Below are 119,977 nucleotides of genomic sequence, written 5' to 3' on the forward strand. Positions count from 1 at the left end.
GGTCAGTGGCTGGGTGCGCGGCGCAGCCACGCTCGTCACTCCAGCTTCTTGCCTGTGAGCATCCTGGGAGGCAATGGGTGATGGCTCAGGTGGGTGGGTCCCAGTGGGCCACATGCAAGATCCGGGTCCTGGCTCCCAGCTTCAGTATGGCCTGGTGCTTGGCCCAGGCAAGCATGCTGGGAATGAGCTAGCACATGGAAGATCTGTCTCTCCCTCAGCACACACACACACACACACACGACAGCCAAGGGTTTGAATCCAACCTCTGTTTGATTCTTGATTCTTACATTTGTAGGGCCAATCATATCCACTTTGCAAACCTCCGGCCATGGTTAAGGAAGGCAGCACCTTGTGAGACACACACAGTAAGCGCTTAATGAAGATTTTCTATATTAGCTGCTGGTATTGCATCACTGAGGGACAGGACTTGGGGCCTATAGGAGGCTTGGAGACGGGGTGGAGGAGACAGAGAGCTTAGACGGAGCCCCCTGCCAGCTGGGCTGTGGGCGTACCTCCGGGCTGCACCTGCACGGCTGGGGGCGGGGGCTGACCGGTTCCTCTGTGGATTCAGAGGGTCCTGGCGTTGGCCCCCTCCTCCTGGCTCGGGGCACCCTGCCCTTGGGGAAAGGGACAGACAGACAACCAGCAGGGTCCAGGCGGGCCAGGTTTATTACGGTCCCGCGGCCGGCAGGGCCCGTCCAGGCTCTTCTCCTCGGGCAAGCTCTCTGTCCCAGCCGCCGCCCGCCCGCAGCCTCCCGCGAGGCCGGGCGTCCCCGGGGCAGCCGGCCGGGTCCAAGGACGCGGGGCGGACGCGACGGAGGGCGCGGCGGGCGCCGGGCGCGCAGCGGGAGCGGTGGCGGCGGCGGCGGGGGCCGCAGGGCCAGAGGCGACGGAGGCGAGCGCGGAAGTGGCGCGAGGCGAGCGCGTAGACGAGCGGGTTGAGGCAGGAGTTGGCGTAGGCGAGGCAGTGCGAGGCGAGGCGGCAGGCGTAGGTGGCCGGGCTGAAGGCGAAGCGGCCGTACCAGAAGCAGAGGATGAGCGCGTGGTGCGGGCCCCAGCAGAGCGCGTAGAGCGCGGCCACGGCCAGCATGGCGCGCCCCGCGCGGCCCGTGGCTCGCCGCCGCGCCTCGGCCGCCGCGCCCGCCGGGCCCACGGCGGCCCACAGGAAGCGCAGCGTGCGCCCGTAGGCCAGGCTCACCACGGCCACCGGCAGCAGGTAGCCGGCGGCGAAGGTGGCCACGTCGAGGGCGCGCCGGCGCGCGTCCTCCCAGGCGGGCACGCAGAGCTCCAGCGCGCCGTAGCGCACCGTGCCGTAGTAGCTGAGGTAGGGCGCCGAGAAGAGCGCCGCCAGCAGCCACACGAGCCCCACGGCGGCGCGGGCGTTGCGCGGCGTGCGCAGGGCGCGCGAGCGCAGCGGGTGCCGCACGGCCAGGTACCTGCGGGCGGGCAGCGGGCGCCGGGGTCAGCGCGGCGGCGGGAGGGAGGCGGCCTCGGCGCCGTCCTCACCCACCTCCCCGCGCAGACCTGTGGCCCGGATGGACCTTGAGTTCCTCGTATGAAGAATGCGGTTGTTGGGAGGGCTACGGGCGCTAAACGCGTAAAGTGCCTGCAGCAGTGCGTGGCCCCAGCGGGAGCTGAGTCGCTGTTAGGTGTCCTTGGACTCATTCTACAAGGGGGGGTCACAGGAGGCTCAGAGAGAAGTGACTTGTCCTGCCAAGGTCAGGGGCTAGGGAGGGAGCTGGGTTGGAGCCAGGGGAGCGGGTGTGGGCATGGCCTAGCTCCCTCCGCTGTCGAACACCTGCCCCGGGCCGGCCCTGTGCTGGCACTTGCAACACTGACGTGCCCTCTGGAACATTCCAGTGGAGGGGAGGGAGGGCAGGATAGTCTCCCAGGTGTGCCCTGCCAGTGCCCCCAAGGCTGGTTTCAGGGCCAGAGGGTTTTCCTTCCTTCCCTCCCACCTCTCATTTGGGCACCCCACCACCACCGCCACCATTCTCTCCTTGCTAAGGCCAGTGCCAACCTGTCCTCCCGTTCCTCCCGGGCCGGGCCCCAGGCACAGCGCACCTGTCCACCGAGACTGCGGCCAGGGTGAAGCTGCTGGCGTACATAGTGAGGTAGATGAGCAGGTGCACGGCCTTACAGACCAGGGCCCCAAAGAGCCAGGCGTCCAGCGTGTAGATGGTGGCCTGGAAGGGCACGCAGCACAAGATGAAGCAGAGGTCGGCCACCGCCAGGTTGAGAATGAACAGATCCGTGGTGCTGCCCGGCTCCTGCCAAGCGCTCGGGCCGGGCTGCAGCAGCACCGCCAGCACCAGCCCGTTGCCCACTGTGCCTAGGAGGAAGATGAGGGCGAAGACCAGGGGCACTGCCACGGCCCCCGCGCTGCCTGGGCTCTCCAGCGAAATGTTCTGGGCATCAGCCATGTCCCCATCAGACGGGCACCTGGGAAAGAGAAACTGGAGCCCTCAACAGGGGCCGCTGGCCCCCAGCCTGGGCCTGGCCCGGTGTCCCGGGTGGGAATCTCAGGGGAGGAGGGAGGAGCAGTGCCGTGTCATCCCTGAGCCCTTCCTGCTGTGTGCGTGGGTGGATGGGGTGCCGTGCCTCAGTTTCCCAGGGAACATCACATAACCCAGCGCGTGGGGGCTGCTTAGGTCATTGTTGGGCGTCTTCAACCCTTGAGGCACAGTTGGGGGAAGACACGGCAGCTGGGGGGAGGGCGGCTCCAACCCCAGGAGCTGGTTTATTCTCCCCAATGCTCACTGGGGACCCAAGCTCGGGGAGACCCTTAGGCGCAGGGGCCAGGACTTTCACTGGATAGCAGCCGCGGCCTCAGCAAAAACACGGTGACATCCCTGAGTCACCGCGGAGCCCAGATTAGTGAGATGCCCGCGGAAGCCATGCAGGGTCCCCGCTCCTGGCACAAATGTGGGCCAGCTGAGGTCCATGGAGAGTGGACACGTGGAGTGGCAGGTCGGGGGCTGCCGCCTTGGTGGCATCCTGACGCCTGGGCGGGAGGGCTGGTGTGTGAGACTGTAACAGGTGACGAATCTGACCACCGCGTGTGCGTGCGTGCGCACGTGTGTGCTCTGAAAACCCGCAGGTGTGTGCACGTGTGCACTGGGCCATTCCCCACCCAGCCCCACCCCACCGGCTACCTGTGGATTCGCCTGCCTGCCTGCCTGTGACTCCTGAGAAGAAAGGTGGTATCCGCCCCCTCACCGGCACCCAGCATGCAGCGGACCCCTGAAGCCCAGGACGGGCAACACCTACCTCAGCCCCGGGCGCTGGGCTCCCGCTGGATCCCGGGTGGACTGCCAGGCTGGGGCTGCCTCCCGGCTCAGCACTTCTCCCGGCCCCGCCGCTCTGCTGAGCAGCCTCGGGCACTCCCGCCGGAGTGGCCAGCAGCCACCTCCTCCTCGGCCCCTGATATCCCCCGGGTGGCATGCTCTTCTGCCCGGCTCCTCTCTGCCTCTCGCGTGGCCGCTGCCCGTCCTTCTGCAGGCAGTAACCCATTGATCGCGCTCACGGAGATTGGCTTTGTGGTTAACCCCTCCATGCCCGGAGCCCAGCTCACTCCTGCCGTCCGCAGCGCCCATGGACCTCCCTGGTTACCCTGCCTCTGCCCTCCCCAAGCAAGGCTGCCATCCAAGGTTAGAAAGGATCCTGGGCTTCAATGGGGCTTCCTGAGCTGGGAAACCAGGATTGGAGTCCCCTTTTTTTGTGGATGTCACGGAGAAGCTGCTCTCTGAGACCCATCTCCCCCCTTAGCTCACCCCAAGGCCTTAGTAGAGCTGGAGACTGACGGCCTACTAACCTACGCAGAGGCTGGCTCTGGTGGGAGGGCACAGGGAGCTGGCGCAGCTTCTAGAACATGGACGGGACCTACACATTTCATTTTGCACGAGTTTATTACGGCTGGGGGTGGAAAGCATGGACAGAACGGGGGAGGAGGCCCTGAGGCTGAACGCGCCCAGCGGGGGGGACTAGGAGCTGGGGAGTGAGGAGGGGCAGGAACAGTGAGAGTGAAAGGCAGTCTGCAGTGAGTGAGTAGGGGGCAGAGAGCTAGGGCCAGGTGGCAGGGTCCTTCTAGAAGCTGGGGGCGCAGGACAGGGAGGACTGATGGAGGCACCGTGCATGCCAGGCCCTGCAGCTGGGGAAGAGACCCCTCCGAACTGGCCTGGCACCGCCCACGGTGGGACGTGCAGGGCAGCAGAGACCCCCGAAGCTGTCAGGGGTCAGGCCCAGCCTCTCCGGACCTGCACCCAGGGGAATGGCAGGGCTGGAGGAGTGCAGCCCAGCCCCGGGGGTGCTGACTCCTAGACAGAGAACCCCAACCACCCTGTGCCACAGCAACGCACCCCAGGACTCCCAGAAGCCTGAGTCCCAGAGAGGGCGAGGAAGCCCCTCCTCCTGGCTCCGGGGTGGGCTCCGGTGGACCCGGGGTGGACAGCCCGCCGCCGCTGGCAGGACCAAGCTGATCCACAGTGGGGTGGGCAGCGGCGCTCACGGAGAGGGCGGCGCGGGGCAGGCTGGACCTCGCCGCCACCTCCTCCTCCCCTGCTCACGCTGCCGCCCCTGGAGGCGGCGGCCTCGAACCCCAGCCAGACGCGGAGGACAGGGACGTGCGGCTGATTCGCGGCCGGCTCTCGGGCCGCGGCTCTACCGTTTGTCGCGGGCTTCCGGCGACTGCCACTGCGCGCCCCGCGCAACCGCTGCGTCTGCTGGGCGCCGCCTACGACCCCTTCTGGCTGGCGGCTGAGGAGCCGCGCGGCCCCGGGCGGGCGCAGCCGGGCACGCTGAGCCGAGAGCCCGCGGACGGCGTGGAGCGCTCCCGCGGCCGCCTGGCCCAGGAAGCGGCGGCGCCCCTGGCTGGTGGACCTCGCCTCGTGCAGCCTCACGTCGGCCTGTGTGGACCTGGGCCCAGCGTTCTGGCCCTGCCGGGTGCTCCTGGCCGCCGGGCGGGACCTGCCAGACCACGCACACCAAGCTGCTGGCCTGGCATTGGCGGGCTCAGCCCCTGCCTGGCCCTGCCGTGGCCACCCCGCCGGGCTGCCTCCCCACGGGCCACACCGTCGGGCTCCTCCGGATCGCGGGCCTAGGAGTCCCAGAATCCCAGTCTTAAGATCGTGAGGATGGGGCCCCGGAGCTCGCCCCAGGACGTCCCGGAAGAGCGGCGGGCGCAGGTGCAGGGCGCCAGTGCCGCGGGCCTGGTTTCCGGTTAGTGAGGATTTTTCATCCTCCGCCCCACTGCAAGCACACGATGGCCTCGCCAAGGCCACATCGCGCTGGGGCCGGCGTGGCAGTGACTCAGAACCCACTGCCCGCCCCCACCCGCACGGGGCCCCGCCCCCCGCCGCAGGAACCAGGGGCAGCGACCGCGGGCAGGGGCTGGCAGCTCCGCCGCCAATGAGGAGCCGCGAGCTCCGTGGTCGGTGAGAGGGGTGGGCCCTGGCCAGCAGCAAGCCCGCCCTCCAGGTCTGGCCTGGAGGGGCGGGGTCTGGGCTCGCTGCACCCCCTGGTGGCTGCTAGGCTGGCCCCAGGCCCGGGAATGAGCGTTGAGGGAAGGGCCCCAGATCTCTGGCTTTACCGTGGGGGAAACCGAGGCACACTCAGGGACTAGGGCTTCCCCAAGGCCCCGTGGACGCGCACGGGGGGCTCCAGACCGCCAGGGGCTCTGCACTGGGGAGCCACAGTCTTTCCCCTGCTCCTTTGCAGCCGTGGGGGGCTGGACTCCCAAGGCTGGACTCAGGGCTGCGGATGGGGGTGGTGGCCGGGGAAGGCGGGTTTCCCGAGTGTGAGGGTGTGAGCGCTAGTCCTCAGGGGGCCCCCCTCAGAGCCCCAGCTCCTGCCGGCTTCCGGCCAGGGCTGCTCAGCAGGAATGAAACAGACCAAACAGACCAACACGTGCGTCAGGGCAGTTTGCACATCCTTGTTTCACAGCCGCTTGGCCTCCGCCCGGCCTGCCCACCGCGCCAGCGCTCGGGGTCAGGGCAGCGCCCCGTGCAGCCGCCCCACCTCCACGAAGGCCTCCACGCAGCGGTCAATGTCCTCCTCGCTGTGCACGGCTGAGATCTGCACCCGGATCCGGGCCTTGCCCTTGGGGACCACAGGGTAGCTGAACCCGATGACAAAGATGCCTGGGAGGGGAGAGAGCAAGGGCACATGGGAGCCAGGGGGGCTGGGGGGAGCGACACGCTGCCCCTACTTTCCTGAGGCCTGCAGAGGGCCAGGGAGCTGCCCTGGGCTTCCTCGTGGCTTGGGGCTGACAATCTTGGGGACACGCTCGGTGTGAGAGGTGGTGGCGGGGGGGGGGTGTGCAGTCTAACGGTCCCCCCCCACACTTTAGCCCCACCAGCAGTCCTGGTCCCAGCCCCTCACCTCTCTCCAGCATGTCATCGGCCATGCGAGAGGCCAGCCGGGCATCACCCAGCATCACAGGGCAGATGGGGTGGCTGGCTCCTGAGACGGTGAAGCCGGCAGCCTGCATCTTGCTGCGGAACCTGGGGACACAAGCTGTGTCAGGCAGCTGGGGCAGGGAGAGGGTGCGCCTGTTCCCGACAGGAAGCGGCAAGAGGGACGGACGGACAGAGAGACAGACTCTCAGAGGCAGCCGGGGAGCCAGGCAGAACCGGAAGGCAGCGGGAAGATGGACAAGGGGGAAGACACAGGACACAGGAGGAGACGGGGCCGCAGAACCAGCAGGCTCCCGGCTCGGCGCCCACCCGGCTGGCCTCATCCCCGCCGGGAGCCACACCGCTGGGTCTTGGCAGCCATCGACTGGACGATGGCGCTGCTGTCCATGAGCAAGTCCAAGGCCTTGGAGGCACAGCCGACGACAGCAGGGGGCAGGCTGTTGGAGAAGAGGTAGGGCCGTGCGCGCTGCCGCAGCAGGGACACCAGCGGCCCGGGTCCTGTCGTGTAGCCCCCTGAGAACAAGAGAAAGGCAGCGAGGGCTTGGTCAGCAGCCGGAGGCTGGCCCAAGCCCCGCCGGAGGGTACGGCCGATGCTGCCCTCTTCCCTGCAGCCTCCCCGAGAGCCTGCAGGTACCTGCTGCTCCGCCCAGCGCCTTCCCCAGCGTGGAGTTGATGATGGTGACCTGGTCCATCACGCCCAGCAGCTCATCTGTGCCCCTGCAAAGGAGGCCACCGCTGCTGCCACTGATTGTCCACCGGCCTCAGGAGCCACCCCCCCACCCCCGGCTGCAGGTGCCACGTTCTCCCACCGTCCTGTGGGCCCCAGGAAGCCCGTGGCGTGGCATTCGTCCACGAAGACCAGGGCGCCGTATCGAGAGGCGAGGTGGCAGATCTCCTGCAGGGGCGCGATGTCGCCATCCATGGAGAAGGCCCCGTCCGTGGCCACTAGGCGCAGCCGATGCTTCTGTAGGGGAGGTGTGAGCAGGTGGCAGGTGGTGGCCCTGCCCTTCGGGCTGCCAGGGGCTCTGACACCCCCCCTGCCCAGCGCCCAGCACAGAGGTGGGCACACAGGCTCCACCACACTGGAGCCCTCCTCTGTTCCTCTCTGAGCCGTCCTCTCCTCTCCAGGGGCCGTCTGGATGGACACTTAGCCCTGGGCAAGGAGGAAGTCTCACCGTCTTGTGTAAGGTCCCAGAGGGCAGGCTGGGGCTAGGTCCAGCTGCACCCCCACCCACGTGCACCTAGAGGGCACTCGCCAAACTCAAGACAGCACAGAGCAAAGGGACACAGCCCTGGTTCTGGGTTCTGGGTTCTGGTCTTTGGGGCCTCAAACTCAGGCTGCGGTGCAGTCGGCTTCTGCATGCCTCACTTCCTCCACCAGGGGGAGCCTGAGGGAGGGCCCAGCCCCACCTGGGCCTCCTGCAGTTTGGCCTCCAGGTCGGCCATGTCCAGGTGGCGATAGCGGTACTTGTGGGCCTTGCACAGGCGGATGCCATCAATGATGGAGGCGTGGTTCAGCTCGTCCGACAGGACCGCGTCCTCAGGGGTCAGCAGCGCCTGGAGGGAAGCGGTCAGGGCTGTGCGATCATCCAAACACCACGGGTCTCCTTCCTCTGGAGTCCCCAAGTCAAAATCCCACTGCCGGCCGGGGTGGTCCTCTGGGCAGGGAGGCGAGGTGGCCTCTGCCTCGGGCTGGGTCCGCAGGGTCCCAGTACTGGCCATAAGGAGGACAGGTGACCACAGGCTTGGGGAGTCACACGCCCCGGCCTTCCAGCTGACGGAAAGGACCCCTCAAGTGCTCCGGAAGCTGAGCTCCCTGCAAGCCCCAGGATTCCTCCTGGAGCACCCGCCTGGCCCAACCTTGACCTCCACAGGAAACGGGCCCTGGAGCCTCTGGACACGGCACCCGCATCCTGCCAGGTCCTCCCGGCTGCCCCCTCCCCCGCAGCCTCCACGCACCTCAAAGAGGCCGGCGTTGGCATCAAAGCAGCTGGGGTAGAGGATGGCGTCTTCCCGCTGGTGGAAGCGGGCTAGCTTTGCTTCCAGGTTCTTGTGGATGCTCTGGAGGAGGTGAGACGGGGTGGGGTGTTCATGCCCACGTGGGACACGTCCTGCGGGCACAAATGCACCGAAGCCAGAGCCGGCGGGAGTGGGGCAGCCGGCGCGCAGGGAGGCGCCGGGGACTCGCTAGCTCCCCCTCCTGGTGGATCTCTGCTTCGTCGTGGAGGTGCCCGTGCAGTGATGGGCAGGGTGGGGAAGGATGCGGTCTTCCCGGGAATGTGGACTACAGAAGCATGGCTGCTTCACGGGGGCCTCAGTCTTAGATTCGAGAGGGTCCTGCTGGAGCGCCCGGGTGGGGTCAGGCGCCCTGCCTCTGCCACGCATTTCACCCTCTGTCTGAGAGGACAGCGCGAGACCCACGGGGCTCAGGGGCATGGACTCTTGAGCCCGGCCTCCCAGCTTCGGGCTGTGGGGTCGACTGCCCTCTCCGGGCCTCCTCCATGTACCCAGTAACAGCGATGAGAATCGCACCTATAGTCGTAGCAGGCAAAGCCGCTGCCTGCGGCTCCAGCAGCCCGTATGGGACAGGTTCAGGTCCTGGCTGCTCCACTTCCCATCCAGCTCTCTGGGAAAGCAGTGGAACATGGCCCAAGTGCCTGGGCCCCTGCACCCGTGTGGGAGACCCGGAAGAAGCTCCCAGCTGCTGGCTTGGGCTTGGCCCAGCCCTGGCTATTGTGCCCATCTGGAAGACCTCTCCCTGCCTCTCCACCTATCACGTAGGATTGTTGAGGATTAGTAAGTTAATGAAGGCAGAGAAACAGAGAGCGACATCTGACATCCATGGTTTCACTCCACAAACGTCCGCAATGGCCAAGGCTGGGCCAGACCAAAGCCAGGAGCCCAGAACTTACTCTGGCTGTCCCACATGGGTGTTGGGGACCCAAGTCCTTGAGGCTCCCACGGCGTGCATCAGCAGAAAGCTGGGATGGGAAGCAGACCCAGGACCCACCCAGGCCCTCTGATAGGGGATGGGGGTCTTAATGCCTGCCCCAATACCCATAATGCTCCTAAAAGAGTACTCGGCACATAGCAAGTATTACAGGAGTCTGGTGTTTTACTTACAGAAATCACTTTGCAACATTTAGGAAATAAGTAGCAACACCTATGGAGAGCTCCCCAGGCCCTATCGGAGCGTTTTTTTACAGGTATTAATTCATAATCTGTAATGCTCCCAATGAGGGTGCTGAGATACACGGGGTTAAGGCGCTCGCCCACAGCGACAGAGCCAGTGCCCAGGAGCGTGGGAACCGAGCCCCGGTGCGACAGCTCCGGAACCTTCCACCTCAATCCCGCCTCAAGAGAGACAGATGCCAGGAAGCCCGTTTCGCAGGTGGGATTTCAGACGCTCAGAAAGGCAGTTTCTGGCTCAAGGCTTTTCAGCCAGAGAGGCCAGCGCTCAGCCTCTGTACGGGGCAGCTTTGGGGCTAACAGAGAGCCCGGGGCGGGGGGGACAAGCTGAGCTGGTTACACCTGTCTGCGGGAAGCAGGCAGCTGGGGTCGTGCCTGGACCCCCACCCCAGGTACCTGTGTCCCACAGATGAAGCGCACAGAGCTCAGGCCAGCTCCAAACTCCTGCAGCGCCTGCAGGCCGGCCTGGATCACCTCGGGGTGGCTGCTCAGGCCCAGGTAGTTGTTGGCACAGAAGTTGAGGATCCCTGAGGTGGAGGAGAGAGGGCTGCAGCAGCCTGCGTGAGGACCACGCCAGGCCCCGGGGACACAGCAATCTGGATTTATCCCCGAGGAGGCAGCAACACACAGTGGGATCCATTCCGGGCCAGGGACCGGGCCAGGGACCGGGGACGACAGGTGCAGGAGCGCGAGAGTGGGGAAAGGGTGGGCTCTGGGTGCCGTCCCCCGAGGACTCTGGATCGTTCTCCCCGAGCAGGAAGCCAGCCCTGTCCTCCTGTCCCTGACACCACTGCTTCTCCCAGACCCCAGGAGGGGACCTGGCTGCCTGGTACCGAGCCCCATCCCCCAGGGGGTGCTGCCTCTCCTAGGAAGCCCCGGGAGGGCCTCACTAACATGCTGAGGCCCCGAAGGCTCCCACAGCCTGGGACAGGCACAACCAGTCTGCTAAGGCCCAAGCTCCCACGGCACAGCTGCGCACACGAGTGCCAAGGACACCATGCCTGCTTCCTGGGTGGCAGGCGGCCTTGTGGGCCGTTGATAAGCAGCACCCAGCCGGGGCCTGGCACAAGAAAGCCGGGTGCTGACCGCTGGGAAGAAGCAGGGAGCCCTGGGGGAGCCGCTTCCTCCTGGGATTTCCGCAGCGGCCCTGAAACCCTGCCGCCTGTCACTGTGGCCGGGAACCTGGCAGCCCGGGCTTGCACGTCTGAGTCCCAGCCCCTTCCTTGGCCCTCCTCCGTCCAGAGCAGGCGTCCCTGTGGCAGCACCTGCGGGCTTCCCGGAGGCCGGAGGCGGCACGGTGGGGGCCAGCTGGTGTCTCTCGCACGTTCTTGCAAAACTGGGTGTCACGCCAGTCCTGCCTCTGCGCCCAAAAGGGCAAATCACCTCCCTCTATCGAACAGGTTTAACCAGGTTAAGTAAATCCTGGGAGGTCCTTATTAGTGCGCGCTCGCGAGACAGGACGGGGCCAGGAACTGGGAAGGCAGGTGCCACCCCCTCCCCAGCCTGCCCCCAAGACCTCCACCGCGGAGCCGGCCCCGAAGCTCCTGGAGCTGCCGGCCGGGTCCTCCGGCTCCCGGGAGGCGCGGTTACCTCCGGAGACGCCGTCCACGTGGATGTGCGGCCCCTGCCGCGAGGTGATGACCCGCTCGCTCTTCCAGGTGCCGGCCCCGCGGATCCCCTCCAGCTCCCCCTCCAGGATCCCGCGCAGCTGGGCCAGCGCGGAGTGCGCGCGCCGGCCGCCGGCGGCCCCGGAGAGCGCCCCGCGCCACGCGCCGCAGGCCCACATCGTCCCCACGTCGCCGCCGCCGTCGCGTGATGCGTGGGGGCCGGGCCCTGGCGGCCAATGGGAGGGAGGGGCGGCCAAGGGGCGGGGCGGAGGCGGACCGAGCTGTAAGGAGACTGGGGGGAGGGGAGGGCCCAGCCTAGTAGCCCCCCGCCCCGCCCCAGGCCCCTCCCCCGGCGCCCCGGGCAGAGCGCTGCAGCTGGCCCTGGCCGGCCTGCGCCAACCCTGGGGTCGCCCCCACCCCGCTTCCAGGTGCGCCGGCCCAGCCGCCCCAAATCTCCTCGTATTCAAAATAAAAGAAGATACACCGCTCAGGTTTTCTTTTTCAATTTTATTTTAAAGTTTTAAAATTACAAAGACAGCAAAATTTTCCCGGCACGAATAACACTTGTTTAAAAAAAAAAAGGTGGTTGGGGGAGGGGGCCGCGCAGGTGCGCGGTGTTCCTGTTTTAGTCAAGTAGGAGGAGGGGTCTGCACATTTTCTCCCGGCTCCGACCGACAGCCGCGCACACAGACGCGCGCGCACCGCGCGGCCGAGGGCGGCGTGGCCGGCGGTCCACGCCCCCCGCGACGACTTAGGGGGCGCGCCAAGTGCCAAGTCCGAGGGTGAACTCCGCGGCGGCGGCGGGGCTGCAGCCCCAGGAGAGGAGAAGGCAGGGGAGAAGCGAAGTCCTCCCGGCGCGCGGGGAGTTTCAGCCGGGCACTCCGAGGCACCTGGGTGCGCGCACCCGCAGGCGCCCTCGCCGGAGCCACAGCACGGCCCCGGGCTGGTCCCAGTGTCCCCCGAGCCCCTCCCCGGCCGAGACGACGGGGAGCCCGCAGGTGCACGCCCGGGGTCCTCCTCCTCCTCCTCCCGGCGGTGCGCCGCCGCCCCGTCCTCCAGGCCAAAGGTTCCCCACTCCGCACAGGAGCCCCCGCCCGCCGGCTCCGCAGGCCTCGCCCGCCCCGCCCCACCCCTGCCCCAGCCGACGAAGCCACATCCTAGTGCAGTCCCGCAGCACGGGGCAAGCCCGCACGGGAACGGGAATCCGAGTCAGGGGCGCGGCGCGAGCGCCAGGATCGCCAGGAGGCGGGGAGAGCGCCCCGCTCACTTCTTCTTGCCCGCCCTCCTGGCGCTGGCCTTGGCCTTGGCCTTGACCGGCTTGGCCTTCTTGGGTTTGGAGGCCTTGACCGGCTTGGCCCGCACGGCCCTGGGCTTTTTGGCTTTCTTGGGCGTGGCAGCCGGCTGCTTCTTGGCTTTCTTGGCCGGGGCAGCCCGGGGCTTCTTGCGGGGGGCCTTGGGGGGCGCCTTCTTGGGCTTGGGCGCCTTCCTCGGCGCGGCCGCCTTCTTGACCGCCTTCTTGGCCTCCTTCCTGAAGGCCACTGCCCTCCCGGGCTCGTCGCCCTTGGCCAGCCGGAAGGAGCCCGAGGCACCGACCCCCTTGGTCTGCTGGAGGGCGCCGGCGGTGACCAGGCGCCGGATGGCCAGCTTGACCTGCGAGTCGGCGTTCTCGCCCACCGAGTAGTGGCTCTTGATGTATTTCTGGATGGACTGGCGCGAGGAGCCGGCGCGGTTCTTCTCGGCCTGGATGGCAGCCACGATCATGTCCGAGTACTTGGGGTGGTCGGCGGACTTCTTGGAGGCCGCCTTGGCCCGCTTGGGCTTGGCCGCCGTGGAGTTGTCGCTCATGCTGGCCGGCCGCGTCCTCCCGTGGGAGCTGCTCGCGGGCCCCTGGCGGCGCGGCCACGCCGGGGTGGCGGCAGGGCTGGCTGGGCCGGGCTGCGGCTCGCTCCCCGCGCGCCCGCCTGCCTCCGCCTCCCGTGCCTCCCTTTTTCCCAGCTCCGCGTCTGGCGCTCGGGCGGCGCATCCGGGTATTTAGCGGCGGCGGGCGGACCGCGGTGAGGACAGGGCTGCTGGCTGCCTGCTCCCGGCCCGGAATGGCGCCGCGCCGCCGCCATCTGTGTTTCTTCCGCCCAGCAAATCCGAGCTTTTCCCCCGGCCCGGGCCTTCCGGCTCCCCGCCACCGCCCGGGGCCGCTGCCTCGCTCCCCGGGCTTCCCCGCTGGGCGGCTCTCCGGCCCGGCTGCCGGCCCCTGCGCCCGCCACGCGCCCCAAACGGCGCCGAGGACCGCGGGCGCGCCGGCACATTTCCCCTTCGCCGGGGGCTGGCTCTGCGGGGTCGCGGAGCTTCGCTGCGGGAAAGTCCCCGTAGGAAAGCTCCCCCCTGGGGCTGCCGGGGGCCCGGCTCTCGGCTCGCTGCGGGGTCCCCCGGCCCGGTGGGGCGGCTGGAAAGCGACCCCAACTAACACACGCCGCCCCGAGCTGGGCGACTCCCAGCCGGGCCGAGCCGGGACCGGGGGAGGGGTCGCTCCCCCGGGGTCCGCTCGCCTCTTCGGGGTCACCCCGCCACCGGGCCCTCCTCACCCCTGCCCTCTCTCTGTCCACGGGGGTCCCCAAGGGAAGTTTTCCCTGGCAGAGTTGCAAACGCACTTCCAAACTTTGTCCCTTCCCCCTCCGCCGTCACCCCTGGCCCCAGCGCGACCCCAGCGAGGACCCCTCCTGAGCCCCCAGTGCTGCCCGGGTCCCCTGAGAGGGGAAGAGGGGCCTCCGGGTGGCCGCCTCCCCTCAGACACCCACATATGTCCTAGCGGAGTTCACTCGTATGCCTTCCTCAGCCTGACAGTTTTGGGGTCTCAGCTCGCTGTCCCCCCACCCGAGGCCCAGCCTGGGGGGTCCAGCCCCCTCCCAAGGCCTTTGAGAGTAGAGGTAGGGGTGGGGCTGCCCCAGAGCTCCCGCCACAGGTAATCCTGGGCCCCCGTGGGATGGGAATTCCTGAATGCTTGGGGGACTTGGGAAAGGGGGCGCTGAGGGGCGAGGTGGGGGTGTCACCTTCCTTGGGTTGGGATTAATCCTTGCAGAGTGTGCAGTCGTTCCCGGAGCCGTGGCCCGGACCACCGCCATGTTGCTGGGGAGACGCACCGTCTTTGTTAAAATGCGTGAGGCTCGGCAGGTATACAGGGGGCGACCAGGGGCGCCACTGCCTGCAGGGAGCCCCAGGGTTCCGACGGACTTGAAGAGGTCCAGAGGCCGGCGGAAGGGACTCAGAGGCCCTGGGCCCCTTGGGCTGTGGCGGACCCCCTACTCACGTGCAGGGACCCACTTGGCAGCGCCCCGGGATGCCTGCTGCCTGGGTCCCCTCCCACAACCACTGCCTGTACCCCGAGGAGAGTGGTCACGGTAGCCCTGGGGTGGGGAGCTGGCCAGAACCCTGAAGGCCTGTGTGTGCTGTGTGCTGGCACAGGAGCCGGGATAGGAGGGGACAGGGCTTGGAGGGGTTTGATGGGGGGAGGGGTCCTGCTGGACCGGGGAGTCCCTGAGGCTGAAGCAAACTGATGAGTCCCCCCACCCACCCACACCCACCCGGTGGGCGGATTAATCCAAGTGATGGGGGGGGGGGGCCCACGACTTCTGCCCAGGCCGGCGGGGAGGGAGAGGGTCACAAGCCAGGTTAGTTCAGAAGGTCGAGGCCCCCGTTTGGGTAATGTCTGTCAGCTACCCCAGGTGTCGGGATTCGGAAACATCCCTGCAGGGTTGCTTTGCTTATAATCAGAGACAGTCCTGGCTCCCAAAAAGCGGCGGGCGGGGGAGGACGCACCCCAGGAACCAGCCCAGAGACGTCACCTCCCCCACCCAGCCCCCGCTAAGGCGGCGAGGCTGCAGGATTCGGTTCTCTGCCGGCGTGCGGGCCCTCTCCACAAAGCGCTCGCTGCCCAGCACCCCGCCCGGCTTTGCCACGGAGGCGGCGGGCTTGGGAGGAGGGACGGGGGCGGGGCCCTGGGAGCCCCCCGCCTCCTGCGACCCCCGCCGGCATCTCGCGGTGCTGCTGTCACATCCCGCATCCCCGCCCTGCCCAGCGCCCCGCAGGGTCTTTCCCTGGACTGAAGTCAGGAGCGGGGGAAGGGTCGCCCCCTCCCCCGGCTCGGTGGACTGCAAGGGGAGGGGTTTCCCCGCAAGCTGCGCAGTCCGAGCCTCCAGCTTCGCGTGGCCTCGTCTCGCGCTCCTTGCGGGGCTGGGGGCTTCTGCTCCGGCCGGGCCGACCCTCGCCCCCCCGCACCCGTGCTCCTGCCTGGCTGAACTCCCGCCGCTCGCTACGCCCGAGGCCCTTTAAAAGCCCGGCAGCCGCGGGGCGCGGGCAGCTGCTCCTGGGAAATGTAGTCCCGGCCCGCGACCCTCCTGGGCTCGGGCGCCTCTGCCCTGGCCTCCCCCGGGCGCGGACTACCTCCAGGTTCGTGTGAGTGTGCACTGGCATCCTGCGTGGGAAACCCTAAATCCGTGTGGTTTTTTAAGATTTATTTTATTTATAAGTCAGAATTACAGACAGATGGAGAGAGATCTTCCATCCCCTGGTTCACTTCCCCAATGGCCACAAAGGCCAAGAATGGACCGATCCGAAGCCAGGAGCTTCTTCCAGGTCTCCCACACGGGTGCAGGGGCCTGAGCACTTGGGCCGTCTGCTGCTGCCCTCCCAGGTGCCTTCGCAGGGAGCTGGATGGGAAGTGGAGCAGCCGGGACTCGAAACAGCGTTCATATGGGATGCTGGCACTTCAGATGGCACTGGGCCGCAGTGCTGGCCCGACACCGTGGTCGTCATTCTGGATGTGTGTGTGCCAGCGTTTATTGATCCCTGGACACCTAACGGCTGCACGTTAGGGGCCGGAGGCCCAGAGAGGCCTCACGACCCCAGGAGGGCTGACAGTATCAAGCCCTTTCCACGGCCCCACCTGGGTCCTGGGACGCCCTGGGCAGGTGCCATGGGGTGGGCACTGGGACATATCGTGAACGGCACCGACAGGAGAGCTTTGCCATTGTGGAGCATTCTGGCACAGCAGGTTAAGCCACCACTATGACACCGGCCTCCCATGTCGGAGTGCTAGTTCGAGGCCTCACTGCTCCGCTTCGGATCTGGCTCTCTGCTATGGCCCGGGAAAGCAGAGGAAGATGCCCCAACTGCTTGGGCCCCTGCACCCACGTGGGAGACGCGGGTGGAGTTCCTGGCTCCTGGCTTTGGCCTGGCCCAGCCCTGGCTACGTTTTTAGGGAGTGAACCAGCAGATGTAAGATCGATCTCTCTCACTGTCACTCAAGTTAAATAAATTAATTAATCTGTCACATACACAATTATGGCGCAACATTAGGTAGCAAGTGAGTTTACACTCGGCACGAGAAGAGAACGCACAGCGGCTGTGATAGGTCCTGTCGTGTGGTCAGGGGAGCGAAGGCCGCTCGTCGGCTGCCCTCGAGGTGGCAGAGCAGTGTCCAGGTGGCCCAGGGTGGTCCCGAGGATCCTTAAATGGGGAAGGGGCAGACTGGAGGGTGGGCGCCAGAGAGGCACTGCAAGCCGGGCCCGGGCCACTCCCGCTGGGCGCCCAGGACTGGGGGGTGGGGTGGGGGGGTGGGGGGTAGCCTCTGGAAGCCGGAAGAGCCGTAGCGGGGATTCTCCCCCGGAAGCTCCGGACGGAACACAGCCCTGCGGACTGGGCAGTCTCAGAGCCGCCGGGCAGTCACGGCCTCCACGTGGCCACCTCTTCCAGCAGCCGCGGGGAGCGATCCAGTGCTTTCCCTGCGTGTTTGTTTCCGGGTTCCTGCTGTGCCTTTTGACTTGGCGTGGGGCGAGCCGTGCATGTGCATGGTGTCAGTCTGCCAGGGAGCACCATCTGCCTGTCACAGTGCCCCCACCCCCACTGCAGGGTCCCCCCAAGTAGGGGCCAACTTGAGGATCCAAGTCCTGGACGAAGGTGGCCGTGGCACCCTCGCGGGGACCCGGCTGGAGTTCCAGGCTCCTGACTTCAGCCTGGCCCAGCCCCAGGGAGAGTGAACCAGTGGATGGAAGTACGCATGCCCTCTCTCCTCCCTCTCTCCGTCACTCTGCCCGTCAAATAAGTCTTCAAAAAGAGCAAGTAGTGGCATTGGGGTGGCAAGCATTGGGGTGGAAGAAATAGACAAAGGTCCAGCCACTGTGCAGTCCCCAAATGCCCCCCGATGGCTGGGGTCCGCGCTGACCTGGGGCTGAAGCCAGGAGCCAGAACATAATCCAGGTCTCCCTCGTGGGTGGCGGGAGCCCAAGCGCCTCTGCTGGCTCCCAGAATCTGTGTTAGCAGGAAGCTGAAGTCAGGGACCGGAGCCAGGAGTTGAACCCTGGTCCTCTGGTTTGGGAGGTGAGTGTCTTCACTAAGCTAAATGCACGCTCTGAGCTGGGGGGGATATTGAGGCCGCCAGGTCCCCAGGACTTGCTAAAGCGTGGCTGGCGGGTGGGCGAGGGGCCGAGGCAGATGGCTGGTCCCGAGGCGGCGCTGGCCGGGTCTGACCGCGGGCACCCTTGGGGGAGCGACCTGTCACCTGTGTCTCCCAATTTAGGAAACAGTCACAACCCCGCGTGGATTGAGACCGAAATGAACTCACTTCCCTGCACTGTCATTGTCTTTGACAGACAGGGCAGGAACTCTTGTGCAGCTCTCAAACCCGCTCCTTCCTCAGCCTGGGAGGGAGGGGGGCAAACGTGGGGCCGGCCCGGGGCGTCCCAGCAGGGGAGAGACTCGGTCCCCTGCCTCCCTGTGCGGGGCCTGGGGGCCAGCTGCTGGATGCCCTGTTGGGGTGGGCAAGGAAGCCACGCAGGTCCCAGGAGAGAACTCACTCTGGGGCAGGGGCTGCGGACGGGAGACCCAGGCTAGGGGCCAGCGCTGTGTGTGGCTTGGGCCGGGGCCGGAAGCCCTGTGGGACGCTCCACTCTGGCAGCAGCATTCCCACGGCGGGGAGCCGGGCAGAGGTCGGGGCGGGACGTGTGAGGGTCCCGCGGCGGGCGCCACTGGACCTGCCTCCTTCCAGCCAGCCCTGTGATTCTGAGACAATTCTGGAAAAGACCTCTAGAGGGAGACACTGGGCTTCTTACCGACACATGCAGGAGGGTGCGTGCGTGTGTGTGCGTGTGTGTGCGTGTGTGTGCGTGTGTGTGCACTCCACGCCGTCAGTGAGAAGCAGTCAGGTTACGGCAGGCTTTTATTTTGCACTGTGTGCACTCCACGTGATTTTCATTTTAAAGACAACAACTTGTATTTCCTTTGTGACCCAGCAGCATACACATAACGAAAGGGCGAAATGCAGCCCAGCCTGGGGAGCAGTGGTGCTGCCAGGCTCCGGCCATCACACACAGGACCACCGCGGTCCTCGCACGGGAGGAGGGCTGTGGATCCTCTCCGCACAGGGAGTTCCGGTGCACACGGGAGCAAAGGTGAGCGGCCTTGAACATCGCGAGGCTAACTAGGATTTTTAGAAATGATAATAGTGTTTGCCAGAGTGTTTGTTAAGATAAGCACCACTTCCCCTGCCCACGGGATCTGGCATTTCATCAAAGTGTGTGTGTGCGTGTGTCTGTGTGCGTGTGTCTGTGTGTGTGCTGAAGATTTACTTAATGTATTTGAAAGGCAGTGTCCAGGCTGGCGCTGTGGCACAGCAGGTTAAAGCCCTGGCCTGCAGTGCCGGTATCCCATGTGGGTGCTGGTTCGAGTCCCGGCTGCTCCACTTCTGATCCAGCTCTCTGCTATGGGCTGGGAAAGCAGTAGAAAATGGCTCAAGTACTTGGGCCCCTGCACCTTTGTGGGAGACCCAGAGGAAGCTCCTGGCTTCGGATCAGCTCAGCTCTGGCTGTTGCATTCATTTGGGGAGTGAACCAGGGGATGGAAGACCTCTCTCTCTGGCTCTACCTCTCTCTGTAACTCTGCCTTTCAAATAAATAAAATAAATTCTTAAAAAAAAAAAAAAAAAGAAAGGCAGTGTCAGAGAGAGGGAGAGACAGAGGAAGATCGTCCATCCTCTGCTTCGCTCCCCAGATGGCCTCTACAACCAAGGCTGGGCCAGGCCAAAGTCAGGAGCCAGGAACTCCATCCGGGTTTCCCACATGGGCGCAGGCGCCCAAGCACCTTGTTCAGCTTCTGCTGCTTTCCCAGGCGCATTAGCAGGGAGCTGGATCAGAAGTGGAGCAGCCGGGACTGAACCAACAGCACTCCGATAGGGGGTGCCAGCGTCGCAGGCAGTGGCTTAGTGGACTGTGCCCCGTGCTGGACCCGATCGCTGTGTTTAGATAACGATTTGCCACCGGGCAACCAGGGCCTTAAATTGTTCAGACTCAGCCTGGGTCTGCGATGAGAAAACCACAGGCAAACCCAGGCTGAGGGACACTTGGCGGAGCGCGGGGCAACACGGAAGTCGTGACAGACCCCAGACAGCCGGGACCGCTGCAGACCAAAGGCGACGAGAGACGCTGGCCAACCACACGCAGCACAGGAGCCTGGGCGGATCTCTGATCCGGAAAAGGATGGAGCTCTCCCAGGACTCACCGGGAAGCCCCGGGGGTTTGTGGGGTGTGGTCGCATGTGTGCTTGGGGCTCTTCCTGGGTGTGCAGCCCGGGTTACGGCCATGCAGGCACGAGTCAGCTCACAGGAGAGACGCACACCGAGGGACGGAGAGGGGACACGTGGGATCTGGGACTCACACGACATCGGCACCACCCCTCACTGCCTCCCCATGATGTTAACCCCAACTTAGAGGTGAGGGGACTGAGGCCCAGAGGAGGAGTGGCGTCCCGGGGTCAGCAGGCTGCCCCCCTGCCCACCACTGGAATCACCTCCCGGTGTGCGCTGCCCGTGGGGTGGGAGGAGTGCACGGGCTCCACGCCCCTGCTTACGCGGTGTGACCGTGGGGTGTCCAGCGGGAGGGTTCTGCAGGCGTCCTGGCTCACTCTGCTCCCCCAGCCTGGAGCACCTCCTCCTAGGTCTCCTCATCACGCCTGCATCTCTCGGAAGAGTCAGCAAAGGCTCCGCCTCTGCCAGGCAGCCCTCCCTGGTTCCTCCAGCTGGGTCAGTTGCATCAGCTCCCCCAGGCGTCGCCCTCTTTCCTTCCGCCCTGGGGCAGGGACGGGGTGTGGCCCTTCACATCTGTGTCACCAGGTGCCTGTTACAAGGCCTGGCCAGGACACTCGCGTCACAGGGGAGCGCTGGGGAGAGTTCCCGCAGAGCCAGAACCTGAAGCTGAGCCTGGCTCCAGCCCTGTCCAAACGCGTTTGTTTCGGACCGGGAAACGATTCGATTCGGAATGTGTGGAAGCACCTTTCTTATTTACTTCATTTTCTCTGTGTTTGAAAGCCTCTGATGTCGCCATCTACGAGAGCACCGCTCTGTCCCGGCCGCCCAGCCCCTCCCCGAGGAGGACATGTGGTTCCTGACTCTCAGGGGTCCAGAGTCCCCTCCCACCGGGTGTGCTCCCCGGGGTGCCGCGCGTGTGCGTGCGTGAGTCCTTCTGGGGAGGTTTCCAGCATCAGTAAACACATGCGCTAACCTGGGCAAGCCGTCCTCGGAGTTTCCTTCTTTCACGCAAACCGTGGCGGCACACGCGGTCCTGCACCAAGCTTGGCTGCTTCCCGGGGCATCCACATGCGGGGATTGGCTGTGCTCCGCCCGCCCGTCTGCTAACTCAGGGATGAGGGCTCCTACAGGCCAGGAACGCACCCACATCAGGGGGGTGGGGGGGATGAAGGTGTGAAGGGGGAGGGGGAGGGTGCACGAGGTTGGGGGCTGGGTTGCAGGAGGCGCCCTGCGTGTGGACTGGGCACACCTTGGACCCTGTCTTCCCGAGAACCTGGAGCCCCGGGGTCGCGGCCAGCCCGGCCCCACATGAGGGTCTCTTGGCAGTGCCCCTTGTCCGTGCGGCCAGGACCCGGGGCCGGCACGGCGAGCCCACCACCAGCCGCCTTTGGGCAGCAGCGCCAGCTGCCTGCCCTTGGTGGGGGACACGGTCGCACTGGGGGGCCAGGACCTGGCTCTGGAGATGCCTCAGGGGTCAGCCAGGCTGGGACCCGCTTCTGTACCAGGCTCCTCCGCGTGCACTGGTGCAGCCGTGGAGGGGCGGGGTGGCCACCGTGCTCACAGGGCTGCCAGCCAGGGAGCACAGGAGGCTGAGCCACGGGGTTGGGGGAGCGGGAGCGGGGTGGTCTGGCCTGGGCGTCGAGGAGGCAGGGTGGGGCTCTGGGCAGGGAGCGCCACGTGCGTGAACTCAGGCGCTCTGGGAAGCAAGCGTGGGTGGCAGCCCCTAGCACGTGGCCAGACTGGGGCTGGGGCTGGCGACGTGGCGGGAGCAGCCCCCTGCGGGCACCCTGGAGCGAGCACCCTCCTGTCTTTTCCAGGGCTGTCAGCCGCCCTGCGCCCTGCGGGAAGAAGTTGTTTCCCCATGTCACTAGGGAAACCGAGACGGGGAAAGTGGGGGTGGCTCGGCCACGCCGGCCCCACAGAGATGAAGGGAGACGGGTGTGTGTGTGTGTGTGTGTGTGTGTGTGTGAAATGCTCGTTCCAGGGCCTGGCCGAGGCAGCCTGAGCGAGCAGAAGGCCTGGGCTCTGAGGCTCTGGACGACTGACCTTGGGTGGGTCATGGCCTCGCTCAGAGCCTCAGTTTCCGCCTCTGAAAAGTGGGGAGACAGCAGGACTTCAAAGGGCTGCGCGGCCTCTCAGACGGGGGCCGGCCCCCAAGTCTCTCTGCAGAAGCCGCATCAAAGGGCGCCCCGCCCTCCCTCGCCTCGGCTCCCCCGGGCCCTCGTAAAGCGCAGGTGGGACGCCGCGATGACGGCCTGACTCACAGCCGCAGCCTGGCCCTTGCCTGCCCCGGAAATGCCACCGGCCACTGGCCTTCCCAGAGGGTTTGCTGAGTGACCCGGGCTCCTGCCCTTTGGCGTGGGGCCAGGACCGTGGCCGTGCCCTGCCTGGAGGGTGCCTGGCTCTGTCATCACTGACTTCCAGCTGCTCAGTCAACAAACACTCATCCTCCAGAGACTGGGCTGGGCTGGGCGCCGGGCCGTGAGTGAAGCACGGCTGGTCCCTGGCCTGGGGGGGCCATGCAGAAAGAACATATAGAGGGGGGAGCCGGAGCAGGCATCGACCCCACGTGGGGGATCTGGAGGGCTCCCTGGAGGCGGCAGATGATGATCTGAGTGGGGAGTGGGGAGGGGGGGCGGCACAGAGCAGAGCTGGGGGCTTGGTGCAGTGGAGGCCTGGAACTCGGGGCGGCCGAAGGCGCAGGCAGAGGGGCTCACAGGCCAGGACCCAATCTGGGGACAGGGCAAGGTTTGATGCTGGGGAGCCCATGACGCCTGTCTTGGAAGCTCGTGCTGGGGGTGTGCAGACTGAACGGGAGAAGAAGAACCAGACCTGGACGGTCACGGTCATGGGTCTGGCCAGGTTGTGGTCACGGGGACCAGGACAAGCAGCAGCGTCCAGGAGAGGCCGGAGGTGGCCGGCCAGGGGGTGGGGGCAGGACGAGTCAGGTGGCACCCAGTGGCCAGCTGGGGGCACCCAGGCTGCCAGGTGCCCCCCCAGCTGCTGCGGGCTCCGTGCTAGCGCCATCTGCAGGGGGACGTATTGTGGCACCCCCCACTCCCGGGGGCCTGCTGGTGGACATCCCACCCTGCAGACAGGAAGTCCCGGGCGGCCCCGACAGGTGACAGCTGGGAGGCTCAGCATTCTCACAGCTGTGGGGCTGGGGGCAGGGGCAGCCCGCTGGCTCCCGAGGGTCCTAAGAAGGCAACAGCTCCTGTCCACGGAAGGCCTGCATTACGGGCTCTGTGCCATGCACGTGAGACCCATCATTCATTCAAGCCTCACCACGCCCCGTGACGGTGCCAGGTCACGGTAACAATGGCTCACATGTGTGTCGCCCCAGCTGGGGGCCAGGCTTCTCCGCGATTTGCATGATGGATCATTTTTAAATGTTGGCCCCGCGTCCGCATCGCGGGTGCTACTGACCCCAGTTACAGAAGAGGAAACGGAGGCACAGAGGGTTATGTAACTGCCCCGAGGTTGCAGAGCCGGGGGCGGGGGGCTGCTTGCCCCCTGCACCTGAGGTCTTCCCGCCTTTTTGGTTTATTTCCGGTGGAGGGGGTGGCCAGGATCAGAGCAGGGGCAGGGTTGTGAACGTGGAAGGGAGGCTGGGGTCACCTTCCCAGAACCCTGGACACAGCGTGGGTGGGTCTCTGGGCCTTAGAAAAGGGTGGACAGTGAGGCCGGCTCTCTCCTTGGTGACACAAGAGGGCTGAGGGCAAGGAGGTCCGAGAGGGCATGGCAAGAGATGGGATGGGTGGGGACTGGTGCTGTGGCTGCCTGCAGGTCCGGCATCCCGTATGAGTGCCGATTCGAGTCCCGGCTGCTCCACTTCTGATCCAGCTCTCTGCTATGGCCTGGGAAAGCAGTGGAAGGTGGCCCAGGTCCTTGGGCCCCTGCACCTGCATGGGAGACCTGGAAGAAGCTCCTGGCTCCTGGCTTTGGCTTTGGATCAGCTCAGCTCTGGCCATTGCAGCCATTTGGAGAATGAACCAGCGGATGGAAGACCTCTCTCTCTCTCTCTCTCTCTCTCTCTCTCTCTCTCTCCTCTGCTTCTGCCTCTCTGTGGCTCTGCCTTTCAAATAAATAATTTTTTTTAAAAAAAGAGCTTTTCATTCCTGGGAGATTTTGCTGCTGATATCTTCAATGCACGCTGTCTGAAAAGTTCATTCAAAATATTTGCCTAATCTGATCTGTAGGTAACAGCGTGGAGACCGTTCCCCCGTCCCGCGGCCTCTCCCGGTCGGCAGCTAAGGTTGGGAGGTTTTCTGGACGCCAGGGCTTCGGAGAGCAGACAGCTCTGCAGAGTAAAGAGACTCATGGAGTCTCAGGACAGAGCGGCCGTCGGAAGCTTTCCCTGATTCTAGGGAGCGCTTACCGCAGCGCTTGCGAATCCTGGACTTCACGACTTCTGGACTTCACAGCCACACGTCTTTCTCCGCCAGGGGAGCCCCTAATCAGAACCCCAAGCCTGTCTCAGCTGACTCCGCTCCCATTCCTCATGGATGTAACTTGACGTGGTAGGCGTTCGGGTGCTGGTTCAGATGCCGCTTGGGGCTCCCCCATCCCACATCTGGCTGTCTGGGTTCAAACTGCAGCTCTGCTTCCGATCCTGCTACTGTGCCGCCTGGGAGGCAGCAGGCCACGGCCCACATGATTGGCTCCCTGCCTCGCGCCTGGGAGACCTGGATGGAGTTCTGGCCCCTGGGTTTGGCCTGGCCCTGCCCTGGCTGTTGCAGGTGCTTGGGGAGGGAACCAGCAGGTGGAAGATCTTTCTTTCTCTCTGTCTGCCTTTCAAATAAAATGAGGGGGAAAAAGATATAAGAGGGTACCTTAAAATGTTGATGGAAAATGGAGTAAAAAATAAGTTTATTTTGGTGCAAAACCTTTTGAATTCCATGAATCCAAGAAGTCTTCAAAGAATTCATGAAAAATGCATGGGTTTCAGAAAAACAACTGGAGCAAACTAGCCTGCCCCTTTCTCCACTCCTGCATGGACGTCTGAAGTGCCCTGCCACACCCACGGACACACACGGTCCTTGGCCACTGGTGGAGGAGTGAGTGTGCAGCTACAGGTGTGTGACGCATGCTGGGTGCACACGGTGGTGCAGGGGCACGGGGGGGGGCGGTCTTAGCATCCACAGGGGCGCAGGGCTGGGAGCAGCAGCCAGTGCAGGGGATGGGGGGGCAGTGCAGCCAGGGGCCCAGGGATGGGGTCAGCTCTGGCTGCTCGTCCATGTCAGGTGCGGGCTCCACAGCACAGCAATCAGCTGCCTCCCGGTGCCCAGCGGGGTCTCGGGGCGGCCGACTTCACAGTAGAACTGCAGAGAGAGGCAGAGAGACAGTGTGTGAACTGTGGCTGGGAAAGACACGAACACACCGAAGAATCTCTTGGGCTCCGAGTAAACCAGCGCCAGGAACTGGGATCCGGGGCCCCAGGACACAGTCATTCCCATTCTCTCTCTCTCTCTCTCTCTCTCTTTCTCTCTCTCTCTCTCTTTCTCTTTCTCTCTCTCCTCCACCTTCCAACCTCCTCACAACTCCATCCATTTGGCTTCATTCTAAACACAGGCTTTCTCACATGCCAGATGGCTTCCCAAATCCTGGAAGCCCCAGCTGCCAGCTTGGAGACCACGGAGGGGAGGGAGCCTCCTCCCGTGGCCGAGTCTCCCTCCCAGCAGGGCCTGGGGTCGGGCCTCCTCAGTGATGGTGTGCTCATCCCGCTCTGGCACTGCGGCCAGGGGTGGCCACCCCCAGGGCCGCCGGCAGGTGTGGCATTCTGTGCCCGGCTGCCCCATTAAAATGACATTTTGTAGACAGTTTCTCTACTGAGGAGTAAGCTGGCTGTCACTGGTTCTGCATTTACGCTGGGTAGGATATTGTTCCCCCAGACCTTTTTTTTTTTTTTTTAAAAAAAGATTTATTTATTTATTTGAAAGGCAGAGTTACAGAGAGGCAGAATAGGGGTGGGGAAAGAGAAAGAGAGAGAGTCTTCCATCTGCTGGTTCACTCCCCAGATGGCCGCAACGGCCAGAGCTGAGCCAATCAGAAGCCAGGAGCCAGGAGCTTCTTCTGGGTCTGCACATGGTGCAGGGGCCCAAGCACTTGAGCATCCTCCACTGCTTCTCCATGCCGTTGGCAGGGAGCTGGATCGGAAGTGGAGCAACAGAGAGAGAATTGGCGCCCCATCCAGGACTAGAACCCGGAGTGCCGGCGCCGCAGGCGGAGGATTAGCCTAGTGAGCCACGGTTCTGGCGAGTTTCTTTTTTTTAAAAAGACGTATTTATTTATTTGAAAGGCAGAGCTACAGAGAGAAGGAGAGTCAGGGACACAATCTTCCATCCACTGGTCCACTCCCCAATTGGCCGCAATGACCAGCGCTGCGCTTATCTGAAGCCAGGAGCCGGGAGCTTCCTCTGGGTCTCCCACGCGGGTGCAGGGGCCCAAGGTGTTGGACCATCTTCTGCTGCTTTCCCAGGCCACAGCAGAGGGCTGGATCGGAAGTGAGATGCTGGCACTGCAGGAGGCTGTTGAAGCTGCTGCGCCGGAGCACCGCCCCTCAATAAACTGTTAATTACATTTGGTGAGCTTCTGCGGTACCCTGTGTTTCATTATTTTATCTCACTTAGAGAACTTGCACTTCATTAGTAAGATGGGTTTTTACCTGTGCTTAACGGGAAAGTCTAAACACTCCTCATTCTTGATTTTTTTCGACTTAGGTAATAAAAACACATTGCGAATTCCTGGGATGGTGGTTATTTCCTCCCAGGCTTGAGGAAGGGGACAGCACGGCAGGAAGTGACCGAGAAATCACACCGTCCGGACAAGGCCATCAGGTGCGGGACAGTCGCCTCCCCAGCTGGCCTCCAGGAAGGCCTGGTTGGTGGCTGCAGGCGCCCTCCCGAGAGACTGGGGGACTCCACCGGCCGTGCTGGCCCCTAGCGGGCTCCTCGGGAACTGCAGGGGAAACCGATCCGCCCGGGTCTGGGGGCTTCAGGTGGAGCTGCGGGGTGGGGAGGTGACGACCTGCTTGCTCCGCCTTTTCTCTCTCCCAGGCCCACAGCCCCCAGAGTGCGGGGTTCCACCTCCCGCCGACCCTGAGTTAGAGGGCTCCGTGGTCAGCGGGGGTCCGGCCGCGGGTCCCTGGCCTGCGTGGCCTCTGAGACCCTCTCCTGATGTTTCTAGCAGACCCGGCCCCAGCAAAAGCTGTCGCACTGAATCCGTTTTATTTCCACTGAATTTATTTTCGGCTACCTGCCGCGTGCTCTCAGAATACTACTTTTAGAATCTTCAGTGGTTATATATATAGTTTTGAAAATGGAATTGTAGAATTGGATGGATTCAAAGGCAAACCTTAAGCAGCTAGACCTGAGCTACACAACTCCTGTGGGTTACAGGGGTACGATCGGCGAGCAAGCAAACCAACAAGCACGGCCTGGAATGTTCTGGAACCTGGGGACCTGACGATCGGGACAGAACTCATAAACGCTCACGCCGAAGCTGTGCGCTCAACTGTGTGGCTCCGTGAAGCGACTGGGAGCATTCAACAAATGGCGCGTGTCCAACACTCGCTCGGTAGATGAGAACGCTCCCGGCTGGGGCCAGCAGGACTGCCTTGGCCCGGTGGCTGGTTTTGGACCAACCTGAGGACGTGCCATCGCGGCGTGTCTACGCCTGGCTCCTAAGGAGCGGGTGGATTCCAGGTGGGGCACTGGAATCAGGCCCTGAGGCCGCCATGCTGTGAGGGAGCCCCAGCCGGCCGGGAGGCACTGGACGCCGGAGGGATGAAGCTCTCCTGGACGTCCAGCCCTGTGGAGGCCCCAGGAGCCCCAGCCTGCGACTGTGAGAAAGACAGAAAGAGAACCGCCCAGTGGAGCCAGGTCAGCCCCTTGGGCGTGGGTGAACCATCACGGGCTGGCCTCCAAGCCAGCAGGTTGCTTACACAGCAGAAGATAATGGGTGGTTTAACAGGCACACGGTCCCCTGGGGCAGACAGTGCTGTCCCCATTTAGCAGATGGGAAAATAAAGCCCAGAGAGGGCTGTGTCTCAGTGAACTTTATGGAGCCAGCCGGTTCTGTGATTTGAGAGAGAGGGAGTGCGCGTTCTCATCCACTGGTTCACTCCCCAGACGCCTGCGGCGACTGTGGGAGCCGGGAACTTGGTCCAGGCCTCCCACGTGGGTGGCAGGAGCCCAGGCGGCTGGGGTTTGGGGCAGGCAGGTGTCTGCAACCTTCCTGTAGCCACTCCTGGCTGCCTGGGGCCGTGACCGCATCTTGGGGTCAGCCGCGTGCCCCACCTGGCTCCCCGGGCGTCGGCCGCAGCTCTGCCTCGCTCTGTTTTAAAGTAGGCGGTGGTTTGTTTTTCTATTGATTAGTGATCATGACTCACAGTAAAACGCATAAAAGCTAAGTACACGCCGTGCCACCTTTTATGTGCATACACACCCACATGACCACTACCCACATCAAGATATGGGACACTGGGGCTGGCATTGTGCCGTCGGGGGTTCAGCCAACACTTGTGATGTTGGCATCTCACATCAGAGAGCTGGAGTCCCGGCAGCCTGGCTTCTGAGCCAGCTCCTAGCTAATGCGCCTGGGAAAGCAGAGGAGAATGGCTGACGTCCTTGGGCCTCTGCAACCCACATGGGAGACCTGGACGGAGCTCCTGGCTTCAACCTGGCCAAGCCTTGGCTGTTGCAAGCCATATGGGGAGTGAACCAGCAGGTGGAAGTTCACCTTCTCTCTTGCTCTGCCTTTCAATAAATCATTGTTTAAAAAATCATATACAATATTTTTAAAGATGATTTATTTATTTATTTGAAAAGCAGAGTTACAGAGAGGGAGAGGTAGAGAGAGAGAGGTCTTCCTTCTGCTAGTTCACTCTCCAGATGGCCACAACAGTCAGAGCTGGGCCGATGCAAAGCCAGGAGTCAGGAGCTTCCTCTGGGTCTCCCACGTGGGTGCAGGGGCCCAAGCACTTGGGCCATCCTCTACTGCTTTCCCAGACAATAGCAGAAAGCTGGATCGGAAGTGGAGTAGCTGGGACTAGAACCGGCGCCCGTATGGGAATGCCGGCGCTGCAGGTGGTGGCTTTACCTGTACTGCCATGGCGCCGGCCCCCAGAACACTTCTGGCACCACAAAGTTGTCTTGTGCCGCTGCCAGGCAAGGCCCCCCCCCCCCCAGAGATGCCCACTTCTCGGATGCTGACAATCCCCGTGGTGATCCCTGCTTGCCCCCAGGAAGCCGACAGCCGCCTTGGCACTCAGTGGCAGGTGTGGGCTGCACCTGCGTGCCCACATGCAGCAATCATCCTTCTTAAGTCACCACCTGGGAGTCTCCGGCCTGCGTGTGACCAGGCTTGGCACGCTCTCTTCTGCTGATGGACAACCCCGGTGTCCCACAGCCCGGCCGCGGGGAACAGGGCTGAGACTTTGCTGTGCCAGTGACCGTGTGCACTGCGGAGCCAGGCTGTGGGGTGGATGCAGGCCTAACCTGATGGGAAGCCACCAGGTCCCACAGCAGCCAGAAGGAAGCACGCTCCAGCCCTCCACGTTGTCACTGACATGACACGGCCTGGTCAGTCCGTTGCCTGTGAGGCACGCTCTGAGCAGGGGAGTGGGAGTGCCTCGTTTTAGTGGTGGACGGGAGGCTGACGACTCACCTCGGGAGTGCCCTGGCACGTGCCGGCCTGGCTTTGGCCTCAGCAGGCAGACAGATGTCCCAGACCGGGTATGAGACACGGAGCCCTGACTCCGGCCAAGGCAGGAATGGAGGCAGAGGACGGGGCAGAAGCCGGAGAGCTGGGGGCGGGGGCACAGACTCCGGGCCCCATGATGTGGGTACTGGGGCTGTGGCTGCAGACCTCCCGTCTCCGAGTTCGCCCGTGAGACTGGACACCCCCAGGAAGGCAGCCCCGAGCCAGGGGCATCTGATGGCCTAGGGGTCCTGGCTCTTTACCCTTTGTGCTCTGCCATTTCCAAGTTTTTTTGATGAGGTAGGATGGCAGCAACATAGGGACTTAACACAACTCTGTCCACACACAGGGGCTGGCAGCAGGTGCCTGTGGCACCGGCATCCCCTTTGAACATGGGTTCGAGTCCCAGCTGCTCCACTTCCAATCCAGCTCCCTGCTAACATGCCTGGGAGACAGCGTAAGATGGCCTGTGTGCCTGGGCCCCGGCCACTGACTTGGGACACCTGGACGGAGTTCCTGGCGCCTGGCTCAGCCTGGCCCAGCCCTGGCTGTGGTGGCCATTTGGGGAGCGAACCAGTAGACAGAAGATATCTATTGTCTGCTTTCAAATAACTAACACATATTTTAAAAAAAATCCACAAAAGCTAGGAGGGGCCTCTTCTCCCCACCTTTTAAAAAGAAAAAAGATTTCTTTGAAAGGCAGAGTTAGAGAGAGAGGGAGAGACAGAGACAAAGAGAGGTCTTCCATCTACTGGTTCACTCCCCGAATGGCTCAACGGTCAGGAATGGGCCAGGCCAGGGCTCAGATCGGTGCCCATGGGGATGCCAGCGTCACAAGCAGTGGCTTTACCCGTGGAGCCACAACACCGGCCCTGATGTCCCCTTTTAAGGGCAGGAGAGGCTCTATGACTGCCCCCTGCCTGCCAGACTCCCTGCACCCTCACTGGCTGGAACCATATCACACTCCCATCCTGACCAACCACGGCCACGGGAATGGAAGCACTTTCTCCACAGGTCCTGAGGGCACCCCCCCCCCAATCCCCTTCCCGATCCTCCCACTCAGAAAGCCCCATCTCTGAGCTGCTTCCAAAAGCGCCCCTCCACACACAGGCGGAGTCGGGGTCTCCTCGGGGTCCCCAGAGCCTCCTGGGCCTGTGGCTCAGAAATGGGGTCTTTTCTTAGTCCTGCCCGTGACCCGCACAGCCGGCCGCGATGGGGACACCCAGCCCCCGCACACGCTGTCCCAGGCCCCTCCCAGGCCACGGCACCACCTCTGGGCATGGCCTCAACACAGGGCTGGGACAGAAAGAAAACGACCCATTTGGGCCGGCGCCGTGGCTCAACAGGCTAATCCTCTGCCTTGCAGCGCCGGCACACCGGGTTCTAGTCCAGGTCGGGGCACCGATCCTGTCCCGGTTGCCCCTCTTCCAGGCCAGCTCTCTGCTGTGGCCCGGGAGTGCAGTGGAGGATGGCCCAAGTGCTTGGGCCCTGCACCCCATGGGAGACCAGGAGAAGCACCTGGCTCCTGCCATCGGATCAGCGCGGTGCGCCGGCCACAGCGCGCCTACCGCGGCGGCCATTGGAGGGTGAACCAACGGCAAAGGAAGACCTTTCTCTCTGTCTCTCTCTCACACTGTCCACTCTACCTGTCAAAAAAGAAAAAGAAAAAAAAAAAAAAAAAAGGCCGGCGCCGCGGCTCACTAGGCTAATCCTCCGCCTTGCGGCGCCGGCACACTGGGTTCTAGTCCCGGTCGGGGCACCGATCCTGTCCCGGTTGCCCCTCTTCCAGGCCAGCTCTCTGCTGTGGCCAGGGAGTGCAGTGGAGGATGGCCCGGGTGCTTGGGCCCTGCACCCCATGGGAGACCAGGAGGAGCACCTGGCTCCTGCCATCGGATCAGCGCGGTGCGCCGGCCGCAGCGCGCTACCGCGGCGGCCATTGGAGGGTGAACCAACGGCAAAAAGGAAGACCTTTCTCTCTGTCTCTCTCTCTCTCTCACTGTCCACTCTGCCTGTCAAAAATAATTAAAAAAAAAAAAACAAAAAAAACAAAAAAAAACGACCCATTTGATGGAGAAGCAAACGGAACCTGAGGGGACACAGCTTGCCCAAGGTCACCATCAGAGCGATGCTCCAGCCCTCTTTCCAAGGCCTGGGCCCAGTGCCCCGGCTCTCCAAGGGGCCTGTCCAAGTGCGGATTCCAATTCGGGAGGCATCAGGGACCCGGGCCTGGCATTTCTCCCACGCTTCCTGCCGCTGCTGTGCCCCCGGCGTCCCTGCCTGCCCGTGGAGGACCTGGCTTCTCAGCTCCGCCCTCAAGCCCAGGCTCAGGACGGGTCAAGGCCCTGCTGGGGTGCGGGAGTGGAAGCAACTCCAGCCGCCACCACGCGCCCTGCCCAGCCATCCAGACACAGAGCTGCCAGAACGTTTTATTACGTGAACAAAGACCCCAGGACCCGGGGAGAGGCCTTCACGGGCGGGGCCCGCAGCCCCACACCCTGCACCCCCAGAGGAAGTGGCGGGGGTGGGGGACAGTGGCTGCCTCCCTCTGTCCAGATGTCCCTCAGCGAGTCCCAAGGGGCGGGTCCACCAGGACAGGAAGTAGTTAGTAGGAGGTAGGGTAGGAAGAGGGGCGCTGGCCCCGCCTCTGCCACCTGTCAACTTGCATGGCCGCTGCCTGGGCCTCCCAGAGACCCTTGGGGCAGGGCCATGAGCCAGAAGCCCAAGCGAGGAGTGAGGAGACAGAGGGGACCAGCGATGGAGGCACACAGCCACCAGGAATGGCTTTTTTAAAAAGTATAAAGTGTTTCTGGGAAATAAAAGGGAGACAAATCTATATAAAAATCTCTTCACATATAAAATCCTGGAGAAGGTGCAAGGTAAAACCCAGTGCGAGGGCGCGCTCAGATACGCAGTGTGTGTGTGTGTGTGCATGTGTATGTGCGTGTGTGTGCATGTGTGTGTGTGTGTGTGTGTGACAGCTGTGAGTGCACGTGCGGCCCACAGGTGGGGAGGAAAGCTTGGCTTCTGCCTTCCATCCCATGGGAGGGAGGGCGGCCGGGCCTCGGGCTGCGGGGTCTGCAGCTCAGCTGGAGCACAGGACCTGCAAGACAGGAGGAGGGCGCCGAGGCTGGAGAGGCCAGGCCAGGCCAGCGGGTCCCTCCACCCCCGCGGCCCAGAGGCTGCTCGGCTGCTCCCCCACATCTGGGCCCACAGCTGGGTCACTCTGTGCCTGAGGTTCGGCGGCCCCGGGACCTGTCAGTAGGAGGGGGCTCCAGGGGATGAGGCTTGGGAAGGCGTGGTGAGGGCAGGGGTCTGACAGCAGTCAGGGTGCCTGCGTCCCCGTGGGGCACCTGGCTCAGCTTCCTGCTCAGAGCGCACACTGGGGAGCCATGACAGCGGCTCAGGCTTGTGGCAATCCTGCCACCAAGTGGGAGACCCAGCCCTGTCCCCTGTGGGCATCTGGGGAGTGAACCAGCAGATGGGGCTGTCCCTGTCTCTCAGATAAATACAAAACCAGTTCACACCCTGTGAACTCAGGAACCACTGGGAGCCTGGAGGGGCCGTGCGTGGTGCTGGCGGGAGGGAGGCTGCGGTGGGTGACGGCACACCACGGGCTGCTGGTGGCCACGGGACCCCGCGCTGCACGCGCGTTTCAGGCAGCCACGGCAGCCCCTGGCTGGGTCCGCGCCATGCAGGGAGTCAGGCCAGGTGGCCCTGGGGTCTCGCTGGATCCCCACGCCCGCGCCGCGCGGGGAGAGAAGCCCCTGGCCCGGCCTCCGGCCCCACCTCTACTCGGCCAGGCTGCCGCAGGCCGCCTCCTTCTCCCGCAGGGCGGCCATGGCGAGGCGCAGGTGCTCCTTCAGCTGCTCGATCTCCCGCTCTGACCGCGTCTTGATGTGGTTCAGCTCCACGTACACGTCCTGGTACTTCCCTGAGGTGAAGCGCTTGTCCTGGGGGCGGGGCGGGGACTGTGACAGAACCCCGGCCTGGCTCCGCCCACCCTGCTCCCTGCTGCCCCGACAGAGCCCCCAGGGCCCCTGCATCGGCCTCCAGGAGGCCCACCCGAAGTGCCCCCCCCCACTTTTCCTCTCCTCGGGGTCGGGGTCGGGTGGAAGTTTAGGGAGGCAAAGGTTGTTCCACGGCCACAGGGTCGTGCCCGGCTGGGATCAGCACTGGGTCAGCCAGGCCCAGGGCTTGGGCCCTGTCCCTTGGCGCTGGCTCGCCCACTCCCACAGAGCCACCAAACTGGCAGAGGGTCCCAGTGCAGGGACACTGCGGCCACGGGGCCAGGCACGGACTGGGACCTGGGTTGAATCCGGCCCTCCCACCCCCTAGCAATGAGGCTGGCTCCTGAGGGGAGCACGCGGGCCACCGGCCGGAGAGCGTGGTCTCTGTGTTACCTAGGACGCTGCCTGGTGCCCAGCAGGTGCTTCGTAAATACATAAAATGATGCCGAATCAATCAAAGCACACATGGTCCTGAACAAGCCCCTCCCCCTTTCCCGGCCTCAGCTCCCTTGTCTGTGGATGGGGATGGCACCCCCCAGGGGAGGCAGGCGACTCCCCAGCCCCGCTCCTGCCCCACACGCACCTGCTGCAGCATCTGCAGCTCCTTCTTCAGGTACCCAGCCCCGCCCCGGCCAGGCCCCGCCCCCGGCCAGGCCCCGCCCACACGCACCTGCTGCAGCATCTGCAGCTCCTTCTTCAGGTACCCAGCCCCACCCCGGCCAGGCCCCGCCCCCGGCCAGGCCCCGCCCACACGCACCTGCTGCAGCATCTGCAGCTCCTTCTTCAGGTACCCCGCCCCCGCCCCAGCCAGGCCCCGCCCCCGATCAGACCCTGCCCACACGCACCTGCTGCAGCATCTGCAGCTCCTTCTTCAGGTACCCCGACCCTGCCCCGACCAGGCCCCGCCCCCGATCAGACCCCGCCCACACGCACCTGCTGCAGCGTCTGCAGCTCGTCCCGCAGGCACTGCACCTCCTTCTTCAGGTACTGGAGCTCCTTCTCCTTCACGCGCAGCAGCACCTGCGGTCACAGGGGCCAGGCTGACCCGGGCCAGAGGCCAGAGGCACCCTGGGACCTGGCTGCTCCCCTGCCTGGGGTCCCGGGATGCACCCCCGACCTGCACAAACACTGCTTTCCAGAGGCAGGCTCCTCCAGGAAGCCCACTCCGATTCTCCACTTCCCCTTACCTCGCCCCTCACCTGCCCACACCTTAAGAGCGGGCATCCCAGCGCCACCCCAGCACAGCCCAGTGCAGCCCAGCGCAGCCCCAGGCCCTCGGTGGGGGCACGAGGAGGACGTCGGAGCCTGACAGGAACCACAGTGGACTGGGCCTCCTCCCTTGCCGCCCCCACCCCCAAGGGCAGACATGGCTGACAAGAGGAGTCCGGCTCGGCCTGCGCCAGGGAGCCTGGGAAGCTGAGGCCACGCCCACCCCTGGGAAGCTGAGGCCACGCCCACCACGGCACTGACTGCCCTGCAGCCGCAGGCCCCGGGCCATGGCACTGCACGCTGTGTCTATGGGAACAGCACTGAACTTGTGGGGCTGTGGGGGAGGCGGGGGACAGACAGGAAGGGCTTCCAGGTGCTCCAGCCACACGGGGTGGGGGTCCTGCAGAGGCGACCCCAGGGCGATCCGGGGACCACACGCACACGTCCCCACTCTGGCCTCTCCCAGTAGAGGAGGTGCAGACCCATTTGACAGATCCCAAAGATGGGGTCACTTGCCAGGGTCACCGAGCGGGCAGGTGACGGGGGCAGGTGGAGCGGCTGTGTGCTGACTGCAGGTGCACAGCAGGTGTTCTGGCTTAGGAAGGTCAGCTTCCCCCGGCTGGGCCCAGCCCCTGGAGACCTGGCGCCCCCCCACCGCGGCGTGACCCCCCGCAGAAGGCAGGCTCCCGGCCCCGAGGGCAGCGTGCTCACCTCCAGCTCACAGGAGCTCCGCTCATTGCGCCCAGAGCCGCCCGCGCCCTGGGAGGCGATGAAGCTGCGCAGCCGGTCGATCTCCTCCGACAGCCGGGAGTGCAGCTCCTGGGGGGCGGCGTGGTCAGGCCGGGGGCGCCAGGACGTGCCGCCCCCTCCCCCGCCGGGCCCAGGCGCACCTGGTTGTGGCGCAGCAGCTCCTGGCCCTCCTGCTGGCAACGCCGCAGCGTGTGCTCGCGCTCCTCCGCCTGCCGCGTCAGCGCGCCGATCTCCAGGCACTTCTGCGAGTACTGCTCCGACAGCACCTGCAGCTCCCGCTTCAGCGCCTCCACGTCCGACCTGGCCGGCGCGGCACAGCGACAGGTGGCTGGGGCTCCGCCCTGCGCCCGGCTGGAGGCCCTCCCGAGTCTGCCCTCAGCTGCTGCGCCAGTGACAGCTCCCCGACTGCGGGCGCTCCTCTACCGGGGCGCGCTCGGGCCCCCCATGCCAGAACTGGGCCCCGTGGCAGGGAGACCCCTGCTGGTGGAGAGTGACACTGCAGCCCAGCTCTAGGGGACCTGAAGGCGGGGAAGCGGCAGAGGCTGAGACCAGCGAGACCAGGGGCCTGAGGAAGTGTCTACGAGGCCCGGCCTGGGTCTGCCTGAGCCCCGACTCCAGGGCACTGAAGTGCAACTCTCCGGCGGAGAGCAAGTCAGCATGCCCCCGCCGGCACAGCCCACAGACCCCAGGGCCCGGCCGCCGTCTTACTGGTGCTGCTTCCGGAGGCCGTCGGGGCCCTGCTGGAGACACCGGGTTTTGCTCAGCTCCCGGCTCAGCTCCTCCTGGTAGGCCTTCTTCATGGCTTCAATGGCTGGAAGCAGGGCAGAGGGCAGGGGAGGGGACGGGACGGGGTGAGCAGCAGCTGGCTGCGCTCCCGAGACGCCACGGGCACTGGCGGAGAGGGCCAGGCGGTGGGGTGCAAACAGCTGTGGGCTCCTGGCCGTGAACTGACCCCTCTGAGCCTGTCTGTCCTGGGAGGCTCCGATGGGCCCTGCTGGGGACACACTTCAGCCTCTGCCGCTGGTGGGCCTTGTTGGCAGTGACGTCTGGGGACGCCACCACAGGGTGTGTGGAGTCTGCAGAGCCCAGTGGGCTCTGTGACAAGGCCCACCTGCCGTGCCCAGCCACATGGTCCAGAGCGTAGGCTCTGGGGGTGTCAGGTGACACCCCCACGTGGCCTCGGTCTCTGGGGACAACAGTGACATTTTCCCTCCAGGGGGTCACTGCAAGACGTGTGCAGGGCCCTCGGAACAAGGCCGGCATGCAGCCCAGAGGCTCCGTCTCTGACTGCGGGCTCCCGAGGGCCGAGTGCACTCTCACACGTACACAGCGTGGGGATTACACAGGACCCCTCCAGGTTTCGTCCACAAGCCCAGGACCAAAGTTTCCCCTCGCTCTTTGGGGGTAAACCCCAGCAGGAGGCGCGTGAGACTGTCCCCAGGTGAGACTTCCGACCAAGCCAGGGCAGGAAGCTCCCTGTGAGACGCCAGGGTGAAGTCTGATACTGCAGGGGGAGGGGCTGCGCTGGGCAGTCTTCCCAGCATGCAAGACACCCCACTGGCCTCCGGGGGGCGCTGATAGGGCATGGCAGGCTGGAGGCTGATCGTGGGTCTCTCCCCGCTTTCCCCTCACCAGCAGGTGTGCGGCCTGGGAGAGCAGAGGGCGGGGTGCAGAGCATGGCTTTGTCATCACTGTGCTCTGGGCTCCAGCCCAGCTCCGCCACCTCTAAGCGGAGCTGTCTGAGATGAGTCACCAACCCCTGGGAGCCATCTCACCGTGAAATGGGGCCACTCCCTGGCCATCCCAAGGACTACGGGCCCTCCTGCAGGGAATACGCGGGGCACAGGGCCTGCACGCAGTGGGGCTTGGGCAACGCCCCCATCTTCCCCACTCCCCCTAAGAGGGCAGGTCTACAGCTGGTCTCTCTGCCCCAGCGTGGGGGCCCCGTGGTCTGAGGGGACCTCCCAGTGGCCACAGGCCTCTGAGGGAAAAAACACAACCCTGGGTGGTGGCAGTAGTCGGAGCAGGTCTGCAGACTCAGTTTCCCCTTTGCAAATAGCACCAGAGGCCAGCTCTGGGGGCTTCCAGCTCCTCCTGACCGCTTGCCCAGGGCCAAGCCCACTGCGCCCCCGCCGGGGCCTCACCTGAGGCCGTGGCCGCCGTCTCCTCGGCCAGGAGCCACTCCTTCTCCTGCTGCAGCCGCTGCAGCTCCCGCTCGTGGTGCCGCTGCAGCTCCTCCATCACCTGCTGGTGCGAGGACTCCATCTGCGCCAGGCTGCGCTCACACGCCTCCTGCAGGCCACAGGCCAGCCGGTCACGGTCACGGGCTCCCAGGGCGCACCCGGAGGCCTCAGTCTTGCCCCTGCCCGCTAGGCCACCTCACAGTTGCAGAAACCAACTCACGGCGAGCTCACGCCTGAGCGTTAGCCCATGCCGTTCCCACTGCCTGGAACGTTCCATCGCAACCTTCTCCCCCTGGGCAATTCCCTGGCCAGCAGCCCGATGGACAGACAGCCCAGCTCTGTCTCAGGCAGCCTCCCCCTGCCTCCTAAGGTTCTGCTCCCGCCACACCCTAAGCCCCTGAGGGCCTGGAATATCGGACCCAGCCGAACCCCGGGGTCTGGGCCAGGGTCCAGCGCGTGGCAGGACTCAGTGAGCTGGGAGCGATGGTTTGTTCCAAGCGCGGCCTCTGCTGGCAGTGTCCACAAGAGCACCAACCCCGCGCTGCACCGGCGAGGCGGCATCACATCTCTAACCATTCGCCCCCTGACCCAGCAGGTCCGGTCCATGCCTAGGACTGACCCACAGGTGGTCACACGGGTTCCGAGACTCAGATGCAGTTACTGCCTGTGGCACAGTGGGACAACAAGCTGTGTGTCTAACCGGAGGGACCTAAAACGGTTGATGGGATCATCACAGAAGTGCCCGGGCAGCTGTGAAGTCACGGGGGCGGGCGTTGTGGCACAGCACGGGCACCCATGGCCCGTGTCAGAGCGCCGGTTCCAGTCCTGGCTGCTCAGCTTCCGATCCAGCTTCCTGCTAATGGGCCCGGGGAAGGCGGCAGACGATGGCCCGAGGACTTGAGTCCCTGCCGCCCACACGAGACCTGGAGGCAGCGCCAGGGTCCTGGCTTTGGTCTGGACCAGCTCTGGCTGTTGTGGCCATCTGGGGAGTGGACCAGTGGGTGGATGATCTCTCTGTCACTCAGCCACTCAGCCTTCAAGCCTCAACACCCAGAACTGCCCGTGTGCACAGCTGTGGGAAGGCTGACTTCTGGCGACACGTGTGGGGCGCGCTCACCATGGGAAGACACACAGAGCTGCACGTCTGCACACGTGCTCGTTTGCTCCCAGTTTCATTATTTAAAAGGCTGAGATGGAGACAGGAAGAGACCTCCCATCTACCGGCTCACTCCTCAGGGCCTCAACAGCCAGGGCCGAGTGGGGCCCAAAGCCAGCCCAGTCCAAGTCTCCCCCGTGGGTGGCAGCCACCCAAGTCCTTGAGCCATCACCCCTGCCTTCCCAGAATGCATAGCAGGCAGCTGGCACTAGAAGCAGCCAGGCACTGAGTGGGGCGGAGTTGTCGCAGGCGGCCTCCTCATGTGCCGAATGCCGCCTCCCCACTCGGCGTGTGTTCATGAAAGCACAGAAAATGCTGTGGAAGGAAATGGGGGCCGAGTATCCGCCCCCAAAGACCCCACGTCCTGTGCCCAGGACCCGTGACTGTTACGCGGCCACAGGCTGCAGAGGAAACCAAGGCTGCCCATCAGTGGGCCTGAAAGCCGGCGCTCAGCCCAGCGCATCCAAGAGTCCAACGTGACGCCAAGGGGCCTCGAAAGTGGACCCGGGGCAGAAGAGTCGGGGGGACATGGAGGGAAGGTCAGAGGGCCAGGAAGGGCAAAGAACTGACTTCCCTCTGACACTCTGAGCCCAGGAGAAGGCCGGGAAGAGAAACCCCCCACCCACTGCGGCCTGCAGAGGGCATCGGAAGACGCCCACAAAATAGCGGTGGTGGTAGTGGGGGGACTGCGCGTCGCCAGGCCTAGGCCACTGCCCATGTTCCTCTGTGACTGCAGCCGCGAGAAGCCCACGCAGACACACGCAGACCGGCCGCCGCCACCGCCGCGAGCCTGGTGTGCATTTCTGACCTGCTGAGTCTGAACCACTGACAAAACCCAAATGTGTCTTATATGACTTAAAAATACTTAAGCTGGGACCGGCGCTGTGGCGCAGCTGGTTAACGCCCCGGCCTGCAGTGCCGGCATCCCATATGGGTGCCAGTTCGAGACTCGGCTGCTCCACTTCTGATCCAGTTCTCTGCTATGGCTTGGGAAAGCAGTAGAAAATGGCTCAAGTGCTTGGGCCCCTGCACCCATGTGGGAGACCCAGAAGAAGCTCCTGGCTCTTGGCTGGTGCCGTGGCTCAATAGGCTAATTCTCTGCCTTGCGGCGCCAGCACACCGGGTTCTAGTCCCGGTTGGGGCGCCGGATTCTGTCCCGGTTGCCCCTCTTCCAGGCCAGCTCTCTGCTATGGCCCAGGAAGGCAGTGGAGGATGGCCCAAGTGCTTGGGCCCTGCACCCCATGGGAGACCAGGAGAAGCACCTGGCTCCTGCCTTTGGATCAGCACGGTGCGCCGGCCACAGCGCGCCGGCCGCAGCCTCCATTGGAGGGTGAACCAACAGCAAAAAGGAAGACCTTTCTCTCTGTCTCTCTCTCTCACTGTCCACTCTGCCTGTCAAAAAAAGAAAAAAAAAAAAAAAAAAAAAAAAAAGCTCCTGGCTCTTGCCTTCAGATCGGCCCAGCTCTGGACACTGCAGCCAACTGGGGAGTGAACCACTGGATGAAGACCTCTCTCTCTCTCTCTACCTCTCCTCTCCTTTTTCTGTGTAACTCTGACCTGCAAATAAATAAACCTTTTAAAAAAATACTTAAGCTACCAGGAAGGGGAAGGGAAGAGACAGGGGAGAAACTGAGGCAGAGGGTGGGAGACGCGGCCCCGCCTCTCCAGCAGCCAGTCTGGGGGAGGAGGGCCGGCTTCTGTGTCCGTCCCCTGGGGACAGCAGCGGACACTGGGCCTCCTCTGGCTGCGAGCAGCCCAGCCCCTGCCCTTTCTGAGCCAGGAGAAGCACCTGGCTCCTGCCTTCGGATCAGCGCGGTGCGCCGGCCGCAGCCTCCACTGGAGGGTGAACCAACGGCAAAGGAAGACCTTTCTCTCTCTCTCTCTGACCGTCCACTCTGCCTGTGGTGAGCCCAGCACTGTTCTTAAAGGGCCAGACCAGGCAGGCAGAGCCGGCAGCTCGCAGGGGTGCAGGGCTGGTCACAGCGGCTCCTAGAAGGCCAGGTGCTGCTCTCCGCCACAGGTGTCCTGACACTGGCTGAGGGAGTGCCTGCGGCACCCCTGCAAGAGGCTGGCGGTCCCCTGGGCCCGGGGAGGCGCGGAAGTCCCAGCAGTGCCCCCAGCAATAAGCTCTCCAGCTCTGGGACCTTAGCCACCGCCCCCCCCCCCCCGCCCCGGCCTGAGGGAGTCACAGGGGACTCGGCTCCCCCCGCCCATCACAGACCACAACTCCACCCTCGTCTGATTATTCCCTGCACATATCCCACCCTCCTCTCGCACCTGCAGCCCAGCAGGTCAAGGGCCATCAGCCTGTGCGGTGCCCAGCAGGGCACCTGGAGTCCAGCCACAGGTCTGCCTGCAGCCCAGAGGGCACAGCCCTTCTGTGCCTCAGTTTCTCCGTCCGTAGGCTGAAAGCCTAGAGCAGCGCTCTCAAACTTTATTTCAGCGGCAGAAATCTTTTTCCCAAGGGAATTTAGAGCAGGTTCTAAGAACACAAGGGACAAAGAGCTGCTCTGATGACAGGCGGTGCAAAGGGACCCACGCAGCGCCCCCAGCTCACCCTCCCGCCCCAGGACAGGCCTCGAGGTCTTCCCAGCTACCCCTCCCAGCCCAAGGAAGGCTTGGCCCACATCACTCCCTCCTCCTCACCTCCCTAAGCCCAGGTGACCCCGGTCAGCCCTCCACACCAGACCCCAGTGCCCCCCGCCCCGGGCCTCTCCAGCTGAACTCCCACCACCCACTCAGCCCGAGACGGTCCCTGGCCTTGCAGCCCCAGCTCAGGGCCCCTGCAGGCTGCCTGCCGCCTTCCTCAATCCTCCCCGTTAACACCCGCCTCGCCCCCTCCAAAGCTGTTTCCTCCACCATCGCCATCAGATCCCACACCGCCTACAGTCTGTGGCCTGGATCCCTCTCCCCAGGTGGCACTGGAGACCCCACAAAGGGCCCCATGCCCTTCTGGTTCAGGTCCGGGCCAACGTCCCCACCCACACGTCCCTGCTCGGCTCAGCTCTGCCCTTCACGAAGCCATCCTGAGCCCCGCACAGTGACCTCCCCCTGGAAACTTCTAGAAGGTGCCTCCTGCCCAAGCCTGGGATTCCAGCATTCTCTGCTCCAGGCAATGGTGTGCTGACTGCAGAGGCTGACGGTGAGACCCTTAGGGATGTTGTGACAGAGTATTAAGCACAGCCACTGAATTCATACAATATAAGTTCATGAAAAAGGTCACAGAGGCAGAATGGATCGCCTGCTATTTCTTTCACTGCCTTTGTCACTGTGCTCCTGGGTGGGGAGGGAGCTGCGTCTCTTCTATCTGCCCGGAGGAGACATGGGGCAGAGGGAGGGGTGCACACCTGCCCCCAGCCCCGTGCCCAGGGCCCCCACACTGGCCGCTTGACACCAGCCGTCACGGGAGGATCTGCAGCATGGATCTCGGTGAGCATCACGAATCAGGGCTTTAGATTTATTGTTCTACTGATTCTCCAAGCTCAGGCAAGCGATGACAAACGAGCTAAAGCCAACAACAGGCTGAATGCGGATGCGTCCTATCTGTAACCATCGCCCTGGACACAGGACACACAACTGCACGAGTGCTCTCAAGGGAATATTTTCCGATCTGGTCCACAGAAAGCTAGCATCCAGTCCAGCACAGAAGTTGCTCACGCCACTGAACAAGCAACAGTGTGTCTTCTCGTCTTCTTCATTAGCACACACAAAACCACCAGCCAACACACGCAGCAGGGCCACACACGTGTGGGAAGCAGCGGCGGGCACAAGAGTGTGGAGGCGGCGCCGAAAACATTCGGAGGAAAATGCACCTGCGATATGGGACTCAGTGAGAAGTACTTGTGTCTTTATTTCACAGTAAACTTGTGTAAGCATCTGTGTGAGCACATATACACACACGTGTACACGCGCACACATGCATACACACGCATGAACACGGCCACACACATACACACATGTGTGCACACACAAGTACGTATACACACGCATGCATATAACAGCTGCACACACGCATGTACACACATACATGGATGTACACACATGCATGCACACACGCAACTGCACATATAAACACGTGCACACCCACATGCACATACACACAGCACACACCCACATGCACACACGCACACATATACACACACACGCAGGCGCACCCACTGTTCTGGAGAACCAGTTGTCCCAGCTGGGACAACCAGCAGTGTTTCTACACACAGCAAATGTGCTGGGGCACAAGACCCCCCCAGCTGAGAACCGCTGTCCTAGGCCTCGCTGGGCCAGGAGCTGCCTGCATTTAGGGAGCGACTCCCGGGGCCAGTGGCTCCCCACTTCCCCAGGGTGGTGCAGGCGCAGTGTCACACAGGGACTCACACACGGGCTCTGCCGTCAGCTGGAGCCGGGCTCAAATCCCACCTCTGACACCTGCAGACCGGGTGACCTCAGGCAAGTCTCATAACCTCTCAGAGCTCAGTGGCCTGGTCTGTAAAATGGGCACAGTGATCATGCCCACCAGCTGTGGGGAGATGAAATGAGACCACGCACGTCAAATGCCTCACACGGTTCCAGCACACAGAACAGGCCCCGAGCCGTAGCTGCTTCCCAGCGGCCCGGCAGCCAGAACCCTGCCCAACCCCGAGCCTCACCTGTGAGATGTAACCCGGCGGGATGGGGGCGTCCTCCTGGGATCGGGGCGGAGTCTGAGGGGCCTCCCCTCGGAGACGCCAGGCCTCCAGCTGGGCACGGAGAGACTGGACCTAGGAGGAAAGGAGACCAGGTCAGGGGGTGCTGGATGCCGGCAGGGACATGTGGCTGTGCGCCCAGCTCCCCGGGAGGCAAAGGAACAGTGCTGGGTTTGGGCGGGGCAGCAGCCCTGGTGGGGAGGCGCAGGCGGGGGAGGGGGGCGGCGTTCTGGCTGTTCCCTGGGTGCCAGGTGTCAGCGACTGGGACAGGCTGGGAACGGCACCAAGCCCACAGATACTGACGTCCTGGGAGTCTTGGTTTTCCTGTTGGAAAACCGTGTGAGGCAGCGAGGCCTACTCCAGGGGACCACCAGGCGGCCCCGGGGACGTCACAGGTCAAGGCTTGGTGCGCAGAAGACGCCCGACAAACGGAACCCGCTCTCCCCACCTCCCTCCTCTGCAGCCGAGGGCAGAACGAAGAAAACAGAACAGAAGGCCAAGGTCCGGGGGGAGACCCCGGTTCCCAAGGTGCCTGGGGCGCCAGATAGTGACGGGGTGAGCGCCCCGTCACGGGGAGGTGCAAGACCAGTGGCAGGGCTCCGTGCAGCGAGGGGGCTCCCGGAGGCCAGCCGTGGCACCCACCTCCTTCTCCAGCGCCTCGTGGCTGTCGCCCGGGGCCCCCCGGCGCTCCGCGCGGCTCTGGGTGAGCAGGGCCGTGAGCGGCACCCGCTTGTTCTCGCGCAGGGGCAGCCTCTCCAGCTCCTGCCACTTTTTCTCGATCTCCTCGCTGAGCCGGCTCTGCTGGTCCTCGGTCAGGGGGGCGCCCAGGCCCCTGCGGGGCCCCTCCCCTGTGGCCGTCTCTGGGGTCCTGCTGTCCGAGGCCTCAAACCATTTGCGCCGCTCCTCGGAGCGCTGAGCCAGGTCCCGCTCCAGCTCCTCCTGCTTGGCCGGGCGGTCGGAGGCACGGGCCGGGGCGCGGGCCCGCTGCGGGGAGCCCTGGGTCAGCGGGGAGAGCTCCACATAGTCCAGGGACTGCCGCTGCCCGTCCACCTTGCGAGGGCCACCCCGCTGCTCCCCGGCCTTCAGCGAGCCCTTCTGGGTGCCATAGCTGTGCAGCGTGTTCTCCTTATTGCAGTCCGAGAGCCTAGGGCGCCAGCAGAGCCTCGTCAGGGGGACCTGGCCTGCTCAGCCCCCACGGAGCACTTGCAGGGGACCAGCCGGGGACTAGGACCTAAGCCAGGCCACCCCGGGAGGATGCCAGCCAGCCTGGAGGTGGACTCCAGGTTCACCGTTAGCAGAGCCCGGGGACATCCCGGCTGTACCACGCCCCGGCAGAGAGGCCGGGAGCTCTCTGGGCCTCAGCTCCTGCACCTGTACCACGGGAGAGCAGCGCCTCTCCGGGAGGAACGTGAGGGCTGGCTGAGCAAACGTGTGCACACGCGAGCACTGTGCTGTCACGGAGGGGATGAGCTGGACAGTGAACAAGACAAGGCCCTGGGTTCGAGAGGCTCGCAGAGGAAGGGGGTGTCCACGGTCACTGCGGGGGGGGGGGGTGACGTCAGGGACCTGGGTGCACAGAGCTCGTGCTGTTGGGACTGGGAGCGCGTGCAGTGGTTCCTGTCCCCTCTTCCACAGTACCAGCTGGGGACGTGTTCACGCAGCAAAAGCCACGCTTCCCAGCAGCCCTGGCGCCACGTGTGGCCCAGAGAGCACGTTCTGCTCCCTTTAAAGGGCTGGGCTCCCGGCTGGCCCTCCGGGAGAGCCTGAGCCGTGCCCAGTGGCCCAGAGCCGCCCCTCAGACCTGGACTGCACACTCCGGAGAGAGAAACGTCTCGTTTCCACCGCACAGCACTCCAGAATTTTGCAAAGGGCTCTGGGTGTCTCCCAGCACACACGCAGACGCCATGAGGAATCCGAAACTCAGACAGTAAGGCCACTGGCCACGGCTGGAGAGCCTGGGCACGGCCTGGCTGGGGAGTCACATCCAGCCCCGCTCCTGCTGCCCAGCAGCTGCGAGCCTCGGCCCCCAGGGCCTCTCCTGCCAGGCAGCTCGGCCTCCTCTCCCTCTGCCAGGGCAGCCTCTACAGCAGGTCCCCACCCGTCTGGCTCGGACACAACCCCCGATGTCCAGGCAGAACAGCCGCCCTGAGGGGCCCTGGACGCAGAGCCATGCCCCAGGACGGGCGTGTGGGGCGGAGGTGTAACAGGATGTCCGGTCCAACCTCAAGTCCTCAAGGGAGTTCCGGAGCATGCCAAGCATGCCCTCTGCCCTCTGCCCACCTTGCAGATAGAGACACCCAAAGCCACAAAGCCCTCGGAGGACGCAGGGCCCAGCCCGGCACGTACTTGGTGACATCCGGGGCTGACGTCGGACGCACGGTCTTCCTCAGAGCCTCAATCCAGTTCCGCCGGATGCCCGAGGTCATGGCCGACAAAGTATACACAGCACCCTTGGTCTGCGAATCCGCCCCGCAGGTAGGTCGGCACACGGCCAGCCCACGGTGCCCTCCCCCTGTGGACCCCAGGGAGGCCAGCCCTGCCTTCCAGGAGGGTGTCTGCAGGCTGGAGTCGCGGTGAAAGAAGGGGTGACTGCTGTCCGCCCCCACCCCCGGCCCCAGCTCTCCCCAGAGGTGCAGCCGACACCAGAGCTCCTGACTGGGCACGCGTGGGACAGCTGAGCCCCGGCCAGCGCTCACGCCTCCTCCGGGGCCCCCGGTCCCACCCCCGCCCCGAGCCTCCGGCCTCACGTGGATCTGGAAGCCATAGTTGCGCTGCACCGCGTACTCGGTGACGTCCGTGCAGGCGCGGAGGTCGATCTCGCCATCCAGCTCATCCGCCTGGAGCAGGAGAGCCCAGCGTGGTCCACGAGGGCCTGGGGCCCACCCGGCGGACCCCACCCGGAGCCCTCCCCTGCGGGCTCACCTCCTCAGCGGTGGAGTCTCTGTAATACTTGAGGCTCGAATCTGTCAGCACAAACCAGTGCTTCTTCCACTGTGGGGCAGAGGTGCAGGTGAGCTGGGGGGGAGGGCAGCTGCCGGGGGGAGGGGGTCGCACATGACAGCCTGTGTCCCCAGCTACTGCAGCGAAGCCGCTCGGATCCGGAGCCTGACCCCAGCTTTTCCTCTCTGGGCCTTGGGGGCAGCATCTCTGAAAGGGGTTGGCTTCTCCATAACCACACCCCCCTTTCCTTCTTGGAGCCCCTCTCTGGTTTATGATGCTCCCAGACCCCTTGTGAAGATCAGCGAGGCTCCTTGGGCAAACTCCAGGGCAGCCCGGATCAGGGAGGGGTTGTGGCCCGAGTAAAGTCACTTGCCTAGCAAGTTCAGGGCTGAGTGGAGCAGGAACTCCCCAAGTCTTCCCTCCTGTGCACTCCTGAGTCACCGCAGTGACCAAAGACAAAGGTCTGGGAGGGGGCAGGCATGGAGGAGGCTGGGGTGGGCGTGGCCCGCCGCGAACGCCAGGATCTGGGTTTATGATTTGGGCACTTTTCTGTAGTGCCTCTCTGCCCCAGCCAGGGCCAGGTTGGCAGGACACACGGGAAACAGCCTGACCTCAGCCACCCCAGGCTCTGGTCACTCCACTGGAAGGAGCTGAGGTCTGCCCACTACCAGGGTCAGTGCGCATGACCCAGCCCCGAGCCCTGCCACACGGTGCACTGTTTCCTCCAGGGCGCGCAAGGGTGACACTGCCTCCCTGGAAACCAGGGCTTTGTGCCCAAGCATCCAGCCGTGACTCCGCTGGCTAGCTGTGTGCTTCACTCCTCTGAGCGCCAGTCTTTGACCCCTACAGTGGGGCTACTAAGAAGCCCCTGCGCCTCTGGTGAGCAGAGCCTGACCCTCGGGCTGTGCCTCTCGCTGCTGGGGCGCACGGAGAATCTCCTGCCCTCGCTGGGTGGACCAGGCTGCTGCCTGAGCCCTCCCTTGCCTGTCTGCCAAGGCTTCTCCGCTCTTCTCCGCCTGGGCTTGGACGGGCTCCGGGGATCTCAGGCACCCTCCACTCCAGGCCAGGAAGGGATCGACACTCTTGTGGGCCTGCCTCCAGCCTGTGCGCCAAGGGGCTGGGCTGGCTGAACTCCCGGGGCCCTTCCAGCTTGGACATTCCAAACCCTGTGAGAAGGGCTGAGCGACAGCCAGTTCTGGGCGGGGCCTGTAACCCCTCTGCCCTCCAGGGACCCTGGGTGGGGAGGCTGGGCAGGGGTCACTGGCAGGGTGCCAGGCCTTGTGTGAACCTGGAGAGAGGCCCCCAGGGGACGGCGGGCAGGCAGCGGCGGGCAGGCTGTGGCTGGAGGCAGGAGTGTGTGGGCAGGAAACACAATGAGGCTCGCTTTGGCCGTGCGCCGCCTCGGCATGCGGGCTGCAGGCAGACCCGCGCCTTGGGCACACGTCCCCTCCCGAGCGAGGCAGGCAGGGGGCCAGCTCCAGCCTGGCAGCCAAAAGGGCCGAGCTGGTGAAACGGCCAGGTCCTTTCCAGCTCCAGGACGGCCATGCTGGAGGACGGCAGAGCTCACCTGCTGAGCCCCCAGCAGGCCCCTCCCATGCCCCAGTTCTCCGCTCTGGCAGGAATGCCCACCGCCCAGCAGGTCCCTGCCACAGTGTGGCCACTGAGGCCTACACAGGCTGCTACTCGGCTGGGGGCCCCATGGCGGCAATGCCCGGGCCTCTGCTCCAGCCCCATCCCCAGGGCCGTGTCTGGGAAAGCAGACATCTCAGGTCCGACCTCCTCCGAGAGCCCTCCAGCTGCAGACCCTGGCTGGTCCCACCCAGGACTGCATGAAGAGGAGGGTCAACAGGCTCTTGGTGAGGGCAGGGTGTGAGGGGCTGGGGTCACTTCTACACGCAGTAGACTGCCTGGCAGGGGAGGGGACCAGCAGCCTCTGCCCCTCCCCCTCCACAGTCCGGGCCTTCTTTTCCACTGGACAAGCAATGCCAGGTCCCTGTTTTCACTCTGGCCCAGCCCCACCCCAAGGTCTCCAGGAGGCCAGGCAGGCCAGGGAAGCCACAGCTCAACCTCCTGGGCTGCTCCCAAGGCCCTGCAGTGGCCCAAGCCCACCTCCTCCCAGCCACTCCAGCCCTCCTACCTCTCCAGGCTCGTCCAAGATTGACATCCATCCCTTCTTGAAGTTGAGCAGGTCGGGCTATGGGGAGATGAGGAGGCAGAGCAGTAAGGCCCAACGGGAAGCCGACTGGGCTGGGGAGACGGGGTGCCCCACCCATCTTGCTCCCAAGTCCAGTAAGACTGGGTCCTGGTTAGCCTGTGGAGGGGGCTAAGAGCCCAAGCAGCCCCCCAAACGCAAGAAGGTACCCTGGCCTCCAAGGTCACGGCCCCCAACATTCACCGCTCTCAAAGCCATGAGGTCCAAACTCAGTCCCCAGTAGCTCTTTCTAGCCAGCAGTGGTGCACAGGAGGCCAGGAGACCTGCACTCGTAGAAAAGACCCCCAGAGAGCTCAGAGAGAGCCCACACCAGCAGGCAGCACCAGCAACACAGCTGAGTGCTCGCCAGCCCCAGCCACTGACCCCCTGTGGCACGAGCAGGTGCACCATTCCCTCACCCCCTGGAGGCCCTGAAAGGGGCAGCCCGTCCCAGGCTGGGGTCACACACATGCTGGTCCCCCCTAGATCTCTTCGGGAAGGTCAGGGCAATGGCACCTCTGTCCTGGCAACCCTACCTTCCAGGTTCTGCCCAGTGGGGCAGAGCCCCGAGGTCTGGGGGCTCCTGGCTGCAGCATGTTCCACGGGGACCTGGCAGCTAGGCACCCCCAGCCAGGACTAGAAGCAGCAGCTGCTCAGCCTGGCATTTCTCTCTGTGCATCCTTTGGGCGCCAGCTGTCAGACCCTCCCTGCCCTCGGGGGAGATGGTGCTCATCTAGGTCCCAGTCCCTCTGTGGTCTGGGCTCCTGCTAACCGGCCGGGCTGGCAGGCAAGGAGGAGGCGGCCACCTGTTGCCATGGCTCTGAGCCCACCTATCAGCACCTGCATCACGGCCTCACCAGGCCAAGGTGTCTGGTTGCGTGGAAGCAGCCGGAGGCATGGCTCAGTGGGGTGGGTGGCTACAGCTCGGCAGCTGGAAACCAGAGCTGCCTGACCTGGCCACCTCTCCCGATCTGCCCTCCTCCCAGGGAGCCCCATTCCCCTTCTCCCGAGGAGGAAGTGGGTAAGGGGGCTTGGACGAGCAGCCTGGACACCAGGAAACATCCAAGGCCATGGTCAGGGGCCTCATCAAGCTGGCAGCCCCACCCCTTTCCGTGGTATCATAGCCCCGCCCTGCATACCTGAGGGCGGGGCCCCAGGCTCTGCTCAGAACCAGGAAACCCTGGGGCTGTGAGTCCAGTCTGCTCTATCCTGCCCACCTGTCTCCCATCTGTGAGGCTGCACAGGGTGGTCCTGCTCTCAGCAGCCCTCAGGGAGAGCCTACTGAACAGACATCGGCTCCTCTACCTTCCTGCCTCACCTGCACCTGACCACGCAGAACCTGGCTTCCTGGGATGGGCCTGTGGAGCCCGGGGCTGACCCAGGGCAGAGCCCCTGGGAGGCCAGTGAGACTGGGCCAGGGGCTCCGCGCAGGAACAACAGGCTGGGACCCTCCGGAGTCCCACCCCCTCTCTGAGCCCTGCCTCACTGACCGGGGGAGAGGTCCTGTCCCCTCCTGTCCTCTCCCCAGCTGATACCCCGTCAAAGGCTGGCACAGACCTGGCACCAGCTAGGCACCCCCACCCAGGTGCGTCACGGCACCGCAGCCTCGGGGAGTGGAGGCTCACCCGTGTCTCCTGCGGCCCTCCACGCATGGCCCCTCAGCTCCTCCCTCTGAGCAGCACCCACAGCCCTCTTCCCTGACCTCGCCCCCCCTCCCCAGTCCCCTCTGAGCACACTCAGCCAGGGGGACCAGCGCTGGCTGGCATGGCAGCCTCCCCCCGCCCTTCCAGCCTGGGGCCCAGGTTTTAGCCATCACAGCCCTCCTGGCCCCCAGCACACTGGGATGCTGACCTGTCACCCCTGCCTGTGTCCTGGGCCTGAATTACCAGGCTCCCTCCCACTCGGCTGGCCAGACAGGCCCTACTCCCGGTAAGAGCCGGGTTAATCACCACCTGAGCCCCTTTCCCCATGCTCAGCACACGGCGCCCGCCCACAGGCCTCTGCGGCAGCAGGAGGCCACTCACTCGGTCCTCACAGGCTGGACCAGAGCAGCTCCCGGTTGGGACAGGGACACTCATTGTCACCCCAGGGCGGAGCGCAGATGCCGGGGGTGGGGGTGGAGGGAGACCCGCTCAGGAAGTGTTTGTAGATTTTCTGTTTTGTTTGTAAGCATCAGGTGCTGTGCTAGGTGGGCAGATCACCTGTGAGCAGCAGCAGTGGCTCCTGCCTGGGTGGGTCTCAGAGAGACAGACAGCAAACAAGGGTTCAAGTATATAATTTGGAGAACGAGGCCGCTGGGCCGCTGAGCCAGGGCTAAGGCAAGAGCAGGTGGGAGAGGGTCCTGCCTCCAGATGCAGCCCCAAATCGCCAGCTCCCTGAAGACTCTGGGCATTTACCACCACCCCAGCACCCCGAGTACCTGTGCTGCCCAGCAGATGGGGGCCCGGGAGAGGAAGAGGGTGTGAGGAAGGAACCAGCTTGGAGCAGCCAGGGGAAATCCAGCAGGCCTCGGCTCTGCCCTGAGATCTGCCACGGCTCCCATCGCCCTGACCAGAGCCCACGCTGGGGGCCCGCCCCTGACCACTCTGCTGACATGGCCACCAGCGCCGTCCATGGGGCTCCCTCTTCTGAAACCCTGCCCTCCCCCAGAGACAGTCCTACAGTCCCAGGAGGACACCTCCGACCAGCACCCTCCAGACGGCCAGCAAGGCGCTGTGTCTCCTCCAGCAGTGCTGGCCCCACTGCGTCCCCTCGCCCAGCCTCACCCCAGCTCGGCCTGTGCTGGCCCCACTGCGTCCCCTCGCCCAGCCTCACCCCGTCCCTGTGCTGGCCCCGCTGCGTCCCCTCGCCCAGCCTCACCCCGTCCCTGTGCTGGCCCCGCTGCGTCCCCTCGCCCAGCCTCACCCCGTCCCTGTGCTGGCCCCGCTGCGTCCCCTCGCCCAGCCTCATCCCAGCTCGGCCTGTGCTGGCCCCGCTGCGTCCCCTCGCCCAGCCTCACCCCGTCCCTGTGCTGGCCCCGCTGCGTCCCCTCGCCCAGCCTCACCCCGTCCCTGTGCTGGCCCCGCTGCGTCCCCTCGCCCAGCCTCACCCCGTCCCTGTGCTGGCCCCGCTGCGTCCCCTCGCCCAGCCTCACCCGTCCCTGTGCTGGCCCCGCTGCGTCCCCTCGCCCAGCCTCACCCCGTCCCTGTGCTGGCCCCGCTGCGTCCCCTCGCCCAGCCTCACCCCAGCTCGGCCTGTGCTGGCCCCGCTGCGTCCCCTCGCCCAGCCTCACCCCGGCTCAGCCTGTGCTGGCCCCGCTGCGTCCCCTCGCCCAGCCTCACCCGTCCCTGTGCTGGCCCCGCTGCGTCCCCTCGCCCAGCCTCACCCCAGCTCGGCCTGTGCTAGCCCTGCTGCGTCCCCTCGCCCAGCCTCACCCCGTCCCTGTGCTGGCCCCGCTGCGTCCCCTCGCCCAGCCTCACCCGTCCCTGTGCTGGCCCCGCTGCGTCCCCTCGCCCAGCCTCACCCCGTCCCTGTGCTGGCCCCGCTGCGTCCCCTCGCCCAGCCTCATCCCAGCTCGGCCTGTGCTGGCCCCGCTGCGTCCCCTCGCCCAGCCTCACCCCGGCTCGGCCTGTGCTGGCCCCGCTGCGTCCCCTCGCCCAGCCTCACCCCGGCTCGGCCTGTGCTGGTCCCACTGCGTCCCCTCGCCCAGCCTCACCCCGGCTCCACCTGTGCTGGCCCAGGAGTGAACCCGGCACACTTCTGGCTCCTATGGAGGAAACCTGGGGCAGACCTGGGTACAAACGGAGGCTCGCCAGGCACCAGCAGCATCCCAGGGGCACGGCGTTCCCTCACTCCCCCACACTCCGAGTCTGCATCTCTCAGGTGGGGACACTGCCACCAGCCTTGAGGGACTCAGTCCAGTATCCACCGCGAAAGCACCGGATGAGGGGCTGGTAGGCACCCGGGGGGCAAGGCCCCGCCCCAGGACACTGACTCAGCTCCTCCCCCCACACCCCCTCCACTCCCTGACAGCGAAGGGGAGGCTGCTGACGACAGGAAAGGCCAGCAGGGAGGTGGCAGGATGTGCGGAGGCCGAGGAAGTCCAGGCAGCGACAGCCAGGTCATCACAGTCACAGGGGCAGGGGCTCCGCCTGCCACGCCCCCCAGCGACCCAGCCCACTCCTCAGCGCGGCCCTGACGTGCGCGTGCGCACACACACCCCCTGCTCATCGCCCCCAACCTCACAGGGCAAGCGGGCTGTCAGGGCCTCCCTAAGGCCCTGGGCATAAGTCAAAAGCGGCCCCACCCCCGCCTCCCACAACATCATGGTGGCCAGACGGTTCCGGAACGGGGACCCCCGCTTCCTTTAACTGGGGTGACCTCAGACGGCGCACCGACCCCCCCCCCCCCCGGCATCAGTTTGCCCAGTTGTGCAATGGACACAGTGCGTTCAGCTGCGGGCCTCGCTGTGGCAACCGAGACGCGGATACCGACAAGACCTGGGGAGAGCTCACCCCCCGCCCCGGGAAAGCACTGGCCCCTCACCCGCCGGCTCGCCCCACCCTGGCGGCGGGGAAACGGGCATCTCGCCGCTTCGGGCGCCCGAGGAGGGGCTCCGGAGCCTTGGGTGGGGCGGGCCGGCTCCTTCTCACCCCGCCCACGCCGGCCAGCCTGCCCGGCCGGGTCAGCGCCGCCGCGCAAACCGCCGGGGACACCAGACCCGGCCCGCCTCCGCGGCTGCCCAGCCCGGCAGCGCGGGGCAGCGGGTCTTCGGCTGGGAGGCCGGGCCGCCCGAATCCGCCCGTGACGGCCCCGCACAGCGAGGAGGGGGTGCCCGGGCCGGACGGTGCCCAGCTCCTCGGGGTCGCCTGGGCCCCTGGCGGGGAGGAAGCGAGCAAAGGTGTGGAGCGGCTGGGGAATGCGAGGCGGGCCCGGCCGGCCCGTGCCTCCGGGGTCGCCCTGCCGCCTCCGGAGAGTGAGGCGGGGGCTCCCCCTCGGGCCGTCGCCCCCATCCCGGCTCGGGTCGCGGAGGGGCGGCCCCGAGGGGCACTCACCGTCATGGCGGCGCCCAGGGGCGGCGGGAGCAGCAGGCAGCAAGGTGGAGGGGGCTCTCGGGCCGGGCTCCGCGGCGCGGGGGTCGCGCCGCCGCCGCCCCTCTCGGCTACCCGCCGCCGCTCCTCCGCTCCTCGGCTTCCCCGGCGCTGCCCCAGCCCCTTCCATCCGCCCATAAAACTTTTTTTTTTTTTTCAAACTTCCTGGGAGGACCCGGGCGGGCCAATGGGTGGCGGGGAAGCCGGGACAAACAGCGGCGGGGGCCGCGGCGGGCCAATGAGAGCGCCGGATGGGCCCGGGGGCGGGGCCTGCCGCGACGGGCCGGGCCGGGCGCGCGGATGGGGGCGGAGGGCGGCGAGGGCGGCGGCGGCCGGAGGGCGGGCGGGCTCGGGCCGCGGGCGCGCTGGGAGGAAGGAAGGGCTCCGCGTGCAGGTGACTCCGTCCGGCCCGGGCGCGGGAGGCCGGGCGTGGCCCTCTCGCCGCCCCGGCTCCGCCCCCGCCCCAGCCGGCCGGTCGGAACTCAGGGGCCGGTTGGATGGAGTCGTGGGCAAAGCACGCAGCCCCCACGACCCCGCGGGTTGCACTCCCTAGCGGTGCAGCCGGCTTTCGTCCTCACCGCAGACCCGAGGGAGAGGGAGGGGCCTTGTCCTTATTTTACTAATGAGAAAACAGAGAGGCGAGCCCACCTGCCCGAGGCCACACAGTGCGAAGAGGTAGCTTTCCCCGCAGGACGCCGCGCCCAAAGCCAGTTCTTGGATGGCAGCGCCTTGCCCCATGCCCCCTCCTCACAAGCAGGTGCTGTGTGTGTGTGTGGTCTACCTGTCACTCATATCCCCGGAAGTTCCTGGCCATTGGCTCTTAGCCTGCAGGAGCTCAGATGAGAAGGGACCTTGGTGGTGAACGCACGAGGTAACCTCTGTGGCACAATGACTCAAACCTAGTTTACCCTAGGCAAGGTTACTTCTAGTCTCTGTGCCCCCATTCTGCCCTCCGGAAAATGGGGGTGATGCCGGAAGCTCCAATAAGTGGGAGTTGAAGAAAAACCCTTGGAACAACCTCTTTCTCTCCGGCAGCTCTGCTGGGTGGGGGCCGGGAGCTTGGAGCAGTGTGCCATTTCAATGAGTCGGCCACCTTGGTTTGGGGTCAAAACTATTGCTCTTATAATTACTCTCCCCACTTCTCAGATGGAGAAGTGGAGGCGCAGGGAGCTGATGTTCTCCACTGGGCATCTCTCCACTGCGAAGAATGAGGCCGTGGGGAAGGCCGCTGGCACCCCCCGCCCACCTGCGCCTAGGCATTCAGTCCTCGGGAGGGTGACCAAGTGGACGCAAGAGCCCACCCACCATCAAGGCACCTGCCGGGGGCCTCCCTGTCCCTCATAATTTGACCCCTGCCTGCTGTCGCCTGTCACCACAAAGCCAGGGGACCCGCTCTGCATCACAGCACCGGCTACCAGGATTCTCAGGGCTGGGCAGGTCCCTCGCCCTGCCTGCCTGCCGGGCCCGGGGCACTTCTCGTTCTCGGTACCCCAGAACACTGGCTCTCTCCCTCTCCCCTTCTTCCCCCTTCCTCCTCCAAATGCTTGCTTGCCTTCGGTTCGGAGTCCAGAGGAAGCGCGCTTAGGAGCTCCTCAGCCAGCGCTCCTGCACCTGACGCCTTGCACGGTGCCTGTGTTTGTTCATTCCCCCACTCCCCACGCGCCGCACTAAAGCCACATTGTGTTCTGAGCAGTTCCACGTTAGCGACCCCGCCTGTGCTCCTGTGGGCAGGCATGGAATGGTTTTTATCTCGAAGGCCAGCCCAGTACACGCTCAGGAAACACTGGACAGGAGAAGGAATGCACGCGCGAGGGCAGCACCCAGGATGGACAGGGCACGGCTTCAGAAGTGAGCTGTTAAAGTGGCCGGGACCCTGCTGGGGTTAGCCAGTGCCAGCCCAGTCCTCGGCTGAGACCAGTTTCACTACGTCAGCCCCACAGGTGTTTGCTGCTGCCCTCAGGAACATCTCCAACTCGCCATCTTCCTCATTCCCGCACCAGGGACCGGTGCAGATGCCCCAAGCCTCACTTGTCCCATCTGTCTAATGGGAACACTCCCTGAAGACTCCAGGGGCTGCGAGGAGGCTCAGGGAGACCAGGGTACATGTAGGGTGGGTGGGCAGGTTTGTAAACACTTGGCTCTGAGTTCAGCCAGCACACAGTTTGAATCTTAGCTCTGTCCCTTGTCCCCTGTGTGACCCAGAATGAGATGTTACCTCTGAGCTTCATTTCTGCACCTGCACCATGGACACTGGATCTAACGGTGCCTGTTGCTGGGGACCACATTCAGTCAGGCAGGCCATGCACTGAGCACGATGCTGGGCATACAGCAGGTGCACAGTAGTTGCTGGCTGGGGGCCAGCCTCATGGCCTCCACTTGTGACGCTCACATCCACAGAGGACCACCAGTTCAAGTCCCAGCTGCTTCACATCCTATCCAGCTCCCTGCTGATGCACCTGGGAACCCAGTGGGTGATGGCATAAGTACTTGGGTCCCTGCACCCACATGGAAGACCAGGATGGAGTTCCTGGCTCCTGGCGTTAGCCTGGTCCAGACCTGGCTGTTACAGTCACCTGGGGAGAGAACGAGTGGATGGAAGATCTCTCCCTGTGTCTCCCTCTCTCTGTCACACTGCTTTTCAAATAAATAAGAAATTTTTTTTTAAAAAATGGCTGGTTACCATCATCATCGTCATCCCATAGCTTGCCTCCACCTCCCTCCCCCTTCTCCCCACTCAGGACTTCCCTGTCCCCTCCTGCCAGACCTGCTGTGTGCCCGTGACCTCTCCTTAGATGGATCAGGTCCCGCAGGAAGTGGGGAGCGGGTGAGCATGTTCCTGTTTGAGTGAGGTCCCCCGATCCCTGTGTTTCCCAAATCCCTGAGCGCCGACGGTCTTCCCAACAGAGGTGGCGCAGGGGATCTGACTGCACCCCTTCTCCCCTCCGGGAAGGAGGCAGAGCAGCTCCTCACCCCCCGAGCGGGAGCAGTGCGGCCCAGGCCAGTTGGCTCACCTCCCTAGGCCTCACTCCCTGCTTCTGTGCAATGGGTGTGCTGCCTCTGGGGTGTCCGGGCCAGTGCTAGGCCCACTGAGTAGTGAGCAGAGTCGGCCTGTCGCGGACTCCACCGGCCAGCCTGTAGCCCCCGAGAGGGCGAGGCCACTTCTCCAGCTGTGCAGGGGGGCAGGAGGGGGCAGGTCGCAGCTGCCTCCCCGCCCTGCCCTGGAGGAGCCCCAGACACAGGCAGGGGTGGTTACGTCACGCCAGATGTTTGTGCAACTGGCTCAGGCCTTCGCAATCCCAGAGTCCCTTGCAGGCCTCCTTCCCCCCACCTGGCTCCCCTCGGCCAGGGCTGGTGAGAAGCTGCTGACTGGGAGCTTTGGCTCCCGCAGATGACTCAGTCACCCCTCACCCCTGCGAGCCCAGGCGCTCCGCCTCCACCTCTCCCTCCGTGGGGGGGCAGCATGCCTCCTCCTCAGCCCCCACACTGCCTTCTTTGTCCAAGCCACCCCTGCCCCCCTCCCTCTCCGGTCCCTGCTAGAGCCAGCCTACCCTTTGCCACCTGAGGACCCCCAGAGACAGCAGGAACGGATTGAACAGCGTGGGCCGGTCCCCGGGCATCCGCCATGTGGTCACCAGTCGGCCCTTGAGGGCGCTCCCAGCCTTGCCCTCTGCTGGCCTCTCGTCTGCCTGTCAAACAGGGTCCAGTGTTGGCCCCGGGTCTATTTGGCCAGAGGCATCCCTGGCCACAGCCTCCCCTGCCCACCGCAAAGGCCCAGGGTTCCCATCTTTCTCCCCTCCCGCAGCTGCCAAGAAAAGACCTTGTTGGGGCCAGCACTGTGGCACAGTTGGTCATCTCACCGGTTCAAGTCCTGGCTGCTCCACTTCCCATCCAGCTCCCTGCTAATGCGCTTGGCAGGCAGCAGAAGATGGCCCGAGTGCTTGGGCCCCTGCACCCATGTGGGAGACCCGGATGGAGTTCCTGGCTCCTGGCTTCAGCCCAGCCCAGCCCTGGCAGCTGAGGAGTGACTCAGTGAATGGAAGTTATCTCTTTCAGTCTGTGTCTCTCCCTCTCTCTCTGTCACTCTGCCTTTCAAACAAATTACAAAAATCTTCTTGAGGGACCAGTGCTGTGGTGCAGTGGGTTAACGCCCTGGCCTGAAGGGCCAACATCCCATATGGGCGCCGGTTCGAGACCCAGCTGCTCCACTTCCCATCCAGCTCTCTGCTATGGCCTGGGAAAGCAGTGGAAGATGGTCCAATTCCTTGGGCCCCTGCACCCACATGGGAGACCTGGAAGAAGCTCCTGGCTCCTGGCTTCAGATCGGCGCAGCTCTGGGCATTGTGGCCAAATGGGGAGTGAACCATCAGACGGAAGACCTCTCTCTCTTTGCCTCTCCTCTCTCTGTGTAACTGTGACTTTCGAATAAATAAATAAATCTTAAAAAAAAAAAACTTGAAAAAAATTAAAACGGCCTTATTAACTCGTTCATACTAGCGTGTGTTTGACTGATAAGCCGCCTGGGCTCAGCACCCTGGGGGACCTGTGCCTCATGCCCTGTGCCAGTGGGTAGGCAGTGCAGAGTGCGTTTGGTTCCAATGCGAAATGAGCCAGGATTTCACGCCTAAGTACAGACTTCCCATTTCTCGTGAACTAAGGACGCAGAAGCCCCTCTAGGCCCATCTGGAGCCCAGGGGTCACACAAGTGTCCCCAGCCCCGCCCTGCTCTTCTCACCCGGTCACCTGCCCGGCCTCCAGGGCGGTGGGCTAGTGACTGCAGGCCAAGGGAAAGGAATGGATCCCAGACTTCCGCAGCCCCCCGCCCACCCCCCCACAGGGCCCCCAGATGCCCTCCCTTTACAGACTTCCTTGCCTGGAAAACCAAGGCCCTGGCGAGGCAGAGGGGCTGCCCACACCACGTGGGACAGCACAGGGCCACAGGGCTCTGGGGGCAGGGGAGGCGAGACAGCGTCCCCATCACAGCCCTGGCCACGCAGCATGGAGCCGTGTCCCTAGACTGAGCTCCACGGGGACCTTGGCTCGCCTCCCACACCCGCCCAGGCACACAGGAGGGCTCACCAAGGCCCCTCGTCAGGGAGTGCGTGAACGAGGGACACTGCCCGGGAGCAGGCCCAGAGGTGTTCCGTGTTGCTGGGACAGGCCCCTTTCATGGAGACAAGAGCAGGCCCCATATTGCTGCTTCCTCTTTGTTCCCAAGACCCTGGCTCCAGGAAGTCGGAAGAAACAGCCCCAAAGGAAGGAGGCACGAAGTTGTCAGAGCCCCCAGGAGGCCTGGGAGTGCCCGGTGGCCTCCCCATTTCACAGATGGGAAAACTGGCTCAGCCAGCGTCAGAGCACCGCCCTGCTGAGAGGCCCAGCAGGAGGTCAGGCAGAGTGAGGCAGCAGCCTGGGCGGGGGTGGGGGATGTGGGGGCCTGCAGGGAGCGCACTGGCCCTGGGCTCTGTTCTGAGTCCAGCCTCCGGCTGGCCGTGTGGCATGGGTGGCTGCCCTGTCTCCCTGTCCCCATCTGCACAGTGAGGGGTCGGGTGGAATCTCCCCAGCTCTGACTAGCAACAGGGCCAGACTGGGGGGCTCCCCTCCACCGCGCAGAGGCTCTGCTGTCGCCCCGGCTTCTCTGGAGGCAGCTGGGGGAGCGGCAGGGAGGGAAACAGCGTGGCTTGTCCACTGTCCCCACCCCCGCCGCCCGCTGTCCCGCTGTGCTGGCTGGGCGCTGACCTCACCCCCGGAGGCTCAGGCTGATGGGAACAGTCTGTTTGGCAGGTGGTGGGAGGGTGGGGCAGAGCCTGGGCTCCAGCCACAGCCAGGCCTCCTGTGGCCTCAGGGGGCCCCCTCCCCTGCACACATCGCTCTTGCCTGGGGTCCCTGGAGACCCTCAGCCCCAGCGCTTCTCTGCCTCCAGCTCCAGGAAGCCCCTGGCCCCTCTCTCAGCCGGGCCCGGCCCTGGAGAACTGGGAGGACCTTGTTCCCGGAGCCCATCACGGCTGGACTGCAGTTCGCCCGGGGAAAGGCAGCAGAGCGCCGGGCTTCTGACCCCAGGCCGGTCCGCTCGGTCCCCAGGCCAGAGACAGGGCTGCCGTGCGGAGCAGCTCCTCCACGGCCCCACCGTGCACACAGATGACCCCGAGGCACAGCCAGCCGTGGTGCGACTCAGCCCCCCGCCCCGGCCTCATTTCCCTCCCCACTCCCGATCTGTGCGCCCATGCCCGTGACCCCACTACCGAGTCTGCCTGCTCCTGGTCGGTCAGCGAGCCTCGGCCTCTGCTTGGTTCTGACTCCTCAGGCTCTTCGGGCTGGAACTGGAGATGGAAAGAACATAGCTTAGCCCAGGTTATCCCCTGGGAGTCCACCCTTCCACCCGCCTCCTCATTGGCCCAGCTGTCACCCATCGATCCAGCACCTCTCTAGCACCCAGATCCACATCTAACATCCGTAGATTCTCACGTCCACCCAACCAGCTGTGTCCATTCCACACCACCCACCCTCTCCTATCCCCACATCCACTGTCATTCATGCACGCATATGCCCATCTCCCACTCAGTCACCATCCAGCCATCATCCAACCTCCATCAACGCATCCAACATTCATTCACCGGCCAGCACCCGACGTGTGCAGCCAGGCAACGTCCATCCGGCCAGTCATTCCCAGCCTCATCCATCCGCTAAGCAACACCCGCCAGCCACCCACCACGCATTCATCGCCATGTGTGCCTCCATCCATCGTCCACCCAGCCCTTATCCATCCCACCGGCGTCAGTTACCATCCGCCCAGCACCCACTGTCTGCCCATCATCCACTCACCCCTCATCTACCCACTGACCCGTCCAGTTCCCCTCTGCTGCCCACATGTGCTCAGAAATCCACCCCCCCACAGAGCGAAGCCCAGCTCTTTAGGTCAGGGCCTGGGAAGGCAGAGGTACAGGCACAACCCCGCCCCCATGGCGCTCATGTTTCTTACAGGGAAATGGCAGCCCAGTGTGACAGATGGCGGGGAGCAAAACCGCCAAGCCTGGGGAGGGGGAGGGGGCGGGGGCGGGCACTGCCAGCCTGGGGGCGGGGCGCGTATGCAGGGAAGGCTTCTCAGGACAGCCGACTGCGGCTTGAACGACACACAGGCGTTCGGCAGGTGAAGAAGGAAAGAGCATCCTACCCAGTGGGAACAGCATGTGCAAAGACAGGGAGGCGTGCACGCAGGGCCTGCAGCCCGAACAGGGCGACTCTGGGGTGGAGGGCAGGGGAGGAGGCCTTGAGGGCCATGCCAGGAGCAGCTGCAGCCCCGGCAGGACCCGGCCCAGGCCTCTGCTTCACCTTTGCTCTGAAATGCCCTCGAGGACCTGGCGCTTCTGCCTCCGGTCCCCCGCCTGTCACCATCTCCCAGCCTCCCAGAGACCCCCGGGCCTTGGCAGGGAAGGACTCCCGCTGGTGAGTGTCCCTGTGGTGGTGAGGAAGTGTGGGTACGGGGGCTGGCGCTGTGGCGCATGAGTTAATCCTCTGCCTGCAGGGCCACATCCCATATAGGCGCCGGTTCGAGTCCCAGCTGCTCCACTTCCGATCTGGCTCTCTGCTATGGTCTGGGAAAGCAGTAGAGGATGGCCCAAGAGCTTGGGCATCTGTATCCATGTGGGAGACCCAGAAAAAGCTCCTGGCTCCTGGCTTTGGATTGGCACAACTCCGGCCGTTGCAGCCATTTGGGGAGTGAACCACAGATGGAAGACCTTTCTCCCAGTCTCTCCCTCTCACTGTCTGTAACTCTACCTCTCAAATAAATAAATAATTTTTTTTAAAAGCGCAGGTACAGCGTGGACACTGACCTCACTTCTCCCAGCGTATGCCTAACAAGTCCGCACCTCAGTTTTCTCATCTGTAAATGGGGACGACTGAGGCACACGGGACGAAGCACCTAGGGCTCCGTGCCCAGAGCTGGCACACAGTTAGCGCCGATGCCTGCGAGCCTGCGTCATCCCTGGAGGCGGCGGCACCAGACTGTGCACCAAAGAGAGGAGGATTTGGATGAGCGAGCGCAGCCCCCACAGCATCGCTCTAAGGGAAGCAGCTGGTCCCGTTTTACACAGAGAAACTGGGGCCGAGAGGGGCCCGGTGTCCAAAACCAGGCGCTGTGCTCCTGCTGAGCTAAAAGGCTGTCCACACCTGCCACCCAGCCCCAGAAAAATCCCCTGGGCTGCGGGCGGCACCGCAGGGCCCCTGAGGCAGGGGAAGGGACTCAGCCAGCACCTGCTGTGTGCCTGACACAGGCCCTCCGTGATGCAGCTGTCCTGGCTCGGGCCAGTGGGCATCGCTGCCCCATGGCTGCCCCGTCTTCCCCATGTCCGAGAGGAGGGGCCGGAGCAGGGTCGGTGAGGCCGCCCTGGGCTTGGGAACTTGGAATACAGGGGAGGGAGGGGACGTGCCCATGCTGGCCGTGGTCCCGGGCAGGGTCAGGTGCCAGCCAGCAGACACAGCACAAGCCAGGTGTGGTGGGGCCAGCGGGGAGAAGGCCCCGGCCAGAGCGTCTGGCGTGAGGCCTCGGTGACCTGCACCGAGCAGAGCCGGGTTCCGGCCCTGCCCAGCCTCGCTGCCTGTGGCATCCTGGGCAGGTGTCTCCATGAGTAAGGAGTGCCTGTCTCCTCGGGTTGCCATGGAGACTAAGTGGGGTGAGTACACAGACATTCCGACGGAGGCGTGGCCACAGGAAGTGCTCGTAGAAGCACAGGCCATAATCAGCCCTGTTCAGTCTGGCGGCCAGGCCAGGCTTGGTCAGCAGGGGGGTCTGCTCTGAGCCCCGGCACGGGTGCGAGAGCTGAGGTTACCGCATGGGGGGACCTCTCAGAGGGGACTTGTGTGGGCCGGGCCGACTCTGGCTGCCCCTGGGGACCGGGGAGCGACTCACCTCCGGTGCGGGCGAGCTGGGCCTGTCCGGGTCGCTCCTGCCCCGCAGCGGGCCCAGGTGTTCCAGATCAGCCGCCACAGAGCTCTCCGGTCCACTTGTCACTTTAGTCTTTGGCCACTGGGTGGAGGTGCAGGCAGGGCCGGGCGGCTGGGTCGGGCTCTGGGGCCGCTGCCCGGGGCTATGTCCATTGACAACGGTGGCCTCGGCCCACCCTTCAGGCTGCCCGGGGGGCTCCTGCTCCGGGGCGTCCTTTGGGCCTGGAGGACCCAGCTCTGGGCCTGGGGCCTTGGCCGGGTCACCCGAGTGGCCCTCTGGGTCCTTGTGGGGCAGCCGGGCCTGCAGGAGCTGCAGGAGGCCTTCCCAGTCCAGCTGTGGGAGGCGGGCCCAGGCTCCGTCCCCGGGGGCCCGCAGGAGGCCCAGCAGGTCCCTCCAGTCGAGCTCGGGGTGATGTGGGTGTGGGCAAGCTCCCTCAGCCCCCCAGCCTGGGGCAGAGGCGAGGGGCGGCGAGGACCCTGCTGGGCCTACCCAGGGCATCTCTGGGGGGCTCCTGGGCTGACCAGGTCCAGACAGCTCCTGCAGGCTGCCCCAGCCCCTCTGGGCTGGCTCCTCAGGGGCCTCCTCCCAGGCCTCTGTCTGTCCCCAGCTGGCGCCGGGTGGACCCCCCCACATTCCCTCTGGGGCTCTGCCGGCCCCAGGGCTGAACTCCCCAAGTTCTTGCCGGGCCTCGGGGCCCAGGCCCTCTTCCTGGGTGCTCCAGCTCCTCTCCGGGCGTCCGCGAGGGCCCTGGGCCCCTGGCACCTCCCCCTGACCCTGCCACCCTGTGGGAGGCTCTCGGGAGCCTGCCCGGCCACCCCCTGACCGCGGCTCCCTCTCCGAGGGCCTGGCTGCTGTCCTGGGAGGTGGCGAGGTCCCCTGGAGCCGCCGGTCCCCCTCGGGCCGTCTCTCGGGACTCCGGGGACGAGAGGGCTGTGTCCTGCTCCGCCGGGCCGGGTCTGCTTGCTTGGCAGGGAGCTTGGCCGCCTGGGGATGAGGTGAGGGATGGGTAAGGCTCCGGGCCCCGGCTGGGTGGCCGCTGTCCGCCCTAGGGTCCTGGGAAGGATGTGGCCATGTCCTCCGCAGCCTGGGCCAGAGCAGGTGGACAAGCACGTGGGGTCTTCAGCTCTCCTGTCCAGGGTCACGTCCTCCCTCTCACCATTTCCCTCAGTTCTAGAAAGAGATCTGCAGAGAGCAGCTCACTTTCTGCCCCCCCACCCCGAGATATCGATCCCAACCTGGGCTATCAGGTGCCAGAATTTCCACGCCAGCACCCGGTCCCTCGGGGGCGGGCCTTGCGCCCTGCGGGTTTCTTTAGAGAGAACATTCTGCCAAGAGCTGCTGGCCCCCGGGGGGGGGGGGAGAGCTGGAAGCCAGGGCGGGGGCTCTGGCCCTGTCATGGAGGACCTCCCTGCCCAGTACCTGAGAACATGGGAAACCATGGCTGTCCCGTAGGGGTGCAGGGCCGGGGCGGCTGGCTGTGCTCACCTGCCTGCTGGGGGTAGGGCTGGACTGTCTTCGAAGTAGCTGACTCTGACCTTGGCCGGGCCGCTGTGACCGTCCCTCGTCTCGAGTCTGGAAGGCCCCCGGAGCCTCGGACTTCCTAGGAGCAAAGGAAGCCGCTCCTCTGAGGACCCTGGGACCGTGCCACTGCCAGCACCCCAGTCCCTCCACTCCCACCCACGCTGCGAGGAGCTGTGGGGGATCCAGGGCCCCGAGTGAGAGCTGATCGTCTGAGGGCCTCAGTTTCCCCTTCTGTGAAATGGAGATGGCGAGTAGCAGCCTCTGCTGCCTCCTGGCGCGGCTGTGAGGATGCAGTCCCGGCCACGGTGGCCCCGAATCGCTCAGCACTTCCTGCCACCTACCACCCCAGAAGAAGGCCAGGCTGAGCTTTGTGGGAAGTGAGATTTATTGAGCACCTACTGTGTACCAGGTACTGGGCACACCATCGCCTGGGGGCCCGCACGTACTGAGCTCCTCTAAGCTGCAGGTACCAAGCACTCGCGTGTGTGGCCTCGTCTCATCCCCACAGCCCGTGCGGCAGGGACAGGTGGTGAGGAGCGGTGTGGTCCCAGCTGCCCTCTTCCTGTCCTTCCTGTCCGTCTGGGATCTCAGGCCCACGTTCTCCCCCTCCCCCAGTGCCCACTAAGAGAATCGCAGCACTGAGCATGGGAAACTTCTAGCCATCCTAGTGTTTGGCAAAAGAGCTCTCAGGGAGATCAGAAGGAAGACAGCCCCCCGCCCAACTCTCCCGGCCCAGGTCACGGCTAAGCCGCCCGGACGTCTGGGGTTGTTGCCACATCCCACAGAGACGGCCTCTAACCTGGGCAGAAGGCCTCCGGTTCCTGTTTTCTCGCTTACTAACTGTAGCCGTGGTTATGAATGGTTAACGAGCTATCTCTGTGAGGGAGGAGGGCCAAACAGACCCCAGCTCGCCCCTCCCCGCCGTGGGGAAGGGTTCACAGCCCAGGAGCACTTGTCTCGGTGCTGTTTGAGATCCTGGCTTCATCCGAACTGACAGCTGGAGCTCGGAAGGAGAGATGTGAAAAAGCCAGCCCGGGGGGCCCAGGGGGGCCCACGCGCAGCTCCGGGCACTGGACCTGCGCTGCGGGCCTGGGGGTCTGGGGGTCGGAGCTGCGGGGGGGTCACCACGGACCTTCTCAGATTCTAATCTAACTTTGGAGAAGTCCAACCCCGCGGTGGGGAACGTGGGGGGGGGGGGGGCTGCACATGCTCTGTTTCTTACAGGAGCTCGCCTTGCTTCCTCCCGCATGGAATGCAGACACAGCAGCGGGGGCCTGGGACCCCGATGACCCGGCTTCTCTGTTACCAAAGCAACAGCGTCCCCCCAGACCCGCTGTTCAGGAGGGCTGGCCTGGCCACACCAAAGATGACAAAGCAAACACGCAGACTGCAGAAGCTTAGATGGGCCCTTGAAGGCCCAAAGCCATGAGTGCAGCAGACCACAAGAGCATGTTTTGAATTCAAGAGGCCACAGAATGCCTGCGTGATGCTAAGATAAGAGATTCCAAAGGCATCCATGGAAAAACCAAGGTCCCCGGCGCTTTGAGGAGGGGATGCTAACCCTTTAAGAAAAGGGCTCCAGGCTCACAACACCGCATGGACACAAAGCCCACCCCCAGGATGAGAAAGTCAGAAGCTCCGGTCTGACTCCTACACAGATGCTCAAACAGTTCTAGAAATTTCTTCCTCGCTGTGGTATAATGGGTTAAGCCTCTGCCTACAGGGCCGGCATCCCGTATAGGCACCAGCTCAAGTCCTGGCTGCTCCACTTCCCTTCCAGGGGAAGCAGCAGAGGAGGGCCCAAGTCCTTGGGCCCCTGCACCCATGTGGGAGACCTGGATGGAGTTCCTGGCTCCTGGCTTCAGCCTGGCCCAACCCAGCCATCGAGGTCATTTGGGAAGTGAACCAGTGGATGAAAGATCTCTGTCTCTCTCTCTCGGTCCCCTCTCCCTGCCCTCTCCCACTCCGCTTTTCAAATAAATAAACCTTAAAAAAAAAAAAAAGAAATCTCATCTTCAGGATATGCATGGCTGTCTACTTGGGAAGAATGACATAACAGGAAGAAAATGATCTGCTCAGCACAACACCTGATGGAAAGGCAAATTCTCCGCTTCAGAGAGTGGAAGACGCACAGAAGTGATTTGTGAAGAGAGCGCTTAGTCAAAGTGCACACATATACCTAGTTTGTAGTCAAGGCCTTTATCTCTCTGAAAGTTGTGGGCGGGATGGGGGGCGGAGATACCAGAATGACCGTGATAAGATCCCGCCGTCCAGCTGAGTTATCTATCCTATCGGATGAAAGTGTGCAGGCCAAAAGTGGTACTCGAAGGCCAAGGATGCGGAGGACTCGGCGGGTGGTGAAGCCACAAGGCAGGATGCTGCGGTGCCGGCTACCCCCGCGCAGCGTCACCCAAACCCACAGAGCGCGCGCCCCGTAGAGCGAGCTCGCTGGAGACGGTGGGCCCTGGATCGGGGCGCCCGTCCCCTCCGTTTTTTTGCGGTGAAGAGTACATGGCAACTCTCCCTACTTTCTGCTTGATTTTGCTGTGAACCTAAAACTGCTCTTAAAAGTTGTGTATTAGAGAGAGAGAGACAGACAGACAGACAGAGAGAGAAACAGAGAGAGGCCGGCACCATGGCGTAGAGGATTAAGCGGCCACTTGTAATGCCTGCGTCCCACCTAGATGCTCGTTGAGTCCTGGCTGCTCCACTTCCAATCCAGCTCCCTGCTAATGCACCGGGGAAGGTAGCAGAGGACGGGCCAAGTCCTTGGGCTCCTGCACCCACGTGGGAGACCCCGATTGCATTCCAGGCTCCTGGTTTCAGCCTGGCCCAGCCCTGGTCATTGTGGCCATTTAGGGAGTAAACCAGCCAATGGAAGATTCTCTCTCTCTCTCTCTCTCTCTCCTCTGCTCTCCTCTCCTGCTCTCTGTAACTCTGCTTTTCAAGTAAATAAATCTTTCAAAAAGTAAAAAAGAGGCCAGTGAAAGAATGACAGGCATGCTGCAGACCACGAGGGTCGTCCCATGGACTTGCAATGGATCCATTTTGCTGGAAAGGACCCGGGAAGACGGAGAGATGGAGCTCCTCGTGCAGATTCAGATCTGAGAGAGGCAGCGCCGCGGCGGCCAAGAGACGGAGTTCCGAACTGAAACACCGTGCGCCTCTGTAGGAGGACGGACAGCCCTAACCACAGGCCGCAGTGATGGCTCTGCAGCGTGCGAGAACTGGAAGCAGACACGGGCGGTTCACAGACTCCAGGCTACTTGCTGTCTGTCCTCTTGACCTCTCTGGTTCTTGAAAGCTCCAGGGTTGGAACCATCGTGGGGAATCGCGACCAGAGTAGGCAGAGACATCCCCGCCCCCAGCGAGGCCTGGTGGGGCTGACCAGGGAAGCTCGCAGGACACCTGCGCCCCGGGGTGGGAGGGAGGGCGTCTTGGCCCAGGAAAGCAAACTTTCCTTTACTTTAAAAACATGGCTCTGGCCATATGCCTTACGTCAACGCCTCTGGGGTGAGCATTTTGGCGCAGTGGTTGCGACACCACTGTCCCTGATCAGAGTGCCTGGGCTCAAGTCCCAGCTGCACCCCCACTCCAGCTTCCTGCTGCTGCACGCCCGGGTGGGGCAGCAGGTGCAGGCTCAAGTAGTTGGGTCCCTGCCCCCCGGTGTGGAGACCCAGACTGAGTCCCTGGCTCCTGGCTTGGTCCCGGCCCAGCCCCAGCTGCTTGTGGGCGTTTGGGGACTGAACCAGCAGATGGTCTCTCTGCCTTTCAACTAAATGAAATAAATAAAAGTAGGTTGCGCTCTCTCTTTTCTGAAATGCATGGGGACCTGTGAGTTTTCTTACTTCAGACAGAAAAGTACCATGGGCGGGCACCTTCTCCCTTATTCAAGAAGAGGGGGAAAAAGGCACAAATAGCTCGTGCCTCTGGATCCAAGGGTTTGGAGTTCAAGCCCACTTAATAAGTGCACTTTCTCTCCCATTTCACAGACAAGGAAACTGAAGCTCAGGCCGGTGAAATCACTTTGCCAGCTCATCAAGTAAGGGGTGGGTCTGGCCCAGATCTTGAACCCAACGTGCCCGACGCCAATCTGCTCTTGACCGCCAGGCCGTCTACCCTATCACTCCTCAACACACTGCAGAATCAGGGTTGAAGTGACTGCTCTGAGGCCACACAGCTGGCTGAGTGGCAGGGTAGGGGGGTGGGATCCCTTTCTTCTGGCAGCCTTGCACCTGTCCCGTGGCCACGCCTTCCCCCCAGCCCACCTGGCTGCCCCCGCCCTGGGCTCACCTGCGCTCTTGCCGGAAGAGGCGCTCCACCTCTGCACGGCCAGGGCTGTGGGTGCGGCCCCCGTTGCTGCCCTGCGCCTGGGGTCCCGGCTCCCTCTGGGCCAGCCTCCTGGGCGGGGGCAGGTCGGCCAGCACGGTGTACTCCTCCCTCTCCAAGTTGTGCCTGGTCTCCCCAGGGGGCACCGAGCCCCGGGAGCCACCCGAGCTGCCCGGCGGAGGCGAGGGCGCCAGCAGCACCAGGTCACTGGGGGGGTGGCGGGGCGGGGATGAGGCTCGAGGGGCGTCGCGATGGCCGATGCACACGTGGGGGAGCAGCAGAGAGGAGCCGTGCAGGGAGTCGGTGGAGGGGGCCAGGCTCTCTGTGCTCGTCCCTGGGGGGTCCTGGAAGAAGAGGGAAGGCTCCGGAGCCTGGCGCGGGGGGGACGAGAAGGAGGGGGCGTCCCGGTGCCCAATGCACACAGGGGTGGGGAGCCGGAGGGGCTCGTGCAGAGAGTCTGTGGAGGGCACAAGGCTCTCGGTGCTGGCCCTGGGGAGGTCCTGGAACAGGAGGGAGGGCTCTGGGGCCTGGCGAGGCGGGGAGGAGGCCCGGGGCGCATCGCGGTACCCAATACACACAGGTGGGGGTAGCTGGGGAGGGTCGTGCTGGGGAGACTGAGTCTCGGAATCTGATGTGTCTGGGAGGAAGGGGAAGGGGTCGAACTGGGTGTGGCGAGGGGGCGAGGAGGCCCGGGGCGCGTCGCGGTGCCCGATGCACACGGCAGGCGGCATGTAGGGGGGCTCGTGGTGAGGCAGGTCACTCTCAGATGCTCGGGGGTCTGGGAAGAAGGGGAAGGGGTCGTGCTGCAGAGAGCGAGGTGGCGACGAGGCTCGAGGCGCATCCCGGTGCCCGATGCACACAGCACAGGGTGCCTGGGAGGGCTCTGAGGGCATCTGGGGAGCTCCCCGGGGATACAGAGGAGAGGACCGGGGGGCGCTGTGCTGGCTGGGGCTGTGGGAGGAAGGTGTGAGCCGGGCCGGCGAGTTGGGCTGCGTGGGGCCAGAGGAGGATGTGGGCGGGTCTCGGCCTGGCCTGGTGGGAGAGGACGAATGAGACCTGTCACCTTGAGTTGGCCGAAGGGCTATGGACGCCCAGGGCACCTCGCTTTGCTTGGTGCGGGATGGGGAAGAGGTTCGCGGGCCGTCACTCTGAGTTGGCCGGAGGGGAAAGGAGGCCCAGGGGATGTCTTTGTTGGTGCGGTGGGGAGAGGACTGCCTGGGGTTGCCCCGCTGGGCGGCGTGGTGCGGAGATGGTGGCCCAGGACGGTCCTTCGGGGCGCAACTCTGAGCAGTGGGCGCTCCGGGGTTGTCCCGCCGGAAGGAAGAAGTGTGTGGGTTGTTCCTCTGGGTACAAGCAGTTCTGAGGTTATCCCATCTACTACAAGAGGCTTTAGGGCTGTCCCGCTGGGCACAGGAGGCCCTGGGGTTGTCCCGTTGGGTCATTTGGTTGGGAGAGGAGGCCCTGGGGTTGTTTCGTTGGGCACAGGAGGTCCTTGGGTTGTCCTGTTGGGCACAGGAAGTCCTGGGGTTGTCCCGTTGGGCACAGGAGGTCCTGGGGTTGTCTCGTTGAGTGGTTCGGTTGGGGGAGGAAGAGGTCCTGGGGTTGTCCCGTTGGGCACAGGAAGTCCTGGGGTTGTCCCGTTGAGTGGCTCGGTTGGGGGAGGAGGTCCTGGGGTTGTCCCGTTGAGTGGCTCGGTTGGGGGAGGAGGTCCTGGGGTTGTCCCGTTGGGCACAGGAGGTCCAGGGGTTGTCCCGTTGAGTGGCTCGGTTGGGGGAGGAGGTCCTGGGGTTGTCCCGTTGAGTGGCTCGGTTGGGGGAGGAGGTCCTGGGGTTGTCCCGTTGGGCACAGGAGGTCTTGGGGTTGTCCCGTTGAGTGGCTCGGTTGGGGGAGGAGGTCCTGGGGTTGTCCCGTTGAGTGGCTCGGTTGGGGGAGGAGGTCCTGGGGTTGTCCCGTTGGGCACAGGAGGTCCTGGGGTTGTCCCGTTGGGCACAGGAGGTCCTGGGGTTGTCCCGTTGGGCACAGGAGGTCCTGGGGTTGTCCCGCCAGGAAGCACAAGTAGAAAAGGCAGCTTGGGGGTTGTCCTCCTGAGCAGCAGAGGTGCTGGGATGCTCTCGCTGGCCGTCTCTGGGGGAACAGGAAAGTTGAGGGTTGCTCTGACGGGTGGCCGAGGCTCTGGGGGTATCCCATTGAGTGACTCTTGAGGGAGAGGTGGCCCAGGGAGTGTCCCACTGTGTGGACGAGGCCCTGGGAGTGTCCTGTTGGGTGGGTGAGGTCCAGGGGGTGTCCCTGTGGGTGATTCGGGGAGGCGAGGTGGCGCGGGGTGTACTGCGCTGCGCCGAAGCGGCCTGGGCTGTGTCCCTTTGTGCAGAGGGAGCCTGGGGGGCGGAGCTCCGAGGTCCGCTCTGCGGCGTGGTGGAGGCAGCCTGGTTGGGTGCTAAACGGTGCCGCTCCAAGGAGAAGCCCCCGTTCTCTCCTCGGAGCTTCGCCCAGTGCTGTCCGACACTCCGGCTCCCACTGCAGGTGTCTGGAGCGAGAAGAGCGAGGTTAGAGCTAAGGGGAGGAGTGTAGGCAGCGCTCACTCTCTCCTTTGTCCCTGGGACCCATGATCACTTTCTTCTTAGAGGCCTCACTGTCCATACCAAATGACTCCACCCCTGGCCAAAGCTGATCAAAGGCTGGGACACCTCCCTCCAGCCCAGGCCAGGGATTTGAAATTGAGACCCAGTCTGACTCAGCCCACAGTGGGCGGGCTCCAGAGCTGAGGGTGACAAGGTCAGTGGATCCAGAGAGAAGGCAGAGAAGCAAAGCGGAAGTGTGCACAGCTTTGGCGACAGCCGGTGTGGCCCGCGTGACCCACACTCGCCCTCCCAGATCTCCTCCCCACAGCTGGATTCCGGGCAGGTCCCCAGTTTCCCTTCGTGAGCCTGCATCACCGCGACAGGTTTACAGCACCTGGTCCCTGCACCAAAGGCGCGCCCAGGGCAGCCATGGGGACCGCAGGGTTGGGGGAGGGCAGCCCCCTGTGGTCCGCCAGCTGGGAATCTTTGGAAAATGCAGTCTCAGGTCCCAGACTCCCCAGGAAGGCGTGCACCTTGCTAGCCTGGCAGTGCGTGACTGCTCCCCACAGCGACGGCTTCCAATCATGCCATGCCTGCTGTCACCCTCCACCTCGCTCACCTCTGTCACCCAGGGGTGTTGGGCACCAGGAGAGAAGGGAACAGCACTGTGGTCTTGTCTTGAGGGAGCCACGACCGCCTTCCCTCAAGTCCACGCCCAAGGCCACCTGTCCTCCCCGCCCCAGCCTCGCCCCCTCAGCCCTTCCCTGAATTCCCACACCCAGCACACAACAGCACATTGGTCGTTGCTGCCTGATGGGCCATTGCCCTGCGGCCACCCCGAAATGCAGTCCCAATCCTGCCTGTCTCATACCTCCGTCCCCTTCCCCTCTCTAAGCCACTGTCGCCTCTGCCTGGACGGTGCTGTGTCCCCTGCCCCCACCACCATCGTCCTGTCCAAGGAGATCCTCACGGCATTGAGGGAGACGCTGTATTAGGTTAGAGGAGACAGGGGACGCAATGCAGTGTGGGATCCTGGCCCGGAGAGGGGTCCTGGAAGAAAACCCAGCGGCTGCAGAACGCCTGAGGTTGGGTTACCAGGATGGCGCCCCCGTGAACGCCGTCACTTTGATCATTGTCCTCTGATTGTATGTGATGCCATAACCCGGGGGAAGCATACAAGGCAAATTCCGTTACCTTTGCAACTCTTCCACAAATCAAAGATTAAACAGTTAAGGCGCAGGGGCTCCTCACCAGCTAGGCATGGAGTTCAGGGTTTCCCACGGCCTTGCTCGCCCTCCTGAAGCCCCCACTCCCCACCCCAGCCTCCAGCACTGTCTCCCCGCAATTCCTCAAATGTCACACTTCTCACCCCAGTGCCTTTGCTCTCGCTGCTACCTCTGTCCAAAGCACGCTTCTCCCTCCTCAGCCTCAGGTGTTGGCTGGGCGGCAGCAGCCCGCCGCTCACTCCCTGTGGGTCTAGCTCGTTTCTTTGCCTGCTCTCTCTCCAGCGAGCTCCCTCCATGTAGCAGGGCCTGGTGCGCGTCTTCCCCATCCTATCTCCAGGGCTGGGAAAGCAGTGGGGCCTCAACCTGCAGTCCCCAGGCCTGGAGTGTGGGTGCTGGCGGAGGAGGAGGCCTTGGCCTCCATTCCTGGGGCTTGCAGCTGGCTCAGAGCCCCCAGCCCCAGAACCTTCCCCTTCCTATCATTCCACCCCGCCCCACCCCAAGCTGCCTTAGTAGGCGCACGAGGCAGGCTCCATGGACGTCCCTGGGCACCCTCTGTCCTGTCCCCTCAGCCAGCCGGGCTCTGCTGGCCCCGCGATGCGCACGTGCATTGCAAGCTGGGATGTGCCCAGGGAGAGAAGTGTCCAGAGCACTGGCCAATTCCTCCAGGGCCTTGGCTCTGGCTGCAATGCCGCAAGCTGCCGCCAGGTGGATAGTGGTGCCCTCCGTGGCTTAGGCAGGGGAGGGCCCCCACGCTCCACGGCCCACGGCCCACAGCCCAGGCGGTTCAGGGCAAGAAAGCAGCGAGTTAGGAGGCACCAGAAGGCAACTGGCTCCCGGTATGGTCTGAGTGATGTTTAAAATGATGGCCCTGGGCACTGGGGGTGGGAATGGACTGGGGGAGGGGGGCAAGGCTGAGCTGGGGGGCTTGGCAAGAAGGGGGCGGCCTGGGGCGGCTTTGGAAGGAGGCTCCGGGAACTGCTGATACCTCAGAAAGAAAGGGCGAGGGGGAGAGCACTGAGCTCCGAGGCCTGAGCCCCTGCACTGCGGGGACAGGGAAATGTGTGGAGTGGGGAGCGGCCGCCAGGCCGAGCCAGCCTGCACCTGCATTCTCTGCTCTGCTCTTCGAACCCCCACGCCTGTGCACACCCTCAGGTTCCTGTGCTGTCTGGCCCCCCAGACCGCAGTGTCCTCCCTCCCTCTCCAAACACACCACGTCCACCCGCCCTCCACCGGGTGCCAGCTCCACAAAGGCGGGACCCGGGCTGGCCTGTTCCCAGCTGTTTCTCCAACGCTGGCTGGGGCCTGCACACAGCAGGTGCTCAGCAAACGCTCAGAGTGCAATGTGGCACAGCGCCCTACCCACCAGCGGTGAGACCCATCTTGGAAACCAAGCAGAACTCAGGGGAGAGGGGCTGGCGCTGTAGTACAGCGGGTTAGGCAGCGGACTGCAATGCCGGCATCTCATAGCACTCGTATCGGAGTGCCGGTTCGAGTCCCAGCTGCCCCACTTTGTAATCCAGCTCACTGCTAACACCCCTGGGGAAGCAGCAAAAGATGGCCCCAGTACCTGGGCCCCTGCCACCCATGTGGGAGACCAAGATTGAACCAGTGGATGGAAGAGCGCTCTCTCTCTCTCCCTCTTGTTCTGCCTTTCAAATAAATGAATATTTTTTAAATAGAAGAAGTCAGGCATGAAATCAAGTAGTCCATGGCTTCTTCCAGAAAGACGCCCCCTCCTGTCCCATGCCCACCTCTGTCCTCTCCTCACCCCACAACCATGGCCCGAACCCAGGTTTCTCCATCTCTCACTGGATGGCTGGAACGGAGACCGGAGGGCAGCACAAACAGCCCGGCTGACCCCGTGCGGCTGGCCTTCCAGGTCACCTGCTCTATCAACTGTCTGTCATCTCTCTCCCCCATCTGTCATCTAACCAATCTATCGCACGCCTTCCTCCCTCTCCCTGTCCCCTCCGCCCCCACCCCCACCCCAGCCATCTTCAGACCTCTCTTGGGAGAGTGGGGCGACGCGACCACGAATCCCCACGCATCTCATCAGAACAAGGACATTCTCTTTGCCAAACACAAGGTCACTGTCGCGCCCAGAGCTTAACGCACAGTCCAGATTCAGCTCGCCCAAAGGCCCCGGTAACACCGTTCACCGCCCCTTCTTCTGTCCAGGAGCCACATGCTTGTTCCCCGGCCCCGCCTCCGCCGCTCCCCAGCCCCCTTTTTGTCTTTCATGTAGACTGGTCCGAATGTCCCTCTAAAAAATCGAACAGTCTTGGGCATTGCCTAAAACCTCCACTACAACATGGCGTCTGGCGGATGTGCCAGGGGGTGTCTGCGGCTGCCGGGGTTAAGCCAGGTAAGATCAGACCACCGGCAGGGATAGGTCCGCTTTAGTTCTGGACACGTGGACAGTGCGTGATCCCTATACTTAAGGTGCCCCGTGCATGGTCCACCCGTGCCTGTGTGACCTTTTCTCTGATTGGCTCCCCTACTGCGCATGTCCTTCGTAAGCTTTATGAGCCTGGACGCTTCCTCAATAAAGCGGTTCCTGCTTCGACAGAACCCACGGGTGATAGTGGTGTGTACTTGACCTGTCGACCTTCCGTTCGCCTTGTTGGGGAGTCTGTCCTGGCCCCTGCTGGTCAGGGGCCAGCCTCGGACTTGAGGCCCCGACAGGACTGCATCTGTTTGATGCCGATGGGGTGGGGTGCTCGTGTGGAAGGGAAGGGACGCCACGTCCTGGCCGGCGCAGGCCATTCTGGGGCACCTGGCGCTCTGCTGGCCCCGCACTGGGGACGCTGTACAGCCACGTGGGTAAGGAGACACCTGCTTTGTCTCTCCGTCCCTCTAGAATCAACGCAGACTCTGAGGGGTGGTACACTGGGCTGAGTCTCCTGTTCCCGACAATCTTCCACCCAGGGACATTCCACCTGCTGGACATTCGCACTGGAACCGGTTATCCCGACGGGGCCGTGCCGGTCTCCTGGGGGCTTCCTGTCCTCGGGCCTCACCCTGCTCCAGTTCATCCTTTCTGTGCGCCTTGCCCTGGTGCGGTGCTCAAGGCACAAATTCAATCACTCCCCTGCCCCCAAAAACCTTCCACGGGAGCCGGCCTTGTGCACAGCGGGGAAAGCCACCACCTGGAATGCTGGCAGCCCACGTGGGCGCTGGTTCGAGTACCGGCTGCTCCGCTTCCCATCCAGCTCCCTGCTAATGTGCCTGAGAAGACAGTGGATGGCCCAAGTCCTTGGGCTCCTGCACCCACGTGGGAGACCCAGAAGGCGATCCTGGCTCCTGGCTTCAGCCTGGCCCAACCCTGGCTGTTGTGGCCGTCTGGGGAGTAGAACAACAGATGGAAGATCTCTCTCTGTCTCTCCCTCTCCCTCTCTCTGTAACTCTGCCTCCCAAATAACTAAAAACAGATATTTAAAATATTTAAAATCACTTCCATGGCTCCCTGCTACTTAGAGAAGACAGTCCAAAGTCCTTGGCTAGGTCCTGAGCCCAGGAGGGCCTGGCTGAACCAACACCCTGCACTGTGCCCGAGCCGTATCTGCCACGGAATGGCCACTCACACCCCCAAGCCTTTCCCTGGGGCCCCTCGGCTGGCATCACGCCATCCTCGGGCCTGGAGGATCCGACTGGGGGATTGTGCCCTCCTGGGGGTGCTGACGAGCAGGCGGAATGCGGCCTGGCCCTGCTGGCGGCCCTCGTGCCGCTTCCTGCGGAGGGTCTGGCTGAGCATGACGCCCTAACACGCGAAACAGCAGAGGCCAGATGTCTGATGCTGCCGGAGCACCTGATCCAGCCACACCTGTAACCGCATCGGCTCCTCCCTAGACGTTGCGCTGATGTCAGTCCACTGAGCCCAGCCTGTCTCTGTCCTTTGCAACTTGAAGATCCTAACCCACCCGCTGTGAGGTGGCGTAGGTGGAGCAGGTGGCAGGTCACATGTCGGCTGCTGCATAAGAATGTGGACCTGTGCCACCAAGGCGAGCCCTGCCCAGGTCCCAGATGCCAGCGAGGTGGCTGCTGGGGACCCCAGGCCATCCCTACATGACAAACGGACTCACCTTCCTTTCTCTGGCCTGCAGCGTCTCCTCCCGCAGGGGCCCTGGCGACCCTCCGGGCACTGTCAGCGCTCGGTGCCTCCTGCAGCCTCCGAGGGATCATCGCAGGGAGCTGGGCCCAGCCGGGGACACCCTTCTGCCTCTCCTCCGAGTCCCAGTCCTGCGGCAGAAGGGGGGGCGGGGAATGTGGGGATGGAGAAGGGACCCAGGGCCTGCGGGCCCTCCCGAAAGGCACGGACATTCAAGGAGCACTTGCTATAGGCTGGGCTCCCCACAGTGCTGCCGGGCTACCCTGGCTCAACCCCGGGAGGCGCGCGTGTGCGGAGAAGCCAAGAACTTGGCCAAAGCCACAGCCAAGACTCAAGGGGCCAGGGAGGAGTGGGCTCAGATCCCAGCCCCACTGCCTCAAGTAAACTGCCCCCTCCCCATGGGCGGCCTTGACGCCCTCAGCCTCTGTGGGTAGGAGGAGCCCTGGCTGGTGCCAGGGTGCGGGTGGGGGCCTCCTGCTCTGAGGCACTGCCCCGCCCTTCTCCCGTGGGCGGGGCTCGCAGGACGGCCTTTCCTAGCGTGATCACTGGAGGGACTCTCCCGGGGGCCTTTCCTTCTCCTCACTGAGCCCTCGCCGCCGCCTGCTCCCTTCTCTCAGTGCCTTGGGACCCTGGGCCAGGGCCGTGGCAGGGCTCACTAACCACCCCGCCCCTCCCCTGGACGCCGCGGCCCGACACCTGGGCCTGCAGTGATCCGAGAGCGTGGGCAGACCGGGCTGCTGGGGACTGAGCAGAGGCTCTGGTCCCCCGACTCGGCTTCTCCCAGCCCCTGTGCCCAGCAGACTTGCAGCCCACCCGCCCGGGGCCACTCTGTCCCTCCAGGTAGTTGGTCAGGGCAAGGCGGGGGGGCTGCAGGGGCTGCTCAACACGGGCGGACAACGCCAGCTCTCTGGTGTGTGAGGTACCAGTCCTGTCTGGAAGTTTGGGCGGCACCCAGGGCCCGGGGTGGGGGGCGGAGGGGCTCCCCAGCTCCCACCCCCGCTCACCACAGAGGACGAGTTGCTGGTGTCATCAGGGGAGCTGCCGTCAGCGTCGGGGCCCTGGTCACAGCTGCCACCTGGGGAGGACGTCGGGCCCTCCAGATAGGGCAACGCACCGAGTTCCTGGCTCCCACTCCGCGGCACGGCTGTGGGGGCCCCGTCAGGGAGCCCTGCTGACGGGGCTGGGCTCCTGGGGGAGGAGACAGACCCAAAGCAAGAGGGAGGTAAGGCGTGACCCTGCTCCCAGGGTCACGCACACACTCACTCTCACAGGAACCAGGAACGGGAAACCGCTCGTTAGCCCACCGGCACCTGCACTGCGCTCCCTGCATGGTTACCTCCCGCCCCAACAGCCCGGCTCTGCAGTAGGGAAGATGACGCCCATTTCACAGATACAGAAAGTGAGGCTCAGAGAGGGTAAGAGACGGACCAAGGCCACAGCGCTGGGCAAGGGCAGAGCTGGGTGGTGACCTGAGGCTGCTGCCCCAGCCCCAGCCTCGGCTGTTGCTCCTGGAGCAGGTGTGGGGCTCCCACGCTCGGCGATACTAACACAGACTCCCCACGCAGACACCTCCAAGGGCGGGGACAGGGCCACCACCCGCGTGCCGGGGTGGGAGCTGCCAGTCTCAGTGGCCGTGGGCTTACGGCTGGAGTAGCCCTGAGAGTGGCCCACGGAGGGTCCTCCGAGATGGGGACGGGTGATGGCCTGAAAAAGAGCCCGGGGGCCAGGTGCTGCGGGCAGCGAGATGTGCCCGTGTCAGCCCCGGCTACTGCGCTTCTGATCCAGCTCCCCGCTGACGCCCTGGGAGGCAGCAGTAATGGCCCAAGTGCTTGGGCCCCTGCCACACACGTGGGAGACCCGGATGGACGTCTGGGCTCCTGGCTCCAGCCTGGCCCTGGCTTGCAGGAGCATTTGGGGAATGTAGAAGAGCGCTCTCCTGCTCTCTCTCGCTCTCTTTCTCTGCCTTTCAAGCAGATGAAAACAATCAAGCATTAAGAAAAAACAGTTCTGAAATTAAAGAATTTTGGGACCCGCTACTCGCTTCTCCACCCCCCCACCCCACCCCAGCCAAAAGCAGCAGTGCAGGCTTGCAAACTAAAGGCCCTGACAAGTCCTGCACGAAGACCTTCCACTTCGTTATCCCAGACTACCTGAAACATTTGGACAGCACAGCCGTTTGGTGTTTCAAAAATAACGCCCCCGGGGGAGGAGCACATGTTTGCAAAGCAATACTGACTTAAGTCCATCCTTCTTCTACAAGCAAAGAGAGAAAGCAGAGAAAAATGGAGTGGCTTGCCCAAGGTCCCATTTGGGGACAGACCTGAAGCCTTTTCTTTGTCTCAGGCCAGTCCTTTCCAGGCTTCCATGACCCCAAAGAGGCCCGGGGGCGGAGGAAGCCCAGAGCCCAGCGCAGCAGCCCCAGGTGGGCGGGGGACAGCGGTGCCCCGTGCAAAAGGAACCAGGAAATGTGAACGGGCCGCGAGCCACACTCCCTGCAGGGTAGGTGCACAGCTGCGCTGCGCTTGGGAGCAAGGCTGAGCGAGGTCTTAGAGAGCTACGGGCTGCACAGGGCCCCTGGGAAAGACAGCCAGGGACGGCGACGGTGGGCTGGGAGGCCAGGGTGCAGGCAGGGACCGTCTCTGGGCTCTCCCAGGGGGCCCAGGGGACATGTGCATGGCCTCTGTGCCCAGGTGCTGACTGAGCACGTGACCCACGCCAGCAGCTATTACAGAGAGAGGCTACCGCTGGGAAAAGGCAAGGCTATCCCACCCTGCCCCAGACCCTGGGGCTCCTCCACCTACCTCTCAGGCTCCGGCCTAAGACCCTGGTCTGCCACAGACTGGAGGCTGGGAGCAGAGGTGCCGGGCGGGTCCTCCGGCGCGGGTGGGCCTCGGGGCAGGTCGCAGTAGAGCGACTCAGCGTTCCTGGGCTCCTGGGCCAGAGTCAGAGAGAGGAGGCAGCTCAGCGCCCACGTGGGGGCTCCCTCCCCCTGCACAGCCCCTCCCAGCGCTGGGCGGGGTGGGCGAGCCTCCAGGCATCTCCGGGGATCTCACACTTCCCCAGGAGCACCCCTTGGGACCAGAGCCAGAGGCTGGCGGGGCACCTGGTGTGTGCGTGCACGCGTGTGCAGGTGTGTGTGTGCACAAAGGCTTGTGTTTGGAGCACATGTGTGCACGTGCGTGCAGGTGGACGCACGTCCAGCAAGTGCGCCACTGCCTGTCTGCAGAAGTACACGCAAGTTCATTGGCAAGTGCGGGCGGAGGCGAGGGCTTGGGAAGGGGCAGTGCACGCGGGACCCTACGGGACAGCGAGAAGGAAGAGGTAGACAGTGGAGGAGGAGATGGGCAAACAAGAGCTCGGAGGAGAGAGAGAGTTGCCCACTATAGGAGAGGTGGGGGGGTTCAGGGTCAAGGCCTCGGGGATGGGGGTGGGGGCCTGAAACTGGCTGCCTGCTCCTCTCTCCTCCCTGCCGCGCTCAGCAAGGCCACACCTGCGGAGGCTGGTGCTGGGCTCACCCGGGGGGAACGGCTGCTCACCTCCAGGAGGGCCCCCCCAGCCCTCCCCACCTCCCGGGAGTGGCAGGGCCCTCCCCTGGCAATGGGGAACAGCGGCCCTGGCACCCCGCGCCCCGCCTCCTCTCGGGTTACCTGGGCAGTAGGCTCCGGCGCCCGGCGGCTGGCGGCTGTCAGCACCCTTGTCCCCGGGGGGCTCGGGCTCAGGCCCCCGCGCTGCCGCCCTCCCAGGCCCTGACTCCAGGCCGTGCGGCGGTGGCAGCGGGCGACGCAGCGGAAACCTTAGAGGGGCCGGCTCCGGGAGCAGGGGCCCCTCATTACTGTTTCATAAGCCGGGGCCCAGCCAAGAACAATGCAGGACACGAAACTGTAGGAATCTGATCCCCACGGCTCACCTGAGCGCCAGGGCGGGGCGGGAGCCTAGGCACAGGCTCCCCGGGGACCCCAGAGCCCAGAGCCGAGGCCACGGTCTGGCCAGCACCCTGGGGTGAGCACAGGCTGTCCGGGTTCCAAGGTCAGCGGCGGGCGGGGCCTGGGCAGTACCAAAGAGTGGGCTGGGTGTCTGCCGTCGCATCCTGGCCAGAGGAGGCCCATCCGGGTTCTGTTTCCCCTTGCCCTGCAGCCTGATTCTGATCAGAGCTCACAGCACGAGGTGTCAGATCCACAGCCCGGCCTGGCGCCTTGGCTACCCAGGGGACGGCACAGCGTGACCGAGGAGGGAGGGCTCATGGGGCGTGGCGGAGGGTCCCAAGCCAGCCAGGCCTACCCGGACCCCTGCCGTGACCCCAGCCCTTGCATTTAACACAGCAGCGGGCCCGCCAGTGCCCGGCTCTGATTTCCTGTCTGGCGGGTCAGCACGGGCTTTGGCCTCCCACAGTCCTCGGAGCCCCCGCCTGGCTCTTCCACTTCTCGGCTTGGTGACCCCAACCCACTGGCCTCCCCTCTCTGTGCCTCCTGTTCCCATCTCCGAAATGGACACGGAGGCAGCTAAGCCCCTGGCTGGGGGACTCCTCTGTGGGCCTCTGTCAGCGCTTCAGAGCCCGGTGATCCCAGCACCCGCCTCCTAGGCGTGGCACGGGAACTATACCTACCTTTGACGGGCTTACAGTGCTGTCTGGTCCATACCTCCTTTTTTTTTTTTTTTTGGACAGGCAGAGTGGACAGTGAGAGAGAGACAGAGAGAAAGGTCTTCCTTTTGCCGTTGGTTCACCCTCCAATGGCCTCTGCGACCGGTGCACCACGCTGATCCGATGGCAGGAGCCAGGTGCTTCTCCTGGTCTCCCATGGGGTGCAGGGCCCAAGCACTTGGGCCATCCTCCACTGCACTCCCTGGCCACAGCAGAGAGCTGGCCTGGAAGAGGGGCAACCGGGACAGGATCGGTGCCCCAACCGGGACTAGAACCCGGTGTGCTGGCGCCGCAAGGCGGAGGATTAGCCTATTGAGCCGCGGCGCCGGCCCCGTACCTCTTAAATATAATCAAGGTGGAGGGGGCTAGCGCTGTGGCATAGCGGGTAAAGCCGCTACCTGGAAGAGCTGGCATCCCACATAAGTGCCAGTTCGAGTCCTGGCTGCTCTACTTCCGATAAAGCTCTCTGCTATGGCCTAGGAAAGCATTGGAAGATGCCCAAAGTGCTTGGGCCCCTGCACCCACATGGGAGAGCTGGAAGAAGCTCCTGGCTTCAGATCAGCCCAGCTCCCACCATTTCAGCCATTTGGGTAATGAACCAGTGGATGGAAGATCTCTCTATATCTCTCCCTGTGTGTGTGTGTATGTGTGTGTGTCTTTCTGTAGCACTGCCTTTCAAATAAATAAATAAAACCTTAAAACAAGCAAACAAGAAATATAATCCAGCAATGGAGAGACATTTTCTATTTTTTTTTTATTTGACAGGTAGAATTATAGACAATGAGAGAGACAGAGAGAAAGGTCTTCCTTCCATTGGTTCACTCCCCAAATGGCCGCTACAGCTGGAGCTGTGTCGATCCAAAGCCAGGAGCCAGGTGCTTCTCCTGGTCTCCCATGCGGGTGCAGGGCCCAAGGACTTGGGCCATCCTCCACTGCACTCCCGGGCCACAGCAGAGAGCTGGACTGGAAGGGGAGCAACCTGGACAGAATCCGGCGCCCCAACCAGGACTAGAACCCAGGATGCCAGCGCCGCAGGCGGAGGATTAGCCTAGTGAGCCGTGGCGCTGGCCATGAACTTGGACATTTTTGCACCAAAACACACATCCTTTAATTCCCTTTGCTGCAGGCTTTCTGGCGCACGCTCAGATGTCAGAGCCGGACCCTCTGAGCTCCAGGAGGCTCTGGCAGCTCCCCAGGGCTCAGTTTGAGTCCCAGTGTCAGGGGGAGCCAGCCGGGAGCTGCCCAGCTCTGTCCAAGCAGAGGACACTTCTTTAAAAATACTATTTATTTGAAAGGCAGAGTAACAGAGAGAGGGGAAGAAACAGAGAGAGGGAGAGAGAAAGACATACAGAGAGATCTTCCATCCTCCAGTTCACTCCCCAAATGGCCACGACGGCCATGGCTGGGACAGACCAGAGCCAGGAGCCAGGAGCTCCTTCCTGGTCTTTCAAAGGGGTGGCAGGGATCCAAGCACCTGGGCCATCTTCTGCTGCTTCCCCAGGCAAGGAGCCGGACAGGAAGCGAAGGTGGGATTTGAACCGGTGCTCCGGCATGGGATGGCGGCCTCGCAGGCTGCCCCACAACGCTGATCATTGGGAGATGCCTTTTTTAACAAAAAAAAAAAAATTTTTTTTTTTTTTGCTCCAAATGTTTGAATTCTGTGACCTAGAGCTAGGGCCCAACAGAGCCAAGCTTCCAGAATCCTTAGAGGAAAATCTGGCTGATGTGGCTCCCAGGAGATTTGTTATGACAGAGAGATGGGGAGACAGAGTGGAGCAGACAGAGCAAGCCGGGGGGGGGCAGGGCACCCAGGCTCCCTGGGGAAGCAGCAGGAGGGATCCACCCATTCCTTCAACAGCCAACCAGGGAGCACCAGGGGCGGGCTCCGGCGAGGCAGCAGGGAGGCAGACAGAAGAGTCCCGAGGGCCATTTGCCACTGCATCCAGGACACAGAGAACTGGCTGGGGACACAGTCACCCTCCTCACACTTGCAGGGGTGTTTTGCAAGCTGGGGTCACCACGGGGGCCGTGGGCACCCTGAGGAAGTGGAGGGCTGCACACGAGCACCCCTCCCTTGATCTTTTTTTTTTTTTTTTTTTTTTGACAGGCAGAGTGGATAGTGAGAGAGAGAGACAGAGAGAAAGGTCTTCCTTTTTGCCGTTGGTTCACCCTCCAATGGTCGCTGCGGCTGGCACATCGCGCTGATCCGAAGCCAGGAGCCAGGTGCTTCTCCTGGTCTCCCATGCGGTGTAGGGCCCAAGCACTTGGGCCATCCTCCACTGCCCTCCCGGGCCATAGCAGAGAGCTGGCCTGGAAGAGGGGCAACCGGGACAGAATCCAGCGCCCCAACCGGGACTAGAACCCGGTGTGCCGGCGCTGCAAGGCGGAGGATTAGCCTGTTGAGCCATGGCGCCGGCCCCCTCCCTTGATCTTGAAAGCACCTGTAGAGGGCCCCTTAGGGCACCCATCACCATCTCCAGGGGCGCGCTCCCTGCCGCCCGCCACCTGGCCACCTGCCGTGGACCTCCTCCTCCACCTCCTCCTCTCCCACAAGCACAGCCTTGGCCGGGGCCGGAACCCAATGACGGCTGAGCCCCTGAGCTCCAGCTCCGCGTGGTCCACTGTGGGCCTCCTGTGGGCACCTCGCGCTCACGACACCCCCAGCAACTCCAGACCGCCCTCCCATCCCCCACACCAAGTGCCCTGCCTGGAGAGACAACTGAGAGTCCACCAGGTTCCACCCCACCCCCGAATCCCGCACGTTCCCCTCCTATTGGATGAGTTCTGAAACCTGTGCACTGGCCTCTGTCTCCCAGCTCCTGTCTCCCCTGGCACAAGCCAGTGCCTGTGCTGTTTCTGCCCGGGTCACCCCCGATTTACTCTGCCCTCCCTGGACTCCACTCTGCACGGCAGTCGGAGTGACTGTGCAAACTGCAGGCGAACCACCTCCCTCCCTGTTTACAGTCTGCCCCGGAGGAGTGGGAGCTCCGCACAGCCGTGAGGACGAAGTTCGGGACGCCCGCACCCCACATCGGGAGGCCTGGGTTCCAGTCCTGACTCCATTGCCAGTTTCAGCTTCCTGCTGGTGCACACCCAAGTAGTTGGGTCCCTGCCACGCACATGCGAGGCCCGGATGGAGTTCTGGGCTCCTGGCTTTGGCCTGGCCCATCCCTAGCTATTGCAGACATTTGGGGAGCGAACCAGTTAATAGAAGGTCTCTGTGGGCCAGCACTGTGGCACAGTGGGTAAAATGGCTGCCTGCGAAGCCAGCATCCCACATGGCCGCTGGTTCGAGTCCTAGGTGCTCCACTTCCGATCCAGCACCCCTTGCTATGGCCTGCAGAAGATGGCCCAACTGCTTGGGTCCCTGCACCCATGTGGGATACTTGGAAGAAGCTCCTGGCTCCTGGCTTCTGCCTGGCCCAGCCCTGGCCACTGTGCCCATTTAGGGAGTGAATCAGTGGATAGAAGAATTCTCTCTCTCTGGCTCTTCTTTTCTAACTCTGACTTTAAAATAAATAAATACAATTAAAAAAAAATCTCTCTTTCTCTGTCTCTCTCCCTTTCAAATAAAATGCAAACAAACAGAATGAAAACTCTAAAAACCTTCAGTGGCGCCCCCACGACTCTCAGGACAAAAACCTCCAAACCTCAGTGCATCCACAAAGCCGCATGTGGCCATTCTCCCCGCTTCCTCTCGGACTTCCCTCCACCCCTCCAGTGTGCCGCCCTCTTTCTGCCCCAGGGCCTCTGCACGTACTGTTCCCGTCCTCAGAGCTAAAGCCTGCGCAGCCTTCACCAAGCAGCTGACCTGTGACCTCCTTGGAGGGCCTTTCCCCAGGACCTGTCACTGTCATGCCACCTGCTGCGCCTTTATGACAATGATCACAACAATCACTCACCAGATGACTTTGCTACTGTGCACTTCCTAGGCTGCACCACAAGCCCCAGGGAGCCAGGAACGTGTTTGTCCTATGTGTCGCTATTTCCCCCACATCTAGCATTGTCTGGGCACGCTTTAAGCTCCTGTTCAATATGTACGAATATGGTGGGAATTGAGGGACAGCGACTAGAACCTGGACCTCTCTGAATCCAGGGGCCTCCTGTTCCTGCTGGCTGTCCCCCCACGTGCTCGGAGAAGATGACCTCACAGGCCCCGCAGGCATGTGGTCCCTGAGCTCGGGAAGTTCAGGGGACTTGACGGTGCCAAGACAAGCAGAGAGGCATCGCCAGGGGTTTGGCATCGGGGCACAGGGGGTTGAACCTCAGCCTGCAACGCCCACATCCCATATTGGCACTGGTTCCAGGCCTGCTCCACCTCTGATCAGGCTCCCTGCTAACGTGCCTGGAAAGCAGCAGAAGATGGTCCAAGTGTTTGGACCCCTGCTGCCCATGTGGAAGACCTGGATAAAGCTCCCGGATCCTGGCGTCAGCCAGCCCTGGCAGTTGCAGCCATTTGGGGAGTGAACCAGCAGATGGAGGATCTCTCTCTCCCCATCTGTCCCTCTCTCTGTCACTCTGCCTTCCAAAGAAATAAATGAATCTTTTACGAAAAAGGACTCTCCGGGGGCCGGCGCCGTGGCTCACTTAGTTAATTCTCCACCTGCGGCGCTGGCATCCCATATGGGCACCGGGTTCTAGTCCTGGCTGCTCTTCTTCCAGTCCAGCTCTCTGCTGTGGCCCGGGAGGGCAGTGGAGGATGGCCCAAGTCCTTGGGCCCTGCACCTGCATGGGAGACCAGGAGGAAGCACCTGGCTCCTGGCTTTGGATCAGCACAGCGCCTGCTGTAGCGGCCATTTGGGGAGTGAACCAACGGAAGGAAGACCTCTCTGTCTATAACTCTTCCTGTCAAATTAAAAAAAAAAAAAAAAAAAAAAGACTCTCCAGGGTTTACTTCCCGGGCCAGGAAGGGGGGAGGCAGTAGGGAAGAGCTGTGTGTGGCTGGGCTGAGCAGTGTCCAGCCCCGAGCGGGAAGCCTGCTGCCCCCATCTGACCTGGGAGCAGTCGGAAGCCAGAGGACTTCTCCGGGCCAAGGTCGCACATCAGGTAAGTGACAAGCCTGGGTCTCCGAAGCTGAGCGGCAGCCCCAGACCGTGGCCACGGCTCAGAGCCCGACCTCAGCAGGAAGCTGGCTGCCAGGCCCGGGAAGCCTCAGAGCCCGCTGGGAACGGCGGAGCTCGGGGTCGGGGCCAGAGGGACCTTTGGAGACTCTGGGTGCCTGCTTCTCGTGGCGCGTGTGCCGGGTGCTCTGGCTCACCCCGGCCAGGACGCAGCATCAGACCACGTGGTCACACAGGGAGAAACTGACTTCTCTTCCACTCCTCAATACCTTCAAGAAGACCGTCTGCCGTGGGAGCCCCGTGGGGCTAAGACCCGCTAAGTGACAAAGATCGCACACGGAGACTCACGCCCTCAGCAGACAGCTCCCTCAAGGCAGAACTTCATGAGAGAGAGAGCATCTACCTGCTGGTTCACTCCCCAAATGGCCACAACGGCCAGGGCTAAGCCAGGCGGAACCCAAGAGCCAGGAGTTTCTTCCGGTTCTCCCATGTGGGTGCAGGGGCCCCAGCACTTGGGCCATCTTCTGCTGCTTTCCCAGGCTGTAGCAGAGAGCTGGACTGGAAGAGGAGCAGCCGGGACTGGAACTGGAGCCCACATGGGAGGCTGGCACTGCAGAAGTTTTACCCGCTGTGCCACAGCACATACAGCATTATCTTAATCTCTATTTGTGGTGGTGAGGCAACGTTTTGTCCCAGCATAAGCACAGGAAGGGTGTGACAGATTCAATGAGGACACAGCACAGATAGAGCAGCAGAGGAAGGCGCTGGACTGGGAAAGGCTAACGGGCGCCGACGGCCGGGAGACCCGGGCACCTGGCCGGAGGATCTGACCTGCTGCCAGTGGCCAGCTCCCTCCCCCGCGCCATGCCGGCCCACCCCCCAGGAGCGAACGCTGGCCCACCTGGTGCCGTGCTCTGGGCGCCCCATCAGGGTGGAGGCAGTTTCCACAGCTGCTCTGGGTGGGCACCCTGGCCTCAGAGTGTTGACATGGGACGCTCCCAGCCACCTCCTCCATGGCCCGTGGGTCAGGCCGGGCAGCCCCTGTGATCCAACAGCTGACCAACGATGTGGAGCCTGGAGAGAGGCAAGGCGAGGCGTGGCCCAGATGGCTGGCTGGCCACCCACCTGCACCCCAGCCCGTTTCCCCAGGCCAAGGAAATCGGGCTATCCATCCGTTCAGCTGGTCAGCTGCCCACTCAGCAAGCACTACGGGTCTTCTAAGCACCCAGGCGCTCGGCCAAGCACTGGCCGTGCCTTCTCCCTCACCACCACGTCGCTCGTGTGCACCCAAGACCCCGCACTGCCTCTCCTGGGGTGCTCTTAAGAATGCAGATTCTCAGCTCCCTCTCCCAACGCGGCCACGAGGCCAGGGGACTCGGCTGCGAGGCCAGAGGACACGGCTGTGAGGCCAGGGGACCGGCATTTCAAACAAGCTCCCAGGTGATTCCAGGCCACCCCAAAGTCTGAATGGGGTGGCTTATAGCCACCCTGCCTCGTAGATCAAACACATGCCAGTTTCAGTTCAGGGCCACAGAGGCTCAGAGAGGCTTCCTGAGTCACTTAAGGTCCCAGAGCCTAAGGTGGATTCCAATCCAGGATAGGAATCCACCTGCTCCTACCCGCTCTCTTGGGGAAGGAAGTGGGGGTGCTGCGAAACAGGGAGTGAGGCTGCCCAGGCGTCTTCAGAGTTGAGGACAAAGTCTTGGACAAAAATGAATGGCCTCCAGTCACAACAAATCCTAATGCCTTGGCTTGAGCCCAGGGCCCTCCCGTCTCCCTTCTGGGTGCCCTGGAGCCCACGATGGGTCAGGAGAGTGACATGAAGAGGCCCCACCCACACAGAGCCCCAGGAGGAGGCTGGGGTATGGGTGCATCCCAAACTCCTAAAGCACACAAGCATCTGCTGGCGTCCCCAGCTCACACGCCCCTACCTGTCCTCCCCACGCGAGCTCCCCTCAAACTGTCCCGGGGGGGGGGGGGGTTAGGCCTTCGCTGACAATCTCAGCCGGGAGCTGAGGAATATCTCCCCTGGGGCATTCTGGGGAAGGCTTCTGGTTCTTCCACCGTGGGATGTGGACAGGTGAGCCAGAGGGAACCGGTAGTGCCCAGGGCGATGGCCCCGGGGGGGGGGGGGTGTGTTGTGGATTCTCCTCTGACTGTCAGCAGCACACACACACACACACACTCGCGCGCCCTTCCCCGCTCCCGACTGTGGAAGGGACCGGCATCTGTCCCGCCCCGCCTGGGCGGTTCTTCCCGGTGTGGCCACATAAAGGAGCATCGCCTCGGAGGCCGAAGACTGCGCATTTTCTCGGGGGCGGGCAGGGGGCTCTGCGCACGTGCCCCTCGCTCGCGCCCGTTTGCTCCCCCACGCCCGACCGGCCCGGAGAATGCTCATCTGAAACACTCTGTAGGTGTGGCTACACCAACGGGAAGCCCTCGCGGATCCGGGGGATGGACCCCCGACTTCACGCCAGCCAGCCAGTCTCGGCCCCTCCCCGTCCCCCCCGCCCTCCACCTGCCTCCCCTCGGCCTCCCCTCTCCGCCACTGCTCCCCAGCCGCCCAGCACTAACCTCGGCTCAGGTTTCCACGCGCCGGGGCTGCAGCGGTGGGAGCGCCAGGGTCACGGCCTCCCGGTTTCAACAATGAATCAGAACCTCGCCCGGGAGGTGGAGGAAAGCCACGCCCCTGCCGCTTTCGCATAGGCTCTCTCGGGGTGCTTCATTTACATGAGGACTGTGGGATTGGACCAGCCGAGGACGGGGCGGAGCGGAGGAGGGCGGTGCCCAGATGCCTCGAGCGCGGGACTCTGAGCACGTTCTGCCTGGGCTGCCCCGTCCCTCACCCTGTCCGGGTCCCCGGGGACCCTTAAGGGGGCTGGCACTGGCGAATCTGGCCTCTTCTGACCTGTTTCCCGGGGGTGTGTCTTGTCCACAGTCCTCTAGAGGCTGGCTTCAGCCCAGAACTTGGGCTAGAGACCTCACCTCCCTGTGTCTGCGGAATGGGGATAAAACGAAATAGCGCGATGTAAAAAGCTAAGAAGTGTCTCAGAACAGTTCCAGGCCCCGAGCAAATGCTGCGTGAGTGAGCAGTACTAAGTAACCACAATAGCAAGATTGCGAACACAGTGGGGCCCTTAAATCTTTAAAAAGATGTATTTTGTTTATTTGAAAGGCGGAGAGTTACAGAGAGAGAAAGGGACAGAGAGCAAGATCTTCCATCCACTGGTTCACCCCCCAAATGGCCATAATGGCAGGAGCTGGCACAGGCAAAAGCCAGGAGCTTCATCCAGGTCTTCCAAGGGGATGGCAGGGATGAGCACTTAGGCCATCCCCCACCGCTTCCCCAAGTGCATTAGCAGGGAGCTGGATTGGAAGCAGAGCAGTCGGGACTTGAACCGGCAGCCACGTGGGATGCCAGCGTTGCAGGCAGCAGCCTAACCTGCTATGCCACAGCGCCAGCCCAACCTGGAGGAACAAATATCAAAATTCCCTTTCCACAGCAACTGGACAAGAGAAGTTAACTAAGTTGCCAATGTCACATAGCTGGCAGGTGGCAGAGCCAGGACTAAGACCCCAGGCTCCCCGCTCTACAGAGCTCATTCCTTTGCTGGTCACTCAGAGGCTCACATGTGCCTGGTATTCCCGGCAAGCCAACCGCACACTGAGAAGGTTCGAGAAACAACCGCGTGCGTGCTAAGGTTTGTTGTCATGGCTCCCTGAGCGCCACGCACGACAGTGATTTACACAGCCGTCACGTGGAGTTGGGTACTGCAGGTGAGCCAGAGGGGTCCTTGAGGATGTGTGTGGAAGGCCTATGCGAGGAGGGACTCCAGCATCGGGGGTTCTGGTATCCTGGACACATCCTGCAGGGCCACCGATGCCAGGCCTGTGTGGCGCACGAGGGAGACAGACAAATCCAAGTTAGAGGGGCTGGTGTTGCAGGCAGCGCGTTAGGCCCCTGCTTGTAACGTTGGTGTCCCATGCTGGAGCGCAAGTTCAAGTCCTGGCTGCTCCGCTTCCAACCTGGCTTCCTGCTAATGCGCCCAGGAAGGCAGCAGATGATGCTGCAAGTGCTTGGGGCCCTGCACCCACGTGGGAGATCCAGAGGGAGTTCCAGGCTCCTGGCTTTGGCCTGGCCCAGCCCTGGTCATTGTGGCCATTTGGGGAGTGAACCAGAAGATGGAAGGCCTCTCTCTGTGTCTTTTCCTCTCTCTAACTCTGTCTTTCAAATGAATACTTTTTTAAAGATATGTGAGTCGAATGTGGTTCCTGCAGAGATGAGCCTACTGAGCGGCCAGCGAGGGTCTGGCTAAACCACAGCTTCTCAACAAGACCCGCGTGATTTCTCTGCGACAGAGGTCCATGTCCAACACCCAGCCCCAGCACTTCCTGCTGCGTGATCGTGACAAAGTCTCTTGACCTCTCTGAGCCTGGGGTGGAGCAGGTGCTTGATTTGAGGGTTTGTGTGTTTTTTTTTTTTTAGATTATTTATTTATTTATTTATTTGAGAGGTAGAGTTACAGACAGTGAGAGAGGAGAGACAGAGAGAAAGGTCTTCCTTCCGTTGGTTCACTCCCCAAGTGGCCTCAACAGCCGGAGCTGGCTCGGATCTGAAGCCAGGAGCCAGGAGCATCCTCCAGGTCTCTCATGCAGGTGCAGGGGCCCAAGGACTTGGGCCATCTTCTACTGCTTTCCCAGGGCACAGCAGAGAGCTGGATCGGAAGAGGAGCAGCTGGGACTAGAACCGGCGTCTGCATGGGATGCCGGCACTGCAGATGGAGGATTAACCCACTGCGCTACGGCGCAGGCCCATTGATTTGAGTTTGAAGCAGAGTAGCCCCATCATTAGCCCAACCTGGAACCACTTCTCAGACCGGTGTTCCTAACAGCTGATCCAATACCTACGGAGGGCAGCTTGGCGGTGCAGCAGGCAAGCCACTACCTGAGATGCCAGCAACCATCTGAGCGAAGCCCAGGGGAGGCGAGGGAATGGTGGCTGCAGGTCCAGGGACTGGGACAGGGAGGCGGGGATGGGAAGCCAAAGGAGCTGAGCTTTGGAGCTGCCTGGTTGGACCCTCTGCACTGCAGCAGGGTGGGCAGCGGCCAGTGTCCCAGAGGAGGCAGGGGGTGGGGACGCAGAGCAGGGGTGGGCACAAAGGAGAGAAGGGGCGCCTGGAGGCCCCAGGTAACCAGAACCATCTCCCCACCCCACCCCTGCACTAATGGGAGGGGCTGCTCGCTTTGTCCCCTCCTCATAAAAGGGAAGTTCAGGCTCAAGCAAGTCGTCCCAAGCCGCTGGTACTTGGTGACAGAGTCCTGGGGGACAGGTCAGAGGTCAGGGCGAAGGCAGGCACAGGCACCCTGCTCCCTGGCCCCCGCAGATTCCGCTCCCCTTGGCTGGGACCTCCTCCCCAAGAGCCCGGGGGAGCACACGTGTCACCTGTCCCGGGAGTGGCGCTCCCTGTCCCGCAGGCCCTGGGCCTGGCACCTGCTGGAGTGGGGGCAGCAGAAGGCACAGGCACGGGGTCCCCTGAGGCGGTGCCTGAGGGGCTGCCCTGGGAAGTCAGCACCCCGTGCAGCTGGGCCTGCTTTTCCTAAGCTAGAAATCTACACTTTCATACAGAAACTCAGAAATAAAAAGTCTTCATTTATTTGAAAGGCACCGAGACAGAGGGAAGAAAGAAAGGTCTTCCGTCTTCTGGTTTGCTCCCCCAAAGACGGCAACAGCTGGGGCAGGACCACGAGGTAGCCCCAAGCCCCAAGCCCCCACCGTCTCCCAGGCACCACGGGAGTGGGTGTCCCAATGGTGACTTACCACCCTGCCAAACAGTCTCAAAAATAACGCTGTCAAGTCCCCTTGCTTTCAAGCACTGCGTGAATTAAACCGATTTTCAGGCCTTCTACACAGAGCGCCTCTGAACTGCAAACCACAGAGTCCCACTCCCTGGGTGACAGCTCAGCGCCACCCCTTCCAGGAAGCCCTCCGCGGCCCTCCTCAGCCCCACGTAAGGGTTCACTCTGCGGGGATCTCCGCAGGTCTCACATCTCTCCCGGGGTCCTCTTCCTCCTTGTGCACCTGGGAGTGGCTTGTTTCCGCTTCTGCCTCCGTGTGGGTGGTTTCCCAGGGCTTGGGCACCACTGCCTTTTGGATTCTTCCCTGGGGCTGTGATGTGCCCAGCCAGAGGCCAGTCATGGTGTAAGGCCCAGCTCCCACTGAGAGGCCGCGAGCAGTCAGAATCCAGCTGTGCCCCCGAGGACTGGCTCAGCGTGCCTCACCCACAGAACGGGCTTAGCGGTGCTGCGCCGCCACCGTGGAAACCCAGGGAGGTAAAGCACGCAGGGGACCATCACCATCAGGACCTCTGCCTAGGCCCAGCCCCCCAGCCCCACAGCCACACTCCCTGCAGGGCAGGGCCCACTGTCGCTCGCCAGGGGATCCCCCATGCCTGAACTCAGCGTCCGGGGACTGTCCTGCCAGCCTGAGCCGAGGCCCTCACGGGGGTACCTGATGCTGGGTTCCGGTGCCTCCAGTTCACCCAGGAGATCACAAATGAACCGCTGGGAGCCGCGGCCTACGATGACGCCCGCCTTCCCAGTCAGAGGGCCTGGGATGGAGCACTGGCTGCACCTTCACCCCCACTTCCTGCTAATGCAAACTGCACAGAGTTCCCAACTCCAGCCCAGCCCAGCCCCGGCTGCTGTGGGCACGTGGGGAGTGAACCAGTAGATGGAACTCGCTCTGCCTTTCAAATAAAATCATCACAGGCCCTGGCTGCCCCTCACCCCCTGAGCCCTTCCACAGCCCGGCTTTTTTTTTTTTTTTTTTTTTTTTTTTTTGACAGGCAGAGTGGACAAGTGAGAGAGAGACAGAGAGAAAGGTCTTCCTTTGCTGTTGGTTCATCCTCCAATGGCCGCTGCAGCTGGTGTGCTGTGGCCAGCGTGCTCTGGCCGGCGCACCGCGCTGATCTGAAGCCAGGAGCCAGGTGCCTCTCCTGGTCTCCCACGCGGTGCAGGGCCCAAGGACTTGGGCCATCCTCCACTGCACTCCCGGGCCACAGCAGAGAGCTGGACTGGAAGAGAGGCAACCGGGACAGAATCCGGTCCCGAATCCGGTCCCCCGACCAGGACTAGAACCCGGTGTGCCGGCGCCACAGGCAGAGGATTAGCCTTTTGAGCCACTGCGCCGACCATCCCAGCCCGGCTTTTACTCACCAAGCCACGCCCCCACCCCGTTCCTGACCTAACAAGAGCTCAGGCCTCCTGGAAGCAGGGCCCATGGGGGAGGTCCTTCCTTCACTTGGCTGAGCCCGGCTAGCCAGGAACCATGGCCACAGCTCTTTGCTGTATGGCCCAGGGCCCTGCCCTGTCGGGAAGCTTCCCTATGGCATTGACGCTGTGGCTTAAACTCCAGGCAGACCCCTCCCCACAGCCCACGGGTGTAGCCCAAGGCCATCTGCCCTCTGTTGCCCCCCCAGTCTTACAGCAGGGAGCTGCCTCTTCACCCTAGTCCTGGCCCACACAGGGCATGAGTCAAGTGTTCTTAGGACGGCCACGTCGTCCCTGTCCCCTTCCTGCTGGCTGCAACGCAGATCTGAGGGCTGCACCTTGGGCTGAGGCAGAAGCCACGTTGTCAGATGACACCAGTGACAGAGCCCGGGGCTCCCCACCCCCGGTGGCGACTTCTTCCTGTCACCCGCAGATCTACACTGCCAGAGTCAGCACAGGCGGGGACTTTTGGCTGAGGGTGTGCCTGTCGCCTGCAGGCAGCCCCCGGAGGGCGTCCTCCCTCCCTTCCACAGGCCCGGGGAGGGGCAGCAGCAAGCAGCTCGCTCGCTGGCCAGGCAGAACCGCAGGCCAAACCCAGGTCCTGCCGTGGGGCACGGCTCCGGTCCTGTGCCCATGACCCTGAGGGCTGAGGACCAGGACCACAGGGAGCACCAGCGCCAGGCCCCACTCTGCACAAGCATGGAAGCCAAGCAACGAGGACGCCAAGGTCGCAGCAGGGGAAGAGCGGGTAGACGGAGCCGAGCGGCGCCAGGCCGAGGGGCCCCTGAGCTGCCCACGCCCACGCCCAAGTGTGGCCTCCAGGTCTATACCACGCTGTTTTTGTTTAATTCTGAAGCTGGGAAGCGAGAACTCAATCTCACGCGGGGGTCAGGGACCCTTGGCCTGAGCCTCATCACTGCCTCCCAGGGTGCGCGCCGGCAGGAGTGGGGGCTGGGCCGCAAACCCGGCCACTCCGGTTGTGGCCTCTTGATCTCAAGAGCTCGTCCTTTTGAGATAACACCTTGAATTTCACTATGGTCAAAGGCTTAATGCTCTATTCTTAAAATATATATATATAAAGGCAGTTAGTGAGTGAGTGAGAGAGAGGTCTTCCATCCGCTGGTTCACTCCCCAAATTGGCCTCAATAGCCAGCGCTGATCCAAAGCCAGGAGCAAGGAGCCTCTCCAAATCTCCCACGTGGGTGCAGGGGCCCCAGGCACTTGGGCCATCCTCACTGCTTTCCCAGGCCATTAGCAGGGAGCTGGATCGGAAGTGGAGCAGCCGGGCATGAACTGGCACCCATATTGGATGCTGGCGCCACAAGCGGCAGCTGGACCCGCTATGCCTCAGCGCTGGCCCCTTAATACTCCACTATTTTTTTTTTTTTTTTTGACAGGCAGAGTGGACAGTGAGAGACAGAGAGAAAGGTCTTCCTTTGCCGTTGGTTCACCCTCCAATGGCCGCCGTGGCTGGCGCACTGATCCGATGGCAGGAGCCAGGTGCTTCTCCTGGTCTCCCATGGGATGCAGGGCCCAAGGACTTGGGCCATCCTCCACTGCACTCCCTGGCCACAGCAGAGAGCTGGCCTGGAAGAGGCAACCAGGACAGAATCCGGCGCCCTGACCGGGACTAGAACCCGGTGTGCCGGCGCCGCAAGGCGGAGGATTAGCCTAGTGAGCCGCGGCGCCGGCCCCATGCTCCACTGTTAACCAGCACCTTAACCCTAGGCTAAGTACCTGCTCCAAAGGTGGTGGGTTCTGGTCAAGAAATGGGAGTGTGTCCACCCCAGTGCAGCCGGAGCCACTGCTCGTCTGCCCCACAGCTGGGCATGGCTGCTCCGGGCAGGCTCTGGCCGGGAGGCCCACCCTGTGACCTGGCTCATGGCTGCCCCACCCCAGGAGCCCCACTGCGCCCCAGGGCAGGTGGAACCTGCAGCCACGCTCCGGGGGTCCCTTCTCTGTCCCATGGTCTGTCCTCAGGACACAGCTGGTCCCCTCTGCAGTCCTGGTGCTGAGGGCCCAAAGGCCTCTGCTGACCAGGGCACAACCGGGAAACTCCCACGCTCCCCCCCCCACCGCCAGGACTCACAGCTGGGAGAACTCTGGAGCCACAGCTGAAGATCCGCCTGGAAAGGCGTGAAGACACAGCGGCTCCTCCAGACCACAAGGTGCGACTTCTCGGAGTGAGGGCCAGGGACGCGGGGAAGGCGACACGCGGGACCCTCACAGCCCGAACTGGCCCCCACTGGACTCCAGCAGCAGGTGGCAGCTCACACACCTGTCTCTGCCCCCGTAGGGGAGACCAGAATGGAGTTCCAGCTCCTGGCTTTGGCCTGGCCCAGACCTATATGGGCAGGGAACCAGTGGATAAAAGCCCAATCTCTCTCAAATCAAGTGAAAATTAATAAGAAAAACGTTTTATAAATGTTTTAGGCAACGATGAGACCTCTTTGTCGGGTTCCACCTGAGCCGCTGGAAGGCATCCGCATCTGGGGAGGGGAGGAGGGCACTCGAGGACCCCAGTCTCAGGCAGGCAAGGGCAGGACGCCACCTGCCCGGCCCACTCTCGGCGCTGGCCGCAGCCCCTGCCAGGGCCCTCACTCCAACAGCACCTCCGGCCGCTCTCCCCACCACTTCCCCCACGTGTGGTGCCAAGGCCAGGGACACACCGAGCACCAGACGCACACAGGCCTGGTGCTTCACGTCTGGAGCGCCCCAGGCCGGGTACACATCGAGCAGCGCCGCTCCACACCTGGCTCAGACGGGTCCCTCCGGCGGGTGGGGGCAGCCGCCTGCTCTCTCTGGGCTCAAACCGCAGCGTGGCCCCTCGGGCTGTGCTGTCCCCTCTGCAGCGGGGGGGTGGCAAGGGACGGCCAGGCTGAGCCGGGACAGGCCCCACAGGCTTCTGGGGGCTCACTCCCCGCTGTGCCGGGCTCTGCCCGTCAGCCGGCGGCGCTGCGTCTTGCTGGTGCGCGTGGCACTCGGGGGCTTCTTGGAGTCCTGGCTACGTCGGGACGCTTCCGCTTGGCCTTCTTGCGGCTGTGTGCGTGCAGCGTCGCAGTGAGCGAGCAGATCCTAGGAGGGGATGGCAGGTGAGGCAGGGCCTCCGCTCACCCTGGGGAGCGGGGTGGGGGCAGATGACCGCCCGGCCCCGTGCAGGGGAAGTCAAGACAGGCCCCGAATGCTGGGGCACGCTGGCCAGCAAGTCCCCCCAGAAGGCACCCGCGGTGGGCACTCTTGGGGCAGGGGGGCGGGAGGAGGCTGTTCCGGGTCCCCCAGCCGCCCAATGCCACCCTTGCAGGCCAGCCAGAGGGGCTCTGCCACCCCAGTCACAGGGCCAGTCCTGAGGAGCAGGGCACAGCAGGCCAGACGCCAAGGCTCACCGCTGAGATAGCAGGGGGTCTTTGGACTTCCTGGGTAAGGCTCTGGTCGGCTTCTCCGCGGGCAGCGCCTCCTCCTTGACTCATCCCCGGGTCCTTGCTAGAGAGGTGCACAACCAGAATGAGGACTGTCACGGGAGGTGCGGGCTGGCACACCCCGCGCACGCAGCCCTGCCAGGCAGGGGTGCAGGCTAGGCTCAGAGAAGGCCCTGGCCAGAGGCACACCATGTCCAGCCAGCCGGCACTACGTGGGCAGAGCCACGTTTCAGAGCGCTCACCGCCTGCGCTGTGTCGCCGATCGGGGAGGCTCAAGTACCCCCGAGGGAAAGAACCAGTGGGAGTGGGCAGGGCACCAGCGAGAGAAGGCAGCGGCTGCAGGGCGTAAGGACGCGCCAGGCACGCTGTAACCTCTGTGCCCATACACGCGTGCCCGGCTGACACAGCCAGGCTCCCGCACTCCGCTCCGCTCCCCCCCCCCCCCCCCCCCGTCAAGTCCACACTCCACTCTCAGTGCTGGCTGCGCCCCCACCATGACTCAGGCCGCAGGCTGGGGGCCCGCCGCCCGCGCACACAGACGCCACAGTCCTGCGGCTCAGCACGCTGGGGAACCCCAACACCCAGCTCTCCTCCGGGCCAGGCGCGGCGCCAAGTGATCACCACAGTTGTCCTCAGCACAACCCGATGTGCTGACCGTGGAAGGCGGCGCCCGGGCAGGAAACCTCCCAAGCTCCCTCAGCGGCGCAGGGGCGCAAGCCGCCTCTGCAGGCCCCTGGCAGCGGGACAGAGCGGGCCTAGACGGAAAGAGCCCCGTGGGCCGGACAGCCGGCCTGGGCAGGACACGGGCCCGCTCCCGCCTCCTGTGCCCCGTCTCCAGGGACAGCACCCCTTCCTCCCCAGGGCTGGGACCCGGACCCCACCTCGGGCGACGACAGCCCGAGCAGCCGGGCCCCGGAGAGATTCCAGGTCGCTGATGGTGGTCACGGTGACCGTGTGGTTGGGGTGGTCGTACTGCACTGACTCCGTCTCTTGCCGTCACCAGCCGGTCCAGCTCATCGGCCTCCTCTGCAAGGCGGGTATGGCACACACTTTGGCCAGGCTCCGGCCTCCCTCCAGCTGCCCCAGGGCCGGCCCGCAGGTCAGGCCACGAGAAAGCACTCACCCAGCGCCTCCTCCCTCTCTGCCAGCATCTTCAGGTATTCCTGGTGGCGCTGAAATCAAACAGAGGGCAGCACGGTGGGGGGGGGGGGGGCGGCGAGAGGGGCGGGGCGCGGAGGGGTGATCCCCCTCCCCAGGCCCACACGCGCTCCGCCACCCCTGCAGCCGGCTCCATTAGGACGGAGGAGGCGGCCACGAGCCCCCAAGGAACAGACGGGCACGCGTGCACACATGCACTCACACAGACACGCACACGCGTGCACACTCCCCCCCCCCCCCGCCCCACCTCCTCCCGCAGCTTCCTCTGCTCCTCCTTCAGCCGCTGCTGGAGCTCCTGGATGGCCGCCCTCTTGCGCTCCACCTTGCGCTTGTGGAAGCCGGTCAGGTACTCCCTGCAGCAGGACGGGCGAGAGTCAGCAGGCCCCCGGGGAGAAGGGCTCGCGCTGCCCACCCTCGCTCCAGAAACGCGCGTGTGCACGGGCTCCCGCCACGCCCCGCAGGGATCCGTCTCCGCCTCACAGCTGGGGACACTCAGACACAGAGCGCGGCTTCGGGGGACGGGGCCACTGCCTCCTCCAGGGCCAGCCGGGGCCCCTTCCACCTTAGCCGACTTCATCACTCAGTGAATGAAGCCGCTCCCGGCAGAGCTGTCAGGGCCACCCTCCCCCGACCTCCAGGGCATGCGACCCCCGACCCGCCCGGCACGGACTGGTGATGCCGGGGGGGGGGGGGGGTGCCCCAGCGCCCCTCCCCCCCGGCCCCTTCTCCTGTCCCTAGGGGCGGCTGTTGTGTCCGCACACTTGGCGGGTCAGCTACCACGTGCCGTGTGCTGGGGGGCGGCGGCCGTGAATGACGGACGTTGAGCCGATGACAAGGCCCCCGCTGCCGGGCCAGGGCGGTCGCAGCCGCCGCCGCGAGAGCTAACGGGCCGCGGGGCGCCCTGGTCAGGCCCGGGGCGCCCTGGTCAGGCTCGGGGCGCCGCCGGGAGCGTCCTCCGCGGGAGCGGGCGCCACCCGGACCAGGCGCTGGCGCTGGCGGGCAGCTCGAGGGGCGCCTGGCTCCGCCCTCACACTCACCGCCGCTTCTCCTCGTCAAAACTGAGGACGAGCCGGGGCCGGCGGTCGTCGCCGTTCCGCTTCTTCTTCTTGTTGCGGCCCATCGCGGGGGCGCCTCGCACGGCGCGGCCTCCTCCCGGCCAAGACACTTCCGGGTGCAGCGGCCGCGGCCTTCCGGGCGCGCCTCGCGGCGCGGCTCCACCGTTCCGGCCCGCCCAGCCCCGCCTTTTAAAGGGCCCGCCGAGCCCCCGCCTTCTTTTAAAGGGACCGCGCTGCCTGGTACCTCTTTCCTGCCTGTGAAATGTCCCATCCCAGCTGCCCCCTCCAGACCGGCTTCAGCAACCCCCAGCCCAAGGCCTCATAGCCTAGGACAGTGTCTCCCTGCGCGGAGTGGGTGCTCGATATGGAGTTTTTCATGAATGACCACAATTTTGGTTCTGACGTCAACTCCGGGGTCTCAAGACCAGCCTCACTTCCTGCACTGGAATGCGGGTGCCCCACCGGCAGCCGCGCGGCCTCGGCTGTGCCTCCGCCCTGCTATCTGTCAAAGTCGCTGGGCGCCACTCCAGAGTCGGGGACTGGGCAGTTTTGGGGTGGTTCCCAGGATTTCCATGTTCAGCGAGTTCTCACGGGTCGCTGAATGGACCAAACCTTGAGAGCCACGACCGTGGTGAGTGAGTTACGCGAGGTGCCTCCAACATCATGCGTACCGTGGACGTGTTTGCTGTGCACCCCAACTCCTCCCTCTGTGCCTCAGTTTCTCCAGGGTGGAGTGGGAGTGTGAGAGCCTGTGCTTTGCTGAAACCAAGGGCATGGGTGTGCACCCTCTGAGACACCTGCAGGGGATGTCTGGGGCTGGGGCTGGGGGGGCCTGTTCTGGGCTCTGCAGGCACCACTTGCAGCTGGAGGGCGATGACTGATGGAGCCCGTGGACGATGCCTCTGTAGTGTGCTCAGGAGCCTGCAGGAGCTGAGGGCGGGCTCCTCCCGCGGGGGCACGGGGGAGGGCTGGCCACAGGGTGCCCTGGAACCGACGGGGAGCAGACTCACAGGACCCAAACCCCTCTGGCAAGAGGACAAGCTAAAGCCCAGGCAGCGGGTCAGCACACGCGTGTTGAGTGCCTACTGCAGGTCAGATACACAGAGAGGGAAGTGTTTCTTCAGAAGGGACGGTGGTTTGGCTGGGACTTGAACCTGGGTCTCTGGCCTCCCCATGCAGCTCCGTGGGCTGCTGGCCTGACTGGTCACCGACCCCCAGTAGCCAACAGGGCCCGTCTGGTGGGCAGGCTGGAGGCCCTGGCTATGAGTTCTGGAGGGAGCCGGGGTCCCTGAGGGTGCAACAGGTGCTGATGTAGAGTTCGTTCCTCTACAGTGCTCGGCTTGGGGATTCCATTCCTCCGCCTTTCATGGCAGGAGACTGGAAACCGCCCCCCACCCCGCCCCCACCCCCGCCTAGCTGCTTCTGCCCCTGCTGGCCTGTGCACCCCCCACCCCAGGGAGCAGCATCGCCCTTGAGGCAGGGATGCACCTCCTGCTGCCCCCAGGGTCTCCAGGCTGCCACCTGCTCTGGGTACCGGCATCCCACACCCTGGCCAGGGTGGCTTTGGACTCAGATTTCCCAGGCAGAGCGCCCAAGCCTTCCCAGGGCATTCCCAGGATCCTTGTCCCAGGAAAGGTGCGAGGGACCGCCCACCATCCTTGGCAGCCTGCTTGCTTGGTTTCTCCTTGAAATTATTGTTGGTTGAGCTTCTACCGTGTGCCAGGCACTGCAAGAGACAGCGCCGTCCTGAGACAGGCACCGACCCAGCCGTCGGACCCCAGCGGGCCGCCTTAGTCCCCTGCTGAAGTGCCTGGCCCTGCTCCTGTCTTTAGCTTTGTGGTGGCGACAGCCATGATGACCCCAGTGACCGGTCTTCTAACCCCCACGCGTGGGACCTAACAGATGGGAGCTGTCTTTCGTGCCTCTCGAAAAAAAAAATTTAAAAGTCCCTGGCACAGGAGGTTCTGTGAATAGAAATGATGATAAAGATAACACAGAGAAGCTACTTTGGGTGAGGATCTCTTCAGGGCTGGGCTCAGAGAGATGCAGTCGCTCGGACCTGGCTGCCCAGGCCATTGGGACACATTGAATCCGGAAAGGAACGTGTAGCGCTCCCCTGCCACGTGCCTTGCGCCCAGCAGGGCTGTGCATCACCCCCAGCAAATGCTCACCGCCCCGCCCGCACGTGGCTGCTCAGATGCACTGAGCTGGACCTAGAAACGGGTTGGGAGAGATTGAGTAGCTGGTCAAAGGAAACACAGGTCTGTCTGAGCCCAGGCGGCGTCTCTCCCCTGCCCTGGATCGTTCCTCTTGCCTGCTGTAGCCCAGCCATGGCGAATTGTGCTTGCTCTGCCAGGGAGGGTAGGGACCACCAGGGCTGGACCACCGTGAGGTCCTAGGACGGGCAGCCCGGGGCACTCTCTCCGATGCCCAGCAGAGGGCGCCCTCCACAGCCGGGCGCGCTTTCCCTCTGTGTGGTCGGGAGGGAGCCCCCAGAGCTCGGTTCTCTTTGGCTCTCTCACGGAAATGGAATCACCCTCCCGGATGGCCTCCGTTTGTGGGCGAGGAAACCGAGGCTGGAGGGTGTAAGAAACCCACCCAGGCCCCCACCCCTCCGCGGCGCACGCGCTTTCAGAGGGAGAGACCCGTTGCGCCCCACCCCGCCCACCGTGCGTGGGGAACCTGCGCCGCGGGGACCGAGTTCTGAGCCCTCCAGAACCCGGGCCCAGTTCCCGCAGGTGCTGCCCACGAGGGAGGGGCCCCGGGAGGGGTGGAAAGAGGGCGCCGTCAGCCTCCGGGGTGCCCCAGCATCCGCTCGCGTCCCCTTGTTTGGAGACCTGGTCTCCCGGTGAGTGAGTCACTCACACTCCGTCCGTCCGCCAAGTGCAGTGCTGGCCTCTGGCAGCCTGGAGGCTGGGCCTGGAAGACAGCACCCTCTGCCCTTCTGCAGGGCTTCATAGCCCCTCCCCCCAGTTCTCACAACCACAGACACGGGGTGGGGGGGCGTGTCAGCACCATCACACACGCCCTCATACCCGTTGCTGAGATGGGTGGACCTGCCCAGGGACACGGAGCCAACGGCTGGAGCCCCTGCAGGCTCTCTGGGGCCTGGTTCAGGCTGGGGAACCACCCCCCCCCCCGATTTTTTTTAAAGATTTATTTATTTGAAAGAGTTACAGAGAGGCAAGGCAGAGAAGAAAGTCTGATATCCACTGGTTCACTCCCCAAATGGATGCAACGGTCGGAGCTGAGCTGATCCGAAGCCAGGAGCCAGGAGAGTCTTCTGGGTTTCCCACGCGGGTGCAGGGGCCCAAGCACTTGGACCATCTCCTGCTGCTTTCCCAGGCCATAGCAGAGAGCTGGATCAGAAGAGGAGCAGCTGGGACTTGAACCAGCACCCGTATAGGTTGCCAGCACTGCGGGCAGAGGCTTAGCCCACTAAGCCACAGCACCAGCCCCAGCCCAGGGAGTCTTCATCACTCGAGAGCCTGTCTCTTCCCCTGCAAATCGGAGGGATAACATCTCAAGTAGTGCAGGAGGGACCATGTTTAGGGCATTGAACTTTTTGATTTTTTTAAAGATTTATTTATTTGAAAGGCAGAGTTAGAGAAAGAAAGAGAGAGAGGGGTCTTCCATCCACTGGTTCACTCCCCAAATGACCACAACAGCCAGAGCTGGGCTGATCCGAAGCCAGGAGCAGGAGCTTCTTCTGGATCCTCACATATGGGTGCAGGGACCCAAGCACTTGGGCCATCTTCTGCTGCTTCCCCAGGTGTATCAGCAGGCAGCTGGATCAGAAGTGGAGCAGCCGGAACATAACCCGGCGCCTACATGGGATGCTGGTGCCGCAGGCGGAGGCTTAGCTCACTACCCCACAGCACCGGGCCCCTGGCGCACTGAACTTGGCCTTCATGAGACACCCCATTTAGTATCCACAGCCACCCAGTGACGGGAACGGACGTTATCCCTGCTGGTGTGCTGGTGAGAAACCGAGGCTCAGAGAGGCGAGTGAATGTGCGCCAGGCCACCCAGCAGGCAGCCCCACCCCTCTGCCCCTGGTCTCTGCCCAGGCAGGCGGACCCAAGGCCCCGGGTTTCCTTCCCAGCACCTCCCTCTGGCCTGCCCTGGTCCCCTCTGCTGGGAGCAGGCTGTCTCGGCCTCTGTCCTCCTTGGTTTCATTTTTAGGGAGCATCGTTTGAGCACCTGCTGTTTGCCGGGGCCTACTGGACCGGGAGCAGTGTGAGGGCAGGGATGGGGGGCCCACTCTGTTAGCACTGAGTCCCCTCTGACGTGGCCCAGGGGTACCACGTATCAGAGGGGGTGACTGAAAGTGAAGGAAGCAGCTGGGCGTGGAGTGGGGGGAATGCCCCTTACACACACACACACACACACACGCGTGCGCACAGGCGGGTTCGGGGTGCAGAGGCAGCTGCCTTTATTGAGAACCGTGAGCCTGCAGGCGTCAGTCGATGGTCATACATTTGACCTTGAAGTCATCACTGGTGTGCAGGTAGTCGATGGTCTCCAGGTTGAGGCGGTTGGGGAACTTGAACGTGTGCCCGTCCGGCAGCTTGATGAGCAGATCCTCCTTGTTAAAGGAGAAAGTCACCTGCGGGCCGGGAGGGCAGTGAGCGGGGCGGACAGCGGCGGGGTTCAGAGAGGGGAGGGGCTGCCCCCCCACCCCGCCCTGGAGAGCCCGGCCGCCCTCGCCCACCTCAGCCACGCTGCCCGGCCGCCCTCGCCCACCTCGGCCAGGCTGCCCGGCTGGAAAGGAAACGCCTTCTCGCGGTGCTCCACCCCCCAGACGCCCTTCTCCTTGCTGTTGCACACGATGGTGTTGGTGTCCCCTTGGGAGTTGAAGCGGGGGTTGAAGTGCAGGCACAGGTTGTCCATGTCTTGGCCCAGGTTCACGATGAAGCTGGGGGAGGGGAGGGCTTGAGGCACCGCAGCAGGCCGTAGCCCCCCCCCACCCCAGAGCAGCCCTCCTCTCGGGACCCCGGAGCCCACCGAGCTGGGCGCTCCCTGACCCTGTGTTCTCTCTGGCCCTGTGTGACCTGGAGCTGGCCCCTCACAGGCTGCGCCTCGGTTTCTCCATCTGTACAGTGGGTGCTGCACAGGAGGCTGGCTGTCTAGGGTCTTTTTTTTTTCTAAGAAAGTCCCACACTCAGAAAGCTGACCTTTTTTTTTTTATTTTTTAAGATATTTATTTATTTGAGAGTTACAGAGAAAGAGGGAGACACACACACACACAGAGGTATCTTCTATCAAATGATTAACTCCCCACATGGCCGCAATGGCTGGGGCCAGGAGCCAGAAGCTTTTTCCAGGTCTCTCATATGGGCAGCAGGGCCCCAAGCACTTGGGCCATCCTCCACTGCTTTTCCCAGTCCATTAGCAGGGAGCCGGATCGGAAGTGGAGCAGCCGGGACTCGAACCAGTGCCCATACGGGATGCCAGGGCCGCAGCCGATGGCTTTACCCACTGCTTCACAACTCTGGCCCCTCTCTTAAGGTTTTGAGAAAAAAAAAAAAACTGCTTATTTATTTGCAAGCCAGAGTTACAGAGAGATCTTCCGTCCACTGGTTTACTCCCCAAGTGGCTCCAATAGCCGGGGCTCAGCCAGGCCAAAGCCAGGAACTCCATTCTGGGTGGCAGGGGCCAGGTACTTTTGACCATCCTCCGCTGCTTTGCCAGGTGCAATAGCAGGGCACGGGATCAGAAATGGAGAAGTCGGGACCCGAACTGGCGCCCATATGGGGTGTTGGCATCACGGGCGGTGGCTCCACCCACTGCGCCACAGTGCCTGCCCCATCTCTTAGGGCCTTGGGGGCTGAAAGCTCACGACTGCCACAGACACTGTGTCCTAGCCCTTGAGTACGGTTGCACACTCCCTCCAGAAGGTTCCTGTCTGTCACCCCTGGCGCCCAGCACAGAGCGCGACACACAGCAGCAGATAATCACTGAGGGACGAATGGACACATGATGCTACCGCCCGGCCTCTGCACGCCTCGCACAGGAGGCTCCCGACAGCATCCGCACTCACTTCCTCCTCACTCGCACCTCCCCCACTCATCTTACTGATGGACCAAGGCTCAGGGAGGAAGGTGGCTCATGGGTCCAGGGTCACACGGCCTGCGGCAAGAGAAGACAGAAGCACAGGCCAGCCACCGCAGGAAGGAGGGCCCTCTGGGAGGCCGGCGGGGACGCCCCCTCATCCCCTCTGCCCGCCCCCAGCCTCAAGCCCCACACCACGCTGGCTGCGGGGTGGTGGGGGCGGTGGGGTGGCGGGGAGGGCGGGGAGGTCTGCAGCTGTTTTAATTTAAGAGGCTCCGGGAGGCTGGTGGAGGGGCCGACCCAGCGGAGGAAGTGACTCACTCAGCAGCTGCCTGTTAACCCGCTCCCTGCCAGGAGCCGCAGCTCTGGCCGGCCACGCCCAAACCCGGTACCCGCCCAGTCGGGACCCTCGGCTCAGAGCCCCGCACCTGCCGCCCGCCGCCCTCCTCCGAGCCTCACCGACTGGCGCTGGGGGCCACCTCGCCACGCACCAGGAGGCTCTGCCCAGGCTGGAGTTTCAGGTTGTTGGCCACCAGACCCTGCGGAGACAAGACGCCACCCAGACACGTTAGGGGCCGTGGCCTCTGCTGCCGTGGCAGGGGGCATGAGTGTGGTCCCTCCTAGCTTGATTTCCCTGAGCAGACCAGCACGAAGCCTGGGGGGCAGAGCAGTGAGTTCTGGCCCCTGAGTCTCCCTGTGGACCTGGGAAAGACCCCGTCCCCTGCCCGGTCTGCTTGCATCTGTACCCAGGCGCTGCTGGGGGATTTTGGGTTCCAAGGGGTCTGGGAGGTGGGGTGCTATGCTCTGTGCCCCATTTAGAAGATGGAGAGGAGCGGGGTCCTGGTGGGGTACCCTCCAAGGTCCCGCTGAATGTAGAGGGAGTGGCCTGGGCTGCAGCAGCGACCCCCCACCCTCTCCAGTGCCTGTCTGCAGAGGCACGGTGGCCACAGAGGCGCGGCGCGGCCAGGGCCCTCTGCAGGAGGGCCAGCAGCCAAGGCCGGGGCTGCAGCCAGGCTGGCTCAGGGTTAACATGACCGAGCCACTGCGGGCAGCCGGGCGCTGGCGCCGGGGGGCAGGAGGGCAGGAGTTAACTGATGTGAGTGGCTCCTTCTGCCGGCAATCAGAACCCTTTCCCTGGGGGCCTGGGAAAGCTTCTGCCTCCTCCCCACCTCGGCCTCCAAGCTTGGGGCTGACGTGGGGAACCCCCCCAGCCTCCACCTGACCAGGCTGGGCAGGACCACCCACCCCCCTCAGCCAGGGAAGGCCCCAGCCGGGCAGCCTCTCTTAGGTCCTGGCTACTCTGTAGAACTCTCTGGAGCAGAGGACGATTCTGAGCTGGTCGGGTGACTGGGGACAGCTGCAGGGGGGAGGGGAAGGAGGCTCTTTGCGGTAGAGGAGAGGAACAGTGGCCTGGGCCTCACCAGTCTACCCCCCACCCCCCGGCCCCGGCCCCGGCCACACCCTTCCCACTCCCACTTCATAGAGAACTACAGAAAGTCGGACTTGGCAGGAAGAACGGTCAGACCTTGAAGGGATCCAGAATATTCTTAAGCCAGAGAAGGCCTTGGGGGACCATGGTCCCCACCCCCATTTTATAGATGTGATCACTGAGGCCCAGGAAAGAGAAGACTTTCCTCCAAGGCCACAGAGCTGGGACTAGAGCCCAGCCCCCGCTCCGCTACACTCTCCCCTGGACTTTGGGATGGGGGCCCCACACTCACAGCCATGATTGAAGTGGGACGATGGGTGATCCCAAGGCTGCAGCACCGGCTGTCAGGAAGGCTCCGCCCGAGAGATGGCCCCTGATGGCTCTCCCTTTTTTAAGTGGCCCGGACCCTGGTCTGTGTCCCGCCCCCTGGCAGCTCAGCCAATTGTAAGTCAGAACAGGGGTAGGGGCCGCCAGGGGTGGAGTCCATGGAATTCTGAAGCCAGTTCTGGAGCAAAGGGTACCAATCAGAGTGGGGAACTCCCTTTTAAGCCACGCCCCCGAGGCCCAAGCTCCACCTCCTATTCTGCCTCCAGCCCCGCCCTAACCTCTCCAAAATTGTGCTGTGGCAGAGATTGGGGGAAGCCAATGGAAAATAGTTGAGCTGGGCCCAAGAGCTGATGGGACGGGGGCCTGGGGCCAGCAGGCAGGGCTCAGTGCGTGTCTGGAGAAGGCGGGGGCGGGAGGGAGGGCATGTGCAGGGGGCTTCAGAGAATCAGTGCTGGGCTGGGGTGGGGGCTGCTCCCAGGCAGGTCAGGGCGTGGCTCTGGCTGTGGGCACTGCAGAGGGATGGGGACCCAGGACCACAAGGCCCGGGGCCCCCCCACAAGTGGGGCTGTGCTCTTCTCTGAGTCTAAAAAAAGTCTGGGCTGGGTGCCAGGCCCCAGACTGCCAGCTGGGGCTCGTGCCTCAAACCTCAGGCCCCTGAAGGGCCTGCTGGGGCTTCTGGGAGGTGCCGGGCCTGGGGAGCAGCCCCGGGTGGGCCCGGCCATGAGGGGTTGGGGGCCCTGCTCTGGGCACCCCAGTCTGCTCTCTTCACCTCCCCCTTTTCCCCATGCGTTCAGCAGATATTCTGCTTTGTAGCTCTCACATGCCCTGGGCTGGCCTCAGAACCTTCAGAGACGACTCCCTCACTGTCCCTGTTCCCAAGGAGCCCACGGTTGGGGTGGACACTGGCCGGAAACCTGATTAAGAAGCGGCACGGTCACAGCAAGCCCTGTGGTGGGATGGAGATGCCGCAGGATGTGGAGAAGGTGGGTCGCGAAGGGCGAGCTTTGCAGGTGCGCAGGAGCTCAGGAATGAGAGCACAGGGGTGGGAGCAGCGGTGGGCACGCGGCCCTGCAGGGGGAGGCTTGGGGGACGAGCCGGGAATCCAGATTGTACAGGGCCTCACAGGCCAGAGGAAGGGCTTGGACACAGTCCAAGGTGCCGGGCAGCCACAGAAGGTTCTAGAATAGTGAGTGCTGAGGCCCGACTGGAGCTGCAGAGATCCCTGTAGCAGCAGAGGCGAGGGTGGTGGGAGGATGCTCCTCTCACACCCAGGAGGCAGGTGCACAGAGGGCGGGGGAGCGCTGGGCAAGGTGAGGGACCCCCCGGGGAGCTGGCCTGGGCACCCCCCTCCCCATCTGGCCATCACCGGCTCCAGAGGGAGGATGATGGGGCTCTCAGTGACTCACTGAAGGCCAGTCCCTCAACCGCCCAGCCCTGCCCTCGGGCCAGCCCAGCCCCTGTGCCCCCAGCGGCCAGGCAGCCTGGGAGAGGAGTGTGCGGGCTGGGCTGCGCCCAGAGCCCCTTCGCCCTCCTCCCAGACAAGCAGCTCCTTCCAAAACCAACCACAGTGGTTTCACTTTTTCCTTTCGGCCTCCCCAAACCTCAGTCCGCTCAGGGGTGGGCGTGGCCAGCCCAGCCCCAAGCCTTCCCCTGGGAGTCCCCTCGCTGCCCCAGGGGGAAAGAGGGCTTTTCAGGCAAGGTCTGGCCACCAAAGCTGAGATGCAGAGGGGGACCAGGCCTCAGGGCTGGGGGAACTGCTCCTGCATCCTTCCTCCAACCTTGCGTCCAGTACCACAAGTGTTAGCCACCAAACGGAGGGAGCACCGTGCCCCTGTCTGGCGGGCCCAGGCTGGCAGGGGCGGCACTGTGTGGCACCTGGGTCCCCAGGGAGGCCCTCCTGGGCACCCCTAGGACATCCTGATGCGTCCCTTTGGGCTTGCCTCAATTTCCCGATCTGTAAATGGGGAGGAGAAATCGTGCTTTTTTTTTTTTAAGATTTATTTTATTTATTTGAAAGACAGAGTTACAGAGAGAGGTAGAGACAGAGAGAGAGGTCTTCCATCCACTGGTTCACTCCCCAGATGGCCGCAACAGCTCCGAAGCCAGGGGCCAGGTGTTTCCTCCTGGTCTCCCACGAGGGTGCAGGGGTCCAAGGATTTAGGCCATCTTCCACTACCTTCCCAGGCCACCGCAGAGAGCTGGATTGGAAGAGGAGCAGCCGGGACTCGAACCCGTGCCCGTAAGGGATGCTGGCGCTTCAGGCCAGGGCATTAACCCACTGGGCCACAGCGCTGACCCCAGTCGTGCTGTCTCACACAAGGTTGATACAGGGTGGACTTGGGCCAGTGGCGCTAAGGCGGCTCAGGTGGTTCTAAACTCCCTCTGTCTCTTTTCCCAGGCTGAGTTCACCTTTCTGGTTTTTTTTTTTTTTTTTTTTTTTTTTTTTTTTTTTTTTTTAGGTTTATTTATTTGAAAGGCAGAGTTACAAGAGAGAGTGAGGGAGAGAGAGAGAGAGAGAGAGAGAGAGAGGTCCATCTTCCATCTGCTGGTTCACTCCCCAAATGACCCCAATAGCCAGGGCCAGGCCAGGCCAGAACCAGGAGCCAGGAGCCAGGAGCTTCATCCGGGTCTCCCACGTGGGTCTAGGCACTTGGGCCATCTGCTGCTGCTTTCCTGGGTGCATTCGCCGGGACTCAGACCGGTGCCCATATGGGTGCAGGTGCTGCAGGCGGCAGCTTTGCCTGCTATGCCACACCGGCCCCAGTACCCTTTCTTCCTTTGTTTCTTTTCTTTTCTTTTCTTCTCTTTCTTTCTTTATTTATTTGACAGAGTTAGTGAGAGAGAGAGAGAGAGAGGAAGGTCTTCCTTCTGTTGGTTCACTCCCCAAATGGCCGCTGCGGCCGGCGCTGTGCTGATCCAAAGCCAGGAGCCAGGTGCTTCCTCCTGGTCTCCCATGCGGGTGCAGGGCCCAAGCACTTGGGCCATCCTCCACTGCACTCCCGGGCCACAGCAGAGAGCTGGACTGGAAGAGGAGCAACCGGGACTAGAACCCAGCACCCATATGGGATGCCGGCGCCACAGGCGGAGGATTAATCAAGTGAGCCATGGCGCCAGCCCCGTCTGTCTGCCTGCCTGCCTGCCTGCCTGCCTTCTTTCCTTTCTTTCTCTCTCTCTCTCTCTCTCTTTCATTTTCTTTCTGGTATTTACTTATTTTCATTTTATTTGGAAGACAGACAATGAGACAGAGGGAGAGACAAATGGACGGAGAGAATCTTCCATCCACTAGTTCACTCCTCAAATGCCAGAAACAGCAGCGGCTGGGTCAGGCCTACGCCAGGAGCCTAGAACTCCAGCTGGGTCTCCCTCATGGGTGGCAGGGACCCAAGGACGGGAGCGGGCACCTGCCGCCTCACAGGGTGCAAGTTGGCAGGGAGCTGCAGTCTGAAGCGGGGCCGGGACTTGGAGCCAGGAGCCCTGGGACGGCATGCGGGGGCCCCGGGGGGTGTCCGAAGCAGTGGGCCGGCCACGGGCCGCAGCGTCCCCGCTTGTTAGTCTGGGACGAGGACGCACCCCAGACGCAGGGAACTGGCTGTTCCGGGAAGAAGGGACAAGGTGCCTCGGGCGCCCCTCCCCCACAGCTCCTCAGGGTGGGCCCTGTGCTCAGCCCCCTGCTTTCCCGCACTGCCTCACCCCTACTGGGAGGAGTTAAAAAGAGCGAGGAGACTGGAAAGGTCCTCTTTAGCTTGGCTCCAGCACCAGATGTGCCGAGATACCGTTTCTGACCCGCCTACTGCCCGGAGTTTGTGTAGTGAGGGATGGCGCCAGCAGTCAGGAACATCACACACCTTTTTATTATTGTGAAGGTTTACTTAATTTTTTTTTTTTTTTTTTTTTGACAGGCAGAGTGGACAGTGAGAGAGAGACAGAGAGAAAGGTCTTCCTTTTGCCATTGGTTCACCCTCCAATGGCTGCTGCGGCCGGCGCACTGCGCTGATCTGAAGCCAGGAGCCAGGTGCTTCTCCTGGTCTCCCATGGGGTGCAGGGCCCAAGCACTTGGGCCATCCTCCACTGCCTTCCCAGGCCACAGCAGAGAGCTGGCCTGGAAGAGGGGCAACCGGGACAGAATCCGGCACCCCGACTGGGACTAGAACCCGGTGTGCCGGCGCCACAAGGCGGAGGATTAGCCTAGTGAGCCGCGGCGCCGGCCAGGTTTACTTAATTTTTAAAAAAGATTTTATTTATTTAATTATATGAGAGATAGAATTACAGACAGAGTGAGAGACAGAGAGAAAGGTCTTCCTTCCGTTGGTTCACCCCGCAAAGGGCCGCAATGGTTGGAGCTGTACTGATCAGAAGACAGGAGCCAGGAGCTTCCTCCGGGTCTCCCGTGTGGGTCTAGGCACTTGGGCCACCTTCTGCTGCTTTCCCAGGCCACAGCAGAGAGCTAGACTGGAAGTAGAGCAGCCAGGACTTGAACCGGTGAGCATATGGGATGCTGGCGCCACAGGTGGCGGTTACACTGCAATGCTGGCCCCAATTTGGAAATTTCGAGAGTCATTTCAAAATGTAAGTTGAAATCAGGAGATAAGGGAGAGAAAAATAAAAAAAGTTATAAGCATGAAAATGTACTCTTGGCAAGAAAGGTTAAGAAAAGAAATGTTTGGATAAAGAAAGGGCAGTGCCGGTAAGAATTTTCTGTCCGAAGTAGAATGACTGGCGCATCCGAGGTTGGGAGGGGAAAGGTAGGGCAGAGTGCCTGAAGATTTAAGCAAGCTACAGGAAGTGTGAGGAAGGCACCGGGGCTTTGAGAGGGACAGACTCGTAAGAGAAGTTTATGTGTGATAAGATCGCCTGTAATGCTTGTTTTTTTTTTGTTTTTTGTTTTGACAGGCAGAGTGGACAGTGGGAGAGAGAGACAGAAAGGTCTTCCTTTTGCCGTTGGTTCACCCTCCAATGGCCGCCGCGGCCAGCGCACCGCGCTGATCCGAAGGCAGGAGCCAGGTGCTTCTCCTGGTCTCCCATGGGGTGCAGGGCCCAAGCACTTGGGCCATCCTCCACTGCACTCCCTGGCCACAGCAGAGAGCTGGACTGGAAGAGGGGCAACCGGGACAGAATCCGGCACCCCGACCGGGACTAGAACCCAGTGTGCTGGCGCCGCAGGTGGAGGATTAGCCTAGTGAGCCGCAGCGCTGGCCAGATTGCCTGTAATTCTTAAAATATTGTTTATGGGATTTTCCAGAAATTAAGCATTAATACCAAAGATACAATCCTCTGTTAAAAAATAAGCTTTATGGCCGGCGCCGTGGCTCAACAGGCTAATCCTCTGCCTTGCGGTGCCGGCACACCGGGTTCTAGTCCTGGTCGGGGCGCTGGATTCTGTCCTGATTGTCCCTCTTCCAGGCCAGCTCTCTGCTATGGCCCGGGGGGTGCAGTGGAGGATGGCTCAAGTGCTTGGGCCCTGCACCCCATGGGAGACCAGGAGAAGCACCTGGTTCCTGCCTTCGGATCAGCGCCGTGCGCCGGCCATTGGAGGGTGAACCAACGGCAAAGGAAGACCTTTCTCTCTGTCTCTCTCTCTCACTGTCCACTTGGCCTGTCAAAAATAAAAACATAAAAAAAAATAACCTTTGTATATAATATATAGAGATATGTCAGTAAATATCTGAAAACAGTCTTTTTTTTTTTTTTTTAAGATTTATTTGAAAGTCAGAGTTGCACAGAGAAAGAAGGGGGAGAGAGAGAGAGAGAGATCTTCCATCCACTAGTTCACTCATAAATGGCCGCAATGGCCGGAGCTGCGCCGATCCAAAGCCAGGAGCCAGGAGCTTCTTCCAGGTCTCCCATGTGGATGCAGGGGCCCAAAGACTTGGGCCATCTTCTACTGCTTTCCCAGGCCACAGCAGAGAGCTGGATCGGAAGTGGAGCAGCCGGGACTCGAACCAGTGCCCATATGGGGTGCCGGCTCTGCAGGCGGAAGCTTAGCCTACTAAGCCACAGCACTGGCCCCTGAATAGTCTTGATCTTTACTTTTACAATCTGATTTTAAAACTACAGCGTCTCCTTGTAACATTTTCTGGTTTGGTTTGGTTGTTAAAGATTTATTTATTTGAAAGAGTTACACAGAGCAGGACAGAGACAGAGACACAGATCTTCCATCCCCTGGCTCAGTGGCTGGGCCAGGCTGAAGCCAGGAGCCAGGAGCTCCGTTCAGGTCTCCCACATGGGTGCAGGGGCCCAAGGACTTGAGCCATCCACTGCTGCTTTCCCAGGCCGTTAGCAGGGAGCTGGATCGGAAGTGGGGCAGCCGGACTCCAGCCGTACGTACATGGGACGCCCACGTTACAGGCGGCGGCTTTCCCCGCCACAGCACAGTCCTGGCTCAGCTGTTTCTGTTTAATCTGCGACTGTCAATTTCTAGCCAGCTGAGGCCTAGTGGGTAAAGCTGCCGCCTGCAGTGCCAGCATCCCATATCGGCGCTAGTTCAAGTCCCGGCTGCTCCACTTCTGATCCAGGTCTCTGCTATGGCCTGGGACAGTAGTACATGATGGCCTAAGTCCTTGGGTCCCTGCATCCACATGGGAGACATGGAAGAAGCTCCTGGCTCCTGGATTCGGATCAGCCCAGTTCCAGCTGTTGCGGCCATTTGGGGAGTGAACCAGTAGATGGAAGGTCTTTGTCTCTCTGCCTGTGCTTCTCTATAACTCTGCCTTTCATATAAATAAACAAGTCAGCTCCCATAAGGTTCTGACTATAACCGGCCCCAGCCTAGGGGGTGAGTTTCTGTGCTAATTCTTCCATTCGAGGTTGTTGCTTTGCTTTTTGGTGAATAACCAAGGGAGCACCAATTTTGTGTTTTATTAATCTCTCTTGTCCTGTACTGTCCTTGTTAAGTTCTGATTGCTTAAAAAGAGTCTAACTTTAAATAGGCACTTGGGTGTGTAAGTTGGGCCAATATGAAAATGTTACTGCTCGTCCGAGGGTTACCTTGATAGAAGGGCCCGGGGATCTAAAAGGGGCCACTGCTTATCAAGTCCTCCGGTGCTGTCTGCACGCTGTGCACAGTGAACGTGACGCCTCTTCTTGTCAGGTAGTGAGTTTTGTAACTTTAGCCACGACTACTTAAAGTCTTTTTCTCATCCACAGTTTTGTGTTCTTCTCTAAAATCACATCAGGGGGGCGTAGCGGGTAAAGCCGCTGCCTGCAGTGCCGCCATCCCATACGGGCGCCGGTTCTAGTCCCGGCTGCTCTTCTTCCGATCCAGCTCTCTGCTATGGCCTGGGAAAGCAGTAGAAGATGGCCCAAGTCCTTGGGCCCTTGTAACCATGTAGGAGACCTGGAGGAAGCTCCTGGCTTCGGATCGGCGCAGCTCCAGCCATTGCAGCCATCTGGGGAGTGAACCAGTGGATGGAAGACCTCTCTCTCTCTCTCTCTCTCCCCGCCTCTGCCTCTTTGTAACTGTGCCTTTCAAATAAATAAGTAAATATTAAAAAAAAAAAGAAAGTGGAAAAGAGATAAATGTAAACAATATCATTGATCGATTTAACTGACTTTTTTTAAAAATCAGATTCACAGAGAAGGACTCTAACAGATGTTCTTTAATACAGATTTTCTAACAGCTTTGAAATCAATGGACTAGATAAGTTCCAGAACTCTGTAGACATCCAAAAAACTGCTCCTGGAAATTTATCAAAAATAGTTGCAGAAGATCAGATAAATGAATCAAAATGGTGGGTTTCCACGTCTTGGTTAACATACCGTGGGTTCTGGAGGGGCAGGAGAGCAGGACACAGAGAGAGGCCCACAGATTCACGGCTGGACAAACCTGAGAGGGGCTGGCCCTGGGGAGTGCATGGCAGAGCGAGCCCCTCTCGCACGTGCCAGGGGCTCGGGGCGCATTCAGTGGTTGGGAGAACGTGGGCTTGGCTGACGGTTGGACTGTTGCGATAGTGGTGTCGCCAGGCCCTGTGTTGAGATAATGGTGTTTCCAACGGCCAAGCCCCGTGTTAAGGTGCACTGTGGCCAGCGGCCAAGGCCCTGTGTTAAGAGTGGCATGGCCCGGGGCCCACGCAGGCAGGGCGGAGCCGGCGGTAAAGAAGACAGGGTGCCGGGGCTGCCCCCAATCACATAGGTGTGCGGCCACAATAGATGCCAGGCTTTGCCCGGGCTCCATCCGCTTCAGTGTTTGCATGGTTCCTCTCCCAGGTGCCAAAGGCCCCTTCTCCCCGGCTCCTCTTACACTCAGTGCTTTGGGACAGCTCTGTAAACAGATACCTACGTTTGCCTTTCCCCCTGCTGAATTCCTCGAAGATGCTAAATCCCCGTGCCAGTGGGGTTGTGCCGGCCTGAGTTCATGCAAATCTGTTCCCGTAACAAGGAGGAGTTATAAACCGGCACAGCTATGCGAAAACACCTTTTGCTACTAAATCCAAATAGTCCACAAACTGAAATGCATCTGCTTTTAAGTGTAAATGCTAATCGTGTCCAGCCTGCTACCTTCCACAGGTTTCCATCTCTGGTTACTAAGCTGCCTGGTCATTATTTTTTAAAAAGATTTATTTATTTATTTATTTGAAAGAGCCAGAGAGGAGCCAGGAGTTTCCTCCGGGTCTCCCACGTGGGTGCAGGGGCCCAAGGACTTGGTCCATCTTCTACTGCTTTTCCCAGGCCATTAGCAGGGAGCTGAATCAGAAGTGGAGCAGCCGGGACACGAACTGGCACCATATGGGGTGCTGGCACTGCATAACATTAGCCCCCCCATTCATTATTTTTAACATACAAACTTGATTTGTTATGTTCTTGTGGGTTTAGTTATGTATATATTTAAAGATTTACTTATTTATTTGAAAGTCAGAGTTACACAGAGAAAGAAGGAGAGGCAGAGAGAGAGAGAGAGAGAGAGAGGTCCTCCATTTCGCTGGTTCACTCCCCAGCTGGCTGCAACAGCTGGAGCTGCACCGATCTGAAGCCAGGAGCCAGGAGCTTCTTCCAGGTCTCCTGCGTGGGTGCAGGGGTCCAAGGACTTGGGCCATTTTGTACCACTTTCCCAGGCCATAGGAGAGAGCTGGATTGGAAGTGGAGCAGCCGGGACTCGAAGCAGTGCCCATATGGGATGCTGGCACTGCAGGTGGAGGCTTTCCCCGCTACGCCACAGCGCTGGCCCCAGTTATATCTTTCCCTTTGAGTTCTGTGCTTAGTGTCTGTCTGCATTCTATGGAGGTACGATTCCCAGGAGGAGGATGTTGGCCTTCGCCTACAGAACAGGTGGAGCCTAACAATGGACTCCAGGGTACACTTGTCATCAAACACTTCTCTCCCTACAGGTGCCGGCAGGGCGGCATAGCAGGTTAAACCGCTGCCTGCAATGCTTGCATCCCGTATGGGCGCCGGTTCAAGTCCTGGCTGCTCCACTTCTGATGCAGCTCCCTGCTAGTGCACCTGGGAAGGCAGTGGAGGTTGGCCCAGGTGCTGTGAGAGACCCAGAAGAACCCCTGGCTCCTGGCTTCAGCCTGGCCCAGTGCTGGCTGCCGCAGCCATGTAGGCAGTGAACCAGCGGATGGAAGAGCTCTCTCTCTCTCTGTCTCTTCCTCTCTGTCGCTCTGCCTTTTCAAATAAATAAATCTTTAAAAAAAAAATTAAAAAGGCAGCCAGAAGCTGACTGACCTTGAACACAAGGCGAGAATGAAAATTGAGAGGAGGGCTCCGATGTCAGCTCCCAACAAAATCAACTGAGGCCGAGAGGCTGCAGGGAAGGGTGCTTCCGCGTGCTCGGCGGTGACCGCCTGGTCACACGCTGTGACGCACCAGGCCAGGTTCAAAGCAGGGCTTTACAAACCCGGCCGCCGCCGCTTATACTGCCAAAAAAAAAAAAAAAAAATAGACTTGGATGTTGGCAATTTTCGGGAACGTGTTGCTTGTTGCTTCCACCTGATAACGCCAACCTTATCCAAAAGGTTAGCGAATACATGAAGTGGAAAACAGGGTCCACGCTCCAGCATTGCGCTCTCTGAAGACCGGAACTGGCCGTCTGCGCTCCTGCGCTTCCCGGCACCGCCGTGTGCGGTGAAGTGAGTTCCCCGGCATGGACGGTGCCTTACTCACTGTCTGACCAGCCGCTCCCTTCAACGGGGGTACAGTCGGCCCCCCACCCGCCAAGCCCTTCACTCACAGCCTCTGCCTGCTGTTCGCTCCCAGCAGGAAGTGGTCAAGCCGGGGCCAGGTTCCCCATCCAATGGCAGCTAGAAGGAATGTGAGGAGTTAAAGAGAGAGGAGGGGGACCTGTCCCATAAATCACCAAGCAGGGCCTCTGGTGCCGGGGAGGCGAGATAACATTTCTCAACCTCCAGAACAGATAACCTGCTGGCACTTCTTTAATGATCTTGGGATAAGTTTATCAGCCATGAGGCCTTTCTAAAGATTGATTTGTTTATTTGAAAGAGGTACCAGGAGAGATCTTCCATCCACTGCTTCACTCCCCAGATGGCCACAATGGCTGGGCTGAGGCCAGGAGCCAGGAGCTTCTTCCGGGTCTCCCATGCAGGTGCAGCGGCACAAGGGCTTGGGCCACCTCCCAGTGCTTTCCCAGGCCATAGCAGAGAGCCAGATCGGAAGTGGAGCAGCCGGGACTCGAACTAGCACCTCCATAGAGGACGCCAGTGTCCTAGGGGTAATTTCTCAAGTAGTCAGGGAGATGACATCCCTTAACCGGAGACCCGGACCGCTTTCCCAAAGAATGTGTAAAGAACAGGTCGTGATGGAAGGAAAAACGCCTGATCTCATTTCCCTTCCCGAGGACTTTCGGATCTCCGCTTGGATCCCATCCTGGTCTGCTGCAGCCTCTGGTTCTTTTTTTTTTTTTTTTTTTTTCCGTTGGTTCACCCCCCAAGTGGCCGCTACGTCCAGCGCATTGCGGCCAGCGTACTGCGCTGATCCGAAGCCAGGAGCCAGGTGCTTCTCCTGGTCTCCCATGGGGTGCAGGGCCCAAGCACTTGGGCCATCCTCCACTGCCCTCCCGGGCCACAGCAGAGAGCTGGACTGGAAGAGGGGCGACCGGGACAGAATCCGGCGCCCTGACCGGGACTAGAACCCGGTGTGCCGGCGCCGCAGGTGGAGGATTAGCCTAGTGAGCCGCAGTGCCGGCCAGTCTCTGGTTCTTAATACGATCCTGCTTTGCTTTCCCTCCCTACCCTGGCTGTGCATTTTAACTTCCATCGCCAAGGGGCGAGAACCAACCTGAAATAATTCCTCTGACACTGCTGTGTCTGCCCACGGGGCTGACCCGCAGGGCGTAGAGGCGGAGCTTCAGTCGAAGGTTAGGAGCGGGGGCTGCCCGGCGTGAGCACAGCCCAGGTTTTTGGTTTCTGGGTATCCAGGCCTGGGAGGTGGCAGGGACATCGCCCGCCGACCAGCTGCGTGGAGGGTCCCAGGAGTGATGTGCAGGGCTCCGTGTCAGCGCTGCCTCCTGCTCTGCCCTGCCCCGAGAGGGCCACAGTGTGCCCAGCGAGCAGAGGCAGCTCTAGCTCTTTGGGCTTCCTCCATCCTGCAGGCGGGCCCTGGCTGCTGCTCTGAGCAATGGGCCCAGCTGCTCGCGACTCGGCATCCAGGCCCCCACCCTGCCCCGATGGAGACTGGCGGTGCTGGGGAAGGTGGGGGCGGCCAGAGCAGCTCCCGGGTCTTACCTGCTCCCCCTTTAATGAGGAAACAGCCAGACAGGCGGCCACACGACCGACGTCCGTGGGCAGCTGGGGCCAAAGCTAGTGTAGTGGAAGCTTTGGATGCTGGATTCCTGGGCCCGGAGGGCAGAGGGAGCCGGGGTGGAAAGGCCCCCTTGCTCCAGGCCCTGTACCCGGAGGTTCAAGCCTCAACCCCCCCACCCCCAGCTCCTCATCCTCACCTCGACTCTGCTCCTGCAGCCACCTCTTGGCCCAGCTGGGCCAGTCCCGCCCCTCGTCCCACACAAGGTCTGGGTGTACCTGCGCTGTGGTTCCTCACTCCCTCAGGCCTGGGCCTTCGCCGTTCTTGTTGCACTTTACTTTGAAATAATAATTCTAGACTCACCAGGAGCTAAGAGCTTTTTAAGAACTCAGAAAATATTTGAACTGTGAATAATAAATTAAAAAAGCGTCGGCTCCAACATACGACGTTGCCAGGCTGAAAGGAGTCCGTGTTTCCTGGCTCAGCCCGCACTAACCTGGGCAACGCTCGCAAGTCCTCCCCTGCACAAACCCCGCGCCGGGGCTGGCGCCTGGAAAGGGCTCCCAGGCTTCCCTGGGGTCGGTGGCTCCTAAAGTAGAACCTGGCGGTCAACTGGAGTGTACGATAAGGGATCAAACTCTCGGGAAAAACCTCTACTGCTGCAGGACGGGTGGACTTCCATGTTTTCTCTGAGCTGCCGGAGGCCTGTGTGTAAGGCAGGCTTCTCTGGCTGCAGATAACGCAAATTGTTTTAAAGTGACAAAGTGACGGAGAACTTTCCCATCGCAGGGAGCCCGGAGCTAGGATTCCATGGCAGGGGAGTTCAGCGCTCACTGAAATCCTCCAACATCCGGGCTCTTGTGTCACCCTGGAGGCGGCTTTGTAGGCTGTCCTTGCTCTTAATACACAAGCTGGGGCCAGCGTTAAGACTCGGCCTGACGCCAGCATCCTGCTCACTTCCAGCTCCCTGCTAAGGCACCTGGGAGAGCAGCAGCAGACGGCCCAAGTGCATGGGTCCCTGCACCCACGTGGGAGACCCAGAAGAAGCTGTGGGGCTCTTGGCTTTGCCCAATGCGGCCATTGCAGTCATTTGGGGAGTGAACCAGTGGATGGAAGATTCTCTGTCTCTCCTGTTAACTTTGCCTTTCAAATAAATACAAAATAATTCCTAGGAGACACAGCTGAAGTCTGTAGCGTTCTGTCTGTAACACACTCCGAAATGGTTCAGGAGAATGTATATACAGGGGCTGGCGCTGTGGTGTAGTGGGTAAAGCCGCCGCCTGCAGCACCAGCATCCCACACAGGCACTGGTTCGAGTCCCGGCTGCTCCACTTCCGATCCAGCTCCCTGCTAACGTGCCTGTGAAAGCAGCAGGTGACCCAAGCCCTTGGGCCCCTGCACCCGCGTGGGAGATCCCGATGACGCTCCTGGCTAGCCTGGCTCAGCCCTGGCTGTTGCGGCCATTTGGGGAGTAAACCAGTGGATGGACGATTCTTTCTCTGTAAGTCTGGCTTTCAAATAAATAAATAAATCTAAAAAAA

General features: G+C 62.9%; 7 protein-coding genes across 8 annotated transcripts; all 7 read right to left on the reverse strand.

Annotated features, from left to right (window-relative positions):
- Nucleotides 1-670: 670 nt before the first annotated feature.
- GALR3 (galanin receptor 3) lies at nucleotides 671-2,423 on the reverse strand. The gene is made up of 2 exons (XM_062201882.1): nucleotides 2,065-2,423; nucleotides 671-1,436 (listed from the first exon to the last, which is right to left on the reverse strand). Exons 1-2 carry the CDS (start codon nucleotides 2,421-2,423, stop codon nucleotides 671-673), a joined length of 1,125 nt encoding a protein of 374 aa, XP_062057866.1.
- A 3,486-nt stretch (nucleotides 2,424-5,909) lies between these two features.
- GCAT (glycine C-acetyltransferase) lies at nucleotides 5,910-11,399 on the reverse strand. The gene is made up of 9 exons (XM_062202867.1): nucleotides 11,193-11,399; nucleotides 9,999-10,129; nucleotides 8,373-8,474; nucleotides 7,824-7,970; nucleotides 7,223-7,377; nucleotides 7,048-7,130; nucleotides 6,755-6,926; nucleotides 6,379-6,500; nucleotides 5,910-6,137 (listed from the first exon to the last, which is right to left on the reverse strand). Exons 1-9 carry the CDS (start codon nucleotides 11,386-11,388, stop codon nucleotides 5,986-5,988), a joined length of 1,260 nt encoding a protein of 419 aa, XP_062058851.1. The 5' UTR covers nucleotides 11,389-11,399; the 3' UTR covers nucleotides 5,910-5,985.
- Nucleotides 11,400-11,703: 304 nt separating this feature from the next.
- Nucleotides 11,704-13,194, reverse strand: LOC133767535 (histone H1.0). Its single transcript, XM_062201962.1, has one exon. The coding sequence runs from the start codon at nucleotides 13,052-13,054 to the stop codon at nucleotides 12,473-12,475; it is 582 nt and encodes a 193-aa protein (XP_062057946.1). The 5' UTR covers nucleotides 13,055-13,194; the 3' UTR covers nucleotides 11,704-12,472.
- An 18,293-nt stretch (nucleotides 13,195-31,487) lies between these two features.
- On the reverse strand, nucleotides 31,488-53,796 carry LOC133768375 (TRIO and F-actin-binding protein-like). 2 transcript variants are annotated; one of them, XM_062202868.1, is made up of 14 exons: nucleotides 53,623-53,796; nucleotides 48,536-48,592; nucleotides 46,381-46,449; nucleotides 46,206-46,295; nucleotides 45,805-45,914; nucleotides 44,101-44,602; nucleotides 43,423-43,533; nucleotides 37,588-37,735; nucleotides 36,152-36,254; nucleotides 35,584-35,743; nucleotides 35,405-35,512; nucleotides 34,418-34,504; nucleotides 33,264-33,427; nucleotides 31,488-32,577 (listed from the first exon to the last, which is right to left on the reverse strand). In XM_062202868.1, the coding sequence occupies exons 1-13, from the start codon at nucleotides 53,794-53,796 to the stop codon at nucleotides 33,266-33,268; spliced, it is 1,881 nt and encodes a 626-aa protein (XP_062058852.1). In that variant the 3' UTR covers nucleotides 31,488-32,577; nucleotides 33,264-33,265. The 2 variants fall into 2 exon arrangements, with proteins under 2 accessions (XP_062058852.1, XP_062058853.1); XM_062202869.1 differs by lacking the exons at nucleotides 31,488-32,577; nucleotides 33,264-33,427; nucleotides 34,418-34,504; ... (2 more) ...; nucleotides 36,152-36,254; nucleotides 37,588-37,735 and adding an exon at nucleotides 41,638-43,292.
- Nucleotides 53,797-56,735: 2,939 nt separating this feature from the next.
- LOC133767481 (TRIO and F-actin-binding protein-like) lies at nucleotides 56,736-87,076 on the reverse strand. The gene is made up of 10 exons (XM_062201883.1): nucleotides 86,939-87,076; nucleotides 79,140-79,270; nucleotides 77,343-77,526; nucleotides 76,313-76,469; nucleotides 68,411-70,970; nucleotides 64,082-64,196; nucleotides 62,561-63,580; nucleotides 59,895-59,972; nucleotides 57,207-57,344; nucleotides 56,736-56,825 (listed from the first exon to the last, which is right to left on the reverse strand). The coding sequence occupies exons 1-10, from the start codon at nucleotides 87,050-87,052 to the stop codon at nucleotides 56,736-56,738; spliced, it is 4,587 nt and encodes a 1,528-aa protein (XP_062057867.1). The 5' UTR covers nucleotides 87,053-87,076.
- A 9,060-nt stretch (nucleotides 87,077-96,136) lies between these two features.
- NOL12 (nucleolar protein 12) lies at nucleotides 96,137-99,060 on the reverse strand. The gene is made up of 6 exons (XM_062201963.1): nucleotides 98,918-99,060; nucleotides 98,128-98,233; nucleotides 97,846-97,894; nucleotides 97,604-97,748; nucleotides 96,690-96,786; nucleotides 96,137-96,381 (listed from the first exon to the last, which is right to left on the reverse strand). Exons 1-6 carry the CDS (start codon nucleotides 98,998-99,000, stop codon nucleotides 96,220-96,222), a joined length of 642 nt encoding a protein of 213 aa, XP_062057947.1. The 5' UTR covers nucleotides 99,001-99,060; the 3' UTR covers nucleotides 96,137-96,219.
- A 4,286-nt stretch (nucleotides 99,061-103,346) lies between these two features.
- LGALS1 (galectin 1) lies at nucleotides 103,347-106,819 on the reverse strand. The gene is made up of 4 exons (XM_062202870.1): nucleotides 106,711-106,819; nucleotides 105,449-105,528; nucleotides 103,682-103,853; nucleotides 103,347-103,544 (listed from the first exon to the last, which is right to left on the reverse strand). The coding sequence occupies exons 1-4, from the start codon at nucleotides 106,714-106,716 to the stop codon at nucleotides 103,398-103,400; spliced, it is 405 nt and encodes a 134-aa protein (XP_062058854.1). The 5' UTR covers nucleotides 106,717-106,819; the 3' UTR covers nucleotides 103,347-103,397.
- Nucleotides 106,820-119,977: the final 13,158 nt, after the last annotated feature.

Source organism: Lepus europaeus, chromosome 10, assembly GCF_033115175.1.
Source record: "Lepus europaeus isolate LE1 chromosome 10, mLepTim1.pri, whole genome shotgun sequence".
Lineage (NCBI taxonomy): Eukaryota > Metazoa > Chordata > Mammalia > Lagomorpha > Leporidae > Lepus > Lepus europaeus.

Bases quoted from the DNA above. Each gene is read 5' to 3' on its own strand.
- LOC133767481 (XM_062201883.1), bottom strand. From the start codon at position 87,052: ATGGAGGAGGTGGCTGGGAGCGTCCCATGTCAACACTCTGAGGCCAGG. The intron at 76,470-77,342 runs GTGAGCGGGGGT...CTTCTGCCGCAG, and splicing joins CCAGCAACTCGTCCTCTGTG to GACTGGGACTCGGAGGAGAG. The intron at 64,197-68,410 runs GTGAGCCCAGGG...CTTTGCTCCTAG, and splicing joins CTCTTCCGGCAAGAGCGCAG to GAAGTCCGAGGCTCCGGGGG.
- GCAT (XM_062202867.1), bottom strand. From the start codon at position 11,388: ATGTGGGCCTGCGGCGCGTGGCGCGGGGCGCTCTCCGGGGCCGCCGGC. The intron at 7,971-8,372 runs GTGCGTGGAGGC...GCTTCCCTCCAG, and splicing joins CCAACGCCGGCCTCTTTGAG to GCGCTGCTGACCCCTGAGGA. The intron at 7,378-7,823 runs GTGGGGCTGGGC...CCTCCCCTACAG, and splicing joins CCAAACTGCAGGAGGCCCAG to AAGCATCGGCTGCGCCTAGT.
- NOL12 (XM_062201963.1), bottom strand. From the start codon at position 99,000: ATGGGCCGCAACAAGAAGAAGAAGCGGAACGGCGACGACCGCCGGCCC. The intron at 98,234-98,917 runs GTGAGTGTGAGG...GTCCTGCTGCAG, and splicing joins TTTGACGAGGAGAAGCGGCG to GGAGTACCTGACCGGCTTCC. The intron at 96,382-96,689 runs GTGAGCCTTGGC...ATCCCCTCCTAG, and splicing joins GACCCCCTGCTATCTCAGCG to GATCTGCTCGCTCACTGCGA.
- LOC133767535 (XM_062201962.1), bottom strand. From the start codon at position 13,054: ATGAGCGACAACTCCACGGCGGCCAAGCCCAAGCGGGCCAAGGCGGCC.
- LOC133768375 (XM_062202868.1), bottom strand. From the start codon at position 53,796: ATGGGCGGATGGAAGGGGCTGGGGCAGCGCCGGGGAAGCCGAGGAGCG. The intron at 45,915-46,205 runs GTGAGGCCGGAG...GCGGATTCGCAG, and splicing joins ACTATGGCTTCCAGATCCAC to ACCAAGGGTGCTGTGTATAC. The intron at 37,736-43,422 runs GTGAGGCTCGGG...TGTGGCCTGCAG, and splicing joins CGCCGGGTTACATCTCACAG to GAGGCGTGTGAGCGCAGCCT.
- GALR3 (XM_062201882.1), bottom strand. From the start codon at position 2,423: ATGGCTGATGCCCAGAACATTTCGCTGGAGAGCCCAGGCAGCGCGGGG. The intron at 1,437-2,064 runs GTGCGCTGTGCC...GCCCGCCCGCAG, and splicing joins GCCGCAGTCTCGGTGGACAG to GTACCTGGCCGTGCGGCACC.
- LGALS1 (XM_062202870.1), bottom strand. The intron at 103,854-105,448 runs GTGAGGCTCGGA...CCCCTCCCCCAG, and splicing joins GTGGCCCCCAGCGCCAGTCG to CTTCATCGTGAACCTGGGCC. The intron at 103,545-103,681 runs GTGGGCGAGGGC...CCCGGCCCGCAG, and splicing joins AGCCGGGCAGCCTGGCCGAG to GTGACTTTCTCCTTTAACAA.